The sequence below is a fragment of the Phyllobates terribilis genome, unplaced genomic scaffold (genome assembly GCF_046119375.1).
Source record: "Phyllobates terribilis strain yellow unplaced genomic scaffold, ASM4611937v1 Scaffold_13__5_contigs__length_258822181, whole genome shotgun sequence".
Taxonomy (NCBI): domain Eukaryota; kingdom Metazoa; phylum Chordata; class Amphibia; order Anura; family Dendrobatidae; genus Phyllobates; species Phyllobates terribilis.
The window spans coordinates 12,598,895-12,743,073 of NW_027362773.1; positions in this window are offsets into that span (position 1 = coordinate 12,598,895).

Sequence of the window (144,179 nt, forward strand, 5' to 3'; positions counted from 1 at the left end):
TTTTATCAAATTGTTCGTGTTCGCCGACCGGCTCGAACACCGCCCAAAACAGCTCGAATTTGAGATTGGCGAACAGTTCGAGTAGAACAACGCTCATCTCTACTCATTGGGCGAATCGCTCTGGAACTGAAATCGGACTGCTCACTGACATTTCCCCTATCTGAAAGTCTGATAAACGTCGGAAAAATGACTAAGTCCAAAAAAAATTTTTTTTCAACTTTTTTCAATTTTACCCCCGTGGGATATATATTCTACCCACACACATTTGGAACTCTCCTGGGGTACCTTCACACATATTATTCCCTCATTTAGTCGATATTTTCACAAAAAAGTGAAATTTTCAAAAATCCAGAAAATTGGCTGAAAACGACAAAATATCAAGGACTCATTGGGCGAATCACTCTGGACTTGAAATCGGAATGCTCACTGACATTTGCCCTATCTGAAAGTCTGATAAACGCCGGAAAAATGACTAAGTCCAAAAAAAAAAATTTTTCAACTTTTTTCAATTTTACCCCCCGTGGGATATATATTCTACCCACACACATTTGGAACTCTCCTGGGGTACCCTCACACATATTATTCCCTCATTTAGTGGATATTTTTTAAAAAAAAGTGAAATTTTCAAAAATCCAGAAAATTGGCTGAAAACGACTAAATATCAAGGACTCATTGGGCGAATCGCTCTGGAACTGAAATCGGAACGCTCACTGACATTTCCCCTATCTGAAAGTCTGATAAACGCCGGAAAAATGACTGAGTCCAAAAAAAATTTTTTTTCAACTTTTTTCAATTTTACCCCCGTGGGATATATATTCTACCCACACACATTTGGAACTCTCCTGGGGTACCCTCACACATATTATTCCCTCATTTAGTGGATATTTTCACAAAAAAGTGAAATTTTCAAAAATCCAGAATATTGGCTGAAAACGACTAAATATCAAGGACTCATTGGGCGAATCGCTCTGGAACTGATTTCGGAACGCTCACTGACATTTCCCCTATCTGAAAGTCTGATAAACGACGGAAAAATGACCAAGTCCAAAAAAAAAATGTTTTCAACTTTTTTCAATTTTACCTCCGTGGGATATATATTATACCCACACACATTTGGAACTCTACTGGGGTACCCTCACACATATTATTCCCTCATTTAGTGGATATTTTCACAAAAAAGTGAAATTTTCAAAAATCCAGAAAATTGGCTGAAAACGACTAAATATCTAGGACTCATTGGGCGAATCGCTCTGGAACTGAAATCGGAACGCTCACTGACATTTCCCCTAACTGAAAGTCTGATAAACGACGGAAAAATGACTAAGTCCAAAAAAAATATTTTTTCAACTCTTTTCAATTTTACCCCCGTGGAATATATATTCTACCCACACACATTTGGAACTCTCCTGGGGTACCCTCACACATATTATTCCCTCATTTAGTGGATGTTTTCACAAAAAAGTGAAATTTTCAAAAATCCAAAATATTGGCTGAAAAATACTAATTATCAACGACTCATTGGGTGAATCGCTCTGGAACTGAAATCGGAACGCTCACTGACATTTCCCTTCTCTGAAAGTCTAATAAACGCCGGAAAAATGACTAAGTCAAAAAAAATTTTTTTTCAACTTTTTTCAATGTTACCCCCGTGGGATATATATTCTACCCACACACATTTGGAACTCTCCTGGGGTACCTTCAGACATATTATTCCCTCATTTAGTCGATATTTTCACAAAAAAGTGAAATTTTCAAAAATCCAGAAAATTGGCTGAAAACGACTAAATATCAAGGACTCATTGGGCAAATCGCTCTGGAACTGAAATCGGAATGCTCACTGACATTTGCCCTATCTGAAGTCTGATAAACGTGGGAAAAATGACTAAGTCCCAAAAAAAATTTTTTTCAACTTTTTTCACTTTTACCCCCGTGGGATATATATTCTACCCACACATATTTGGAACTCTCCTGGGGTACCCTCACACATATTATTCCCTCATTTAGTGGATATTTTCACAAAAAAGTGACATTTTCAAAAATCCAGAAAATTGGCTGAAAACGACTAAATATCAAGGACTCATTGGGCGAATCGCTCTGGAACTGAAATCGGAACGCTCACTGACATTTCCCCTATCTGTAAATCTGATAAATGCCGGAAAAATGACTAAGTCCAGAAAAAAAATTTTTCAACTCTTTTCAATTTTACCCCCGTGGGATATATATTCTACCCACACACATTTGGAACTCTCCTGGGGTACCTTCACACATATTATTCCCTCATTTAGTCGATATTTTCACAAAAAAGTGAAATTTTCAGAAATCCAGAAAATTGGCTGAAAACGACTAAATATCAAGGACTCATTGGGAAAATCGCTCTGGAACTGAAATCGGAACTCTCACTGACCTTTCCCCTATCTGAAAGTCTGATAAACGCAGGAAAAATGACTAAGTCCAAAAAAAAAATTTTTTCAACTTTTTTCAATTTTACCCCCGTGGGATATATATTCTACCCACACACATTTGGAACTCTCCTGGGGTACCCTCACACATATTATTCCCTCATTTAGTGGATATTTTCACAAAAAAGTGAAATTTTCAAAAATTCAGAATATTGGCTAAAAACGACTTAATATCAAGGACTCATTGGGCGAATCGCTCTGGAACTGAAATTGGAACGCTCACTGACATTTTCCCTATCTGAAAGTCTGATAAACGCCAGAAAAATGACTAAGTCCAAAAAAAAAAATTTTTCACCTTTTTTCAGTCTTACCCCCGTGGGATATATATTCTACCCACACACATTTGGAACTCTCCTGGCGTACCCTCACACATATTATTCCCTCATTTAGTGGATATTTTCACAAAAAAGTGAAATTTTCAAAAATTCTGAAAATTGGCTGAAAACGACTAAATATGAAGGACTCATTGGGCGAATCGCTCTGGAACTGAAATCGGAATGCTCACTGACAATTCCCCTATCTGAAAGTCTGATAAACGTCGGAAAAATGACTAAGTCTAAAAAAAATTTTTCACCTTTTTTCAATTTTACCCCCGTGGGATATATATTCTACCCACACACATTTGGAACTCTCCTGGGGTACCCTCACACATATTATTCCCTCATTTAGTGGATATTTTTACAAAAAAGTGAAATTTTCAAAAATTCAGAAAATTGGCTGAAAACGACTAAATATGAAGGAGTCATTGGGCAAATCGCTCTGGAACTGAAATCGGAACACTCAGTGACATTTTCCCTATCTGAAAGTCTGATAAAGGCTGAAAAAATGACTAAGTCCAAAAAAAATTATTTTTCACCTTTTTTCAGTCTTACCCCCGTGGGATATATATTCTACCCACACACATTTGGAACTCTCCTGGGGTACCCTCACACATATTATTCCCTCATTTAGTGGATATTTTCACAAAAAAGTGAAATTTTCAAAAATTCAGAAAATTGGCTGAAAACGACTAAATATGAAGGACTCATCGGGCGAATTGCTCTGGAACTGAAATCGGAACGCTCACTGACATTTCCCCTATCTGAAAGTCTGATAAACGTCGGAAAAATGACTAAGTCTAAAAAAAAAATTTTTTCAACTTTTTTCAATTTTACCCCCGTGGGATATATATTCTACCCACACACATTTGGAACTCTCCTGGGGTACCCTCACACATATTATTCCCTCATTTAGTGGATATTTTCACAAAAAAGTGAAATTTTCAAAAATTCAGAAAATTGGCTGAAAACAACTAAATATGAAGGACTCATCGGGCGAACCGCTCTGGAACTGAAATCGGAACGCTCACTGACATTTCCCCTATCTGAAAGTCTGATAAACGCTGAGAAAATGACTAAGTCCAAAAAAAAAAATTTTTCACCTTTTTTCAATTTTACCCCCTTGGGATATATATTCTACCCACACACATTTGGAACTCTCCTGGGGTACCCTCACACATATTATTCCCTCATTTAGTGGATATTTTCACAAAAAAGTGAAATTTTCAAAAATTCTGAAAATTGGCTGAAAACGACTAAATATGAAGGACTCATTGGGCGAATCGCTCTGGAACTGAAATCGGAATGCTCACTGACAATTCCCCTATCTGAAAGTCTGATAAACGTCGGAAAAATGACTAAGTCTAAAAAAAAATTTTTTTCAACTTTTTTCAATTTTACCCCCGTGGGATATATATTCTACCCACACACATTTGGAACTCTCCTGGGGTACCCTCACACATATTATTCCCTCATTTAGTGGATATTTTCACAAAAAAGTGAAATTTTCAAAAATTCTGAAAATTGGCTGAAAACGACTAAATATGAAGGACTCATTGGGCGAATCGCTCTGGAACTGAAATCGGAATGCTCACTGACAATTCCCCTATCTGAAAGTCTGATAAACGTCGGAAAAATGACTAATTCTAAAAAAAATTTTTTTTCAACTTTTTTCAATTTTACCCCCGTGGGATATATATTCTACCCACACACATTTGGAACTCTCCTGGGGTACCCTCACACATATTATTCCTTCATTTAGTGGATATTTTCACAAAAAAGTGACATTTTCAAAAATTCTGAAAATTGGCTGAAAACGACTAAATATAAAGGACTCATCGGGCAAATCGCTCTGGAACTGAAATCGGAACGCTCACTGACATTTCCCCTATCTGAAAGTGTGATAAACGCCGGAAAAATGACTAAGTCAAAAAAAAATTTTTTTCAACTTTTTTCAATTTTACCCCCATGGGATATATATTCTACCCACACACATTTGGAACTCTCCTGGGGTACCCTCACACATATTATTCCCTCATTTAGTGGATATTTTCACAAAAAAGGGAAATTTTCAAAAATTCTGAAAATTAGCTGAAAACGACTAAATATGAAGGACTCATCGGGTGAATCGCTCTGGAACTGAAATCGGAACGCTCACTGACATTTCCCCTATCTGAAAGCCTGATAAACGCCGGAAAAATGACTAAGTCAAAAAAAAATTTTTTTTCACCTTTTTTCAATTTTACCCCCGTGGGATATATATTCTACCCACACACATTTGGAACTCTCCTGGGGTACCCTCACACATATTATTCCCTCATTTAGTGGATATTTTCACAAAAAAGGGAAATTTTCAAAAATTCTGAAAATTGGCTGAAAACTACTAAATATGAAGGACTCATCGGGCGAATCGCTCTGGAATTGAAATCGGAACGCTCACTGACATTTCCGCTATCTGAAAGTCTGATAAACACTGAAAAAATGACTAAGTCCAAAAAAATTTTTTCACCTTTTTTCAATTTTACCCCCGTGGGATATATATTCTACCCACACACATTTGGAACTCTCCTGGGGTACCCTCACACATATTATTCCCTCATTGAGTGGATATTTTTACAAAAAAGTAAAATTTTCAAAAATTCAGAAAATTGGCTGAAAACGACTAAATATGAAGGACTCATCGGGCGAACCGCTCTGAAACTGAAATCGGAACGCTCAGTGACATTTCCCCTATCTGAAAGTCTGATAAACGTCGGAAAAATGACTAAGTCTAAAAAAAATTTTTTTTCAACTTTTTTAAATTTTACCCCCGTGGTTTATATATTCTACCCACACACATTTGGGACTCTCCTGGGGTACCCTCACACATATTATTCCCTCATTTAGTGGATATTTTCACAAAAAAAGTGAAATTTTCAAATATTCAGTAAATTGGCTGAAAACGACTAAATATGAAGGAGTCATCAGGCAAATCGCTCTGGAACTGAAATCGGAACGCTCACTGACATATCCCCTATCTGAAAGTCTGATAAACGCTGAAAAAATGACTAAGTCCCAAAAAAAATTTTTTTCACCTTTTTTCAATTTTACCCCCGTGGGATATATATTCTACCCACACACATTTGGAACTCTCCTGGGGTACCCTCACACATATTATTCCTTCATTTAGTGGATATTTTCACAAAAAAGTGACATTTTCAAAAATTCTGAAAATTGGCTGAAAACGACTAAATATAAAGGACTCATCGGGCAAATCGCTCTGGAACTGAAATCGGAATGCTCACTGACATTTCCCCTATCTGAAAGTGTGATAAACGCCGGAAAAATGACTAAGTCAAAAAAAAATTTTTTTCAACTTTTTTCAATTTTACCCTCGTGGGATATATATTCTACCCACACACATTTGGAACTCTCCTGGGGTACCCTCACACATATTATTCCCTCATTTAGTGGATATTTTCACAAAAAAGTGAAATTTTCAAAAATTCAGAAAATTGGCTGAAAACGACTAAATATGAAGGACTCATCGGGCGAATTGCTCTGGAACTGAAATCGGAACGCTCACTGACATTTCCCCTATCTGAAAGTCTGATAAACGTCGGAAAAATGACTAAGTCTAAAAAAAAAATTTTTTCAACTTTTTTCAATTTTACCCCCGTGGGATATATATTCTACCCACACACATTTGGAACTCTCCTGGGGTACCCTCACACATATTATTCCCTCATTTAGTGGATATTTTCACAAAAAAGTGAAATTTTCAAAAATTCAGAAAATTGGCTGAAAACAACTAAATATGAAGGACTCATCGGGCGAACCGCTCTGGAACTGAAATCGGAACGCTCACTGACATTTCCCCTATCTGAAAGTCTGATAAACGCTGAGAAAATGACTAAGTCCAAAAAAAAAAATTTTTCACCTTTTTTCAATTTTACCCCCTTGGGATATATATTCTACCCACACACATTTGGAACTCTCCTGGGGTACCCTCACACATATTATTCCCTCATTTAGTGGATATTTTCACAAAAAAGTGAAATTTTCAAAAATTCTGAAAATTGGCTGAAAACGACTAAATATGAAGGACTCATTGGGCGAATCGCTCTGGAACTGAAATCAGAATGCTCACTGACAATTCCCCTATCTGAAAGTCTGATAAACGTCGGAAAAATGACTAAGTCTAAAAAAAAATTTTTTTCAACTTTTTTCAATTTTACCCCCGTGGGATATATATTCTACCCACACACATTTGGAACTCTCCTGGGGTACCCTCACACATATTATTCCCTCATTTAGTGGATATTTTCACAAAAAAGTGAAATTTTCAAAAATTCTGAAAATTGGCTGAAAACGACTAAATATGAAGGACTCATTGGGCGAATCGCTCTGGAACTGAAATCGGAATGCTCACTGACAATTCCCCTATCTGAAAGTCTGATAAACGTCGGAAAAATGACTAAGTCTAAAAAAAATTTTTTTTCAACTTTTTTCAATTTTACCCCCGTGGGATATATATTCTACCCACACACATTTGGAACTCTCCTGGGGTACCCTCACACATATTATTCCTTCATTTAGTGGATATTTTCACAAAAAAGTGACATTTTCAAAAATTCTGAAAATTGGCTGAAAACGACTAAATATAAAGGACTCATCGGGCAAATCGCTCTGGAACTGAAATCGGAACGCTCACTGACATTTCCCCTATCTGAAAGTGTGATAAACGCCGGAAAAATGACTAAGTCAAAAAAAAATTTTTTTCAACTTTTTTCAATTTTACCCCCGTGGGATATATATTCTACCCACACACATTTGGAACTCTCCTGGGGTACCCTCACACATATTATTCCCTCATTTAGTGGATATTTTCACAAAAAAGGGAAATTTTCAAAAATTCTGAAAATTAGCTGAAAACGACTAAATATGAAGGACTCATCGGGTGAATCGCTCTGGAACTGAAATCGGAACGCTCACTGACATTTCCCCTATCTGAAAGCCTGATAAACGCCGGAAAAATGACTAAGTCAAAAAAAAATTTTTTTTCACCTTTTTTCAATTTTACCCCCGTGGGATATATATTCTACCCACACACATTTGGAACTCTCCTGGGGTACCCTCACACATATTATTCCCTCATTTAGTGGATATTTTCACAAAAAAGGGAAATTTTCAAAAATTCTGAAAATTGGCTGAAAACGACTAAATATGAAGGACTCATAGGGCGAATTGCTCGGGAACTGAAATCGGAACGCTCACTGACATTTCCCCTATCTGAAAGTCTGATAAACGCCGGAAAAATGAGTAAGTCAAAAAAAGATTTTTTTTCACCTTTTTTCAATTTTACCCCCGTGGGATATATATTCTACCCACACACATTTGGAACTCTCCTGGGGTACCCTCACACATATTATTCCCTCATTTAGTGGATATTTTCACAAAAAAGGGAAATTTTCAAAAATTCTGAAAATTGGCTGAAAACTACTAAATATGAAGGACTCATCGGGCGAATCGCTCTGGAATTGAAATCGGAACGCTCACTGACATTTCCGCTATCTGAAAGTCTGATAAACACTGAAAAAATGACTAAGTCCAAAAAAATTTTTTCACCTTTTTTCAATTTTACCCCCGTGGGATATATATTCTACCCACACACATTTGGAACTCTCCTGGGGTACCCTCACACATATTATTCCCTCATTGAGTGGATATTTTTACAGAAAAGTAAAATTTTCAGAAATTCAGAAAATTGGCTGAAAACAACTAAATATGAAGGACTCATCGGGCGAACCGCTCTGAAACTGAAATCGGAACGCTCACTGACATTTCCCCTATCTGAAAGTCTGATAAACGTCGGAAAAATGACTAAGTCTAAAAAAAATTTTTTTTCAACTTTTTTAAATTTTACCCCCGTGGTTTATATATTCTACCCACACACATTTGGGACTCTCCTGGGGTACCCTCACACATATTATTCCCTCATTTAGTGGATATTTTCACAAAAAAAGTGAAATTTTCAAAAATTCAGTAAATTGGCTGAAAACGACTAAATATGAAGGAGTCATCAGGCAAATCGCTCTGGAACTGAAATCGGAACGCTCACTGACATTTCCCCTATCTGAAAGTCTGATAAACGCTGAAAAAATGACTAAGTCCCAAAAAAAATTTTTTTCACCTTTTTTCAATTTTACCCCCGTGGGATATATATTCTACCCACACACATTTGGAACTCTCCTGGGGTACCCTCACACATATTATTCCTTCATTTAGTGGATATTTTCACAAAAAAGTGACATTTTCAAAAATTCTGAAAATTGGCTGAAAACGACTAAATATAAAGGACTCATCGGGCAAATCGCTCTGGAACTGAAATCGGAACGCTCACTGACATTTCCCCTATCTGAAAGTCTGATAAACGCTGAGAAAATGACTAAGTCCAAAAAAAAAAATTTTTCACCTTTTTTCAATTTTACCCCCTTGGGATATATATTCTACCCACACACATTTGGAACTCTCCTGGGGTACCCTCACACATATTATTCCCTCATTTAGTGGATATTTTCACAAAAAAGTGAAATTTTCAAAAATTCTGAAAATTGGCTGAAAACGACTAAATATGAAGGACTCATTGGGCGAATCGCTCTGGAACTGAAATCGGAATGCTCACTGACAATTCCCCTATCTGAAAGTCTGATAAACGTCGGAAAAATGACTAAGTCTAAAAAAAATTTTTTTTCAACTTTTTTCAATTTTACCCCCGTGGGATATATATTCTACCCACACACATTTGGAACTCTCCTGGGGTACCCTCACACATATTATTCCTTCATTTAGTGGATATTTTCACAAAAAAGTGACATTTTCAAAAATTCTGAAAATTGGCTGAAAACGACTAAATATGAAGGACTCATCGGGTGAATCGCTCTGGAACTGAAATCGGAACGCTCACTGACATTTCCCCTATCTGAAAGCCTGATAAACGCCGGAAAAATGACTAAGTCAAAAAAAAATTTTTTTTCACCTTTTTTCAATTTTACCCCCGTGGGATATATATTCTACCCACACACATTTGGAACTCTCCTGGGGTACCCTCACACATATTATTCCCTCATTTAGTGGATATTTTCACAAAAAAGGGAAATTTTCAAAAATTCTGAAAATTGGCTGAAAACGACTAAATATGAAGGACTCATAGGGCGAATTGCTCGGGAACTGAAATCGGAACGCTCACTGACATTTCCCCTATCTGAAAGTCTGATAAACGCCGGAAAAATGAGTAAGTCAAAAAAAGATTTTTTTTCACCTTTTTTCAATTTTACCCCCGTGGGATATATATTCTACCCACACACATTTGGAACTCTCCTGGGGTACCCTCACACATATTATTCCCTCATTTAGTGGATATTTTCACAAAAAAGGGAAATTTTCAAAAATTCTGAAAATTGGCTGAAAACTACTAAATATGAAGGACTCATCGGGCGAATCGCTCTGGAATTGAAATCGGAACGCTCACTGACATTTCCGCTATCTGAAAGTCTGATAAACACTGAAAAAATGACTAAGTCCAAAAAAATTTTTTCACCTTTTTTCAATTTTACCCCCGTGGGATATATATTCTACCCACACACATTTGGAACTCTCCTGGGGTACCCTCACACATATTATTCCCTCATTGAGTGGATATTTTTACAAAAAAGTAAAATTTTCAAAAATTCAGAAAATTGGCTGAAAACGACTAAATATGAAGGACTCATCGGGCGAACCGCTCTGAAACTGAAATCGGAACGCTCACTGACATTTCCCCTATCTGAAAGTCTGATAAACGTCGGAAAAATGACTAAGTCTAAAAAAAATTTTTTTTCAACTTTTTTAAATTTTACCCCCGTGGTTTATATATTCTACCCACACACATTTGGGACTCTCCTGGGGTACCCTCACACATATTATTCCCTCATTTAGTGGATATTTTCACAAAAAAAGTGAAATTTTCAAATATTCAGTAAATTGGCTGAAAACGACTAAATATGAAGGAGTCATCAGGCAAATCGCTCTGGAACTGAAATCGGAACGCTCACTGACATTTCCCCTATCTGAAAGTCTGATAAACGCCGGAAAAATGACTAAGTCAAAAAAAAAATTTTTTCAACTTTTTTAAATTTTACCCTCGTGGGATATATATTCTACCCACACGCATTTGGAACTCTCCTGGGGTACCCTCACACATATTATTCCCTCATTTAGTGGATATTTTCACAAAAAAGTGAAATTTTCAAAAATTCAGAAAATTGGCTGAAAACGACTAAATATGAAGGACTCATCGGGCGAATTGCTCTGGAACTGAAATCGGAACGCTCACTGACATTTCCCCTATCTGAAAGTCTGATAAACGTCGGAAAAATGACTAAGTCTAAAAAAAAAATTTTTTCAACTTTTTTCAATTTTACCCCCGTGGGATATATATTCTACCCACACACATTTGGAACTCTCCTGGGGTACCCTCACACATATTATTCCCTCATTTAGTGGATATTTTCACAAAAAAGTGAAATTTTCAAAAATTCTGAAAATTGGCTGAAAACGACTAAATATGAAGGACTCATTGGGCGAATCGCTCTGGAACTGAAATCGGAATGCTCACTGACAATTCCCCTATCTGAAAGTCTGATAAACGTCGGAAAAATGACTAAGTCTAAAAAAAATTTTTTTTCAACTTTATTCAATTTTACCCCCGTGGGATATATATTCTACCCACACACATTTGGAACTCTCCTGGGGTACCCTCACACATATTATTCCTTCATTTAGTGGATATTTTCACAAAAAAGTGACATTTTCAAAAATTCTGAAAATTGGCTGAAAACGACTAAATATAAAGGACTCATCGGGCAAATCGCTCTGGAACTGAAATCGGAACGCTCACTGACATTTCCCCTATCTGAAAGTGTGATAAACGCCGGAAAAATGACTAAGTCAAAAAAAAATTTTTTTCAACTTTTTTCAATTTTACCCCCGTGGGATATATATTCTACCCACACACATTTGGAACTCTCCTGGGGTACCCTCACACATATTATTCCCTCATTTAGTGGATATTTTCACAAAAAAGGGAAATTTTCAAAAATTCTGAAAATTAGCTGAAAACGACTAAATATGAAGGACTCATCGGGTGAATCACTCTGGAACTGAAATCGGAACGCTCACTGACATTTCCCCTATCTGAAAGCCTGATAAACGCCGGAAAAATGAGTAAGTCAAAAAAAGATTTTTTTTCACCTTTTTTCAATTTTACCCCCGTGGGATATATATTCTACCCACACACATTTGGAACTCTCCTGGGGTACCCTCACACATATTATTCCCTCATTTAGTGGATATTTTCACAAAAAAGGGAAATTTTCAAAAATTCTGAAAATTGGCTGAAAACTACTAAATATGAAGGACTCATCGGGCGAATCGCTCTGGAATTGAAATCGGAACGCTCACTGACATTTCCGCTATCTGAAAGTCTGATAAACACTGAAAAAATGACTAAGTCCAAAAAAATTTTTTCACCTTTTTTCAATTTTACCCCCGTGGGATATATATTCTACCCACACACATTTGGAACTCTCCTGGGGTACCCTCACACATATTATTCCCTCATTGAGTGGATATTTTTACAAAAAAGTAAAATTTTCAAAAATTCAGAAAATTGGCTGAAAACGACTAAATATGAAGGACTCATCGGGCGAACCGCTCTGAAACTGAAATCGGAACGCTCACTGACATTTCCCCTATCTGAAAGTCTGATAAACGTCGGAAAAATGACTAAGTCTAAAAAAAATTTTTTTTCAACTTTTTTAAATTTTACCCCCGTGGTTTATATATTCTACCCACACACATTTGGGACTCTCCTGGGGTACCCTCACACATATTATTCCCTCATTTAGTGGATATTTTCACAAAAAAAGTGAAATTTTCAAATATTCAGTAAATTGGCTGAAAACGACTAAATATGAAGGAGTCATCAGGCAAATCGCTCTGGAACTGAAATCGGAACGCTCACTGACATTTCCCCTATCTGAAAGTCTGATAAACGCTGAAAAAATGACTAAGTCCCAAAAAAAAATTTTTTCACCTTTTTTCAATTTTACCCCCGTGGGATATATATTCTACCCACACACATTTGGAACTCTCCTGGGGTACCCTCACACATATTATTCCTTCATTTAGTGGATATTTTCACAAAAAAGTGACATTTTCAAAAATTCTGAAAATTGGCTGAAAACGACTAAATATAAAGGACTCATCGGGCAAATCGCTCTGGAACTGAAATCGGAACGCTCACTGACATTTCCCCTATCTGAAAGTGTGATAAACGCCGGAAAAATGACTAAGTCAAAAAAAAATTTTTTTCAACTTTTTTCAATTTTACCCTCGTGGGATATATATTCTACCCACACACATTTGGAACTCTCCTGGGGTACCCTCACACATATTATTCCCTCATTTAGTGGATATTTTCACAAAAAAGTGAAATTTTCAAAAATTCAGAAAATTGGCTGAAAACGACTAAATATGAAGGACTCATCGGGCGAATTGCTCTGGAACTGAAATCGGAACGCTCACTGACATTTCCCCTATCTGAAAGTCTGATAAACGTCGGAAAAATGACTAAGTCTAAAAAAAAAATTTTTTCAACTTTTTTCAATTTTACCCCCGTGGGATATATATTCTACCCACACACATTTGGAACTCTCCTGGGGTACCCTCACACATATTATTCCCTCATTTAGTGGATATTTTCACAAAAAAGTGAAATTTTCAAAAATTCAGAAAATTGGCTGAAAACAACTAAATATGAAGGACTCATCGGGCGAACCGCTCTGGAACTGAAATCGGAACGCTCACTGACATTTCCCCTATCTGAAAGTCTGATAAACGCTGAGAAAATGACTAAGTCCAAAAAAAAAATTTTTTCACCTTTTTTCAATTTTACCCCCTTGGGATATATATTCTACCCACACACATTTGGAACTCTCCTGGGGTACCCTCACACATATTATTCCCTCATTTAGTGGATATTTTCACAAAAAAGTGAAATTTTCAAAAATTCTGAAAATTGGCTGAAAACGACTAAATATGAAGGACTCATTGGGCGAATCGCTCTGGAACTGAAATCGGAATGCTCACTGACAATTCCCCTATCTGAAAGTCTGATAAACGTCGGAAAAATGACTAAGTCTAAAAAAAAATTTTTTTCAACTTTTTTCAATTTTACCCCCGTGGGATATATATTCTACCCACACACATTTGGAACTCTCCTGGGGTACCCTCACACATATTATTCCCTCATTTAGTGGATATTTTCACAAAAAGGGAAATTTTCAAAAATTCTGAAAATTGGCTGAAAACGACTAAATATGAAGGACTCATAGGGCGAATTGCTCGAGAACTGAAATCGGAACGCTCACTGACATTTCCCCTATCTGAAAGTCTGATAAACGCCGGAAAAATGAGTAAGTCAAAAAAAGATTTTTTTTCACCTTTTTTCAATTTTACCCCCGTGGGATATATATTCTACCCACACACATTTGGAACTCTCCTGGGGTACCCTCACACATATTATTCCCTCATTTAGTGGATATTTTCACAAAAAAAGTGAAATTTTCAAATATTCAGTAAATTGGCTGAAAACGACTAAATATGAAGGAGTCATCAGGCAAATCGCTCTGGAACTGAAATCGGAACGCTCACTGACATTTCCCCTATCTGAAAGTCTGATAAACGCCGGAAAAATGACTAAGTCAAAAAAAAAATTTTTTCAACTTTTTTAAATTTTACCCTCGTGGGATATATATTCTACCCACACGCATTTGGAACTCTCCTGGGGTACCCTCACACATATTATTCCCTCATTTAGTGGATATTTTCACAAAAAAGTGAAATTTTCAAAAATTCAGAAAATTGGCTGAAAACGACTAAATATGAAGGACTCATCGGGCGAATTGCTCTGGAACTGAAATCGGAACGCTCACTGACATTTCCCCTATCTGAAAGTCTGATAAACGTCGGAAAAATGACTAAGTCTAAAAAAAAAATTTTTTCAACTTTTTTCAATTTTACCCCCGTGGGATATATATTCTACCCACACACATTTGGAACTCTCCTGGGGTACCCTCACACATATTATTCCCTCATTTAGTGGATATTTTCACAAAAAAGTGAAATTTTCAAAAATTCAGAAAATTGGCTGAAAACAACTAAATATGAAGGACTCATCGGGCGAACCGCTCTGGAACTGAAATCGGAACGCTCACTGACATTTCCCCTATCTGAAAGTCTGATAAACGCTGAGAAAATGACTAAGTCCAAAAAAAAAAATTTTTCACCTTTTTTCAATTTTACCCCCTTGGGATATATATTCTACCCACACACATTTGGAACTCTCCTGGGGTACCCTCACACATATTATTCCCTCATTTAGTGGATATTTTCACAAAAAAGTGAAATTTTCAAAAATTCTGAAAATTGGCTGAAAACGACTAAATATGAAGGACTCATTGGGCGAATCGCTCTGGAACTGAAATCGGAATGCTCACTGACAATTCCCCTATCTGAAAGTCTGATAAACGTCGGAAAAATGACTAAGTCCAAAAAAAATTTTTTTTCAACTTTATTCAATTTTACCCCCGTGGGATATATATTCTACCCACACACATTTGGAACTCTCCTGGGGTACCCTCACACATATTATTCCTTCATTTAGTGGATATTTTCACAAAAAAGTGACATTTTCAAAAATTCTGAAAATTGGCTGAAAACGACTAAATATAAAGGACTCATCGGGCAAATCGCTCTGGAACTGAAATCGGAACGCTCACTGACATTTCCCCTATCTGAAAGTGTGATAAACGCCGGAAAAATGACTAAGTCAAAAAAAAATTTTTTTCAACTTTTTTCAATTTTACCCCCGTGGGATATATATTCTACCCACACACATTTGGAACTCTCCTGGGGTACCCTCACACATATTATTCCCTCATTTAGTGGATATTTTCACAAAAAAGGGAAATTTTCAAAAATTCTGAAAATTAGCTGAAAACGACTAAATATGAAGGACTCATCGGGTGAATCGCTCTGGAACTGAAATCGGAACGCTCACTGACATTTCCCCTATCTGAAAGCCTGATAAACGCCGGAAAAATGAGTAAGTCAAAAAAAGATTTTTTTTCACCTTTTTTCAATTTTACCCCCGTGGGATATATATTCTACCCACACACATTTGGAACTCTCCTGGGGTACCCTCACACATATTATTCCCTCATTTAGTGGATATTTTCACAAAAAAGGGAAATTTTCAAAAATTCTGAAAATTGGCTGAAAACTACTAAATATGAAGGACTCATCGGGCGAATCGCTCTGGAATTGAAATCGGAACGCTCACTGACATTTCCGCTATCTGAAAGTCTGATAAACGTCGGAAAAATGACTAAGTCTAAAAAAAATTTTTTTTCAACTTTTTTAAATTTTACCCCCGTGGTTTATATATTCTACCCACACACATTTGGGACTCTCCTGGGGTACCCTCACACATATTATTCCCTCATTTAGTGGATATTTTCACAAAAAAAGTGAAATTTTCAAATATTCAGTAAATTGGCTGAAAACGACTAAATATGAAGGAGTCATCAGGCAAATCGCTCTGGAACTGAAATCGGAACGCTCACTGACATTTCCCCTATCTGAAAGTCTGATAAACGCTGAAAAAATGACTAAGTCCCAAAAAAAAATTTTTTCACCTTTTTTCAATTTTACCCCCGTGGGATATATATTCTACCCACACACATTTGGAACTCTCCTGGGGTACCCTCACACATATTATTCCTTCATTTAGTGGATATTTTCACAAAAAAGTGACATTTTCAAAAATTCTGAAAATTGGCTGAAAACGACTAAATATAAAGGACTCATCGGGCAAATCGCTCTGGAACTGAAATCGGAACGCTCACTGACATTTCCCCTATCTGAAAGTGTGATAAACGCCGGAAAAATGACTAAGTCAAAAAAAAATTTTTTTCAACTTTTTTCAATTTTACCCTCGTGGGATATATATTCTACCCACACACATTTGGAACTCTCCTGGGGTACCCTCACACATATTATTCCCTCATTTAGTGGATATTTTCACAAAAAAGTGAAATTTTCAAAAATTCAGAAAATTGGCTGAAAACGACTAAATATGAAGGACTCATCGGGCGAATTGCTCTGGAACTGAAATCGGAACGCTCACTGACATTTCCCCTATCTGAAAGTCTGATAAACGTCGGAAAAATGACTAAGTCTAAAAAAAAAATTTTTTCAACTTTTTTCAATTTTACCCCCGTGGGATATATATTCTACCCACACACATTTGGAACTCTCCTGGGGTACCCTCACACATATTATTCCCTCATTTAGTGGATATTTTCACAAAAAAGGGAAATTTTCAAAAATTCTGAAAATTGGCTGAAAACGACTAAATATGAAGGACTCATAGGGCGAATTGCTCGAGAACTGAAATCGGAACGCTCACTGACATTTCCCCTATCTGAAAGTCTGATAAACGCCGGAAAAATGAGTAAGTCAAAAAAAGATTTTTTTTCACCTTTTTTCAATTTTACCCCCGTGGGATATATATTCTACCCACACACATTTGGAACTCTCCTGGGGTACCCTCACACATATTATTCCCTCATTTAGTGGATATTTTCACAAAAAAGGGAAATTTTCAAAAATTCTGAAAATTGGCTGAAAACTACTAAATATGAAGGACTCATCGGGCGAATCGCTCTGGAATTGAAATCGGAACGCTCACTGACATTTCCGCTATCTGAAAGTCTGATAAACACTGAAAAAATGACTAAGTCCAAAAAAATTTTTTCACCTTTTTTCAATTTTACCCCCGTGGGATATATATTCTACCCACACACATTTGGAACTCTCCTGGGGTACCCTCACACATATTATTCCCTCATTGAGTGGATATTTTTACAAAAAAGTAAAATTTTCAAAAATTCAGAAAATTGGCTGAAAACGACTAAATATGAAGGACTCATCGGGCGAACCGCTCTGAAACTGAAATCGGAACGCTCACTGACATTTCCCCTATCTGAAAGTCTGATAAACGTCGGAAAAATGACTAAGTCTAAAAAAAATTTTTTTTCAACTTTTTTAAATTTTACCCCCGTGGTTTATATATTCTACCCACACACATTTGGGACTCTCCTGGGGTACCCTCACACATATTATTCCCTCATTTAGTGGATATTTTCACAAAAAAAGTGAAATTTTCAAATATTCAGTAAATTGGCTGAAAACGACTAAATATGAAGGAGTCATCAGGCAAATCGCTCTGGAACTGAAATCGGAATGCTCACTGACATTTCCCCTATCTGAAAGTCTGATAAACGCTGAAAAAATGACTAAGTCCCAAAACAAATTTTTTTCACCTTTTTTCAATTTTACCCCCGTGGGATATATATTCTACCCACACACATTTGGAACTCTCCTGGGGTACCCTCACACATATTATTCCTTCATTTAGTGGATATTTTCACAAAAAAGTGACATTTTCAAAAATTCTGAAAATTGGCTGAAAACGACTAAATATAAAGGACTCATCGGGCAAATCGCTCTGGAACTGAAATCGGAACGCTCACTGACATTTCCCCTATCTGAAAGTGTGATAAACGCCGGAAAAATGACTAAGTCAAAAAAAATTTTTTTTCAACTTTTTTCAATTTTACCCTCGTGGGATATATATTCTACCCACACACATTTGGAACTCTCCTGGGGTACCCTCACACATATTATTCCCTCATTTAGTGGATATTTTCACAAAAAAGTGAAATTTTCAAAAATTCAGAAAATTGGCTGAAAACGACTAAATATGAAGGACTCATCGGGCGAATTGCTCTGGAACTGAAATCGGAACGCTCACTGACATTTCCCCTATCTGAAAGTCTGATAAACGTCGGAAAAATGACTAAGTCTAAAAAAAAAATTTTTTCAACTTTTTTCAATTTTACCCCCGTGGGATATATATTCTACCCACACACATTTGGAACTCTCCTGGGGTACCCTCACACATATTATTCCCTCATTTAGTGGATATTTTCACAAAAAAGTGAAATTTTCAAAAATTCAGAAAATTGGCTGAAAACAACTAAATATGAAGGACTCATCGGGCGAACCGCTCTGGAACTGAAATCGGAACGCTCACTGACATTTCCCCTATCTGAAAGTCTGATAAACGCTGAGAAAATGACTAAGTCCAAAAAAAAAAATTTTTCACCTTTTTTCAATTTTACCCCCTTGGGATATATATTCTACCCACACACATTTGGAACTCTCCTGGGGTACCCTCACACATATTATTCCCTCATTTAGTGGATATTTTCACAAAAAAGGGAAATTTTCAAAAATTCTGAAAATTAGCTGAAAACGACTAAATATGAAGGACTCATCGGGTGAATCGCTCTGGAACTGAAATCGGAACGCTCACTGACATTTCCCCTATCTGAAAGCCTGATAAACGCCGGAAAAATGACTAAGTCAAAAAAAAATTTTTTTTCACCTTTTTTCAATTTTACCCCCGTGGGATATATATTCTACCCACACACATTTGGAACTCTCCTGGGGTACCCTCACACATATTATTCCCTCATTTAGTGGATATTTTCACAAAAAAGGGAAATTTTCAAAAATTCTGAAAATTGGCTGAAAACGACTAAATATGAAGGACTCATAGGGCGAATTGCTCGGGAACTGAAATCGGAACGCTCACTGACATTTCCCCTATCTGAAAGTCTGATAAACGCCGGAAAAATGAGTAAGTCAAAAAAAGATTTTTTTTCACCTTTTTTCAATTTTACCCCCGAGGGATATATATTCTACCCACACACATTTGGAACTCTCCTGGGGTACCCTCACACATATTATTCCCTCATTTAATGGATATTTTCACAAAAAAGGGAAATTTTCAAAAATTCTGAAAATTGGCTGAAATCTACTAAATATGAAGGACTCATCGGGCGAATCGCTCTGGAATTGAAATCGGAACGCTCACTGACATTTCCGCTATCTGAAAGTCTGATAAACACTGAAAAAATGACTAAGTCCAAAAAAATTTTTTCACCTTTTTTCAATTTTACCCCCGTGGGATATATATTCTACCCACACACATTTGGAACTCTCCTGGGGTACCCTCACACATATTATTCCCTCATTTAGTGGATATTTTCACAAAAAAGTGAAATTTTCAAAAATTCAGAAAATTGGCTGAAAACAACTAAATATGAAGGACTCATCGGGCGAACCGCTCTGGAACTGAAATCGGAACGCTCACTGACATTTCCCCTATCTGAAAGTCTGATAAACGCTGAGAAAATGACTAAGTCCAAAAAAAAAAATTTTTCACCTTTTTTCAATTTTACCCCCTTGGGATATATATTCTACCCACACACATTTGGAACTCTCCTGGGGTACCCTCACACATATTATTCCCTCATTTAGTGGATATTTTCACAAAAAAAGTGAAATTTTCAAAAATTCTGAAAATTGGCTGAAAACGACTAAATATGAAGGACTCATTGGGCGAATCGCTCTGGAACTGAAATCGGAATGCTCACTGACAATTCCCCTATCTGAAAGTCTGATAAACGTCGGAAAAATGACTAAGTCTAAAAAAAAATTTTTTTCAACTTTTTTCAATTTTACCCCCGTGGGATATATATTCTACCCACACACATTTGGAACTCTCCTGGGGTACCCTCACACATATTATTCCCTCATTGAGTGGATATTTTTATAAAAAAGTAAAATTTTCAAAAATTCAGAAAATTGGCTGAAAACGACTAAATATAAAGGACTCATCGGGCAAATCGCTCTGGAACTGAAATCGGAACGCTCACTGACATTTCCCCTATCTGAAAGTGTGATAAACGCCGGAAAAATGACTAAGTCAAAAAAAAATTTTTTTCAACTTTTTTCAATTTTACCCTCGTGGGATATATATTCTACCCACACACATTTGGAACTCTCCTGGGGTACCCTCACACATATTATTCCCTCATTTAGTGGATATTTTCACAAAAAAGTGAAATTTTCAAAAATTCAGAAAATTGGCTGAAAACGACTAAATATGAAGGACTCATCGGGCGAATTGCTCTGGAACTGAAATCGGAACGCTCACTGACATTTCCCCTATCTGAAAGTCTGATAAACGTCGGAAAAATGACTAAGTCTAAAAAAAAAATTTTTTCAACTTTTTTCAATTTTACCCACGTGGGATATATATTCTACCCACACACATTTGGAACTCTCCTGGGGTACCCTCACACATATTATTCCCTCATTTAGTGGATATTTTCACAAAAAAGTGAAATTTTCAAAAATTCAGAAAATTGGCTGAAAACAACTAAATATGAAGGACTCATCGGGCGAACCGCTCTGGAACTGAAATCGGAACGCTCACTGACATTTCCCCTATCTGAAAGTCTGATAAACGCTGAGAAAATGACTAAGTCCAAAAAAAAAAATTTTTCACCTTTTTTCAATTTTACCCCCTTGGGATATATATTCTACCCACACACATTTGGAACTCTCCTGGGGTACCCTCACACATATTATTCCCTCATTTAGTGGATATTTTCACAAAAAAGTGAAATTTTCAAAAATTCTGAAAATTGGCTGAAAACGACTAAATATGAAGGACTCATTGGGCGAATCGCTCTGGAACTGAAATCGGAATGCTCACTGACAATTCCCCTATCTGAAAGTCTGATAAACGTCGGAAAAATGACTAAGTCTAAAAAAAAATTTTTTTCAACTTTTTTCAATCTTACCCCCGTGGGATATATATTCTACCCACACACATTTGGAACTCTCCTGGGGTACCCTCACACATATTATTCCCTCATTTAGTGGATATTTTCACAAAAAAGTGAAATTTTCAAAAATTCTGAAAATTGGCTGAAAACGACTAAATATGAAGGACTCATTGGGCGAATCGCTCTGAAACTGAAATCGGAATGCTCACTGACAATTCCCCTATCTGAAAGTCTGATAAACGTCGGAAAAATGACTAAGTCTAAAAAAAATTTTTTTTCAACTTTTTTCAATTTTACCCCCGTGGGATATATATTCTACCCACACACATTTGGAACTCTCCTGGGGTACCCTCACACATATTATTCCTTCATTTAGTGGATATTTTCACAAAAAAGTGACATTTTCAAAAATTCTGAAAATTGGCTGAAAACGACTAAATATAAAGGACTCATCGGGCAAATCGCTCTGGAACTGAAATCGGAACGCTCACTGACATTTCCCCTATCTGAAAGTGTGATAAACGCCGGAAAAATGACTAAGTCAAAAAAAAATTTTTTTCAACTTTTTTCAATTTTACCCCCGTGGGATATATATTCTACCCACACACATTTGGAACTCTCCTGGGGTACCCTCACACATATTATTCCCTCATTTAGTGGATATTTTCACAAAAAAGGGAAATTTTCAAAAATTCTGAAAATTGGCTGAAAACGACTAAATATGAAGGACTCATAGGGCGAATTGCTCGGGAACTGAAATCGGAACGCTCACTGACATTTCCCCTATCTGAAAGTCTGATAAACGCCGGAAAAATGAGTAAGTCAAAAAAAGATTTTTTTTCACCTTTTTTCAATTTTACCCCCGTGGGATATATATTCTACCCACACACATTTGGAACTCTCCTGGGGTACCCTCACACATATTATTCCCTCATTTAGTGGATATTTTCACAAAAAAGGGAAATTTTCAAAAATTCTGAAAATTGGCTGAAAACTACTAAATATGAAGGACTCATCGGGCGAATCGCTCTGGAATTGAAATCGGAACGCTCACTGACATTTCCGCTATCTGAAAGTCTGATAAACGCTGAGAAAATGACTAAGTCCAAAAAAAAAAATTTTTCACCTTTTTTCAATTTTACCCCCTTGGGATATATATTCTACCCACACACATTTGGAACTCTCCTGGGGTACCCTCACACATATTATTCCCTCATTTAGTGGATATTTTCACAAAAAAGTAAAATTTTCAAAAATTCAGAAAATTGGCTGAAAACGACTAAATATGAAGGACTCATCGGGCGAACCGCTCTGAAACTGAAATCGGAACGCTCACTGACATTTCCCCTATCTGAAAGTCTGATAAACGTCGGAAAAATGACTAAGTCTAAAAAAAATTTTTTTTCAACTTTTTTAAATTTTACCCCCGTGGTTTATATATTCTACCCACACACATTTGGGACTCTCCTGGGGTACCCTCACACATATTATTCCCTCATTTAGTGGATATTTTCACAAAAAAAGTGAAATTTTCAAATATTCAGTAAATTGGCTGAAAACGACTAAATATGAAGGAGTCATCAGGCAAATCGCTCTGGAACTGAAATCGGAACGCTCACTGACATTTCCCCTATCTGAAAGTCTGATAAACGCTGAAAAAATGACTAAGTCCCAAAAAAAATTTTTTTCACCTTTTTTCAATTTTACCCCCGTGGGATATATATTCTACCCACACACATTTGGAACTCTCCTGGGGTACCCTCACACATATTATTCCTTCATTTAGTGGATATTTTCACAAAAAAGTGACATTTTCAAAAATTCTGAAAATTGGCTGAAAACGACTAAATATAAAGGACTCATCGGGCAAATCGCTCTGGAACTGAAATCGGAATGCTCACTGACATTTCCCCTATCTGAAAGTGTGATAAACGCCGGAAAAATGACTAAGTCAAAAAAAAATTTTTTTCAACTTTTTTCAATTTTACCCTCGTGGGATATATATTCTACCCACACACGTTTGGAACTCTCCTGGGGTACCCTCACACATATTATTCCCTCATTTAGTGGATATTTTCACAAAAAAGTGAAATTTTCAAAAATTCAGAAAATTGGCTGAAAACGACTAAATATGAAGGACTCATCGGGCGAATTGCTCTGGAACTGAAATCGGAACGCTCACTGACATTTCCCCTATCTGAAAGTCTGATAAACGTCGGAAAAATGACTAAGTCTAAAAAAAAAATTTTTTCAACTTTTTTCAATTTTACCCCCGTGGGATATATATTCTACCCACACACATTTGGAACTCTCCTGGGGTACCCTCACACATATTATTCCCTCATTTAGTGGATATTTTCACAAAAAAGTGAAATTTTCAAAAATTCAGAAAATTGGCTGAAAACAACTAAATATGAAGGATTCATCGGGCGAACCGCTCTGGAACTGCAATCGGAACGCTCACTGACATTTCCCCTATCTGAAAGTCTGATAAACGCTGAGAAAATGACTAAGTCCAAAAAAAAAAATTTTTCACCTTTTTTCAATTTTACCCCCTTGGGATATATATTCTACCCACACACATTTGGAACTCTCCTGGGGTACCCTCACACATATTATTCCCTCATTTAGTGGATATTTTCACAAAAAAGTGAAATTTTCAAAAATTCTGAAAATTGGCTGAAAACGACTAAATATGAAGGACTCATTGGGCGAATCGCTCTGGAACTGAAATCGGAATGCTCACTGACAATTCCCCTATCTGAAAGTCTGATAAACGTCGGAAAAATGACTAAGTCTAAAAAAAAATTTTTTTCAACTTTTTTCAATTTTACCCCCGTGGGATATATATTCTACCCACACACATTTGGAACTCTCCTGGGGTACCCTCACACATATTATTCCCTCATTTAGTGGATATTTTCACAAAAAAGTAAAATTTTCAAAAATTCAGAAAATTGGCTGAAAACGACTAAATATGAAGGACTCATCGGGCGAACCGCTCTGAAACTGAAATCGGAACGCTCACTGACATTTCCCCTATCTGAAAGTCTGATAAACGTCGGAAAAATGACTAAGTCTAAAAAAAATTTTTTTTCAACTTTTTTAAATTTTACCCCCGTGGTTTATATATTCTACCCACACACATTTGGGACTCTCCTGGGGTACCCTCACACATATTATTCCCTCATTTAGTGGATATTTTCACAAAAAAAGTGAAATTTTCAAATATTCAGTAAATTGGCTGAAAACGACTAAATATGAAGGAGTCATCAGGCAAATCGCTCTGGAACTGAAATCGGAACGCTCACTGACATTTCCCCTTTCTGAAAGTCTGATAAACGCTGAAAAAATGACTAAGTCCCAAAAAAAATTTTTTTCACCTTTTTTCAATTTTACCCCCGTGGGATATATATTCTACCCACACACATTTGGAACTCTCCTGGGGTACCCTCACACATATTATTCCTTCATTAAGTGGATATTTTCACAAAAAAGTGACATTTTCAAAAATTCTGAAAATTGGCTGAAAACGACTAAATATAAAGGACTCATCGGGCAAATCGCTCTGGAACTGAAATCGGAATGCTCACTGACATTTCCCCTATCTGAAAGTGTGATAAACGCCGGAAAAATGACTAAGTCAAAAAAAAATTTTTTTCAACTTTTTTCAATTTTACCCTCGTGGGATATATATTCTACCCACACACGTTTGGAACTCTCCTGGGGTACCCTCACACATATTATTCCCTCATTTAGTGGATATTTTCACAAAAAAGTGAAATTTTCAAAAATTCAGAAAATTGGCTGAAAACGACTAAATATGAAGGACTCATCGGGCGAATTGCTCTGGAACTGAAATCGGAACGCTCACTGACATTTCCCCTATCTGAAAGTCTGATAAACGTCGGAAAAATGACTAAGTCTAAAAAAAAAATTTTTTCAACTTTTTTCAATTTTACCCCCGTGGGATATATATTCTACCCACACACATTTGGAACTCTCCTGGGGTACCCTCACACATATTATTCCCTCATTTAGTGGATATTTTCACAAAAAAGTGAAATTTTCAAAAATTCAGAAAATTGGCTGAAAACAACTAAATATGAAGGATTCATCGGGCGAACCGCTCTGGAACTGCAATCGGAACGCTCACTGACATTTCCCCTATCTGAAAGTCTGATAAACGCTGAGAAAATGACTAAGTCCAAAAAAAAAAATTTTTCACCTTTTTTCAATTTTACCCCCTTGGGATATATATTCTACCCACACACATTTGGAACTCTCCTGGGGTACCCTCACACATATTATTCCCTCATTTAGTGGATATTTTCACAAAAAAGTGAAATTTTCAAAAATTCTGAAAATTGGCTGAAAACGACTAAATATGAAGGACTCATTGGGCGAATCGCTCTGGAACTGAAATCGGAATGCTCACTGACAATTCCCCTATCTGAAAGTCTGATAAACGTCGGAAAAATGACTAAGTCTAAAAAAAAATTTTTTTCAACTTTTTTCAATTTTACCCCCGTGGGATATATATTCTACCCACACACATTTGGAACTCTCCTGGGGTACCCTCACACATATTATTCCCTCATTTAGTGGATATTTTCACAAAAAAGTAAAATTTTCAAAAATTCAGAAAATTGGCTGAAAACGACTAAATATGAAGGACTCATCGGGCGAACCGCTCTGAAACTGAAATCGGAACGCTCACTGACATTTCCCCTATCTGAAAGTCTGATAAACGTCGGAAAAATGACTAAGTCTAAAAAAAATTTTTTTTCAACTTTTTTAAATTTTACCCCCGTGGTTTATATATTCTACCCACACACATTTGGGACTCTCCTGGGGTACCCTCACACATATTATTCCCTCATTTAGTGGATATTTTCACAAAAAAAGTGAAATTTTCAAATATTCAGTAAATTGGCTGAAAACGACTAAATATGAAGGAGTCATCAGGCAAATCGCTCTGGAACTGAAATCGGAACGCTCACTGACATTTCCCCTATCGGAAAGTCTGATAAACGCTGAAAAAATGACTAAGTCCCAAAAAAAATTTTTTTCACCTTTTTTCAATTTTACCCCCGTGGGATATATATTCTACCCACACACATTTGGAACTCTCCTGGGGTACCCTCACACATATTATTCCTTCATTTAGTGGATATTTTCACAAAAAAGTGACATTTTCAAAAATTCTGAAAATTGGCTGAAAACGACTAAATATAAAGGACTCATCGGGCAAATCGCTCTGGAACTGAAATCGGAACGCTCACTGACATTTCCCCTATCTGAAAGTGTGATAAACGCCGGAAAAATGACTAAGTCAAAAAAAAATTTTTTTCAACTTTTTTCAATTTTACCCTCGTGGGATATATATTCTACCCACACACGTTTGGAACTCTCCTGGGGTACCCTCACACATATTATTCCCTCATTTAGTGGATATTTTCACAAAAAAGTGAAATTTTCAAAAATTCAGAAAATTGGCTGAAAACGACTAAATATGAAGGACTCATCGGGCGAATTGCTCTGGAACTGAAATCGGAACGCTCACTGACATTTCCCCTATCTGAAAGTCTGATAAACGTCGGAAAAATGACTAAGTCTAAAAAAAAAATTTTTTCAACTTTTTTCAATTTTACCCCCGTGGGATATATATTCTACCCACACACATTTGGAACTCTCCTGGGGTACCCTCACACATATTATTCCCTCATTTAGTGGATATTTTCACAAAAAAGTGAAATTTTCAAAAATTCAGAAAATTGGCTGAAAACAACTAAATATGAAGGATTCATCGGGCGAACCGCTCTGGAACTGCAATCGGAACGCTCACTGACATTTCCCCTATCTGAAAGTCTGATAAACGCTGAGAAAATGACTAAGTCCAAAAAAAAAAATTTTTCACCTTTTTTCAATTTTACCCCCTTGGGATATATATTCTACCCACACACATTTGGAACTCTCCTGGGGTACCCTCACACATATTATTCCCTCATTTAGTGGATATTTTCACAAAAAAGTGAAATTTTCAAAAATTCTGAAAATTGGCTGAAAACGACTAAATATGAAGGACTCATTGGGCGAATCGCTCTGGAACTGAAATCGGAATGCTCACTGACAATTCCCCTATCTGAAAGTCTGATAAACGTCGGAAAAATGACTAAGTCTAAAAAAAAATTTTTTTCAACTTTTTTCAATTTTACCCCCGTGGGATATATATTCTACCCACACACATTTGGAACTCTCCTGGGGTACCCTCACACATATTATTCCCTCATTTAGTGGATATTTTCACAAAAAAGTAAAATTTTCAAAAATTCAGAAAATTGGCTGAAAACGACTAAATATGAAGGACTCATCGGGCGAACCGCTCTGAAACTGAAATCGGAACGCTCACTGACATTTCCCCTATCTGAAAGTCTGATAAACGTCGGAAAAATGACTAAGTCTAAAAAAAATTTTTTTTCAACTTTTTTAAATTTTACCCCCGTGGTTTATATATTCTACCCACACACATTTGGGACTCTCCTGGGGTACCCTCACACATATTATTCCCTCATTTAGTGGATATTTTCACAAAAAAAGTGAAATTTTCAAATATTCAGTAAATTGGCTGAAAACGACTAAATATGAAGGAGTCATCAGGCAAATCGCTCTGGAACTGAAATCGGAACGCTCACTGACATTTCCCCTATCTGAAAGTCTGATAAACGCCGGAAAAATGACTAAGTCAAAAAAAAATTTTTTTCAACTTTTTTCAATTTTACCCTCGTGGGATATATATTCTACCCACACACGTTTGGAACTCTCCTGGGGTACCCTCACACATATTATTCCCTCATTTAGTGGATATTTTCACAAAAAAGTGAAATTTTCAAAAATTCAGAAAATTGGCTGAAAACGACTAAATATGAAGGACTCATCGGGCGAATTGCTCTGGAACTGAAATCGGAACGCTCACTGACATTTCCCCTATCTGAAAGTCTGATAAACGTCGGAAAAATGACTAAGTCTAAAAAAAAAATTTTTTCAACTTTTTTCAATTTTACCCCCGTGGGATATATATTCTACCCACACACATTTGGAACTCTCCTGGGGTACCCTCACACATATTATTCCCTCATTTAGTGGATATTTTCACAAAAAAGTGAAATTTTCAAAAATTCAGAAAATTGGCTGAAAACAACTAAATATGAAGGATTCATCGGGCGAACCGCTCTGGAACTGAAATCGGAACGCTCACTGACATTTCCCCTATCTGAAAGTCTGATAAACGCTGAGAAAATGACTAAGTCCAAAAAAAAAAATTTTTCACCTTTTTTCAATTTTACCCCCTTGGGATATATATTCTACCCACACACATTTGGAACTCTCCTGGGGTACCCTCACACATATTATTCCCTCATTTAGTGGATATTTTCACAAAAAAGTGAAATTTTCAAAAATTCTGAAAATTGGCTGAAAACGACTAAATATGAAGGACTCATTGGGCGAATCGCTCTGGAACTGAAATCGGAATGCTCACTGACAATTCCCCTATCTGAAAGTCTGATAAACGTCGGAAAAATGACTAAGTCTAAAAAAAAATTTTTTTCAACTTTTTTCAATTTTACCCCCGTGGGATATATATTCTACCCACACACATTTGGAACTCTCCTGGGGTACCCTCACACATATTATTCCCTCATTTAGTGGATATTTTCACAAAAAAGTGAAATTTTCAAAAATTCTGAAAATTGGCTGAAAACGACTAAATATGAAGGACTCATTGGGCGAATCGCTCTGGAACTGAAATCGGAATGCTCACTGACAATTCCCCTATCTGAAAGTCTGATAAACGTCGGAAAAATGACTAAGTCTAAAAAAAATTTTTTTTCAACTTTTTTCAATTTTACCCCCGTGGGATATATATTCTACCCACACACATTTGGAACTCTCCTGGGGTACCCTCACACATATTATTCCTTCATTTAGTGGATATTTTCACAAAAAAGTGACATTTTCAAAAATTCTGAAAATTGGCTGAAAACGACTAAATATAAAGGACTCATCGGGCAAATCGCTCTGGAACTGAAATCGGAACGCTCACTGACATTTCCCCTATCTGAAAGTGTGATAAACGCCGGAAAAATGACTAAGTCAAAAAAAAATTTTTTTCAACTTTTTTCAATTTTACCCCCGTGGGATATATATTCTACCCACACACATTTGGAACTCTCCTGGGGTACCCTCACACATATTATTCCCTCATTTAGTGGATATTTTCACAAAAAAGGGAAATTTTCAAAAATTCTGAAAATTAGCTGAAAACGACTAAATATGAAGGACTCATCGGGTGAATCGCTCTGGAACTGAAATCGGAACGCTCACTGACATTTCCCCTATCTGAAAGTCTGATAAACGTCGGAAAAATGACTAAGTCTAAAAAAAATTTTTTTTCAACTTTTTTAAATTTTACCCCCGTGGTTTATATATTCTACCCACACACATTTGGGACTCTCCTGGGGTACCCTCACACATATTATTCCCTCATTTAGTGGATATTTTCACAAAAAAGTGAAATTTTCAAAAATTCTGAAAATTGGCTGAAAACGACTAAATATGAAGGACTCATAGGGCGAATTGCTCGGGAACTGAAATCGGAACGCTCACTGACATTTCCCCTATCTGAAAGTCTGATAAACGCCGGAAAAATGAGTAAGTCAAAAAAAGATTTTTTTTCACCTTTTTTCAATTTTACCCCCGTGGGATATATATTCTACCCACACACATTTGGAACTCTCCTGGGGTACCCTCACACATATTATTCCCTCATTTAGTGGATATTTTCACAAAAAAGGGAAATTTTCAAAAATTCTGAAAATTGGCTGAAAACTACTAAATATGAAGGACTCATCGGGCGAATCGCTCTGGAATTGAAATCGGAACGCTCACTGACATTTCCGCTATCTGAAAGTCTGATAAACACTGAAAAAATGACTAAGTCCAAAAAAATTTTTTCACCTTTTTTCAATTTTACCCCCGTGGGATATATATTCTACCCACACACATTTGGAACTCTCCTGGGGTACCCTCACACATATTATTCCCTCATTGAGTGGATATTTTTACAAAAAAGTAAAATTTTCAAAAATTCAGAAAATTGGCTGAAAACGACTAAATATGAAGGACTCATCGGGCGAACCGCTCTGAAACTGAAATCGGAACGCTCACTGACATTTCCCCTATCTGAAAGTCTGATAAACGTCGGAAAAATGACTAAGTCTAAAAAAAATTTTTTTTCAACTTTTTTAAATTTTACCCCCGTGGTTTATATATTCTACCCACACACATTTGGGACTCTCCTGGGGTACCCTCACACATATTATTCCCTCATTTAGTGGATATTTTCACAAAAAAAGTGAAATTTTCAAATATTCAGTAAATTGGCTGAAAACGACTAAATATGAAGGAGTCATCAGGCAAATCGCTCTGGAACTGAAATCGGAACGCTCACTGACATTTCCCCTATCTGAAAGTCTGATAAACGCTGAAAAAATGACTAAGTCCCAAAAAAATTTTTTTTCACCTTTTTTCAATTTTACCCCCGTGGGATATATATTCTACCCACACACATTTGGAACTCTCCTGGGGTACCCTCACACATATTATTCCCTCATTTAGTGGATATTTTCACAAAAAAGTGAAATTTTCAAAAATTCAGAAAATTGGCTGAAAACAACTAAATATGAAGGACTCATCGGGCGAACCGCTCTGGAACTGAAATCGGAACGCTCACTGACATTTCCCCTATCTGAAAGTCTGATAAACGCTGAGAAAATGACTAAGTCGAAAAAAAAAAATTTTTCACCTTTTTTCAATTTTACCCCCTTGGGATATATATTCTACCCACACACATTTGGAACTCTCCTGGGGTACCCTCACACATATTATTCCCTCATTTAGTGGATATTTTCACAAAAAAGTGAAATTTTCAAAAATTCTGAAAATTGGCTGAAAACGACTAAATATGAAGGACTCATTGGGCGAATCGCTCTGGAACTGAAATCGGAATGCTCACTGACAATTCCTCTATCTGAAAGTCTGATAAACGTCGGAAAAATGACTAAGTCTAAAAAAAATTTTTTTTCAACTTTTTTCAATTTTACCCCCGTGGGATATATATTCTACCCACACACATTTGGAACTCTCCTGGGGTACCCTCACACATATTATTCCTTCATTTAGTGGATATTTTCACAAAAAAGTGACATTTTCAAAAATTCTGAAAATTGGCTGAAAACGACTAAATATAAAGGACTCATCGGGCAAATCGCTCTGGAACTGAAATCGGAACGCTCACTGACATTTCCCCTATCTGAAAGTGTGATAAACGCCGGAAAAATGACTAAGTCAAAAAAAAATTTTTTTCAACTTTTTTCAATTTTACCCCCGTGGGATATATATTCTACCCACACACATTTGGAACTCTCCTGGGGTACCCTCACACATATTATTCCCTCATTTAGTGGATATTTTCACAAAAAAAGTGAAATTTTCAAATATTCAGTAAATTGGCTGAAAACGACTAAATATGAAGGAGTCATCAGGCAAATCGCTCTGGAACTGAAATCGGAACGCTCACTGACATTTCCCCTATCTGAAAGTCTGATAAACGCTGAAAAAATGACTAAGTCCCAAAAAAATTTTTTTCACCTTTTTTCAATTTTACCCCCGTGGGATATATATTCTACCCACACACATTTGGAACTCTCCTGGGGTACCCTCACACATATTATTCCTTCATTTAGTGGATATTTTCACAAAAAAGTGACATTTTCAAAAATTCTGAAAATTGGCTGAAAACGACTAAATATAAAGGACTCATCGGGCAAATCGCTCTGGAACTGAAATCGGAACGCTCACTGACATTTCCCCTATCTGAAAGTGTGATAAACGCCGGAAAAATGACTAAGTCAAAAAAAAATTTTTTTCAACTTTTTTCAATTTTACCCCCGTGGGATATATATTCTACCCACACACATTTGGAACTCTCCTGGGGTACCCTCACACATATTATTCCCTCATTTAGTGGATATTTTCACAAAAAAGGGAAATTTTCAAAAATTCTGAAAATTAGCTGAAAACGACTAAATATGAAGGACTCATCGGGTGAATCGCTCTGGAACTGAAATCGGAACGCTCACTGACATTTCCCCTATCTGAAAGTCTGATAAACGTCGGAAAAATGACTAAGTCTAAAAAAAATTTTTTTTCAACTTTTTTAAATTTTACCCCCGTGGTTTATATATTCTACCCACACACATTTGGGACTCTCCTGGGGTACCCTCACACATATTATTCCCTCATTTAGTGGATATTTTCACAAAAAAGTGAAATTTTCAAAAATTCTGAAAATTGGCTGAAAACGACTAAATATGAAGGACTCATAGGGCGAATTGCTCGGGAACTGAAATCGGAACGCTCACTGACATTTCCCCTATCTGAAAGTCTGATAAACGCCGGAAAAATGAGTAAGTCAAAAAAAGATTTTTTTTCACCTTTTTTCAATTTTACCCCCGTGGGATATATATTCTACCCACACACATTTGGAACTCTCCTGGGGTACCCTCACACATATTATTCCCTCATTTAGTGGATATTTTCACAAAAAAGGGAAATTTTCAAAAATTCTGAAAATTGGCTGAAAACTACTAAATATGAAGGACTCATCGGGCGAATCGCTCTGGAATTGAAATCGGAACGCTCACTGACATTTCCGCTATCTGAAAGTCTGATAAACACTGAAAAAATGACTAAGTCCAAAAAAATTTTTTCACCTTTTTTCAATTTTACCCCCGTGGGATATATATTCTACCCACACACATTTGGAACTCTCCTGGGGTACCCTCACACATATTATTCCCTCATTGAGTGGATATTTTTACAAAAAAGTAAAATTTTCAAAAATTCAGAAAATTGGCTGAAAACGACTAAATATGAAGGACTCATCGGGCGAACCGCTCTGAAACTGAAATCGGAACGCTCACTGACATTTCCCCTATCTGAAAGTCTGATAAACGTCGGAAAAATGACTAAGTCTAAAAAAAATTTTTTTTCAACTTTTTTAAATTTTACCCCCGTGGTTTATATATTCTACCCACACACATTTGGGACTCTCCTGGGGTACCCTCACACATATTATTCCCTCATTTAGTGGATATTTTCACAAAAAAAGTGAAATTTTCAAATATTCAGTAAATTGGCTGAAAACGACTAAATATGAAGGAGTCATCAGGCAAATCGCTCTGGAACTGAAATCGGAACGCTCACTGACATTTCCCCTATCTGAAAGTCTGATAAACGCTGAAAAAATGACTAAGTCCCAAAAAAATTTTTTTTCACCTTTTTTCAATTTTACCCCCGTGGGATATATATTCTACCCACACACATTTGGAACTCTCCTGGGGTACCCTCACACATATTATTCCCTCATTTAGTGGATATTTTCACAAAAAAGTGAAATTTTCAAAAATTCAGAAAATTGGCTGAAAACAACTAAATATGAAGGACTCATCGGGCGAACCGCTCTGGAACTGAAATCGGAACGCTCACTGACATTTCCCCTATCTGAAAGTCTGATAAACGCTGAGAAAATGACTAAGTCGAAAAAAAAAAATTTTTCACCTTTTTTCAATTTTACCCCCTTGGGATATATATTCTACCCACACACATTTGGAACTCTCCTGGGGTACCCTCACACATATTATTCCCTCATTTAGTGGATATTTTCACAAAAAAGTGAAATTTTCAAAAATTCTGAAAATTGGCTGAAAACGACTAAATATGAAGGACTCATTGGGCGAATCGCTCTGGAACTGAAATCGGAATGCTCACTGACAATTCCTCTATCTGAAAGTCTGATAAACGTCGGAAAAATGACTAAGTCTAAAAAAAATTTTTTTTCAACTTTTTTCAATTTTACCCCCGTGGGATATATATTCTACCCACACACATTTGGAACTCTCCTGGGGTACCCTCACACATATTATTCCTTCATTTAGTGGATATTTTCACAAAAAAGTGACATTTTCAAAAATTCTGAAAATTGGCTGAAAACGACTAAATATAAAGGACTCATCGGGCAAATCGCTCTGGAACTGAAATCGGAACGCTCACTGACATTTCCCCTATCTGAAAGTGTGATAAACGCCGGAAAAATGACTAAGTCAAAAAAAAATTTTTTTCAACTTTTTTCAATTTTACCCCCGTGGGATATATATTCTACCCACACACATTTGGAACTCTCCTGGGGTACCCTCACACATATTATTCCCTCATTTAGTGGATATTTTCACAAAAAAAGTGAAATTTTCAAATATTCAGTAAATTGGCTGAAAACGACTAAATATGAAGGAGTCATCAGGCAAATCGCTCTGGAACTGAAATCGGAACGCTCACTGACATTTCCCCTATCTGAAAGTCTGATAAACGCTGAAAAAATGACTAAGTCCCAAAAAAATTTTTTTCACCTTTTTTCAATTTTACCCCCGTGGGATATATATTCTACCCACACACATTTGGAACTCTCCTGGGGTACCCTCACACATATTATTCCTTCATTTAGTGGATATTTTCACAAAAAAGTGACATTTTCAAAAATTCTGAAAATTGGCTGAAAACGACTAAATATAAAGGACTCATCGGGCAAATCGCTCTGGAACTGAAATCGGAACGCTCACTGACATTTCCCCTATCTGAAAGTGTGATAAACGCCGGAAAAATGACTAAGTCAAAAAAAAATTTTTTTCAACTTTTTTCAATTTTACCCTCGTGGGATATATATTCTACCCACACACATTTGGAACTCTCCTGGGGTACCCTCACACATATTATTCCCTCATTTAGTGGATATTTTCACAAAAAAGTGAAATTTTCAAAAATTCAGAAAATTGGCTGAAAACGACTAAATATGAAGGACTCATCGGGCGAATTGCTCTGGAACTGAAATCGGAACGCTCACTGACATTTCCCCTATCTGAAAGTCTGATAAACGTCGGAAAAATGACTAAGTCTAAAAAAAAAATTTTTTCAACTTTTTTCAATTTTACCCCCGTGGGATATATATTCTACCCACACACATTTGGAACTCTCCTGGGGTACCCTCACACATATTATTCCCTCATTTAGTGGATATTTTCACAAAAAAGTGAAATTTTCAAAAATTCAGAAAATTGGCTGAAAACAACTAAATATGAAGGACTCATTGGGCGAATCGCTCTGGAACTGAAATCGGAATGCTCACTGACAATTCCCCTATCTGAAAGTCTGATAAACGTCGGAAAAATGACTAAGTCTAAAAAAAAATTTTTTTCAACTTTTTTCAATTTTACCCCCGTGGGATATATATTCTACCCACACACATTTGGAACTCTCCTGGGGTACCCTCACACATATTATTCCCTCATTTAGTGGATATTTTCACAAAAAAGTGAAATTTTCAAAAATTCTGAAAATTGGCTGAAAACGACTAAATATGAAGGACTCATTGGGCGAATCGCTCTGGAACTGAAATCGGAATGCTCACTGACAATTCCCCTATCTGAAAGTCTGATAAACGTCGGAAAAATGACTAAGTCTAAAAAAAATTTTTTTTCAACTTTTTTCAATTTTACCCCCGTGGGATATATATTCTACCCACACACATTTGGAACTCTCCTGGGGTACCCTCACACATATTATTCCTTCATTTAGTGGATATTTTCACAAAAAAGTGACATTTTCAAAAATTCTGAAAATTGGCTGAAAACGACTAAATATAAAGGACTCATCGGGCAAATCGCTCTGGAACTGAAATCGGAACGCTCACTGACATTTCCCCTATCTGAAAGTGTGATAAACGCCGGAAAAATGACTAAGTCAAAAAAAATTTTTTTCAACTTTTTTCAATTTTACCCCCGTGGGATATATATTCTACCCACACACATTTGGAACTCTCCTGGGGTACCCTCACACATATTATTCCCTCATTTAGTGGATATTTTCACAAAAAAGGGAAATTTTCAAAAATTCTGAAAATTAGCTGAAAACGACTAAATATGAAGGACTCATCGGGTGAATCGCTCTGGAACTGAAATCGGAACGCTCACTGACATTTCCCCTATCTGAAAGCCTGATAAACGCCGGAAAAATGACTAAGTCAAAAAAAAATTTTTTTTCACCTTTTTTCAATTTTACCCCCGTGGGATATATATTCTACCCACACACATTTGGAACTCTCCTGGGGTACCCTCACACATATTATTCCCTCATTTAGTGGATATTTTCACAAAAAAGGGAAATTTTCAAAAATTCTGAAAATTGGCTGAAAACGACTAAATATGAAGGACTCATAGGGCGAATTGCTCGGGAACTGAAATCGGAACGCTCACTGACATTTCCCCTATCTGAAAGTCTGATAAACGCCGGAAAAATGAGTAAGTCAAAAAAAGATTTTTTTTCACCTTTTTTCAATTTTACCCCCGTGGGATATATATTCTACCCACACACATTTGGAACTCTCCTGGGGTACCCTCACACATATTATTCCCTCATTTAGTGGATATTTTCACAAAAAAGGGAAATTTTCAAAAATTCTGAAAATTGGCTGAAAACTACTAAATATGAAGGACTCATCGGGCGAATCGCTCTGGAATTGAAATCGGAACGCTCACTGACATTTCCGCTATCTGAAAGTCTGATAAACACTGAAAAAATGACTAAGTCCAAAAAAATTTTTTCACCTTTTTTCAATTTTACCCCCGTGGGATATATATTCTACCCACACACATTTGGAACTCTCCTGGGGTACCCTCACACATATTATTCCCTCATTGAGTGGATATTTTTACAAAAAAGTAAAATTTTCAAAAATTCAGAAAATTGGCTGAAAACGACTAAATATGAAGGACTCATCGGGCGAACCGCTCTGAAACTGAAATCGGAACGCTCACTGACATTTCCCCTATCTGAAAGTCTGATAAACGTTGGAAAAATGACTAAGTCTAAAAAAAATTTTTTTTCAACTTTTTTAAATTTTACCCCCGTGGTTTATATATTCTACCCACACACATTTGGGACTCTCCTGGGGTACCCTCACACATATTATTCCCTCATTTAGTGGATATTTTCACAAAAAAAGTGAAATTTTCAAATATTCAGTAAATTGGCTGAAAACGACTAAATATGAAGGAGTCATCAGGCAAATCGCTCTGGAACTGAAATCGGAACGCTCACTGACATTTCCCCTATCTGAAAGTCTGATAAACGCTGAAAAAATGACTAAGTCCCAAAAAAAATTTTTTTCACCTTTTTTCAATTTTACCCCCGTGGGATATATATTCTACCCACACACATTTGGAACTCTCCTGGGGTACCCTCACACATATTATTCCTTCATTTAGTGGATATTTTCACAAAAAAGTGACATTTTCAAAAATTCTGAAAATTGGCTGAAAACGACTAAATATAAAGGACTCATCGGGCAAATCGCTCTGGAACTGAAATCGGAACGCTCACTGACATTTCCCCTATCTGAAAGTGTGATAAACGCCGGAAAAATGACTAAGTCAAAAAAAAAATTTTTTCAACTTTTTTCAATTTTACCCTCGTGGGATATATATTCTACCCACACACATTTGGAACTCTCCTGGGGTACCCTCACACATATTATTCCCTCATTTAGTGGATATTTTCACAAAAAAGTGAAATTTTCAAAAATTCAGAAAATTGGCTGAAAACGACTAAATATGAAGGACTCATCGGGCGAATTGCTCTGGAACTGAAATCGGAACGCTCACTGACATTTCCCCTATCTGAAAGTCTGATAAACGTCGGAAAAATGACTAAGTCTAAAAAAAAAATTTTTTCAACTTTTTTCAATTTTACCCCGGTGGGATATATATTCTACCCACACACATTTGGAACTCTCCTGGGCTACCCTCACACATATTATTCCCTCATTTAGTGGATATTTTCACAAAAAAGTGAAATTTTCAAAAATTCTGAAAATTGGCTGAAAACAACTAAATATGAAGGACTCATCGGGCGAACCGCTCTGGAACTGAAATCGGAACGCTCACTGACATTTCCCCTATCTGAAAGTCTGATAAACGCTGAGAAAATGACTAAGTCCAAAAAAAAAAATTTTTCACCTTTTTTCAATTTTACCCCCTTGGGATATATATTCTAACCACACACGTTTGGAACTCTCCTGGGGTACCCTCACACATATTATTCCCTCATTTAGTGGATATTTTCACAAAAAAGTGAAATTTTCAAAAATTCTGAAAATTGGCTGAAAACGACTAAATATGAAGGACTCATTGGGCGAATCGCTCTGGAACTGAAATCGGAATGCTCACTGACAATTCCCCTATCTGAAAGTCTGATAAACGTCGGAAAAATGACTAAGTCTAAAAAAAAATTTTTTTCAACTTTTTTCAATTTTACCCCCGTGGGATATATATTCTACCCACACACATTTGGAACTCTCCTGGGGTACCCTCACACATATTATTCCCTCATTTAGTGGATATTTTCACAAAAAAGTGAAATTTTCAAAAATTCTGAAAATTGGCTGAAAACGACTAAATATGAAGGACTCATTGGGCGAATCGCTCTGGAACTGAAATCGGAATGCTCACTGACAATTCCCCTATCTGAAAGTCTGATAAACGTCGGAAAAATGACTAAGTCTAAAAAAAATTTTTTTTCAACTTTTTTCAATTTTACCCCCGTGGGATATATATTCTACCCACACACATTTGGAACTCTCCTGGGGTACCCTCACACATATTATTCCTTCATTTAGTGGATATTTTCACAAAAAAGTGACATTTTCAAAAATTCTGAAAATTGGCTGAAAACGACTAAATATAAAGGACTCATCGGGCAAATCGCTCTGGAACTGAAATCGGAACGCTCACTGACATTTCCCCTATCTGAAAGTGTGATAAACGCCGGAAAAATGACTAAGTCAAAAAAAAATTTTTTTCAACTTTTTTCAATTTTACCCCCGTGGGATATATATTCTACCCACACACATTTGGAACTCTCCTGGGGTACCCTCACACATATTATTCCCTCATTTAGTGGATATTTTCACAAAAAAGGGAAATTTTCAAAAATTCTGAAAATTAGCTGAAAACGACTAAATATGAAGGACTCATCGGGTGAATCGCTCTGGAACTGAAATCGGAACGCTCACTGACATTTCCCCTATCTGAAAGCCTGATAAACGCCGGAAAAATGACTAAGTCAAAAAAAAATTTTTTTTCACCTTTTTTCAATTTTACCCCCGTGGGATATATATTCTACCCACACACATTTGGAACTCTCCTGGGGTACCCTCACACATATTATTCCCTCATTTAGTGGATATTTTCACAAAAAAGGGAAATTTTCAAAAATTCTGAAAATTGGCTGAAAACGACTAAATATGAAGGACTCATAGGGCGAATTGCTCGGGAACTGAAATCGGAACGCTCACTGACATTTCCCCTATCTGAAAGTCTGATAAACGCCGGAAAAATGAGTAAGTCAAAAAAAGATTTTTTTTCACCTTTTTTCAATTTTACCCCCGTGGGATATATATTCTACCCACACACATTTGGAACTCTCCTGGGGTACCCTCACACATATTATTCCCTCATTTAGTGGATATTTTCACAAAAAAGGGAAATTTTCAAAAATTCTGAAAATTGGCTGAAAACTACTAAATATGAAGGACTCATCGGGCGAATCGCTCTGGAATTGAAATCGGAACGCTCACTGACATTTCCGCTATCTGAAAGTCTGATAAACACTGAAAAAATGACTAAGTCCAAAAAAATTTTTTCACCTTTTTTCAATTTTACCCCCGTGGGATATATATTCTACCCACACACATTTGGAACTCTCCTGGGGTACCCTCACACATATTATTCCCTCATTGAGTGGATATTTTTACAAAAAAGTAAAATTTTCAAAAATTCAGAAAATTGGCTGAAAACGACTAAATATGAAGGACTCATCGGGCGAACCGCTCTGAAACTGAAATCGGAACGCTCACTGACATTTCCCCTATCTGAAAGTCTGATAAACGTCGGAAAAATGACTAAGTCTAAAAAAAATTTTTTTTCAACTTTTTTAAATTTTACCCCCGTGGTTTATATATTCTACCCACACACATTTGGGACTCTCCTGGGGTACCCTCACACATATTATTCCCTCATTTAGTGGATATTTTCACAAAAAAAGTGAAATTTTCAAATATTCAGTAAATTGGCTGAAAACGACTAAATATGAAGGAGTCATCAGGCAAATCGCTCTGGAACTGAAATCGGAACGCTCACTGACATTTCCCCTATCTGAAAGTCTGATAAACGCTGAAAAAATGACTAAGTCCCAAAAAAAAATTTTTTCACCTTTTTTCAATTTTACCCCCGTGGGATATATATTCTACCCACACACATTTGGAACTCTCCTGGGGTACCCTCACACATATTATTCCTTCATTTAGTGGATATTTTCACAAAAAAGTGACATTTTCAAAAATTCTGAAAATTGGCTGAAAACGACTAAATATAAAGGACTCATCGGGCAAATCGCTCTGGAACTGAAATCGGAACGCTCACTGACATTTCCCCTATCTGAAAGTGTGATAAACGCCGGAAAAATGACTAAGTCAAAAAAAAAATTTTTTCAACTTTTTTCAATTTTACCCTCGTGGGATATATATTCTACCCACACACATTTGGAACTCTCCTGGGGTACCCTCACACATATTATTCCCTCATTTAGTGGATATTTTCACAAAAAAGTGAAATTTTCAAAAATTCAGAAAATTGGCTGAAAACGACTAAATATGAAGGACTCATCGGGCGAATTGCTCTGGAACTGAAATCGGAACGCTCACTGACATTTCCCCTATCTGAAAGTCTGATAAACGTCGGAAAAATGACTAAGTCCAAAAAAAAAAATTTTTCACCTTTTTTCAGTCTTACCCCCGTGGGATATATATTCTACCCACACACATTTGGAACTCTCCTGGGGTACCCTCACACATATTATTCCCTCATTTAGTGGATATTTTCACAAAAAAGTGACATTTTCAAAAATTCTGAAAATTGGCTGAAAACGACTAAATATGAAGGACTCATCGGGCGAATCGCTCTGGAACTGAAATCGGAACGTTCACTGACATTTCCCCTATCTGAAAGTCTGATTAACGCCGGAAAAATGACTAAGTCTAAAAAAATCTGTTTTCACCTTTTTTCAATTTTACCCCCATGGAATATATATTCTACCCACACACATTTGGAACTCTCCTGGGGTACCCTCACACATATTATTCCCTCATTTAGTGGATATTTTCACAAAAAAGGGAAATTTTCAAAAATTCTGAAAATTGGCTGAAAACGACTAAATATGAAGGACTCACTGGGCGAATCGCTCTGGAACTGAAATCGCAACACTCACTGACATTTCCTCTATCTGAAAGTCTGATAAACGCCGGAAAAATGAGTAAGTCAATAAAAAAAATTTTTCAACTTTTTTCAATTTTACCCCTGTGGGATATATATTCTACCCACGCACATTTGGAACACTCCTGGGGTACCCTCACACATATTATTCCCTCATTTAGTGGATATTTTTACAAAAAAGTGAAGTTTTCAAAAATTCTGAAAATTGGCTGAAAACGACTAAATATGAAAGAGTCATTGGGCAAATCGCTCTGGAACTGAAATCGGAACACTCAGTCACATTTTCCCTATCTGAAAGTCTGATAAAGGCTGAAAAAATGACTAAGTCCAAAAAAAAAATTTTTTCACCTTTTTTCAATTTTACCCCCGTGGGATATATATTCTACCCACACACATTTGGAACTCTCCTGGGGTACCCTCACACATATTATTCCCTCATTGAGTGGATATTTTCACAAAAAAGTGAAATTTTCAAAAATTCTGAAAATTGGCTGAAAACGACTAAATATGAAGGACTCATCGGGCGAATCGCTCTGGAACTGAAATCGGAACGCTCACTGACATTTCCCCTATCTGAAAGTCTGATAAACACTGAAAAAATGACTAAGTCCCCAAAAAAATTTTAACCTATGTTCAATTTTACCCCCGTGGGATATATATTCTACCCACACACATTTGGAACTCTCCTGGGGTACCCTCACACATATTATTCCCTCATTTAGTGGATACTTTCACAAAAAAGGGAAATTTTCAAAAATTCTGAAAATTGGCTGAAAACGACTAAATATGAAGGACTCATCGGGCGAATCGCTCTGGAACTGAAATCGGAACGCTCACTGACATTTCCCCTATCTGAAAGCCTGATAAACGCCGGAAAAATGACTAAGTAAAAAAAAAATTTTTTTTCACCTTTTTTCAATTTTACCCCCGTGGGATATATATTCTACCCACACACATTTGGAACTCTCCTGGGGTACCCTCACACATATTATTCCCTCATTTAGTGGATATTTTCACAAAAAAAGGGAAATTTTCAAAAATTCTGAAAATTGTCTGAAAACGACTAAATATGAAGGACTCATCGGGTGAATTGCTCGGGAACTGAAATCGGAACGCTCACTGACATTTCCCCTATCTGAAAGTCTGATAAACGCTGAAAAAATGACTAAGTCCAAAAAAAATAATTTTTCACCTTTTTTCAGTCTTACCCCCGTGGGATATATATTCTACCCACACACATTTGGAACTCTCCTGGGGTACCCTCACACATATTATTCCCTCATTTAGTAGATATTTTCACAAAAAAGTGAAATTTTCAAAAATTCAGAAAATTGTCTGAAAACGACTAAATATGAAGGACTCATCGGGCGAATTGCTCTGGAACTGAAATCGGAACGCTCACTGACATTTCCCCTATCTGAAAATCTGATAAACGCCGGAAAAATGACTAAGTCTAAAAAAAATTTTTTTTCAACTTTTTTCAATTTTACCCCCGTGGGATATATATTCTACCCACACACATTTGGAACTCTCCTGGGGTACCCTCACACATATTATTCCCTCATTTAGTGGATATTTTCACAAAAAAGTGAAATTTTCAAAAATTCTGAAAATTGGCTGAAAACGACTAAATATGAAGGACTCATCGGGCGAATCGCTCTGGAACTGAAATCGGAACGCTCACTGACATTTCCCCTATCTGAAAGTCTGATAAACGCTGAAAAAATGACTAAGTCCCCAAAAAAATTTTAACCTTTGTTCAATTTTACCCCCGTGGGATATATATTCTACCCACACACATTTGGAACTCTCCTGGGGTACCCTCACACATATTATTCCCTCATTTAGTGGATACTTTCACAAAAAAGGGAAATTTTCAAAAATTCTGAAAATTGGCTGAAAACGACTAAATATGAAGGACTCATCGGGCGAATCGCTCTGGAACTGAAATCGGAACGCTCACTGACATTTCCCCTATCTGAAAGCCTGATAAACGCCGGAAAAATGACTAAGTAAAAAAAAAATTTTTTTTCACCTTTTTTCAATTTTACCCCCGTGGGATATATATTCTACCCACACACATTTGGAACTCTCCTGGGGTACCCTCACACATATTATTCCCTCATTTAGTGGATATTTTCACAAAAAAGGGAAATTTTCAAAAATTCTGAAAATTGTCTGAAAACGACTAAATATGAAGGACTCATCGGGTGAATTGCTCGGGAACTGAAATCGGAACGCTCACTGACATTTCCCCTATCTGAAAGTGTGATAAACGCCGGAAAAATGAGTAAGTCAAAAAAAGATTTTTTTTCACCTTTTTTCAATTTTACCCCCGTGGGATATATATTCTACCCACACACATTTGGAACTCTCCTGGGGTACCCTCACACATATTATTCCCTCATTTAGTGGATATTTTCACAAAAAAGTGACATTTTCAAAAATTCTGAAAATTGGCTGAAAACGACTAAATATGAAGGACTCATCGGGCGAATCGCTCTGGAACTGAAATCGGAACGCTCACTGACATTTCCCCTATCTGAAAGTCTGATAAACGCTGAAAAAATGACTAAGTCCAAAAAAAATAATTTTTCACCTTTTTTCAGTCTTACCCCCGTGGGATATATATTCTACCCACACACATTTGGAACTCTCCTGGGGTACCCTCACACATATTATTCCCTCATTTAGTGGATATTTTCACAAAAAAGGGAAATTTTCAAAAATTCTGAAAATTGGCTGAAAACGACTAAATATGAAGGACTCATAGGGCGAGTTGCTCGGGAACTGAAATCGGAATGCTCACTGACATTTCCCCTATCTGAAAGTCTGATAAACGCCGGAAAAATGAGTAAGTCAAAAAAAGATTTTTTTTCACCTTTTTTCAATTTTACCCCCGTGGGATATATATTCTACCCACACACATTTGGAACTCTCCTGGGGTACCCTCACACATATTATTCCCTCATTTAGTGGATATTTTCACAAAAAAGGGAAATTTTCAAAAATTCTGAAAATTGGCTGAAAACTACTAAATATGAAGGACTCATCGGGCGAATCGCTCTGGAACTGAAATCGGAACGCTCACTGACATTTCCCCTATCTGAAAGTCTGATAAACACTGAAAAAATGACTAAGTCCAAAAAAATTTTTTCACCTTTTTTCAATTTTACCCCCGTGGGATATATATTCTACCCACACACATTTGGAACTCTCCTGGGGTACCCTCACACATATTATTCCCTCATTGAGTGGATATTTTTACAAAAAAGTAAAATTTTCAAAAATTCTGAAAATTGGCTGAAAACGACTAAATATAAAGGACTCATCGGGCAAATCGCTCTGGAACTGAAATAGGAACGCTCACTGACATTTCCCCTATCTGAAAGTGTGATAAACGCCGGAAAAATGACTAAGTCAAAAAAAAATTTTTTTAAACTTTTTTCAATTTTACCCCCGTGGGATATATATTCTACCCACACACATTTGGAACTCTCCTGGGGTACCCTCACACATATTATTCCCTCATTTAGTGGATATTTTCACAAAAAAGTGAAATTTTCAAAAATTCAGAAAATTGGCTGAAAACGACTAAATATGAAGGACTCATCGGGCGAATTGCTCTGGAACTGAAATCGGAACGCTCACTGACATTTCCCCTATCTGAAAGTCTGATAAACGCCGGAAAAATGACTAAGTCCAAAAAAAAAAATGTTTCACCTTTTTTCAGTCTTACCCCCGTGGGATATGTATTCTACCCACACACATTTGGAACTCTCCTGGGGTACCCTCACACATATTATTCCCTCATTTAGTGGATATTTTCACAAAAAAGTGACATTTTCAAAAATTCTGAAAATTGGCTGAAAACGACTAAATATGAAGGACTCATCGGGCGAATCGCTCTGGAACTGAAATCGGAACGCTCACTGATATTTCCCCTATCTGAAAGTCTGATAAACGCTGAAAAAATGACTAAGTCAAAAAAAATTTTTTCACCTTTTTTCAATTTTACCCCCGTGGGATATATATTCTACCCAAACACATTTGGAACTCTCCTAGGGTACACTCACACATATTATTCCCTCATTTAGTGGATATTTTCACAAAAAAGTGAAATTTTCAAAAATTCTGAAAATTGGCTGAAAACGTCTAAATATGAAGGACTCATCGGGCGAATCGCTCTGGAACTGAAATCGGAACGCTCACTGACATTTCCCCTATCTGAAAGTCTGATAAACGCTGAAAAAATGACTAATTCCCCAAAAAAATTTTCACCTTTGTTCAATTTTACCCCCGTGGGATATATATTCTACCCACACACATTTGGAACTCTCCTGGGGTACCCTCACACATATTATTCCCTCATTTAGTGGATATTTTCACAAAAAAGGGAAATTTTCAAAAATTCTGAAAATTGGCTGAAAACGACTAAATATGAAGGACTCATCGGGTGAATTGCTCGGGAACTGAAATCGGAACGCTCACTGACATTTCCCCTATCTGAAAGTGTGATAAACGCCGGAAAAATGAGTAAGTCAAAAAAAGATTTTTTTTCACCTTTTTTCAATTTTACCCCCGTGGGATATATATTCTACCCACACACATTTGGAACTCTCCTGGGGTACCCTCACACATATTATTCCCTCATTTAGTGGATATTTTCACAAAAAAGTGGCATTTTCAAAAATTCTGAAAATTGGCTGAAAACGACTAAATATGAAGGACTCATCGGGCGAATCGCTCTGGAACTGAAATCGGAACGCTCACTGGCATTTCCCCTATCTGAAAGTCTGATAAACGCCGGAAAAATGACTAAGTCTAAAAAAAATTTTTTTCACCTTTTTTCAATTTTACCCCCGTGGGATATATATTCTATCCACACACATTTGGAACTCTCCTGGGGTACCCTCACACATATTATTCCCTCATTTAGTGGATATTTTCACAAAAGAGTGAAATTTTCAAAAATTCAGAAAATTGGCTGAAAACGACTAAATATGAAGGACTCATCGGGTGAATCGCTCTGGAACTGAAATCGGAACGCTCACTGATATTTCCCCTATCTGAAAGTCTGATAAACGCTGAAAAAATGACTAAGTCAAAAAAATTTTTTTCACCTTTTTTCAATTTTACCCCCGTGGGATATATATTCTACCCAAACACATTTGGAACTCTCCTAGGGTACCCTCACACATATTATTCCCTCATTTAGTGGATATTTTCACAAAAAAGTGAAATTTTCAAAAATTCTGAAAATTGGCTGAAAACGTCTAAATATGAAGGACTCATCGGGCGAATCGCTCTGGAACTGAAATCGGAACGCTCACTGACATTTCCCCTATCTGAAAGTCTGATAAACGCTGAAAAAATGACTAAGTCCCAAAAAAAATTTTCACCTTTGTTCAATTTTGCCCCCGTGGGATATGTATTCTACCCACACACATTTGGAACTCTCCTGGGGTACCCTCACACATATTATTCCCTCATTTAGTGGATATTTTCACAAAAAAGTGAAATTTTCAAAAATTATGAAAATTGGCTGTAAACGACTAAATATGAAGGACTCATCGGGCGAATCGCTCTGGAACTGAAATCGGAACGCTCACTGACATTTACCCTATCTGAAAGTCTGATAAACGCCGGAAAAATGACTAAGTCTAAAAAAAATTTTTTTCACCTTTTTTCAATTTTACCCCCGTGGGATATATATTCTATCCACACACATTTGGAACTCTCCTGGGGTACACTCACACATATTATTCCCTCATTTAGTGGATATTTTCACAAAAAAGTGAAATTTTCAAAAATTCAGAAAATTGGCTGAAAACGACTAAATATGAAGGACTGATCGGGCGAATCGCTCTGGAACTGAAATCGGAACGCTCACTCACATTTCCCCTATCTGAAAGTCTGATAAACGCTGAAAAAATGACTAAGTCCCAAAAAAAATTTTCACCTTTGTTCAATTTTACCCCCGTGGGATATATATTCTACCCACACACATTTGGAACTCTCCTGGGGTACCCTCACACATATTATTCCCTCATTTAATGGATATTTTCACAAAAAAGTGAAATTTTCAAAAATTCTGAAAATTGGCTGTAAACGACTAAATATGAAGGACTCATCGGGCGAATCACTCTGGAACTGAAATCGGAACGCTCACTGACATTTACCCTATCTGAAAGTCTGATAAACGCCGGAAAAATGACTAAGTCTAAAAAAATTTTTTTTCACCTTTTTTCAATTTTACCCCCGTGGGATATATATTCTACCCACACACATTTGGAACTCTCCTGGGGTACCCTCACACATATTATTCCCTCATTTAGTGGATATTTTCACAAAAGAGTGAAATTTTCAAAAATTCAGAAAATTGGCTGAAAACGACTAAATATGAAGGACTCATCGGGCGAATAGCTCTGGAACTGAAATCGCAACGCTCACTGATATTTCCCCTATCTGAAAGTCTAATAAACGCTGAAAAAATGACTAAGTCAAAAAAAATTTTTTCACCTTTTTTCAATTTTACCCCCGTGGGATATATATTCTACCCAAACACATTTGGAACTCTCCTAGGGTACCCTCACACATATTATTCCCTCATTTAGTGGATATTTTCACAAAAAAGTGAAATTTTCAAAAATTCTGAAAATTGGCTGAAAATGACTAAATATGAAGGACTCATCGGGCAACTCGCTCTGGAACTGAAATTGGAACGCTCACTGACATTTCCCCTATCTGAAAGTCTGATAAACGCCGGAAAAATGACGAAGTCTAAAAAAATTTTTTTTCACCTTTTTTCAATTTTACCCCCGTGGGATATATATTCTATCCACACACATTTGGAACTCTCCTGGGGTACCCTCACACATATTATTCACTCATTTAGTGGATATTTTCACAAAAAAGTGAAATTTTCAAAAATTCAGAAAATTGGCTGAAAACGACTAAATATGAAGGACTGATCGGGCGAATCGCTCTGGAACTGAAATCGGAACGCTCACTGACATTTCCCCTATCTGAAAGTCTGATAAACGCCGGAAAAATGACTAAGTCTAAAAAAAATTTTCACCTTTGTTCAATTTTACCCCCGTGGGATATATATTCTACCCACACACATTTGGAACTCTCCTGGGGTACTCGCACACATATTATTCCCTCATTTAGTGGATATTTTCACAAAAAAGTGAAATTTTCAAAAATTCAGAAAATTGGCTGAAAACAACTAAATATGAAGGACTCATCGGGCGAATCGCTCTGGAACTGATATCGGAACGCTCACTGACATTTCCCCTATCTGAAAGTCTGATAAACGCTGAAAAAATGACTAAGTCCAAAAAAAAATTTTTTTCATCTATTTTCAATTTTACCCCCGTGGGATATATATTTTACCCACACACATTTTGAACTCTCCTGGGGTACCCTCACACATATTATTCCCTCATTTAGTGGATATTTTCACAAAAAAGTGAAATTTTCAAAAATTCTGAAAATTGGCTGAAAACGACTAAATATGAAGGACTCATCGGGCGATTCGCTCTGGAACTGAAATCGGAACGCTCACTGACATTTCCCCTATCTGAAAGTCTGATAAACGCCGGAAAAATGACTAAGTCTAAAAAAATTTTTTTTCACCTTTTTTCAATTTTACCCCCGTGGGATATATGGATATATATTCTACCCACACACATTTGGAACTCTCCTCGGGTACCCTCACACATATTATTTCCTCATTTAGTGGATATTTTCACAAAAAAGTGAAATTTTCAAAAATTCTGAAAATTGGCTGTAAACGACTAAATATGAAGGACTCATCGGGCGAATCGCTCTGGAACTGAAATCGGAACGCTCACTGACATTTACCCTATCTGAAAGTCTGATAAACGCCGGAAAAATGACTAAGTCTAAAAAAATTTTTTTTCACCTTTTTTCAATTTTACCCCCGTGGGATATATATTCTATCCACACACATTTGGAACTCTCCTGGGGTACCCTCACACATATTATTCCCTCATTTAGTGGATATTTTCACAAAAAAGTGAAATTTTCAAAAATTCAGAAAATTGGCTGAAAACGACTAAATATGAAGGACTGATCGGGCGAATCGCTCTGGAACTGAAATCGGAACGCTCACTGACATTTCCCCTATCTGAAAGCCTGATAAACGCCGGAAAAATGACTAAGTCAAAAAAAAATTTTCACCTTTGTTCAATTTTACCCCCGTGGGATATATATTCTACCCACACACATTTGGAACTCTCCTGGGGTACCCTCACACATATTATTCCCTCATTTAGTGGATATTTTCACAAAAAAGTGAAATTTTCAAAAATTCAGAAAATTGGCTGAAAATGACTAAATATGAAGGACTCATCGGGCAACTCGCTCTGGAACTGAAATCGGAACGCTCACTGACATTTCCCCTATCTGAAAGTCTGATAAACGCCGGAAAAATGACTAAGTGAAAAAAAAATTTTTTTCACCTTTTTTCAATTTTACCCCCTTGGGATATATATTCTACCCACACACATTTGGAACTCTCCTGGGGTACCCTCACACATATTATTCCCTCATTTAGTGGATATTTTCACAAAAAAGTGAAATTTTTCAAAAATTCAGAAAATTGGCTGAAAACGACTAAATATGAAGGACTCATCGGGCGAATCGCTCTGGAACTGAAATCGGAACGCTCACTGATATTTCCCCTATCTGAAAGTCTGATAAACGCTGAAAAAATGACTAAGTCAAAAAAAATTTTTTCACCTTTTTTCAATTTTACCCCCGTGGGATATATATTCTACCCAAACACATTTGGAACTCTCCTAGGGTACCCTCACACATATTATTCCCTCATTTAGTGGATATTTTCACAAAAAAGTGAAATTTTCAAAAATTCTGAAAATTGGCTGAAAACGTCTAAATATGAAGGACTCATCGGGCAACTCGCTCTGGAACTGAAATTGGAACGCTCACTGACATTTCCCCTATCTGAAAGTCTGATAAACGCCGGAAAAATGACTAAGTCCCAAAAAAAATTTTTTTCACCTTTTTTCAATTTTACCCCCGTGGGATATATATTTTACCCACACACATTTTGAACTCTCCTGGGGTACCCTCACACATATTATTCCCTCATTTAGTGGATATTTTCACAAAAAAGTGAAATTTTCAAAAATTCTGAAAATTGGCTGAAAACGACTAAATATGAAGGACTCATCGGGCGATTCGCTCTGGAACTGAAATCGGAACGCTCACTGACATTTCCCCTATCTGAAAGTCTGATAAACGCCGGAAAAATGACTAAGTCTAAAAAAATTTTTTTTCACCTTTTTTCAATTTTACCCCCGTGGGATATATGGATATATATTCTACCCACACACATTTGGAACTCTCCTCGGGTACCCTCACACATATTATTCCCTCATTTAGTGGATATTTTCACAAAAAAGTGAAATTTTCAAAAATTCAGAAAATTGGCTGAAAATGACTAAATATGAAGGACTCATCGGGCAACTCGCTCTGGAACTGAAATCGGAACGCTCACTGACATTTCCCCTATCTGAAAGTCTGATAAACGCCGGAAAAATGACTAAGTCTAAAAAAATTTTTTTTCACCTTTTTTCAATTTTACCCCCGTGGGATATATATTCTACCCACACACATTTGGAACTCTCCTGGGGTACCCTCACACATATTATTCCCTCATTTAGTGGATATTTTCACAAAAGAGTGAAATTTTCAAAAATTCAGAAAATTGGCTGAAAACGACTAAATATGAAGGACTCATCGGGCGAATAGCTCTGGAACTGAAATCGCAACGCTCACTGATATTTCCCCTATCTGAAAGTCTGATAAACGCTGAAAAAATGACTAAGTCAAAAAAAATTTTTTCACCTTTTTTCAATTTTACCCCCGTGGGATATATATTCTACCCAAACACATTTGGAACTCTCCTAGGGTACCCTCACACATATTATTCCCTCATTTAGTGGATATTTTCACAAAAAAGTGAAATTTTCAAAAATTCTGAAAATTGGCTGAAAATGACTAAATATGAAGGACTCATCGGGCAACTCGCTCTGGAACTGAAATTGGAACGCTCACTGACATTTCCCCTATCTGAAAGTCTGATAAACGCCGGAAAAATGACGAAGTCTAAAAAAATTTTTTTTCACCTTTTTTCAATTTTACCCCCGTGGGATATATATTCTATCCACACACATTTGGAACTCTCCTGGGGTACCCTCACACATATTATTCACTCATTTAGTGGATATTTTCACAAAAAAGTGAAATTTTCAAAAATTCAGAAAATTGGCTGAAAACGACTAAATATGAAGGACTGATCGGGCGAATCGCTCTGGAACTGAAATTGGAAAGCTCACTGACATTTCCCCTATCTGAAAGTCTGATAAACGCCGGAAAAATGACTAAGTCTAAAAAAAATTTTCACCTTTGTTCAATTTTACCCCCGTGGGATATATATTCTACCCACACACATTTGGAACTCTCCTGGGGTACTCGCACACATATTATTCCCTCATTTAGTGGATATTTTCACAAAAAAGTGAAATTTTCAAAAATTCAGAAAATTGGCTGAAAACAACTAAATATGAAGGACTCATCGGGCGAATCGCTCTGGAACTGATATCGGAACGCTCACTGACATTTCCCCTATCTGAAAGTCTGATAAACGCTGAAAAAATGACTAAGTCCAAAAAAAAATTTTTTTCATCTATTTTCAATTTTACCCCCGTGGGATATATATTTTACCCACACACATTTTGAACTCTCCTGGGGTACCCTCACACATATTATTCCCTCATTTAGTGGATATTTTCACAAAAAAGTGAAATTTTCAAAAATTCTGAAAATTGGCTGAAAACGACTAAATATGAAGGACTCATCGGGCGAATCGCTCTGGAACTGAAATCGGAACGCTCACTGACATTTCCCCTATCTGAAAGTCTGATAAACGCCGGAAAAATGACTAAGTCTAAAAAAATTTTTTTTCACCTTTTTTCAATTTTACCCCCGTGGGATATATGGATATATATTCTACCCACACACATTTGGAACTCTCCTCGGGTACCCTCACACATATTATTCCCTCATTTAGTGGATATTTTCACAAAAAAGTGAAATTTTCAAAAATTCTGAAAATTGGCTGTAAACGACTAAATATGAAGGACTCATCGGGCGAATCGCTCTGGAACTGAAATCGGAACGCTCACTGACATTTACCCTATCTGAAAGTCTGATAAACGCCGGAAAAATGACTAAGTCTAAAAAAATTTTTTTTCACCTTTTTTCAATTTTACCCCCGTGGGATATATATTCTATCCACACACATTTGGAACTCTCCTGGGGTACCCTCACACATATTATTCCCTCATTTAGTGGATATTTTCACAAAAAAGTGAAATTTTCAAAAATTCAGAAAATTGGCTGAAAACGACTAAATATGAAGGACTGATCGGGCGAATCGCTCTGGAACTGAAATCGGAACGCTCACTGACATTTCCCCTATCTGAAAGCCTGATAAACGCCGGAAAAATGACTAAGTCAAAAAAAAATTTTCACCTTTGTTCAATTTTACCCCCGTGGGATATATATTCTACCCACACACATTTGGAACTCTCCTGGGGTACCCTCACACATATTATTCCCTCATTTAGTGGATATTTTCACAAAAAAGTGAAATTTTCAAAAATTCAGAAAATTGGCTGAAAATGACTAAATATGAAGGACTCATCGGGCAACTCGCTCTGGAACTGAAATCGGAACGCTCACTGACATTTCCCCTATCTGAAAGTCTGATAAACGCCGGAAAAATGACTAAGTCAAAAAAAAATTTTTTTCACCTTTTTTCAATTTTACCCCCTTGGGATATATATTCTACCCACACACATTTGGAACTCTCCTGGGGTACCCTCACACATATTATTCCCTCATTTAGTGGATATTTTCACAAAAAAGTGAAATTTTTCAAAAATTCAGAAAATTGGCTGAAAACGACTAAATATGAAGGACTCATCGGGCGAATCGCTCTGGAACTGAAATCGGAACGCTCACTGATATTTCCCCTATCTGAAAGTCTGATAAACGCTGAAAAAATGACTAAGTCAAAAAAAATTTTTTCACCTTTTTTCAATTTTACCCCCGTGGGATATATATTCTACCCAAACACATTTGGAACTCTCCTAGGGTACCCTCACACATATTATTCCCTCATTTAGTGGATATTTTCACAAAAAAGTGAAATTTTCAAAAATTCTGAAAATTGGCTGAAAACGTCTAAATATGAAGGACTCATCGGGCAACTCGCTCTGGAACTGAAATTGGAACGCTCACTGACATTTCCCCTATCTGAAAGTCTGATAAACGCCGGAAAAATGACTAAGTCCCAAAAAAAATTTTTTTCACCTTTTTTCAATTTTACCCCCGTGGGATATATATTTTACCCACACACATTTTGAACTCTCCTGGGGTACCCTCACACATATTATTCCCTCATTTAGTGGATATTTTCACAAAAAAGTGAAATTTTCAAAAATTCTGAAAATTGGCTGAAAACGACTAAATATGAAGGACTCATCGGGCGATTCGCTCTGGAACTGAAATCGGAACGCTCACTGACATTTCCCCTATCTGAAAGTCTGATAAACGCCGGAAAAATGACTAAGTCTAAAAAAATTTTTTTTCACCTTTTTTCAATTTTACCCCCGTGGGATATATGGATATATATTCTACCCACACACATTTGGAACTCTCCTCGGGTACCCTCACACATATTATTCCCTCATTTAGTGGATATTTTCACAAAAAAGTGAAATTTTCAAAAATTCAGAAAATTGGCTGAAAATGACTAAATATGAAGGACTCATCGGGCAACTCGCTCTGGAACTGAAATCGGAACGCTCACTGACATTTCCCCTATCTGAAAGTCTGATAAACGCCGGAAAAATGACTAAGTCAAAAAAAAATTTTTTTCACCTTTTTTCAATTTTACCCCCTTGGGATATATATTCTACCCACACACATTTGGAACTCTCCTGGGGTACCCTCACACATATTATTCCCTCATTTAGTGGATATTTTCACAAAAAAGTGAAATTTTTCAAAAATTCAGAAAATTGGCTGAAAACGACTAAATATGAAGGACTCATCGGGCGAATCGCTCTGGAACTGAAATCGGAACGCTCACTGATATTTCCCCTATCTGAAAGTCTGATAAACGCTGAAAAAATGACTAAGTCAAAAAAAATTTTTTCACCTTTTTTCAATTTTACCCCCGTGGGATATATATTCTACCCAAACACATTTGGAACTCTCCTAGGGTACCCTCACACATATTATTCCCTCATTTAGTGGATATTTTCACAAAAAAGTGAAATTTTCAAAAATTCTGAAAATTGGCTGAAAACGTCTAAATATGAAGGACTCATCGGGCAACTCGCTCTGGAACTGAAATTGGAACGCTCACTGACATTTCCCCTATCTGAAAGTCTGATAAACGCCGGAAAAATGACTAAGTCCCAAAAAAAATTTTTTTCACCTTTTTTCAATTTTACCCCCGTGGGATATATATTCTACCCACACACATTTGGAACTCTCCTGGGGTACCCTCACACATATTATTCCCTCATTTAGTGGATATTTTCACAAAAAAGTGAAATTTTCAAAAATTCTGAAAATTGGCTGAAAATGACTAAATATGAAGGACTCATCGGGCAACTCGCTCTGGAACTGAAATTGGAACGCTCACTGACATTTCCCCTATCTGAAAGTCTGATAAACGCCGGAAAAATGACGAAGTCTAAAAAAATTTTTTTTCACCTTTTTTCAATTTTACCCCCGTGGGATATATATTCTATCCACACACATTTGGAACTCTCCTGGGGTACCCTCACACATATTATTCACTCATTTAGTGGATATTTTCACAAAAAAGTGAAATTTTCAAAAATTCTGAAAATTGGCTGAAAACGTCTAAATATGAAGGACTCATCGGGTGAATCGCTCTGGAACTGATATCGGAACGCTCACTGACATTTCCCCTATCTGAAAGTCTGATAAACGCTGAAAAAATGACTAAGTCCAAAAAAAAATTTTTTCATCTTTTTTCAATTTTACCCCCGTGGGATATATATTCTACCCACACACATTTGGAACTCTCCTGGGGTACCCTCACACATATTATTCCCTCATATAGTGGATATTTTCACAAAAAAGTGACATTTTCAAAAATTCAGAAAATTGGCTGAAAACGACTAAATATGAAGGACTCATCGGGCGAATTGCTCTGGAACTGAAATCGGAATGCTCACTGACATTTCCCCTATCTGAAAGTCTGATACACACTGAAAAAATGACTAAGTCTAAAAAAAAAATGTTTTCACCTTTTTTCAATTTTACCCCCGTGGGATATATATTCTACCCACACACATTTGGAACTCTCTTGGGGTACCCTCACACATATTATTCCCTCATTTAGTGGATATTTTCACAAAATAGTGAAATTTTCAAAAATTCTGAAAATTGGCTGAAAACAACTAAATATGAAGGACTCATCGGGCGAATCGCTCTGGAAGTGAAATCGGAACACTCACTGACATTTCCCCTATCTGAAAGTCTGATAAACGCTGAAAAAATGACTAAGTCCCAAAAAAATTTTTCACCTTTTTTCAATTTTACCCCCGTGGGATATATATTCTACCCACACACATTTGGAACTCTCCTGGGGTACCCTCACACATATTATTCCCTCATTTAGTGGATATTTTCACAAAAAAGTGAAATTTTCAAAAATTCTGAAAATTGGCTGAAAACGACTAAATATGAAGGACTCATCGGGCGAATTGCTCTGGAACTGAAATCGGAACGCTCACTGACATTTCCCCTATCTGAAAGTCTGATAAACGCCGGAAAAATGACTAAGTCAAATAAAAAATTTTTTTTCACCTTTTTTCAATTTTACCCCCGTGGGATATATATTCTACCGACACACATTTGGATCTCTCCTGGGGTACCCTCACACATATTATTTCTTCATTTAGTGGATATTTTCACAAAAAAGTGAAATTTTCAAAAATACTGAAAATTGGCTGAAAACGACTAAATATGAAGGACTCATCGGGCGAATTGCTCTGGAACTGAAATCGGAACGCTCACTGACATTTCCCCTATCTGAAAGTCTGATAAACGCCGGAAAAATGACTAAGTCAAATAAAAAATTTTTTTTCACCTTTTTTCAATTTTACCCCCGTGGGATATATATTCTACCCACACACATTTGGAACTCTCCTGGGGTACCCTCACACATATTATTCCCTCATTTAGTGGATATTTTCACAAAAAAGTGAAATTTTCAAAAATTCAGAAAATTGGCTGAAAACGACTAAATATGAAGGACTCATCGGGCGAATCGCTCTGGAACTGAAATTGGAACGCTCACTGACATTTCCCCTATCTGAAAGTCTGATAAACGCTGAAAAAATGAATAAGTCTAAAAAAAAAAAATTTTTTTCACCTTTTTTCAATTTTACCCCCGTGGGATATATATTCTACCCACACACATTTGGATCTCTCCTGGGGTACCCTCACACATATTATTCCCTCATTTAGTGAATATTTTCACAAAAAAGTGAAATTTTCAAAAATTCAGAAAATTGGCTGAAAACGACTAAATATGAAGGACTCATCGGGCGAATCACTCTGGAACTGAAATTGAAATGCTCACTGACATTTCCCCTATCTGAAATTCTGATAAACGCTGAAAAAATGACTAAGTCCAAAAAAAAAAAATTTTTCACCTTTTTTCAATTTTACCCCCGTGGGATATATAGTCTACCCACACACATTTGGAACTCTCCTGGGGTACCCTCACACATATTATTCCCTCATTTAGTGGATATTTTCACAAAAAAGTGAAATTTTCAAAAATTCTGAAAATTGGCTGAAAACGACTAAATATGAAGGACTCATTGGGCGAATCGCTCTGGAACTGAAATCGGAACGCTCACTGACATTTCCCGTATCTGAAAGTCTGATAAACGCCGGAAAAATGACTAAGTCGAAGAAAAAAATTTTTTCAACTTTTTTCAATTTTTCCCCCGTGGGATATATCTTCTACCCACACACATTTAGAACTCTCCTGGGGTACCCTCACACATATTATTCCCTCATTTAGTGGATATTTTCACAAAAAAGTGAAATTTTCAAAAATTCAGAAAATTGGCTGAAAACGACTAAATATGAAGGACTCATCAGGCGAATCGCTCTGGAACTGAAATCGGCACGCTCACTGACATTTCCCTATCTGAAAGTCTGATAAACGCCGGAAAAATGACAAAGTCCAAAAAAAAATTTTTTTCATCTTTTTTCAATTTTACCCCCGTGGGATATATATTTTACCCACACACATTTTGAACTCTCCTGGGGTACCCTCACACATATTATTCCCTCATTTAGTGGATATTTTCACAAAAAAGTGAAATTTTCAAAAATTCTGAAAATTGGCTGAAAACGACTAAATATGAAGGAATCATCGGGCGAATCGCTCTGGAACTGAAATCGGAACGCTCACTGACATTTCCCCTATCTGAAAGTCTGATAAACGCCGGAAAAATGACTAAGTCTAAAAAAAATATTTTTCACCTTTTTTCAATTTTACCCCCGTGGGATATATATTCTACCCACACACATTTGGAACTCTCCTGGGGTACCCTCACACATATTATTCCCTCATTTAGTGGATATTTTCACAAAAAAGTGAAATTTTCAAAAATTCAGAAAATTGGCTGAAAACGACTAAATATGAAGGACTCATCGGGCGAATTGCTCTGGAACTGAAATCGGAACGCTCACTGACATTTCCCCTATCTGAAAGTCTGATAAACGCCGGAAAAATGACTCAGTCAAAAAAAAGATTTTTTTCACCTTTTTTCAATTTTACCCCCGTGGGATATATATTCTACCCACACACATTTGGAACTCTCCTGGGGTACCCTCACACATATTATTCCCTCATTTAGTGGATATTTTCACAAAAAAGGGAAATTTTCAAAAATTCTGAAAATTGGCTGAAAACGTCTAAATATGAAGGACTCATCGGGCGAATCGCTCTGGAACTGAAATAGGAACGCTCACTGACATTTCCCCTATCTGAAAGTCTGATACACACTGAAAAAATGACTAAGTCCCAAAAAAAATTTTCACCTTTTTTCAATTTTACCCCCGTGGGATATATATTCTACGCACACACATTTGGAACTCTTCTGGGGTACCCTCACACATATTATTCCCTCATTTAGTGGATATTTTCACAAAAAAGTGAAATTTTCAAAAATTCTGAAAATTGGCTGAAAACGACTAAATATGAAGGACTCATCGGGCGAATCGCTCTGGAACTGAAATCGGAATGCTCACTGACATTTCCCCTATCTGAAAGTCTGATAGACGCCGAAAAAATGACTAAGTCCCCAAAAAAATTTTTTCAACTTTTTTCAATTTTACCCCCGTGGGATATATCTTCTACCCACACACATTTAGAACTCTCCTGGGTTACCCTCACACATATTATTCCCTCATTTAGTGGATATTTTCACAAAAAAGTGAAATTTTCAAAAATTCAGAAAATTGGCTGAAAACGACTAAATATGAAGGACTCATCGGGCGAATCGCTCTGGAACTGAAATCGGAACGCTCACTGACATTTCCCCTATTTGAAAGTCTGATAAACGCCGGAAAAATGACTAAGTCGAAAAAAAAAAATTTTTTTTCAATTTTTTTCAATTTTACCCCCGTGGGATATATGTTCTACCCACACACATTTGGAACTCTCCTGGGGTACCCTCACACATATTATTCCCTCATTTAGTGGATATTTTCACAAAAAAAGTGAAATTTTCAAAATTCAGAAAATTGGCTGAAAATGACTAAATATGAAGGACTCATCGAGAGAATCGCTCTGGAACTGAAATCGGAACGCTCACTGACATTTCCCCTATCTGAAAGTCTGATAAACGCCGGAAAAATGACTAAATCTAAAAAAAATTTTTTTAACTTTTTTCAATTTTACCCCCGTGGGATATATATTCTACCCACACACATTTGGAACTCTCCTGGGGTACCCTCACACATTATTCCCTCATTTAGTGGATATTTTCACAAAAAAAGTGAAATTTTCAAAAATTCTGAAAATTGGCTGAAAACAACTAAATATGAAGGACTCATTGGGCGAATCGCTCTGGAACTGAAATCGGAACGCTCACTGACATTTCCCCTATCTGAAAGTCTGATAAACGCCGGAAAAATGACTAAATGGAAAAAAAAAAATTTTCAACTTTTTTCAATTTTACCCCCGTGGGGTATATATTCCACCCACACACATTTGGAACTCTCCTGGGGTACCCTCACACATATTATTCCCTCATTTAGTGGATATATTCACAAAAAAGTGAAATTTTCAAAAATTCTGAAAATTGGCTGGAAGCGACTAAATATGAAGGACTCATTGGGCGAATCGCTCTGGAACTGAAATCGGAACGCTCACTGACATTTCCCCTATCTGAAAGTCTGATAAACGACGGAAAAATGACTAAATCGAAAAAAAAAAAATTTTCAACTTTTTTCAATTTTACCCCCGTGGGATATATATATTCCACCCACACACATTTGGAACTCTCCTGGGGTACCCTCACACATATTATTCCCTCATTTAGTGGATATTTTCACAAAAAAGTGAAATTTTCGAAAATTGTCTGGAAGCGACTAAATATGAAGGACTCATTGGGCGAATCGCTCTGGAACTGAAATCGGAACGCTCACTGACATTTCCCCTATCTGAAAGTCTTCTAAACACCAGAAAAATGACTAAGTCGAAAAAAACATTTTTTTCTACTTTTTTTAATTTTACCCCCGTGGGATATATATTCTACCCACACACATTTGGAACTCTCCTGGGGTACCCTCACACATATTATTCCCTCATTTAGTGGATATTTTCACAAAAAAGTGAAATTTTCAAAAATTCAGAAAATTGGCTGAAAACGACTAAATATGAAGGACTCATCGGGCGAATCGCTCTGGAACTGAAATTGGAACGCTCAATGACATTTCCCCTATCTGAAAGGCTGATAAACGCCGGAAAAATGACGAAGTCCAAAAAAAAAATTTTTTCACCTTTTTTCAATTTTACCCCCGTGGGATATATATTCTACCCACACACATTTGGAACTCTCCTGTTGTACCCTCACACATATTATTCCCTCATTTAGTGGATATTTTCACAAAAAAGTGAAATTTTCAAAAATTCAGAAAATTGGCTGAAAACGACTGAATATGAAGGACTCATTGGGCGAATCGCTCTGGAACTGAAATCGGAACGCTCACTGACATTTCCCCTATCTGAAAGTCTGATAAACGCCGGAAAAATGACTAAATCGAAAAAAAAAAATTTTTCAACTTTTTTCAATTTTACCCCCGTGGGATATATATTCTACCCACACACATTTGGAACTCTCCTGGGGTACCCTCACACATATTATTCCCTCATTTAGTGGATATTTTCACAAAAAAGTGAAATTTTCAAAAATTCTGAAAATTGGCTGAAAATGACTAAATATGAAGGACTCATCGGGCGAATCGCTCTGGAACTGAAATCGGAACACTCACTGACATTTTGTTATGTTCTGCTACCAGAGCTAAGGAAAGAGAGGAGATCTGTCCCTACGATAGAACTCAGCTTTGTCCCTACGATGTAACAGGGGACCTGATCCTGCGATCAGACCTGCTAAAGTCCTAAGCTAGTCTGTACGGAGACCTATAGATGTGGGGAAGGATTCCCTACAAGTACTAAGGACTGGGAGGAAAAATGGGACACCTCCTAACAGAAATAGTAGCAGACAGACGAACAAACAAAACACATAGAACACAGAGGTCCGTAGACCAAGCAAACTAACAGAGTTAGATACAGAGTACAGGCTAGCTAGAAAGTAGATATACAATGAAGTCCAGCAAAGCCAGAAGGGCGGAGCAGGATTAAATAGGCCAACAAGGTCATGTGACCAGCAAAGGGAAAAAAAACCTAAGAGCAAGGTTCTAACAGTACCCCCCCTTCTAAGAGGATCCTCCGGATCCCCTAGGACCAGGCTTATCAGGAAATCTCCTGTGAAACGCTCTGATAAGTCTGGACGCAGAAACATCATCCGACCTCACCCAAGAGTTATCCTCGGGTCCGAAACCTTTCCAGGCCACAAGATACTGCAAACTACCTCTATACCGTCTAGAGTTAAGGATGCGAGAAATTTCCTATTCCCCGTCCTCCACCACCGGAGGAACAGAGGCAGAGGCGTCACCACCCGACACAACAGCTTTTTTTAACAGAGAGACATGAAATACCGGATTAATTCTCCAGGAGGTAGGAACTTCCAACCTAACAGCAGATTGGTTGACAACCTGAAGCACCTTAAAGGGCCCTACAAACTTGGGACCCAATTTCTTAGAAGGAATCCTCAACCGCAGATTCCTAGAGGACAACCAAACCATGTCACCAACAGCGAACAAAACCTCCTGTCGTTTCCTATCAAAGTAGTCTTTAGATTTTCTGTTGGCCTCCTGAAGATTACCACGCACATCCGTCCAAACTCTCTCCAAATCACCGGAAAAATTCTCCTCCTCAGGTACGGCAGATCCCAACTTGGAGAACGACCCAAACGACGGATGTCTCCCAGAACAACAAAAAAAAGGCGAACAACCAGCAGAAGAAGATGTATGATTGTTCAGAGCAAATTCAGCAAGTGGCAGAAACTCAGACCACCCCTCTTGATTGTCTGCCACAAAACAACGCAAGAACTGCTCAACATCCTGGTTTTTCCTTTCTGTCTGGCCATTAGATTCAGGATGATATCCGGACGAGAACGACAAATGAACTCCCAACCTGTCACAAAAGGCACGCCAAAAACGAGCCACGAACTGAGGACCCCTATCAGAAACAATGTCAGTAGGAACGCCATGAAGTCTGACAATTGCCTTGACAAAGGCCTTAGCGAGAGTTTTAGCGCAGGGCAGTTTGATGAAGGGAACCAAGTGACACATCTTGCTGAAACGGTCCACGACCACCCAGATGACAGTAAAACCCTCAGAGGGGGGAAGGTCAGTTATAAAGTCCATAGCCAAATGTGTCCAAGGAGCACTGGGAACCACCAAAGGACAAAGCAACCCCGCAGCAGGAGTATGTGAGGACTTAGATCTAGCACATATAGTACACTGACGCACCCACTTAATGACTTCCTTCTGCCATCCAGGCCACCAAAAACTGCGACCCACCAGTCTCTTGGTCTCAGAGATTCCGGGATGACCTGCCAACCGAGATTCGTGACACTCAACAAACAAATCTCTCCTAAAGGTCCCAGGCACAAACAACCTCCCATGAGGAGTGTTAGATGGGGCATTCTCCTGTGCTTTAAGAATCTCATCTTCCAAAACGGAGTCCAAAGCAGCTATCACAACACCTTCTTGTAAAATGTTCTCCTCTTTCTCAACACCGACTATGGGAGAAAAACTGCGAGACAAGGCATCCGCCTTAACATTCTTAGTACCAGGGATGTAAGTAACGGAGAAATTAAACCGCAAGAAAAACAGTGCCCACCTAGCCTGACGGGCATTCAGGCGCTTGGCAGCATCAAGATATATCAGATTTTTATGATCCGTAAGAACCTGAACGGGAAATTCCGCACCTTCCAAGAAGTGGCGCCAGTGTTCAAATGCGAGCTTAATAGCCAATAATTCCCGATTACCAATATCGTAATTCAGTTCAGTTTCCGAAAATTTTTTTGAAAAAAAGGCACAGGGATGTAATCCATCCCCGTTATCCTGAGACAATACTGCGCCAACCCCCACAGAGGAAGCATCAACCTCAACCAAAAACGGCTTAGTCACATCAGGCTGTATAAGGATGGGAGCAGAGGTGAACCTCTCCTTGAGATACACAAAAGCTTCAATGGCCTCAGAAGACCACTGAACCGCATCAGCACCTTTCCTGGTGAGATCGGTCAGAGGTTTGACAATACTAGAAAAATTTTTAATGAATTTTCTATAATAATTGGCGAAACCTAAAAACCTCTGTATCGATTTCAAACCAATAGGCCTAGGCCATTCCTGTACAGCTTGAACTTTAACCGGGTCCATCTCAAAACCTTCGCTGGAGATAATGTAACCCAAAAAACTAATTCTCTGTACAGCGAACTCACATTTCTCCAGTTTAGCAAAAAGCGAATTGTCCATTAATAACTGTAATACCTCACGTACGCTCCGCCAATGAGACTCCAGATCCGGCGAATAAATCAAAATGTCATCCAAATAAACAACCACATTTTTGCCGATCAAAGGTCTAAGGATGTCATTAATAAGATTCTGAAAAAATGCAGGAGCATTAGTAAGACCAAAAGGCATCACCAGATTCTCAAAATGACCCACAGGAGTGTTAAAAACAGTCTTCCATTCGTCACCCTCCTTCATGCGTAACAGATTGTATGCCCCCTTAAGGTCAATTTTAGAGAATCACTTGGCCCCCATTAACTGGTTAAACAGATCAGGAATCGATGGCAGTGGGTAAGGATTGCGTACAGTAATTTTGTTAATCTCACTAAAATCCAGACAAGGACGTAAACCGCCATCCTTTTTTTTTACAAAAAAAAATCCAACCGCCACAGGAGACTTAGAGGGCCTAATGTGACCGGCGGCCAAACTTGTCTGTATGTATTCCTCCAAAGCCTTCCTCTCAGGAATAGTAAGGTTAAATAAACGACTTTTAGGAAGAGTCACTACAGGGACAAATTCAATAGAACAATCATAGTCTCTATGGGGAGGCAAAACCTGCGATTCCTTCTCAGAAAAAACTCTCCAAAAATCCTGAACAGGAACAGGCAATTCTCCCCTATCCAAAGCTGCAATACGCCCGTTACAACACTTGTCATAACATTTATGGCTCCAGGATTTAATTTCATTGGTACACCAATCCAGTACAGGATTGTGAAATTTTAACCAGGGCAATCCCATTATTACTGGAGAAGGCAAGTTATTCAACACTACCAAATCCAATTTCTCGTGGTGAACACCGTTAATAGTGAGAGGAAATTCACAGACCTTGAGAGTAATATTCTTCAAAGGGGAACCATCCACAGAAACCACAGCAATGGGGGATGATAAAGGTTCGGGTTTTAAATTGAGTCTTTCCAAGAATCCCTCATCAATAACATTCAGAGTAGACCCACAATCGACAAACACCCGAAATTCCATTAATTTTTCCTGAGCAATCTGGGAAGCAGCTAAAAATACACCCTTGGAATTTAAACAGGCAATACGGGCATGACTGACCATTTTTTTTTTCTTTCTTCATATGAAGCTCACAGCCTTTAATCAAATGACCAGATTTTCCGCAATAGAAACACAAGCCTTCAAAAAATCTACGATCTTTTTCTTGAGAGCGAGGTGCCACCGATCCAATCTCCATCGGTTCACCACTGTTAGTACACACATTATCATAACCAGAAACTGACATAGCAGAGGATTTGCTCTCATTAACCCTTGCACGCAGTCTTCTATCCACCCGTATAGCTAATTGCATAGCCTGTTGCAAATCTTCAGGTGTAGGATAAGCAATTAGCAGGTCTTTAACCCTTTCACTGAGCCCAGCAAGAAATAGACTTTTCAGAGCAGAATCGTTCCACCCTGTTTGAGTAGACCACCGACGGAAATGAGTACAATATTTTTCCACATTACCTGATCCCTGTTTTAAACGTCTCAACTCAGTCTCAGCTGATGCGACACGGTCAGGATCATCATATAATAGGCCCAAAGCAGAAAAAAAACTATCCACTGATCTGAAGCATGTATCACTAGGTTGCAAAGAAAAGGCCCACTCCTGAGGCTCTTTGCGCAAAAGTGACATTATGAACCCTATGCGCTGGGATTCATCCCCAGAGGACTTGGGTCTCAAACGAAAATACAATAAGCAAGCATTTTAAATGAAAAAAATTCTCGGTGTTCACCAAAAAATAAATCCGGCAAACACACCTTAGGCTCCAAGAAATGTGCTCCAGGACAGTTACTCACGTGCTGACGGAGCTCGGCCACTTCCAGAGAGAGTCCCTGCAGGTGTTTAGCCAAATCCTGAACCGACACCATGATGGAACAAAAAAAAATCTTTCCTTAGAGAATTTGCGGGCTGGACTTACTGTTATGTTCTGCTACCAGAGCTAAGGAAAGAGAGGAGATCTGTCCCTATGATAGAACTCAGCTTTGTCCCTACGATGTAACAGGGGACCTGATCCTGCGATCAGACCTGCTAAAGTCCTAAGCTAGTCTGTACGGAGACCTATAGATGTGGGGAAGGATTCCCTACAAGTACTAAGGACTGGGAGGAAAAATGGGACACCTCCTAACAGAAATAGTAGCAGACAGACGAACAAACAAAACACATAGAACACAGAGGTCCGTAGACCAAGCAAACTAACAGAGTTAGATACAGAGTACAGGCTAGCTAGAAAGTAGTTAAACAATGAAGTCCAGCAAAGCCAGAAGGGCGGAGCAGGATTAAATAGGCCAACAAGGTCATGTGACCAGCAAAGGGAAAAAAAACCTAAGAGCAAGGTTCTAACACACTTCCCCTATCTGAAAGTCTGATAAACGCCGGAAAAATGACTAAATCGAAAAAAAAAATTATTTCAACTTTTTTCAATTTTACCCCCGTGGGATATATATTCTACCCACACACATTTGGAACTCTCCTGGGGTACCCTCACACATATTATTCCCTCATTTAGTGGATATTTTCACAAAAAAGTGAAATTTTCAAAAATTCTGAAAATTGGCTGAAAATGACTAAATATGAAGGACTCATTGGGCGAATCGCTCTGGAACTGAAATTAGGAACGCTCACTGACATTTCCCCTGTCTGAAAGTCTGATCAATCCCGGAAAAATGACTAAGTCCAAAAAATTTTTTTTTTTACCTTTATATATTCTACCCAAACACATTTGGAACTCTCCTGGGTTACCCTCACACATATTATTCCCTCATTTAGTGGATATTTTCACAAAAAAGTGAAATTTTCAAAAATTCGAAAAATTGGCTGAAAACGACTAAATATGAACGACTCATCGGGAGAATCACTCTGGAACTGAAATCGGAACGCTCACTGACATTTTCCCTATCTGAAAGTCTGATCAATCCCGGAAAAATGACTAAGTCGAAAAAAAAAAATTTTTCACCTTTTTTCAATTTTACCCCCGTGGGATATATCTTCTACCCACACACATTTGGAACTCTCCTGGGGTACCCTCACACATATTATTCCCTCATTTAGTGGATATTTTCACAAAAAAGTGAAATTTTCAAAAATTCTGAAAATTGGCTGAAAACGACTAAATATGAAGGACTCATCGGGCGAATCGCTCTGGAACTGAAATCGGAACGCTCACTGACATTTCCCCTATCTGAAAGTCTGATAAACGCCGGAAAAATGACTAAGTCAAAAAAAAATTTTTTTTCAACTTTTTTCAATTTTACCCCCGTGGGATATATATTCTACCCACACACATTTGGAACACTCCTGGGGTACCCTCACACATATTATTCCCTCATTTAGTGGATATTTTCACAAAAAAGTGAAATTTTTAAAAATTCTGAAAATTTCCTGAAAACGATTAAATATCAAGGACTCATCGGGCGAATCGCTCTGGAACTGAAATCGGAATGCTCACTGACATTTCCCCTCTTTGAAAGTCTGATAAACGCTGAAAAAATGACTAAGTCCAAAAAAAATTTTTTTTCACCTTTTTTCAATTTTACCCCCGTGGATATATATTCTACCCACACACATTTGGAACTCTCCTGGGGTACCCTCACACATATTATTCCCTCATTTAGTGGATATTTTCACAAAAAAGTTAAATTTTCAAAAATTCTGAAAATTGGCTGAAAACTACTAAATATGAAAGACTCATCGGGCGAATCACTCTGGAACTGAAATCGGAACGCTCACTGACATTTCCCCTATTTGAAAGTCTGATAAACGCTGGAAAAATGTCTAAGTCCAAAAAAAAAAATTTTTCAACTCTTTTCAATTTTACCCCCGTGGGATATATATTCTACCCATTTACATTTGGAACTCTCCTGTTGTACCCTCACACATATTATTCCCTCATTTAGTGGATATTTTCACAAAAAAGTGAAATTTTCAAAAATTCAGAAAATTGGCTGAAAATGACTGAATATGAAGGAGTCATCGGGCGAATCGCACTGGAACTGAAATCGGAACGCTCACTGACATTTCCCCTATCTGAAAGTCTGATAAACGCCGGAAAAATGACTAAGTTCAAAAAAAAATTTTTTAAACTTTTTTCAATTTTACCCCTGTGGGATATATGTTCTACGCACACACATTTGGAACACTCCTGGGGTACCCTCACACATATTATTCCCTCATTTAGTGGATATTTCCACAAAAATGTGAAATTTTCAAAAATTCTGAAAATTGGCTGAAAATGACTAAATATGAACGACTCATCGGGCGAATCGCTCTGGAACTTAAATCGGAATGCTCACTGACATTCCCCCTATCTGAAAGTCTGATAAACGCCGGAAAAATGACTAAGTCTAAAAAAAAAATGTTTTCAACTTCTTTCAATTTTACCCCCGTGGGATATATATATTACCCACACACATTTGGAACTCTCCTGGGGTACCCTCACACATATTATTCCCTCATTTAGTGGATATTTTCACAAAAAAGTGTAATTTTCAAAAATTCTGAAAATAGCTGAAAACGACTAAACATGAAGGACTCATCGGGCGAATCGCTCTGGAACTTAAATCGGAATGCTCACAGACATTCCCCCTATCTGAAAGTCTGATAAACGCCGGAAAAATGACAAAGTCCAAAAAAATATTTTTTTCACCTTTTTTCAATTTTACCCCCGTGAGATATATATTCTATCCACACACATTTGGAACTCTCCTGTTGTACCCTCACACATATTATTCCTTCATTTAGTGGATATTTTCCCAAAAAAGTGAAATTTTCAAAAATTCTGAAAATTGGCTGAGAACTACTGAATATGAAGGACTCATCGGGAGAATCGCGCTGGAACTGAAATCGGAGCGCTCGCTGACATTTACCCTATCTGAAAGTCTGATAAACGCTGAAAAAATGACTAAGTCCCAAAATAAATTTTTTCACCTTTTTTCCATTTTACCCCCGTGGGATATATATTCTACCCACACACATTTGGAACTCTCCTGGGGTACCCTCACACATATTATTCCCTCATTTAGTGGATATTTTCACAAAAAAGTGAAATTTTCAAAAATTCTGAAAATTGGCTGAAAACGACTAAATATGAAGGACTCATCAGGCGAATCGCTCTGGAACTGAAATTGGAACGCTCACTGACATTTCCCCTATCTGAAAAGTCTGATAAACGCCGGAAAAATGGCAAAGTCCAAAAAAATATTTTTTTCACCTTTTTTCAATTTTACCCCCGTGGGATATATATTCTATCCACACACATTTGGAACTCTCCTGTTGAACCCTCACACATATTATTCCTTCATTTAGTGGATATTTTCTCAAATAAGTGAAATTTTCAAAAATTCAGAAAATTGGCTGAAAACGACTGAATATGAAGGACTCATCGGGCGAATCGCACTGGAACTGAAATCGGAACGCTCACTGACATTTCTCCTATGTGAAAGTCTGATAAACGCTGAAAAAATGACTAAGTCCAAAAATTTTTTTTTTTTACCTTTTTTCAAATTTACCCCCATGGGATATATATTCTACCCACACACATTTGGAACTCGCCTGGGGTACCGTCACACATATTATTCCCTCATTTAGTGGATATTTTCACAAAAAAGTGAAATTTTCAAAAATTCTGAAAATTGGCTGAAAATGACTAAATATGAACGACTCATCGGGCAAATCGCTCTGGAACTGAAATTGGAACGCTCACTGACATTTCCCCTATCTGAAAGTCTGATAAACGCTGAAAAAATGACTAAGCCCCCAAAAAAATTTTTTCACCTTTTTTCAATTTTACTACTGTGGGATATATATTCTACCCACACACATTTGGAACTCTCCTGGGGTACCCTCACACATATTATTCCCTCATTTAGTGGATATTTTCACAAAAAAGTGAAATTTTCAAAAATTCTGAAAATTGGCTGAAAACGACTAAATTTGAAGGACTCATCGGGCGAATCGCTCTGGAACTGAAATTGGAACGCTCACTGACATTTCCCCTATCTGAAAGTCTGATAAACGCCGGAAAAATGACAAAGTCCAAAAAAATATTTTTTTCACCTTTTTTCAATTTTACCCCCGTGGGATATATATTCTACCACACACATTTGGAACTCTCCTGGGGTACCCTCACACATATTATTCCTTCATTTAGTGGATATTTTCCCAAAAAAGTGAAATTTTCAAAAATTCAGAAAATTGGCTGAGAACTACTGAATATGAAGGACTCATCGGGAGAATCGCGCTGGAAGTGAAATCGGAGCGCTCGCTGACATTTCCCCTATCTGAAAGTCTGATAAACGCTGAAAAAATGACTAAGTCCCAAAATAAATTTTTTCACCTTTTTTCAATTTTACCCCCGTGGGATATATATTCTACCCACACACATTTGGAACTCTCCTGGGGTACCCTCACACATATTATTCCCTCATTTAGTGGATATTTTCACAAAAAAGTGAAATTTTCAAAAATTCTGAAAATTGGCTGAAAACGACTAAATATGAACGACTCATCGGGCAAATCGCTCTGGAACTGAAATTGGAACGCTCACAGACATTTCCCCTAACTGAAAGTCTGATAAAAGCCGGAAAAATGACTAAGTCCAAAAAAAATTTTTTTAAAACTTTTTTCAATTTTACCCCCGTGGGATATACCTTCTACCCACACACATTTGGAACTCTCCTGGGGTACCCTCACACATATTATTCCCTCATTTAGTGGATATTTCCACAAAAAAGTGAAATTTTAAAAAAATCAGAAAATTGGCTGAATACAACTAAATATGAAGGACTCATCGGGCGAATCGCTCTGGAACTGAAAACGGAACGCTCACTGACATTTCCCCTATCTGAAAGTCTGATAAACGCCGGAAAAATGACTATGTCAAAAAAAAAAATTTTTTCAACTTTTTTCAATTTTACCCCCGTGGGATATATATTCTACCACACACATTTGGAACTCTCCTGGGGTACCCTCACACATATTATTCCCTCATTTAGTGGATATTTTCACAAAAAAGTTAAATTTTCAAAAATTCTGGAAATTGGCTGAAAACGACTAAATTTGACGGACTCATCAGGCGAATCGCTCTGGAACTGAAATCGGAACGCTGACTGACATTTCCCCTATCTGAAAGTCTGATAAACGCCGGAAAAATGACTAAGTCCAAAAAAAATTTTTTTTAAACTTTTTTCAATTTTACCCCCGTGGGATTTATCTTCTACCCAGACACATTTGGAACTCTCCTGGGGTACCCTCACACATATTATTCCCTCATTTAGTGGATATTTTCACAAAAAAGTGAAATTTTCAAAAATTCTGAAAATTGGCTGAAAACGACTAAATATGAAGGACTCATCGGGCGAACCGCTCTGGAACTGAAATTGGAACGCTCACTCACATTTCCCCTATCTGAAAGTCTGATAAACGCCGGAAAAATGACAAAGTCCAATAAAATATTTTTTTCACCTTTTTTCAATTTTACCCCCGTGGGATATATATTCTATCCACACACATTTGGAACTCTCCTGTTGTACCCTCACACATATTATTCCTTCATTTAGTGGATATTTTCCCAAAAAAGTGAAATTTTCAAAAATTCAGAAAATTGGCTGAAAACGACTAAATATGAAGGACTCATCAGGCGAATCGCTCTGGAACTGAAATTGGAACGCTCACTGACATTTCCCCTATCTGAAAGTCTGATAAACGCCGGAAAAATGGCAAAGTCCAAAAAAATATTTTTTTCACCTTTTTTCAATTTTACCCCCGTGGGATATATATTCTATCCACACACATTTGGAACTCTCCTGTTGAACCCTCACACATATTATTCCTTCATTTAGTGGATATTTTCCCAAAGAAGTGAAATTTTCAAAAATTCAGAAAATTGACTGAAAACGACTGAATAGGAAGGACTCATCGGGCGAATCGCACTGGAACTGAAATCGGAACGCTCACTGACATTTCTCCTATGTGAAAGTCTGATAAACGCTGAAAAAATGACTAAGTCCCAAAATAAATTTTTTCACCTTATTTCAATTTTACCCCCGTGGGATATATATTCTACCCACACACATTTGGAACTCTCCTGGGGTACCCTCACACATATTATTCCCTCATTTAGTGGATATTTTCACAAAAAAGTGAAATTTTCAAAAATTCTGAAAATTGGCTGAAAACGACTAAATATGAAGGACTCATCGGGCGAATCGCTCTGGAACTGAAATCAGAACGCTCACTGACAATGCCCCTATCTGAAAGTCTGATAAACGCCGGAAAAATGACTATGTCAAAAAAAAATTTTTTTTCAACTTTTTTCAATTTTACCCCCGTGGGATATATATTCTACCACACACATTTGGAACTCTCCTGGGGTACCCTCACACATATTATTCCCTCATTTAGTGGATATTTTCACAAAAAAGTGAAATTTTCAAAAATTCTGGAAATTGGCTGAAAACGACTAAATTTGATGGACTCATCAGGCGAATCGCTCTGGAACTGAAATCGGAACGCTGACTGACATTTCCCCTTTCTGAAAGTCTGATAAACGCCGGAAAAATGACTAAGTCAAAAAAAAAATTTTTTTCAACTTTTTTCAATTTTACCCCCGTGGGATATATATTCTACCCACACACATTTTGAACTCTCTTGGGGTACCCTCACACATATTATTCCCTCAGTTAGTGGATATTTTCACAAAAAAGTGAAATTTTCAAAAATTCAGAAAATTGGCTGAAAACGACTAAATATTAAGGACTCATCGGGCGAATCGCTCTGGAACTGAAATTGGAACGCTCACTGACATTTCCCCTATCTGAAAGTCTGATAAACGCCGGAAAAATGGCAAAGTCCAAAAAAATATTTTTTTCACCTTTTTTCAATTTTACCCCCGTGGGATATATATTCTATCCACACTCATTTGGAACTCTCCTGTTGAACCCTCACACATATTATTCCTTCATTTAGTGGATATTTTCCCAAAAAAGTGAAATTTTCAAAAATTCAGAAAATTGGCTGAAAACGACTGAATATGAAGGACTCATCGGGCGAATCGCACTGGAACTGAAATCGGAACGCTCACTGACATTTCTCCTATGTGAAAGTCTGATAAACGCTGAAAAAATGACTAAGTCCAAAAATTTTTTTTTTTTACCTTTTTTCAAATTTACCCCTATGGGATATATATTCTACCCACACACATTTGGAACTCTCCTGGGGTACCGTCACACATATTATTCCCTCATTTAGTGGATATTTTCACAAAAAAGTGAAATTTTCAAAAATTCGGAAAATTGGCTGAAAATGACTAAATATGAACGACTCATCGGGCAAATCGCTCTGGAACTGAAATTGGAACGCTCACTGACATTTCCCCTAACTGAAAGTCTGATAAACGCCGGAAAAATGACTAAGTCCAAAAAAAATTTTTTTAAACTTTTTTCAATTTTACCCCTGTGGGATATATATTCTACGCACTCACATTTGGAATACTCCTGGGGTACCCTCACACATATTATTCCCTCATTTAGTGGATATTTCCACAAAAATGTGAAATTTTCAAAAATTCAGAAAATTGGCTGAAAACGACTAAATATGAAGGACTCATTGGGCGAATCGCTCTGGAACTGAAGTCGGAACGCTGACTGACATTTCCCCTATCTGAAAGTCTGATAAACGCTGAAAAAATGACTAAGTCCAAAAAAATTTTTTTTCACCTTTTTTCAATTTTACCCCCGTGGGATATATATTCTACCCACACACATTTGGAACTCTCCTGTGGTACCCTCACACATATTATTCCCTCATTTAGTGGATATTTTCACAAAAAAGTGAAATTTTCAAAAATTCAGAAAATTGGCTGAAAACGAATAAATATGAAGGACTCATCTGGCGAATCGCTCTGGAACTGAAATCGGAGCGCTCGCTGACATTTCCCCTATCTGAAAGTCTGATAAACGCTGAAAAAATGACTAAGTCCCAAAATAAATTTTTTCACCTTTTTTCAATTTTACCCCCGTGGGATATATATTCTACACACACACATTTGGAACTCTCCTGGGGTACCCTCACACATATTATTCCCTCATTTAGTGGATATTTTCACAAAAAAGTGAAATTTTCAAAAATTCTGAAAATTGGCTGAAAACGACTAAATATGAAGGACTCATCGGGCAAATCGCTCTGGAACTGAAATCGGAACGCTCACTGACAATGCCCCTATCTGAAAGTCTGATAAACGCCGGAAAAATGACTATGTCAAAAAAAAATTTTTTTTCAACTTTTTTCAATTTTACCCCCGTGGGATATATATTCTACCACACACATTTGGAACTCTCCTGGGGTACCCTCACACATATTATTCCCTCATTTAGTGGATATTTTCACAAAAAAGTGAAATTTTCAAAATTTCTGGAAATTGGCTGAAAACGACTAAATTTGATGGACTCATCAGGCGAATCGCTCTGGAACTGAAATCGGAACGCTGACTGACATTTCCCCTATCTGAAAGTCTGATAAACGCCGGAAAAATGACTAAGTCCAAAAAAAATTTTTTTTAAACTTTTTTCAATTTTACCCCCGTGGGATATATATTCTACCCACACACATTTGGAACTCTCCTGGGGTACCCTCACACACATTATTCCCTCATTTAGTGGATATTTTCACAAAAAGTGAAATTTCCAAAAATCCAAAATTTTGGCTGAAAATGACTAAATATCAAGGACTCATTGGACGAATCGCTCTGGAACTGAAATCGGAATGCTCACTGACATTTGCCCTATCTGAAAGTCTGATAAACGCCGGAAGAATGACTAAGTCCAAAAAAAAATTTTTTTCCACTTTTTTCAATTTTACCCCCGTGGGATATATATTCTACCCACGCACATTTGGAACTCTCCTGGGGTACCCTCACACATATTATTCCCTCATTTAGTGGATATTTTCACAAAAAAGTGAAATTTTCAAAAATTCAGAAAATTGGCTGAAAACGACTGAATATGAAGGACTTATCGGGCGAATCGCGCTGGAACTGAAATCTTAACGCTCACTGACATTTCCCCTATCTGAAAGTCAGATAAACGCTGAAAAAATGACTAAGTCCCAAAAAATTTTTTTTTCAACTTTTTTCAATTTTACCCCCGTGGGATATATATTCTACCCACACACATTTGGCACCCTCCTGGGGTTCCCTCACACATGTTGTTCCCTCATTTAGTGGATATTTTCACAAAAAAGTGAAATTTTCAAAAATTCAGAAAATTGGCTGAAAGCGACTAAATATGAAGGATTCATCGGGCGAATTGCTCTGGAACTGAAATTGGAACGCTCACTGACATTTCCCCTATCTGAAAGTCTGATAAACGCCGGAAAAATGACTAAGTCCAAAAAAAAATTTTTTCACCTTTTTTCAATTTTACCCCCGTGGGATATATATTCTACCCACACACATTTGGAACTCTCCTGGGGTACTCTCACAGATATTATTCCATCAGTTAGTGGATATTTTTACAAAAAAGTGAAATTTTCAAAAATTCAGAAAATTGGCTGAAAACGACTGAATATGAAGGACTCATCGGGCGAATCGCGCTGGAACTGAAATCGGAACGCTCACTGACATTTCCCCTATCTGAAAGTCTGATAAACGCTGAAAAAATGACTAAGTCCAAAAAAAATTTTTTTCACCTTTCTTCAATTTTACCCCCTTGGGATATATATTCTACCCACACACATTTGGAACTCTCCTGGGGTACTCTCACAGATATTATTCCCTCAGTTAGTGGATATTTTCACAAAAAAGTGAAATTTTCAAAAATTCAGAAAATTGGCTGAAAACGACTAAATATGAAGGACTCATTGGGCGAATCGCTCTGGAACTGAAATCGGAACGCTCACTGACATTTCCCCTATCTGAAAGTCTGATAAACACCGGAAAAATGACTAAGTTTAAAATAAAAAATTTTTCAACTTTTTTCAATTTTACCCCTGTGGAATATATATTCTACCCACACACATTTGGAACTCTCCTGGGGTACCCTCACACATATTATTCCCTCATTTAGTGGATATTTTCACAAAAAAAGTGAAATTTTCAAAAATTCTGAAAATTGGCTGAAAACGACTAAATATGAAGGACTCATCGGGTGAATCGCTGTGGAACTGAAATCAGAATGCTCACTGACAATTCCCCTATCTGAAAGTCTGATAAACACCGGAAAAATGACTAAGTCTAAAATAAAAAATTTTTCACATTTTTTCAATTTTACCCCCATGGAATATATATTCTACCCACACACATTTGGAACTCTCCTGGGGTACCCTCACACATATTATTCCCTCATTTAGTGGATATTTTCACAAAAAAGTGAAATTTTCAAAAATTCAGAAAATTGGCTGAAAACGACTAAATATGAAGGACTCATCGGGCAAATCGCTCTGGAACTGCAATTGGAACGCTCACTGACATTTCCCCTATTTGAAAGTCCGATAAACGCTGAAAAAATGACTAAGTCCCAAAAAAATTTTTTTTCACCTATTTTCAATTTTACCCCCGTGGGATATATATTCTACCCACACACATTTGGAACTCTCCTGGGGTACCCTCACACATATTATTCCCTCATTTAGTGGATATTTTCACAAAAAAGTGAAATTTTCAAATATTTAGAAAATTGGCTGAAAACGACTAAATATGAAGGACTCATCGGGCGAATCTCTATGGAACTGAAATCGGACCGCTCACTGACATTTGCCCTAATTGAAAGCCTGATAAACGCCGGAAAAAAAATATTTTTTCACCTTTTTTCAATTTTACCCCCGTGAGATATATATTCTACCCACACACATTTGGAACTCTCCTGGGGCACCCTCACACATATTATTCCCTCTTTTAGTGGATATTTTCACAAAAAAGTGAAATTTTCAAAAATTTAGAAAATTGGCTGAAAACGACTAAATATAAAGTACTCATTGGGCTCTGGAACTGAAAACGGAACGCTCACTGACATTTCCCCTATCTGAAAGTCTGATAAACGCCGGAAAAATGACTAAGTCCAAAAAAATAATTTTTCATCTTTTTTCAATTTTACCCCCGTGGGATATATATTCTACCCACACACATTTGGAACTCTCCTGTTGTACCCTCACACATATTATTCCCTCATTTAGTGGATATTTTCCCAAAAAAGTGAAATTTTCAAAAATTCTGAAAATTGGCTGAAAACGACTAAATATGATGGACTCATCGGGCGAATCGCTCTGGAACTGAAATCGGAACGCTCACTGACATTTCCCCTCTCTGAAAGTCTGATAAACGCTGAAAAAATGACTAAGTCCCAAAAAAAAATTTTTCACCTTTTTTCAATTTTACCCCCGTGGGATATATATTCTACCCACACACATTTGGAACTCTCCTGGGGTACTCTCACAGATATTATTCCATCAGTTAGTGGATATTTTCATAAAAAAATGAAATTTTCAAAAATTCAGAAAATTGGCTAAAAACGACCAAATATGAAGGACTCATCGGGCGAATCGCTCTGCAACTGAAATCGGAACGCTCACTGACATTTCCCCTATCTGAAAGTCTGATAAAACGCTGAAAAAATGACTAAGTCCAAAAAAAAAAATTTTACCCCTTTTTTCAATTTTTCCCCCGTGGGATATATATTCTACCCACGCACATTTGGAACTCTCCTGGGGTACCCTCACACATATTATTCCCACATTTAGTGGATATTTTCACAAAAAAGTGAAATTTTCAAAAATTCAGAAAATTGGCTGAAAACGACTGAATATGAAGGACTCTTCGGGTGAATCGCTCTGGAACTGAAATTGGAACGCTCAACGACATTTCCCCTATCTGAAAGTCTGATAAACGCCGGAAAAATGACTAAGTCCCAAAAAAATTTTTTTCACCTTTTTTCAATTTTACCCCCGTGGGATATATATTCTACCCACACACATTTGGAACTCTCCTGGGGTACTCTCACAGATATTATTCCCTCATTTAGTGGATATTTTCCCAAAAAAGTGAAATTTTCAAAAATTCAGAAAATTGGCTGAAAACGAATAAATATGAGGGACTCATCGGGCTAATCGCTCTGGAACTGAAATCGGAAGGCTCACTGACATTTCCCTTATCTGAAAGTCTGATAAACGCCGGAAAAATGACTAGTCTAAAAAAAACTTTTTTTCACCTTTTTTCAATTTTACCCCTGTGGGATATATATTCTACCCACACACATTTGGAACTCTCCTGGGGTACCCTCACACATATTATTCCCTCATTTAGTGGATATTTTCACAAAAAAGTGAAATTTTCAAAAATTCTGAAAATTGGCTGAAAACGACTAAATATGATGGACTCATCGGGTGAATCGCTGTGGAACTGAAATCAGAACGCTCACTGACAATTCCCCTATCTGAAAGTCTGATAAACACCGGAAAAATGACTAAGTCTAAAATAAAAAAATTTTCACATTTTTTCAATTTTACCCCCGTGGGATATATAATCTACCCACACACATTTGGAACTCTCCTGGGGTACCCTCACACATATTATTCCCTCATTTAGTGGATATTTTCACAAAAAAGTGAAATTTTCAAATATTTAGAAAATTGGCTGAAAACGACTAAATATGAAGGACTCATCAGGCGAATCTCTCTGGAACTGAAAACGGAACGCTCACTGACATTTGACCTAATTGAAAGCCTGATAAACGCCGGAAAAAAAATATTTTTTCACCTTTTTTCAATTTTACCCCCGTGAGATATGTATTCTACCCACACACATTTGGAACTCTCCTGGGGCACCCTCACACATATTATTCCCTCTTTTAGTGGATATTTTCACAAAAAAGTGAAATTTTCAAAAATTTAGAAAATTGGCTGAAAACGACTAAATATAAAGTACTCATTGGGCTCTGGAACTGAAATCGGAATGCTCACTGACATTTCCCCTATCTGAAAGTCTGATAAACGCCGGAAAAATGACTAAGTCCAAAAAAAATTTTTTTCACCTTTTTTCAATTTTACCCCCGTGGGATATATATTCTACCCACACACATTTGGAACTCTCCTGGGGTACTCTCACAGATATTATTCCATCAGTTAGTGGATATTTTCACAAAAAAGTGAAATTTTCAAAAATTCAGAAAATTGGCTAAAAACGACCAAATATGAAGGACTCATCGGGCGAATCGCTCTGGAACTGAAATCGGAACGCTCACTGACATTTCCCCTATCTGAAAGTCTGATAAATTGCTGAAAAAATGACTAAGTCCAAAAAAAAAAATTTTACACCTTTTTTCAATTTTACCCCCGTGGGATATATATTCTACCCACGCACATTTGGAACTCTCCTGGGGTACCCTCTGTTATGTTCTGCTACCAGAGCTAAGGAAAGAGAGGAGATCTGTCCCTGCGATAGAACTCAGCTTAATCCCTACGATGTAACAGGGGACCTGATCCTGCGATCAGACCTGCTAAAGTCCTAAGCTAGTCTGTACGGAGACCTATAGATGTGGGGAAGGAATCCCTACAAGTACTAAGGACTGGGAGGAATATGGGACACCTCCTAACAGAAATAGGAGCAGACAGACGAACAAACAAAATATATAGAACATAGAGGTCCGTAGACCAAGCAAACTAACAGAGCAAGACACAGAGCACAGGCTAGCTAGAAAGTAGATATACAATGAAGTCCAGCAAAGCCAGAAGGGCGGAGCAGGATTAAATAGGCCAACAAGGTCATGTGACCAGCAAAGGAAAAAACCTAAGAGCAAGGTTCTAACAGTACCCCCCCTTCTAAGAGGATCCTCCGGATCCCCTAGGACCAGGCTTATCAGGAAATCTCCTGTGAAACGCTCTGATAAGTCTGGACGCGGAAACATCATCTGACCTCACCCAAGAGTTATCCTCGGGTCCGAAACCTTTCCAGGCCACAAGATACTGCAAACTACCTCTATACCGTCTAGAGTCAAGGATGCGAGAAATTTCATATTCCCCGTCCTCCACCACTGGAGGAACAGAGGCAGAGGCGTCACCATCCGACACAACAGCTTTTTTTAACAGAGAGACATGAAATACCGGATTAATTCTCCAGGAGGTAGGAACCTCCAACCTAACAGCAGATTGGTTGACAACTTGAAGCACCTTAAAGGGCCCTACAAACTTGGGACCCAATTTCTTAGAAGGAATCCTCAACCGCAGATTCCTAGAGGACAACCAAACCATGTCACCAACAGCGAACAAAACCTCCTGTCGTTTCCTATCAAAGTAGTCTTTAGATTTTCTGTTGGCCTCCTGAAGATTACCACGCACATCCGTCCAAACTCTCTCCAAATCACCGGAAAAATTCTCCTCCTCAGGCACGGCAGATCCCAACTTGGAGAACGACCCAAACGACGGATGTCTCCCAGAACAACAAAAAAAGGCGAACAATCAGCAGAAGAAGATGTATGATTGTTCAGAGCAAATTCAGCAAGTGGCAGAAACTCAGACCACCCCTCTTGATTGTCTGCCACAAAACAACGCAAGAACTGCTCAACATCCTGGTTTTTCCTTTCTGTCTGGCCATTAGATTCAGGATGATATCCGGACGAAAACGACAAATGAATTCCCAACCTTTCACAAAAGGCACGCCAAAAACGAGCCACGAACTGAGGACCCCTATCAGAAACAATGTCAGTAGGAACGCCATGAAGTCTGACAATTTCCTTGACAAAGGCCTTAGCGAGAGTTTTAGCGCAGGGCAGTTTGACGAAGGGAACCAAGTGACACATCTTGCTAAAACGGTCCACGACCACCCAGATGACAATAAAACCCTCAGAGGGGGGAAGGTCAGTTATAAAGTCCATAGCCAAATGTGTCCAAGGAGCACTGGGGACCTCCAAAGGACAAAGCAACCCCGCAGCAGGAGTATGTGAGGACTTAGATCTAGCACATATAGTACATTGGCGCACCCACTTAATGACTTCCTTCTGCCATCCAGGCCACCAAAAACTGCGACCCACCAGTCTCTTGGTCTCAGAGATTCCGGGATGACCTGCCAACCGAGATTCGTGACACTCAACAAACAAATCTCTCCTAAATGTCCCAGGCACAAACAACCTCCCATGAGGAGTGTTAGAAGGGGCATTCTCCTGTGCTTTAAGAATCTCATCTTCCAAAACGGAGTCTAAAGCAGCTATCACAACACCTTCTTGTAAAATGTTCTCCTCTTTCTCAGCACCGACTATGGGAGAAAAACTGCGAGACAAGGCATCCGCCTTAACATTCTTAGTACCAGGGATGTAAGTAACGGAGAAATTAAACCGCGAGAAAAACAGTGCCCACCTAGCCTGACGGGCATTCAGGCGCTTGGCAGCATCAAGATATATCAGATTTTTATGATCCGTAAGAACCTGAACGGGAAATTCCGCACCTTCCAAGAAGTGGCGCCAGTGTTCAAATGCGAGCTTAATAGCCAATAATTCCCGATTACCAATATCGTAATTCAGTTCAGTCTCCGAAAATTTTTTTGAAAAAAAGGCACAGGGATGTAATCCATCCCCGTTATCCTGAGACAATACTGCTCCAACCCCCACAGAGGAAGCATCAACCTCAACCAAAAACGGCTTAGTCACATCAGGCTGCATAAGGATGGGAGCAGAGGTGAACCTCTCCTTGAGATACACAAAAGCTTCAATGGCCTCAGCAGACCGCTGAACCGCATCAGCACCTTTCCTGGTGAGATCGGTCAGAGGTTTGACAATACTAGAAATTTTTTTTATGAATTTTCTGTAATAATTGGCGAAACCTAAAAACCTCTGTATCGATTTCAAACCAATAGGCCTAGGCCATTCCTGTATAGCTTGAACTTTAACCGGGTCCATCTCAAAACCTTCGCTGGAGATAATGTAACCCAAAAAACTAATTCTCTGTACAGCGAATTCACATTTCTCCAGCTTAGCAAAAAGCGAATTGTCCATTAATAACTGTAATACCTCACGTACGCTCCGCCAATGAGACTCCAGATCCGGCGAATAAATCAAAATGTCATCCAAATACACAACCACATTTTTGCCGATCAAAGGCCCAAGGATGTCATTAATAAGATTCTGAAAAAATGCAGGAGCATTGGTAAGACCAAAAGGCATGACCAGATTCTCAAAATGACCCACAGGAGTGTTAAAAGCAGTCTTCCATTCGTCACCCTCCTTCATGCGCAACAGATTGTATGCCCCCTTAAGGTCAATTTTAGAGAACCACTTGGCCCCCATTAACTGGTTAAACAGATCAGGAATCAATGGCAGTGGGTAAGGATTGCGTACAGTAATTTTGTTAATCTCACGAAAATCCAGACAAAGACGTAAACCGCCGTCCTTTTTTTTTACAAAAAAAAATCCAACCGCCACAGGAGACTTAGAGGGCCTAATGTGACCGGCGGCCAAACTTGTCTGTATGTATTCCTCCAAAGCCTTCCTCTCAGGAATAGTAAGGTTAAATAAACGACTTTTAGGAAGAGTCGCTCCAGGGACAAATTCAATAGAGCAATCATAGTCTCTATGGGGAGGCAAAACCTGCGATTCCTTCTCAGAAAAAACTCTCCAAAAATCCTGAATAGGAACAGGCAATTCTCCCCTATCCAAAGCTGCAATACGCCCGTTACAACACTTGTCATAACATTTATGGCTCCAGGATTTAATTTCACTGGTAGACCAATCCAGTACAGGATTGTGAAATTTTAACCAGGGCAATCCCAATATTACTGGAGAAGGCAAGTTATTCAACACTACCAAATCCAATTTCTCATGGTGAACACCATTAATAGTGAGAGGAAATTCACTGACCTTGAGAGTAATATTCTTCAAAGGGGAACCATCCACAGAAACCACAGCAATGGGGGATGACAAAGGTTCGGGTTTTAAATTGAGTCTTTCCAAGAATCCCCCATCAATTACATTCAGAGTAGACCTGCAATCAACAAACACCCGAAATTCCATTACTTTTTCCTGAGCAATCGTGGAAGCAGCTAAAAATATACCCTTGGAATTTAAACAGGCAATACGGGCGTGACTGACCATTTTTTTTTCTTTCTTCATACGAAGCTCACAGGCTTTTATCAAATGACCAGAATTTCCGCAAAAAATTTTTTTTTCACCTATTTTCAATTTTACCCCCGTGGGATATATATTCTACCCACACACATTTGGAACTCTCCTGGGGTACCCTCACACATATTATTCCCTCATTTAGTGGATATTTTCACAAAAAAGTGAAATTTTCAAATATTTAGAAAATTGGCTGAAAACGACTAAATATGAAGGACTCATCGGGCGTATCTCTCTGGAACTGAAATCGGAACGCTCACTAACATTTGCCCTAATTGAAAGTCTGATAAACGCCGGAAAAAAAATATTTTTTCACCTTTTTTCAATTTTACCCCCGTGGGATATATATTCTACCCACACACATTTGGAACTCTCCTGGGGCACCCTCACACATATTATTCCCTCTGTTAGTGGATATTTTCACAAAAAAGTGAAATTTTCAAAAATTTAGAAAATTGGCTGAAAATGACTAAATATAAAGGACTCATTGGGCTCTGGAACTGAAATCGGAACGTTCACTGACATTTCCCCTATCTGAAAGTCTGAAAGTGTGATAAATGCCGGAAAAATGACTAAGTAAAAAAAAAAATTTTTTTTCACCTTTTTTCAATTTTACCCCCGTGGGATATATATTCTACCCACACACATTTGGAACTCTCCTGGGGTACCCTCACACATATTATTCCCTCATTTAGTGGATATTTTCACAAAAAAGTGAAATTTTCAAAAATTCAGAAAATTGGCTGAAAACGACTAAACATGAGGGACTCATCGGGCGAATTGCTCTGGAACTGAAATCGGAACGCTCACTGACATTTCCCCTATCTGAAAGTCTGATAAACGCCGGAAAAATGACTAAGTCCAAAAAAAAAATGTTTCACTTTTTTCAATTTTACCCCCGTGGGATATATATTCTACCCACACACATTTGGAACTCTCCTGGGGAACCATCACACATATTATTTCCTCATTTAGTGGATATTTTCACAAAAAAATGAAATTTTCAAAAATTCAGAAAATTGGCTGAAAACGACTAAATATAAAGGACTCATCGGGCGAATCGCTCTGGAACTGAAATCGGAACGCTCACTGACATTTCCCCTATCTGAAAGTCTGATAAACGCCGGAAAAATGACTAAGTCAAAAAAAAATTTTTTTTCACCTTTTTTCAATTTTACCCCCGTGGGATATATATTCTACCCACACACATTTGGAACTCTCCTGGGGTACCCTCACACATATTATTCCGTCATTTAGTGGATATTTTCACAAAAAAGTGAAATTTTCAAAAATTCTGAAAATTGGCTGAAAACCTCTAAATATGAAGGACTCATCGGGCGAATCGCAATGGAACTGAAATCGGAACGCTCACTGACATTTCCCCTATCTGAAAGTCTGATAAACGCTGAAAAAATGACTAAGTCCAAAAAAAAAAATTTTCACCTTTTTTCAATTTTACCCCCGTGGGATATATATTCTACCCACACACATTTGGAACTCTCCTGGAGTCCCCTCACACATATTATTCCCTCATTTAGTGGATATTTTCACAAAAAAGTGACATTTTCAAAAATTCAGAAAATTGGCTGAAAAACGACTAAATATGAAGGACTCATCGGGCGAATTGCTCTGTAACTGAAATCGGAATGCTCACTGACATTTCCCCTCTCTGAAAGTCTGATAAACGCCGGAAAAATGACTAAGTCAAAGAAAAATGTTTTCATCTTTTTTCAGTTTTACCCCCGTGGGATATATATTCTACCCACACACATTTGGAACTCTCCTGGGGAACCCTCACACATATTATTCCCTCTTTTAGTGGATATTTTCACAAAAAAGTGAAATTTTCAAAAATTTAGAAAATTGGCTGAAAATGACTAAATATAAAGGACTCATTGGGCTCTGGAACTGAAATCGGAACGTTCACTGACATTTCCCCTATCTGAAAGTCTGAAAGTGTGATAAATGCCGGAAAAATGACTAAGTAAAAAAAAAAATTTTTTTTCACCTTTTTTCAATTTTACCCCCGTGGGATATATATTCTACCCACACACATTTGGAACTCTCCTGGGGTACCCTCACACATATTATTCCCTCATTTAGTGGATATTTTCACAAAAAAGTGAAATTTTCAAAAATTCAGAAAATTGGCTGAAAACGACTAAACATGAGGGACTCATCGGGCGAATTGCTCTGGAACTGAAATCGGAACGCTCACTGACATTTCCCCTATCTGAAAGTCTGATAAACGCCGGAAAAATGACTAAGTCCAAAAAAAAAAATGTTTCACTTTTTTCAATTTTACCCCCGTGGGATATATATTCTACCCACACACATTTGGAACTCTCCTGGGGAACCATCACACATATTATTTCCTCATTTAGTGGATATTTTCACAAAAAAATGAAATTTTCAAAAATTCAGAAAATTGGCTGAAAACGACTAAATATAAAGGACTCATCGGGCGAATCGCTCTGGAACTGAAATCGGAACGCTCACTGACATTTCCCCTATCTGAAAGTGTGATAAATGCCGGAAAAATGACTAAGTCAAAAAAAAAATTTTTTCAACTTTTTTCAATTTTACCCCCGTGGGATATATATTCTACCCACACACATTTGGAACTCTCCTGGGGTACCCTCACACATATTATTCCCTCATTTAGTGGATATTTTCACAAAAAAGTGAAATTTTCAAAAATTCAGAAAATTGGCTGAAAACGACTAAACATGAGGGACTCATCGGGCGAATTGCTCTGGAACTGAAATCGGAACGCTCACTGACATTTCCCCTATCTGAAAGTCTGATAAACGCCGGAAAAATGACTAAGTCCAAAAAAAAAAATGTTTCACTTTTTTCAATTTTACCCCCGTGGGATATATATTCTACCCACACACATTTGGAACTCTCCTGGGGAACCATCACACATATTATTTCCTCATTTAGTGGATATTTTCACAAAAAAATGAAATTTTCAAAAATTCAGAAAATTGGCTGAAAACGACTAAATATAAAGGACTCATCGGGCGAATCGCTCTGGAACTGAAATCGGAACGCTCACTGACATTTCCCCTATCTGAAAGTGTGATAAATGCCGGAAAAATGACTAAGTCAAAAAAAAAATTTTTTCAACTTTTTTCAATTTTACCCCCGTGGGATATATATTCTACCCACACACATTTGGAACTCTCCTGGGGTACCCTCACACATATTATTCCCTCATTTAGTGGATATTTCACAAAAAAGTGTAATTTTCAAAAATTCAGAAAATTGGCTGAAAACGACTAAATATGAAGGTCTCATCGGGCGAACCGCTCTGGAACTGAAATCGGAACGCTCACTGACATTTCCACTATCTGAAAGTCTGATAAACGCTGAAAAAATGACTAAGTCCAAAAAAAAAATTTTTCACCTTTTTTCAGTCTTACCCCCGTGGGATATATATTCTACCCACACACATTTGGAACTCTCCTGGGGTACCCTCACACATATTATTTCCTCATTTAGTGGATATTTTCACAAAAAAGTGAAATTTTAAAAAATTCAGAAAATTGGCTGAAAACGACTAAATATAAAGGACTCATCGGGCGAATCGCTCTGGAACTGAAATCAGAAAGCTCACTGACATTTCCCCTATCTGAAAGTCTGATAAACGCCGGAAAAATGACTAAGTCAAAAAAAAAATTTTTTCAACTTTTTTAAATTTTACCCCCGTGGAATATATATTCTACCCACGCACATTTGGAACACTCCTGGGGTACCCTCACACATATTATTCCCTAATTTAGTGGATATTTTCACAAAAAAGTGAAATTTTCAAAAATTCAGAAAATTGGCTGAAAACGACTAAATATGAAGGACTCATCGGGCGAACTGCTCTGGAACTGAAATCGGAACGCTCACTGACATTTCCCCTATCTGAAAGTCTGATAAACAATGAAAAAATGACTAAGTCCAAAAAAAAAAATGTTTCACCTTTTTTCAATTTTACCCCCGTGGGATATATATTCTACCCACACACATTTGGAACTCTCCTGGTGTACCCTCACACATATTATTCCCTCATTTAGTGGATATTTTCACAAAAAAGTGAAATTTTCAAATATTCAGAAAATTGGCTGAAAACGAATAAATATGAAGGACTCATCGGGCAAATCGCTCTGGAACTGAAATCGGAACGCTCACTGACATTTGCCCTAATTGAAAGTCTGATTAACGCCGGAAAAATGACTAAGTCCAAAAAAAATTTTTTTTCAACTTTTTTCAATTTTACCCCCGTGGGATATATATTCTACCCACACACATTTGGAACTCTCCTGGGGTACCCTCACACATATTATTCCCTCATTTAGTGGATATTTTCACAAAAAAGTGAAATTTTGAAAAATTCTGAAAATTAGCTGAAAACGACTAAATATGAAGGACTCATTGGGCGAATCGCTCTGGAACTGAAATCGCAATGCTCACTGACATTTCCCCTATCTGACAGTCTGATAAACGCCGGAAAAATGACTAAGTCAAAAAAAAAAATTTTTCAACTTTTTTCAATTTTACCCCCGTGGGATATATATTCTACCCACGCACATTTGGAACACTCCTGGGGTACCCTCACACATATTATTCCCTCATTTAGTGGATATTTTCACAAAAAAGTGAAATTTTCAAAAATTCAGAAAATTGGCTGAAAACGACTAAATATGAAGGACTCATCGGGCGAACCGCTCTGGAACTGAAATCGGAACGCTCACTGACATTTCCCCTATCTGAAAGTCTGATAAACGCTGAAAAAATGACTAAGTCCCAAAAAAATTTTTCACCTTTGTTCAATTTTACCCCCGTGGGATATATATTCTACCCACACACATTTGGAACTCTCCTGGGGTACTCTCACACATATTATTCCCTCATTTAGTGGATATTTTCCCAAAAAAGTGAAATTTTAAAAAATTCAGAAAATTGGCTGAAATCAACTAAATATGAAGGACTCATCGGGCGAATCGCTCTGGAACTGAAATCGGAACGCTCACTGACATTTCCCCTCTCTGAAAGTCTGATAAACGCCGGAAAAATGATTAAGTCCCCAAAAAAATGTTTTCATCTTTTTTCAATTTTACCCCCGTGGGATATATATTCTACCCACACACATTTGGAACTCTCCTGGGGTACCCTCACACATATTATTCCCTTATTTAGTGGATATTTTCACAAAAAAAGTGAAATTTTCAAAAATTCAGAAAATTGGCTGAAAACGACTAAATATGAAGGACTCGTAAGGCAAATCACTCTGGAACTGAAATCGGAACGCTCACTGACATTTCCCCTATCTGAAAGTCTGATAAACGCTGAAAAAATGACTGAGTACTAACAAAAAAATTTTTCACCTTTTTTCAATTTTACCCCCTTGGGATATATATTCTACCCACACACATTTAGAACTCTCCTGGGGTACCCTCACACATATTATTCCCTCATTTAGTGGATAATTTCACAAAAAAGTGACATTTTCAAAAATTCAGAAAATTGGCTGAAATACGACTAAATATGAAGGACTCATCGGGCGAATCGCTCTGGAACTGAAATCGGAACGCTCACTGACATTTCCCCTATCTGAAAGTCTGATAAACGCTGAAAAAATGACTAAGTCCCAAAAAAATTTTTCACCTTTGTTCAATTTTACCCCCGTGGGATATAGATTCTACCCACACACATTTGGAACTCTCCTGGGGTACCCTCACACATATTATTCCCTCATTTAGTGGATATTTTCACAAAAAAGTGAAATTTTCAAAAATTCTGAAAATTGGCTGAAAATGACTAAATATGAAGGACTCATCGGGTAAATCGCTCTGGAACTGAAATCGGAATGCTCACTGACATTTCCCCTATCTGAAAGTCTGATAAACGCCGGAAAAATGACTAAGTCAAAAAAAAATTTTTTTTCACATTTTTTCAATTTTACCCCCGTGGGATATATATTCTACCCACACACATTTGGAACTTTCCTGGGGTACCCTCACACATATTATTCCCTCATTTAGTGGATATTTTCACAAAAAAGTGAAATTTTCAAAAATTCTGAAAATTGGCTGAAAACGTCTAATTATGAAGGACTCATCGGGCGAATTGCTCTGGAACTGAAATCGGAACGCTCACTGACATTTCCCCTATCTGAAAGTCAGATAAACGCCGGAAAAATGACTAAGTCAAAAAAAAAAAAATTTTCACCTTTTTTCAATTTTACCCCCGTGGGATATATATTCTACCCACACACATTTGGAACTCTACTGGGGTACCCTCACACATATTATTCCCTCATTTAGTGGATATTTTCACAAAATAGTGAAATTTTCAAAAATTCTGAAAATAGGCTGAAAACAACTAAATATGAAGGACTCATCGGGCGAATCGCTCTGGAACTGAAATCGGAACACTCACTGACATTTACCCTTTCTGAAAGTCTGATAAACGCTGAAAAAATGACTAATTCCCAAAAAATTTTTTCACCTTTTTTCAATTTTACCCCCGTGGGATATATATTCTACCCACACACATTTGGAACTCTCCTGGGGTACCCTCACACATATTATTCCCTCTTTTAATGGATATTTTCACAAAAAAGTGACATTTTCAAAAATTCAGAAAATTGGCTGAAAACGACTAAATATGAAGGACTCATCGGGCGAATTGCTCTGGAACTGAAATCGGAACGCTCACTGACATTTCCCCTATCTGAAAGTCTGATAAACGCCGGAAAAATGACTTAGGCTGTGTGCCCACGTAGCATTTTTCAAGCGTATATGCTGCGGAATTTCCGCAGCGTAAACGCTTGAAAAACGCATGTAAATCCGCACCCCATGGTCCCCAGCGTTTATGCCGCGTTCAAAAATCCGCAGCATGTCATTTAATTTTGCGTTTCCGCAAGCGGAATTGCCTTTGTCCAATGCATAAAAAACGCAAGGCAATTCCGCATGTGGAAAACGCGTGATAAACGCGCGAAAAATGCGCGATAAATGCGTGCGGAATTCTGCATGCGTTTTTCCGGGAGAGGACTTGCATTTATGCAGCAGAAATTTTCTGCCTCATAAATGCAACGTGGGCACATAGCCTAAGTCAAAAAAAAATTTTTTTTCACCTTTTTTCAATTTTACCCCCGTGGGATATATATTCTACCCACACACATTTGGAACTCTCCTGGGGTACCCTCACACATATTATTCCCTCATTTAGTGGATATTTTCACAAAAAAGTGAAATTATCAAAAATCCAGAAAATTGGCTGAAAACGACTGAATATCAAGGACTCATTGGGCGAACCGCTCTGGAACTGAAATCGGAACGCTCACTGACATTTCCCCTATCTGAAAGTCTGATAAACGCCGGAAAAATGACTAAGTCTAAAAAAAATTTTTTTTACCTTTTTTCAATTTTACCCCCGTGGGATATATATTCTACCCACACACATTTGGAACTCTCCTGGGGTACCCTCACACATATTATTCCCTCATTTAGTGGATATTTTCACAAAAAAGTGAAATTATCAAAAATCCAGAAAATTGGCTGAAAACGACTGAATATCAAGGACTCATTGGGCGAACCGCTCTGGCACTGAAATCGGAACGCTCACTGACATTTCCCCTATCTGAAAGTCTGATAAACGCCGGAAAAATGACTAAGTCTAAAAAAAATTTTTTTCACCTTTTTTCAATTTTACCCCCGTGGGATATATATTCTACCCACACACATTTGGAACTCTCCTAGGGTACCCTCACACATATTATTCCCTCATTTAGTGGATATTTTCACAAAAAAGTGAAATTTTCAAAAATTCTGAAAATTGGCTGAAAATGTCTAAATATGAAGGACTCATCGGGCGAATCGCTCTGGAACTGAAATCGGAACGCTCACTGACACTTCCCCTATCTGAAAGTCTGATAAACGGTGAAAAAATGACTAATTCCCAAAAAAATTTTTCACCTTTTTTCAATTTTACCCCCGTGGGATATATATTCTACCCACACACATTTGGAACTCTCCTGGGGTACCCTCACACATATTATTCCCTCTTTTAATGGATATTTTCACAAAAAAGTGACATTTTCAAAAATTCACAAAATTGGCTGAAAACGACTAAATATGAAGGACTCATCGGGCGAATTGCTCTGGAACTGAAATCGGAATGCTCACTGACATTTCCCCTATCTGAAAGTCTGATAAACGCCGGAAAAATGACTAAGTCAAAAAAAAATTTTTTTTCACATTTTTTCAATTTTACCCCCGTGGGATATATATTCTACCCACACACATTTGGAACTTTCCTGGGGTACCCTCACACATATTATTCCCTCATTTAGTGGATATTTTCACAAAAAAGTGAAATTTTCAAAAATTCTGAAAATTGGCTGAAAACGACTAAATATGAAGGACTCATCGGGCGAATCGCTCTGGAACTGAAATCGGAACGCTCACTGACATTTCCCCTATCTGGAAGTCAGATAAACGGCGGAAAAATGACTAAGTCAAAAAAAAAAAAATTTTCACCTTTTTTCAATTTTACCCCCGTGGGATATATATTCTACCCACACACATTTGGAACTCTACTGGGGTACCCTCACACATATTATTCCCTCATTTAGTGGATATTTTCACAAAATAGTGAAATTTTCAAAAATTCTGAAAATAGGCTGAAAACAACTAAATATGAAGGACTCATCGGGCGAATCGCTCTGGAACTGAAATCGGAACACTCACTGACATTTACCCTTTCTGAAAGTCTGATAAACGCTGAAAAAATGACTAATTCCCAAAAAATTTTTTCACCTTTTTTCAATTTTACCCCCGTGGGATATATATTCTACCCACACACATTTGGAACTCTCCTGGGGTACCCTCACACATATTATTCCCTCTTTTAATGGATATTTTCACAAAAAAGTGACATTTTCAAAAATTCAGAAAATTGGCTGAAAACGACTAAATATGAAGGACTCATCGGGCGAATTGCTCTGGAACTGAAATCGGAACGCTCACTGACATTTCCCCTATCTGAAAGTCTGATAAACGCCGGAAAAATGACTTAGGCTGTGTGCCCACGTAGCATTTTTCAAGCGTATATGTTGCGGAATTTCCGCAGCGTAAACGCTTGAAAAACGCATGTAAATCCGCACCCCATGGTCCCCAATGGGATTCCGCAAGTTCTATGCACATGCTGCGGATTTTTCCGCAGCGTTTATGCCGCGTTCAAAAATCCGCAGCATGTCATTTAATTTTGCGTTTCCGCAAGCGGAATTGCCTTTGTCCAATGCATAAAAAACGCAAGGCAATTCCGCATGTGGAAAACGCGTGATAAACGCGCGAAAAATGCGCGATAAATGCGTGCGGAATTCCGCATGCGTTTTTCCGGGAGAGGACTTGCATTTATGCAGCAGAAATTTTCTGCTTCATAAATGCAACGTGGGCACATAGCCTAAGTCCAAAAAAAATTTTTTTTCACCTTTTTTCAATTTTACCCCCGTGGGATATATATTCTACCCACACACATTTGGAACTCTCCTGGGGTACCCTCACACATATTATTCCCTCATTTAGTGGATATTTTCACAAAAAAGTGAAATTATCAAAAATCCAGAAAATTGGCTGAAAACGACTGAATATCAAGGACTCATTGGGCGAACCGCTCTGGAACTGAAATCGGAACGCTCACTGACATTTCCCCTATCTGAAAGTCTGATAAACGCCGGAAAAATGACTAAGTCTAAAAAAAATTTTTTTTACCTTTTTTCAATTTTACCCCCGTGGGATATATATTCTACCCACACACATTTGGAACTCTCCTGGGGTACCCTCACACATATTATTCCCTCATTTAGTGGATATTTTCACAAAAAAGTGAAATTTTCAAAAATTCAGAAAATTGGCTGAAAACGACTAAATATGAAGGACTCATCGGGCGAATCGCTCTGGAACTGAAATCGGAACGCTCACTGACATTTCCCCTATCTGAAAGTCTGATAAACGCTGAAAAAATGACTAAGTCCCAAAAAAATTTTTCACCTTTGTTCAATTTTACCCCCGTGGGATATATATTCTACCCACACACATTTGGAACTCTCCTGGGGTACCCTCACACATATTATTCCCTCATTTAGTGGATATTTTCACAAAAAAGTAAAATTTTCAAAAATTCTGAAAATTGGCTGAAAATGACTAAATATGAAGGACTCATCGGGCAAATCGCTCTGGAACTGAAATCGGAACGCTCACTGACATTTCCCCTATCTGAAAGTCTGATAAACGCCGGAAAAAATGACTAAGTCAAAAAAAAAATTTTTTTCACCTTTTTTCAATTTTACCCCCGTGGGATATATATTCTACCCACACACATTTGGAACTCTCCTGGGGTACCCTCACACATATTATTCCCTCATTTAGTGGATATTTTCACAAAAAAGTGAAATTTTCAAAAATTCTGAAAATTGACTGAAAACGACTAAATATGAAGGACTCATCGGGAGAATTGCTCTGGAACTGAAATCGGAATGCTCACTGACATTTCCCCTCTCTGAAAGTCTGATAAACGCCGGAAAAATGACTAAGTCAAAAAAAAAATGTTTTCATCTTTTTTCAATTTTACCCCCGTGGGATATATATTCTACCCACACACATTTGGAACTCTCCTGGGGTGCCCTCACACATATTATTCCCTCATTTAGTGGATATTTTCACAAAAAAGTGAAATTTTCAAAAATCCAGAAAATTGGCTGAAAACGACTGAATATGAAGGTCTCATCGGGCGAATCGCACTGGAACTGAAATCGGAACGCTCACTGACATTTCTCCTATCTGAAAGTCTGATAAACGCTGAAAAAATGACTAAGTCCAAAAAATTTTTTTTTTTACCTTTTTTCAAATTTACCCCCATGGGATATATATTCTACCCAAACACATTTGGAACTCTCCTGGGGTACCGTCACACATATTATTCCCTCATTTAGTGGATATTTTCACAAAAAAGTGACATTTTCAAAAATTCGGAAAATTGGCTGAAAATGACTAAATATGAACGACTCATCGGTAGTGTTGAGCATTCCGATACTGTAATATCGGGTATCGGCCGATATTCGCGGTATCGGAATTCCGATACTTAATTCCGATACATTTACAATATCTAATACCGGAATCGGAAGTTCCCATAATGCCTGCGCTCTGCAGTGTCTGTGAAGGATGACAAGTTGGATGGCAGCGCGATCCAGCCTGTCATCAGAATGCCATCCCAGCGTGGGAGAATTCTAGTGATTGTTTAAAAGCCGGCGCGCGGTAAAAAGCCTCCGGCTTTTAAACAATCACACAGCCCCATACTGCTTCCCCGCAGCCTCCGACCCCGATCCTCCGCTCCCCTCGCCACCTCCCATCCCGATCGTAAGTTAGGACCGGGCGGGGAGCGCAGCTCCAAGGAGCGAAGGACCCGGGCTGGGAAGCCGGCAGTGAAAAGACTTCACCGCCGGCTTTCCCGTTCTGTGCTGCGCTTTCCCGCCGGTTATTTCAAATGAACAGCTGAGGTATCAGGTGATGCCGATCAGCTGTTCATTTGAAGTAGCTGCGGTGCCCTCAGAGGGTTCATGTGAGTTCATGCTTGACTGCATGAACTCACATGAACTTTCCCACGGCCGCACAGGTCAGCCTCATCTCCCAGACCATCAGCCCGTCATGATTAGTGTGTGTGCGGGGTGTGTGTGCGGGGTGTGTGTGCGGGGTGTGTGTGCGGGGTGTGTGTGCGGGGTGTGTGTGCGGTGTCTGTGTGCGGTGTCTGTGTGCGGGGTGTCTGTGCGGGGTGTCTGTGCGGGGTGTCTGTGCGGGGTGTCTGTGCGATGTTTGTGCGGGTGTGCGCGGTGTCTGTGCGTGCAGGCAGACATAGGCCGATGTGACACTACTACTCCCATCGGCCTATGTCTGTCCCCCGTCCACTCGTGCCAGCAGTATCAGCTCAATGGGAGCAGTAGTTCCCATCAGCCTGATCCTGCTATATAAATTGCCCTACTGTGTCCCCAATTAATGTTAGATACATGTCATTGGTGGCCATTGGTTGCCTACAATAAATTAGTTCATACATTACCTGTCCCCGCCGATCGCCACCTAAAATAAAGTAAAAAATAAAAAACTACACCTATACTCACCTAGACACCTAATTCCCCGAAGCCATCGATCTCCTGTAATAAAATATAAAATAATAAACCACAACCTTATCCTTACCCCTCCGTAGTAGTCCACGAGTGTCCCACGATGATCTCCAGTTTAGAGCAGCCACATAGAATGTGACCGCCCTGAACCGCTGCCGCCGCTAGAATGACGGGGCCGTAAAGCAGCCCCGTCATTGCATAAGCGGGTTCGCCGGAGTTCAGGCAGCGCTGCTCCGGTCAACTCCTTTACGGCCCTGCTGTATCGTGAGAAATTCCCACGGTACAGCAGTGCCGTAAAGGAGGTCTCCGGAGCTGCGCTGCCTGAATGCACTCCGGTGACCTCAGTCAGTGGCTCCCGCTGCCGGGAGCGGACGTGTTCCCGGCAGCGTGAGCTTACAGCAGCCATGCACAGCTGTCACCTTCTCCAGATGTGACAGCTGTGCATGGGAGATCAGCGCAGGAACGTGGACAGGTAACTATTATTTTTAGTAAACTAAGAATTAAATAAAATGATGTGTTTTATTTCAAATAAATTATTTTTTTCTGGGTGTAGTGTGTTTTTTCTTTTTAACACTTTGTAGGTTAGTAATGGGGGTGTCTTATAGACGCCCATCATTACTAACCTGGGCTTCATGGCAGCTGGCGCTGACATGAACCCCACCACTATTACCCCCTGCCACCGCACCAGGGCAGCGTGGAAGAGCGAGGCTAAGTGCCAGAATTGGCGCATCCTATGGATGCGCCATTTCTGTGGCGGCTGACGGCTGGTGTTTCTAGCCTGGGAGGGGGCCATTATTCATGGCACCCTTCCTGGGCTATTAATATCAGCCCCCAGCTGTCTGTCTAGCCTTTGCTAGCTATTAAAATAGGGGGGACCCCACGTCATTTTTTTTGGGGGGGTCCCCCATTTTAATAGCTAGTAAAGGCTAGGTATTCAGCTGGGGGCTGATATTAGTAGCCTGGGAAGCTCCGTGGGTTTTACCCCCTTCCCAGGCTTCAAACATCTGCCCCAGCCGTCTGCTTAACCTCCGCTAGAGACTAAAATTATGGGGGATCCCACGCCATTTTTTTTTTAAATAAATCCTTTATTTTAACACTAAATGACATTTGAGGAGTTAATAAAGATGCAGTCCCTAAATTATTATTTATTTTTTAATTAATTTTTCCCAAAACTTTTGACGTGGGCTTCGCCATATTTTTGTATGCCAGCCAGGTACAGCATCCAGCTTCTATGAACGCGCCATTTTCTGGGGCGGCTGCAGACTGCAATTTTCAGCGGGGGGGGGGCAGAAAGCTTGGGCCTCCCTGCGCTGCAGATTCCATCCCCCAGCTGCCTAGTTGTACCTGGCTGGACACAAAAATAGGGAGAAGCTCCACGTTTTTTTTTTTTTAATTATTTCATGAAATTCATGGAATAATTAAGAAAAAAAGGGCTTCCCTATATTGTTGTGTCCAACCAGGTACAAATAGGCAGCTGGTGGTTGGGGGCAGCCCGTTCCTGCCTGCTGTACCTGGCTGGACACAAATATAGTGCAAAGCCCCACGTCAATTTTTTTTTAATTATTTCAGGAAATTCATGAAATAATTAAAAAAAAATTATGTGGGGCTTCGCCCTATATTTGTGTCCAGTCAGGTACAGCAGGCAGGAACGGGCTGCCCCCAACCACCAGCTGCCTATTTGTACCTAGCCGAACACAACAATATAGGGAAGCCCTTTTTTTCTTAATTATTCCATGAATTTCATGAAATAATTAAAAAAAAAAAATACGTGGGGCTTCGCCCTATTTTTGTGTCCAGCCAGGTACAACAAGGCAGCTGGGGGCTGGAATCCGCAGCGCAGGGAGGCCCAAGCTTTCTGGGCCCCACCCGCTGCAAATTGCAGTCCGTAGCCGCCCCGGAAAATGGCGCGTTCATAGAAGCGCCATCTTCTGGCGCTGTACCCAACTCATCCAGGGCCCTGGTGCGGTGGCTCACTGGGTAATAAAGGGGTTAAGGCCAGCTTGGCATTATCAGCTGGCCCTAAGCCCGAAATTCATGGGGTCACGCCAATATTAGACATGACCGCCATGAATTTCTAGTAAAGTATTTAAAAAAAACACAAACACCCAGAAAAAAGTCCTTTAATTGAAATAAAGACACAATTCTTTATTGTTCTAAATTAAACCATACTTACCATCACGCCCATTCCAGCTGAAGCCAACGATCTCCTGCAATAAAAGAAAAATAATAAAGCAACCTCATCCTTACCTTTCCATGGTTCCCACGACAGCTTCAGCTCTGCTACATCGAGATGACAGGCTGGACCCAGCAGAACGCTGCCATCCAGCCTGTCATCCCGCAGATACTGAGAAGCGCAGGCATGCTTGCGCTCCTCAGTGTCTGGCTGTGACGGCATCCAGATGAGCCGAGGTCATGTCCAATGAACTCAGCTCACCTCATGCACGTCACTGACAGCGTGGGAAAATTCTCCTGCACTCAGCGCTTCAGCGTGAGAATTCTCCCACGCTGTCAGTGACATATATGAGGTGAGGTCATGTCCAAGGAACTCAGCTCACTTCATGCACGTCACTGACAGCGTGGGAAAATTCTCCTGCACTCAGCGCTTCAGTGTGAGAATTTTCCCACGCTGTCAGTGACGTGCATGAGGTGAGCTGAGTTCATTGGACATGAACTCGGCTCATCTGGATGCCGTCACAGCCAGACACTGAGGAGCACAAGCATGCCTGCGCTTCTCAGTGTCTGCGGGATGATAGGCTGGATGGCAGCGTTCTGCTGCGGTCCAGCCTGTCATCTCGATGTAGCAGAGCTGAAGCTGTCGTGGGAGCCATGGAAAGGTAAGGATGATGTTGCTTTATTATTTTACTTTTATTGCAGGAGATCGTTGGCTTCAGCTGGAATGGGCGTGATGGTAAGTATGGTTTAATTTAGAACAATAAAGAATTGTGTGTTTATTTCAATTAAAGGACTTTTTTCTGGGTGTTTGTGTTTTTTTTAAATACTTTACTAGAAATTCATGGTGGTCATGTCTAATATTGGCGTGACCCCATGAATTTCGGGCTTAGGGACAGCTGATAATGCCAAGCTGGCCTTAACCCCTTTATTACCCAGTGAGCCACCGCACCAGGGCCCTGGATGAGTTGGGTACAGCGCCAGAAGATGGCGCTTCTATGAACGCGCCATTTTCCGGGGCGGCTGCGGACTGCAATTTGCAGCGGGTGGGGCCCAGAAAGCTTGGGCCTCCCTGCGCTGCAGATTCCAGCCCCCAGCTGCCTAGTTGTACCTGGCTGAACACAAAAATAGGGCGAAGCTCCACGTATTTTTTTTTTAAATTCATGAAATTCATGGAATAATTAAGAAAAAAAGGGCTTTCCTATATTGTTGTGTCCGGCCAGGTACAAATAGGCAGCTGGTGGTTGGGGGCAGCCCGTTCCTGCCTGCTGTACCTGACTGGACACAAATATAGTGCGAAGCCCCACATCAATTTTTTTTAATTATTTCATGAATTTCCTGAAATGATTTAAAAAAAATTGACGTGGAGCTTCGCACTATATTTGTGTCCAGCCAGGTACAGCAGGCAGGAACGGGCTGCCCCCAACCACCAGCTGCCTATTTGTACCTGGTTGGACACAACAATATAGGGAAGCCCTTTTTTCTTAATTATTTCATGAATTTCATGAAATGATTTAAAAAAAAAAATACGTGAAGCTTCTCCCTATTTTTGTGTACAGCCAGGTACAACTAGGCAGCTGGGGGCTGGAATCTGCAGCGCAGGGAGGCCCAAGCTTTCTGCCCCCCCCCGCTGAAAATTGCAGTCCGCAGCCGCCCCGGAAAATGACGCGTTCATAGAAGCTGGATGCTGTACCTGGCTGGCATACAAAAATATGGCGAAGCCCAAGTCAAAAGTTTTGGGAAAAATTAATTAAAAAATAAATAATAATTTAGGGACTGCATCTTTATTAACTCCTCAAATGTCATTTAGTGTTAAAATAAAGGATTTATTTTAAAAAAAATTGATGTGGGGCTTCACCCTATATTTGTGTCCAGCCAGGTACAGCAGGCAGGAACAGGCTACCCCCAACCACCAGCTGCCTATTTGTACCTGGCCGGACACAACAATATAGGGAAGCCCTTTTTTAAAAAAATTATTTCATGAAATAATTTAAAAAAAATTGACGTGGGGCTTCGCACTATATTTGTGTCCAGCCAGGTACAGCAGGCAGGAATTGGCTGCCCCCAACCACCAGCTGCCTATTTGTACCTGATTGGACACAGCAATATAGGGAAGCCCTTTTTTTCTTAATTATTCCATGAATTTCATGAAATAATTAAAAAAAAAAATGCGTGGGGCTTCGCCCTATTTTTGTGTCCAGCCAGGTACAACTAGGCAGCTGGGGGATGGAATCTGCAGCGCAGGGAGACCCAAGCTTTCTGGGCCCCACCCGCTGCAAATTGCAGTCCGCAGTCGCCCCAGAAAATGTCGCGTTCATAGAAGCGCCATCTTCTCGCGCTGTACCCAACTCATCCAGGGCCCTGGTACGGTGGCTCACTGGGTAATAAAGGGGTTAAGGCCAGCTTGGCATTATCAGCTGGCCCTAAGCCCGAAATTCATGGGGTCACGCCAATATTAGACATGACCACCATGAATTTCTAGTAAAGTATTTAAAAAAACACAAACACCCAGAATAAAGTCCTTTAATTGAAATAAACACACAATTCTTTATTGTTCTAAATTAAACCATACTTACCGTCACGCCCATTCCAGCTGAAGCCAACGATCTCCTGCAATAAAAATAAAATAATAAAGCAACCTCATCCTTACCTTTCCATGGTTCCCACGACAGCTTCAGCTCTGCTACATCGAGATGACAGGCTGGACCGCAGCAGAACGCTGCCATCCAGCCTGTCATCCCGCAGACACTGAGAAGCGCAGGCATGCTTGCGCTCCTCAGTGTCTGGCTGTGACGGCATAAAGATGAGCCGAGGTCATGTCCAATGAACTCAGCTCACCTCATGTACGTCACTGACAGCGTGGGAAAATTCTCCTGCACTCAGCACTTCAGCGTGAGAATTTTCGTGCATGATGTGAGCTGAGTTCATTGGACATGAACTCGGCTCATCTGGATGACGTCACAGAGAGACACTGAGGAGCGCAAGCATGCCTGCGCTTCTCAGTGTCTGCGGGATGACAGGCTGGATGGCAGCGTTCTGCTGCGGTCCAGCCTGTCATCTCGATGTAGCAGAGCTGAAGCTGTCGTGGGAACCATGGAAAGGTAAGGATGAGGTTGCTTTATTATTTTTCTTTTATTACAGGAGATCGTTGGCTTCAGCTGGAATGGGCGTGATGGTAAGTATGGTTTAATTTAGAACAATAAAGAATTGTGTGTTTATTTCAATTAAATGACTTTATTCTGGGTGTTTGTGTTTTTCTTTAACTTTGACTATGGGGCTAGTAATGGGGGTGTCTTATAGACGCCTCTCCATTACTAACCTGGGCTTGATGTCAGCTGGCATTATAAGCTGACATCAACCCCAGCCCTATTACCCCACTGCCACCGCTACAGGGCAGTGGGAAGAGCGAGGCTAAGTGCCAGAATTGGCGCATCCTATGGATTCGCCATTTCTGGGGCGGCTGACGGCTGGTGTTTCTAGCCTGGGAGGGGGCCAATATTCATGGCTCCCTTCCTGGGCTATTAATATCAGCCCCCAGCTGTCTGCCTAGCCTTTGCTAGCTATTAAATTAGGGGGGACCCCACGTTATTTTTTTGGGGGGGTCCTACATTTTAATAGCTAGTAAAGGCTAGGTATTCAGCTGGGGGCTGATATTAGTAGCCTGGTAAGCTCCGTGGGTATTACCCCCTTCCCAGGCTTCAAACATCTGCCCCAGCTGTCTGCTTAACCTCCGCTAGAGCCTAAAATTTAGGGGAACCCCACGCCAATTTTTTTTTAAATAAATCCTTTATTTTAACACTAAATGACAAGTACAGTAATCAACACTGTCACTGTACTTCATATATATGTGACTGACATGTTTCTATCTATCTAATCTATGTGTGATTCTCTATTCTTTCTATTCCAAATTGTTGGGTACAGATGCTGAATTGCCGGCCGGCTTTTTTAAAGAGACGGTGCATGAAAACACTATTATTTTTTTAAATAAATCCTTTACACTAAATGACAAGTACAGTAACCAACACTGTCACTGTACTTCATATATATGTGACTGACATGTTTCTATCTATCTAATCTATGTGTGATGCTCTATTCTGTCTGTTATAAATTGTCGGGTACAGATGCTGAATTGCCGGCCGGCTTTTTTAAAGAGACGGTGCACGAAAACACTAATATTTTTTTAAATAAATCCTTTACACTAAATGACAAGTACAGTAAGCAACACTGTCAATGTACTTCATATATATGTGACTGACATGGTTCTATCTACCTAATCTATGTGTGAAGCTCTATTCTTTCTGTTGTAAATTGTCGGGTACCGGTGAATGCCGCTGATGAATTGCCGGCTTTTCATGTCATTCTACATTATTCTTAGTTGTTTTACTTCATGTAGAATTAACCTACAAGGAAAGAAAGGGTTTATTTTCATTCCGATACTGTGTCCCAAGTATCGATATCCGATACTTTTTGGGTATCGGCCCGATCCAATCCGATACGATATTTCCTGATATCGGAAGGTATCGCTCAACACTACTCATCGGGCAAATCGCTCTGGAACTGAAATTGGAACGCTCACTGACATTTCCCCTATCTGAAAGTCTGATAAACGCCGGAAAAATGACTAAGTCGAAAAAAAAAAAATTTTCAATTTTTTAAATTTTGCCCCCGTGGGATATATATTCTACCCACACACATTTGGAACTCTCCTGGGGTACCCTCACACATATTATTCCCTCATTTAGTGGATGTTTTCACAAAAAAGTGAAATTTTCAAAAATTCAGAAAATTGGCTGTAAACGACTAAATATGAAGGACTCATTGGGCGAATCGCTCTGGAACTGAAATCGGAACGCTCACTGACATTTCCCCTATCTGAAAGCCTGTTAAATGCCGGAAAAATGACAAAGTCCAAAAAAATATTTTTTTCACCTTTTTTCAATTTTACCCCCGTGGGATATATATTCTATCCACACACATTTGGAACTCTCCTGTTGTACCCTCACACATATTATTCCTTTATTTAGTGGATATTTTCCCAAAAAAGTGAAAAATTCAAAAATTCTGAAAATTGGCTGAGAACGACTGAATATGAAGGACTCATCGGGAGAATCGCGCTGGAACTGAAATCGGAGCGCTCGCTGACATTTCCCCTATCTGAAAGTCTGATAAACGCTGAAAAAATGACTAAGTCCCCAAAAAAATGTTTTCACCTTTTTTCAATTTTACCCCCGTGGGATATATATTCTACCCACACACATTTGGAACTCTCCTGGGGTACCCTCACACATATTATTCCCTCATTTAGTGGATATTTTCACAAAAAAGTGAAATTTTCAAAAATTCTGAAAATTGGCTGAAAACGACTAAATATGAAGGACTCATCGGACGAATCACTCTGGAACTGAAATCGGAACGCTCACTGACATTTCCCCTATCTGAAAGTCTGATAAACGCCGGAAAAATGACTAAGTCCAAAAAAAAATGTTTTCAACTTTTTTCAATTTTACCCCCGTGGGATACATATTCTACCCACACACATTTGGAACTCTCCTGGGGTACCCTCACACATATTATTTCCTCATTTAGTGGATATTTTCACAAAAAAGTGAAATTTTCAAAAATTCAGAAGATTGGCTGAAAACGACTAAATATGAAGGACTCATCGGGCGAATCGCTCTGGAACTAAAATTGGAATGCTCAATGACATTTCCCCTATCTGAAAGTCTGATAAACGCCGGAAAAATGACTAAATCCAAAAAAAATATTTTTTCACCTTTTTTCAATTTTACCCCCGTGGGATATATATTCTACCAACACACATTTGGAACTCTCCTGGGGTGCCTTCACACATATTATTCCCTCATTGAGTGGATATTTTCACAAAAAAGTGAAATTTTCAAAAATTCAGAAAATTGGCTGAAAACGACTAAATATGAAGGACTCATCGGTCGAATCGCTCTGGAACTGAAACCGTAACGCTCACTGACATTTCCCCTATCTGAAAGTCTGATAAACGCTGAAATAATGACTAGGTCTAAAAAAAATTATTTTTCACCTTTTTTGAATTTTACCCCCGTGGGATACATATTCTACCCACACACATTTGGAACTCTCCTGTTGTACCCTCACACATATTATTCCCTCATTTAGTGGATATTTTCACAAAAAAGTGAAATTTTCAAAAATTCTGAAAATTGGCTGAAAACGACTAAATATGAAGCACTCATCGGGAGAATCGCTCTGGTACTGAAATCGGAACGCTCACTGACATTTCCCCTATCTGAAAGTCTGATAAACGCTGAAAAAATGACTAAGGGGAAAAAAAAATTTTTTTTCACCTTTTTTCAATTTTACCTCCGTGGGATATATATTCTACCCACACACATTTGGAACTCTCCTGGGGTACCCTCACAGATATTCCCTCAGTTAGTGGATATTTTCACAAAAAAGGGAAATTTTCAAAATTTCAGAAAATTGGCTGAAAACGACTAAATATGAACGACTCATCGGGCAAATCGCTCTGGAACTGAAATTGGAACGCTCACTGACATTTCCTCTAACTGAAAGTCTGATAAACGCCGGAAAAATTACTAAGTCCCGAAAAAAAATTTTTAAAACATTTTTCAATTTTACCCCCATGGGATATATCTTTTACCCACACACATTTGGAACTCTCCTGGGGTACCCTCACACATATTATTCCCTCATTTAGTGGATATTTTCACAAAAAAGTGAAATTTTCAAAAATTCTGAAAATTAGCTGAAAATGACTAAATATGAACGACTCATCAGGCGAATCGCTCTGGAACTTAAATCAGAATGCTCACTGACATTCCCCCTATCTGAAAGTCTGATAAACGCCGGAAAAATGACTAAGTCTAAAAAAAAAATGTTTTCAACTTTTTTCAATTTTACCCCCGTGGGATATATATACTACCCACACACATTTGGAACTCTCCTGGGGTACCCTCACACATATTATTCCCTCATTTAGTGGATATTTTCACAAAAAAGTGTAATTTTCAAAAATTCTGAAAATTGGCTGAAAACGACTAAACATGAAGGACTCATCGGGCGAATCGCTCTGGAACTTAAATCGGAATGCTCACTGACATTTCCCCTACCTGAAAGTCTGATAAACGCCGGAAAAATGACTAAGTCTAAAAAAAAAATGTTTTCAACTTTTTTCAATTTTACCCCCGTGGGATACATATTCTACCCACACACATTTGGAACTCTCCTGGGGTACCCTCACACATATTATTCCCTCATTTAGTGGATATTTTCACAAAAAAGTGAAATTTTCAAAAATTCTGAAAATTGGCTGAAAACGACTAAATATGAAGGACTCATCGGGCGATTTGCTCTGGAACTGAAATCGGAATGCTCACTGACATTTCCCCTATCTGAAAGTCTGATAAACGGCAGAAAAATGACTAAGTCAAAAAAAAATTTTTTTTCACCTTTTTTCAATTTTACCCCGTGGGATATATATTCTACCCACACACATTTGGAACTCTCCTGAGGTACCCTCAAACATATTATTCCCTCATTTAGTGGATATTTTCACAATAAAGTGAAATTTTCAAAAATTCAGAAAATTGGCTGAAAATGACTAAATATGAAGGACTCATCAGGCAAATCGCTCTGGAACTGAAATCGGAACGCTCACTGACATTTCCCCTATCTGAAAGTCTGATAGACGCTGAAAAAATGACTAAGTCCCAAAAAAATTTTTTTCACCTTTTTTCAATTTTACCCCCGTCTGATATATATTCTACCCACACACATTTGGAACTCTCCTGGGGTACCCTCACACATATTATTCCCTCATTTCGTGGATATTTTCACAAAAAAGTGAAATTTTCAAAAATTCTGAAAATTGGCTGAAAACGACTAAATATGAAGGACTCATTGGGCGAATTGCTCTGGAACTGAAATCGGAACGCTCACTGACATTTCCCCTATCTGAAAGTGTGATAAACGCTGAAAAAATGACTAAGTCCAAAAAAAAAAATTTTTCACCTTTTTTCAATTTTACCCCCGTGGGATATATATTCCACCCACGCACATTTGGAACTCTCCTGGGGTACCCTCACACATATTATTCCCTCATTTAGTGGATATTTTCACAAAAAAGTGAAATTTTCAAAAATTCAGAAAATTGGCTGAAAACGACTAAATATGAAGGACTCATCGGGAGAATTGCTCTGGAACTGAAATCGGATTGCTCACTGACATTTCCCCTCTCTGAAAGTTTGATAAACGCCGGAAAAATGACTAAGTCAAAAAAAAAATGTTTTCATCTTTTTTCAATTTTACCCCCGTGGGATATATATTCTACCCACACACATTTGGAACTTTCCTGGGGTACCCTCAAACATATTATTCCCTCATTTAGTGGATATTTTCACAAAAAAGTGAAATTTTCAAAAATTCAGAAAATTGGCTGAAAATGACTAAATATGAAGGACTCATCAGGCAAATCGCTCTGGAACTGAAATCGGAACGCTCACTGACATTTCCCCTATCTGAAAGTCTGATAAACGCTGAAAAAATGACTAAGTCCCAAAAAAATTTTTCACCTTTTTTCAATTTTACCCTCATGGGATATATATTCTACCCACACACATTTGGAACTCTCCTGGGGTACCCTCACACATTTTATTCCCTCATTTCGTGGATATTTTCACAAAAAAGTGAAATTTTCAAAAATTCTGAAAATTGGCTGAAAACGACTAAATATGAAGGACTCATCGGGCGAATTGCTCTGGAACTGAAATCGGAACGCTCACTGACATTTCACCTATCTGAAAGTCTGATAAACGCCAGAAAAATGACTAAGTCAAAAAAAAAAATTTTTTCACCTTTTTTCAATTTTACCCCCGTGGGATATATATTCTACCCACACACATTTGGAACTCTCCTGGGGTACCCTCAAACATATTATTCCCTCATTTAGTGGATATTTTCACAATAAAGTGAAATTTTCAAAAATTCTGAAAATTGGCTGAAAATGACTAAATATGAAGGACTCATCAGGCAAATCGCTCTGGAACTGAAATCGGAACGCTCACTGACATTTCCCCTATCTGAAAGTCTGATAAACGCTGAAAAAATGACTAAGTCCCAAAAAAATTTTTCACCTTTTTTCAATTTTACCCCCATGGGATATATATTCTACCCACACACATTTGGAACTCTCCTGGGGTACCCTCACACATATTATTCCCTCATTTAGTGGATATTTTCACAAAAAAGTGAAATTTTCAAAAATTCTGAAAATTGGCTGAAAACGACTAAATATGAAGGACTCATCGGGCGAATTGCTCTGGAACTGAAATCGGAACGCTCACTCACATTTCCCCTATCTGAAAGACTGATAAACGCTGAAAAAATGACTAAGTCCAAAAAAAAAAATGTTTCACCTTTTTTCAGTTTTACCCCTGTGGGATATATATTCTACCCACGCACATTTGGAACTCTCCTGGGGTTCCCTCACACATATTATTCCCTCATTTAGTGGATATTTTCATAAAAAAGTGAAATTTTCAAAAATTCTGAAAATTGGCTGAAAACAACTAAATATGAAGGACTCATCGGGCGAATTGCTCTGGAACTGAAATCGGAACGCTCACTGACATTTCCCCTATCTGAAAGTCTGATAAACGCCGGAAAAATGACTAAGTCAAAAAAAAAATTTTTTCATCTTTTTTCAATTTTACCCCCGTGGGATATATATTCTACCCACACACATTTGGAACTCTCCTGGGGTACCCTCACACATATTATTCCCTCATTTAGTGGATATTTTCACGAAAAAGTGAAATTTTCAAAAATTCAGAAAATTGGCTGAAAACGACTAAATATGAAGGACTCATCAGGCAAATCGCTCTGGAACTGAAATCGGAACGCTCACTGACATTTCCCCTCTCTGAAAGTCTGATAAACGTCGGAAAAATGACTAAGTCAAAAAAAAAATTTTTTCATCTTTTTTCAATTTTACCTCCGTGGGATATATATTCTACCCACACACATTTGGAACTCTCCTGGGGTACCCTCACACATATTATTCCCTCATTTAGTGGATATTTTCACAAAAAAGTGAAATTTTCAAAAATTCAGAAAATTGGCTGAAAATGACTAAATATGAAGGACTCATCAGGCAAATCGCTCTGGAACTGAAATCGGAACGCTCACTGACATTTCCCCTATCTGAAAGTCTGATAAACGCTGAAAAAATGACTAAGTCCCAAAAAAAATTTTCACCTTTTTTCAATTTTACCCTCATGGGATATATATTCTACCCACACACATTTGGAACTCTCCTGGGGTACCCTCACACATTTTATTCCCTCATTTCGTGGATATTTTCACAAAAAAGTGAAATTTTCAAAAATTCTGAAAATTGGCTGAAAACGACTAAATATGAAGGACTCATCGGGCGAATTGCTCTGGAACTGAAATCGGAACGCTCACTGACATTTCACCTATCTGAAAGTCTGATAAACGCCAGAAAAATGACTAAGTCAAAAAAAAAATTTTTTTCACCTTTTTTCAATTTTACCCCCGTGGGATATATATTCTACCCACACACATTTGGAACTCTCCTGGGGTACCCTCAAACATATTATTCCCTCATTTAGTGGATATTTTCACAATAAAGTGAAATTTTCAAAAATTCAGAAAATTGGCTGAAAATGACTAAATATGAAGGACTCATCAGGCAAATTGCTCTGGAACTGAAATCGGAACGCTCACTGACATTTCCCCTATCTGAAAGTCTGATAAACGCTGAAAAAATGACTAAGTCCCAAAAAAATTTTTCACCTTTTTTCAATTTTACCCCCGTGGGATATATATTCTACCCACACACATTTGAAACTCTCCTGGGGTACCCTCACACATATTATTCCCTCATTTCGTGGATATTTTCACAAAAAAGTGAAATTTTCAAAAATTCTGAAAATTGGCTGAAAACAACTAAATATGAAGGACTCATCGGGCGAATCGCTCTGGAACTGAAATCGGAACGCTCACTGACATTTCCCCTATCTGAAAGTCTGATAAACGCTGAAAAAATGACTAAGTCCCAAAAAAATTTTTCACCTTTTTTCAATTTTACCCCCGTGGGATATATATTCTACCCACACACATTTGGAACTCTCCTGGGGTACCCTCACACATATTATTCCCTCATTTAGTGGATATTTTCACAAAAAAGTGAAATTTTCAAAAATTCTGAAAATTGGCTGAAAACGACTAAATATGAAGGACTCATCGGGCGAATTGCTCTGGAACTGAAATCGGAACGCTCACTGACATTTCCCCTATCTGAAAGTCTGATAAACGCTGAAAAAATGACTAAGTCCAAAAAAAAAAATGTTTCACCTTTTTTCAATTTTACCCCCGTGGGATATATATTCTACCCACACACATTTGGAACTCTCCTGGGGTACCCTCACACATATTATTCCCTCATTTAGTGGATATTTTCACGAAAAAGTGAAATTTTCAAAAATTCAGAAAATTGGCTGAAAACGACTAAATATGAAGGACTCATCAGGCAAATCGCTCTGGAACTGAAATCGGAACGCTCACTGACATTTCCCCTCTCTGAAAGTCTGATAAACGTCGGAAAAATGACTAAGTCAAAAAAAAAATTTTTTCATCTTTTTTCAATTTTACCTCCGTGGGATATATATTTTACCCACACACATTTGGAACTCTCCTGGGGTACCCTCACACATATTATTCCCTCATTTAGTGGATATTTTCACAAAAAAGTGAAATTTTCAAAAATTCAGAAGATTGGCTGAAAACGACTAAATATGAAGGACTCATCGGGCGAATCGCTCTGGAACTAAAATTGGAATGCTCAATGACATTTCCCCTATCTGAAAGTCTGATAAACGCCGGAAAAATGACTAAATCCAAAAAAAATATTTTTTCACCTTTTTTCAATTTTACCCCCGTGGGATATATATTCTACCAACACACATTTGGAACTCTCCTGGGGTGCCTTCACACATATTATTCCCTCATTGAGTGGATATTTTCACAAAAAAGTGAAATTTTCAAAAATTCAGAAAATTGGCTGAAAACGACTAAATATGAAGGACTCATCGGTCGAATCGCTCTGGAACTGAAACCGTAACGCTCACTGACATTTCCCCTATCTGAAAGTCTGATAAACGCTGAAAAAATGACTAGGTCTAAAAAAAATTATTTTTCACCTTTTTTGAATTTTACCCCCGTGGGATACATATTCTACCCACACACATTTGGAACTCTCCTGTTGTACCCTCACACATATTATTCCCTCATTTAGTGGATATTTTCACAAAAAAGTGAAATTTTCAAAAATTCTGAAAATTGGCTGAAAACGACTAAATATGAAGCACTCATCGGGAGAATCGCTCTGGTACTGAAATCGGAACGCTCACTGACATTTCCCCTATCTGAAAGTCTGATAAACGCTGAAAAAATGACTAAGGGGAAAAAAAAATTTTTTTTCACCTTTTTTCAATTTTACCTCCGTGGGATATATATTCTACCCACACACATTTGGAACTCTCCTGGGGTACCCTCACAGATATTCCCTCAGTTAGTGGATATTTTCACAAAAAAGGGAAATTTTCAAAATTTCAGAAAATTGGCTGAAAACGACTAAATATGAACGACTCATCGGGCAAATCGCTCTGGAACTGAAATTGGAACGCTCACTGACATTTCCTCTAACTGAAAGTCTGATAAACGCCGGAAAAATTACTAAGTCCCGAAAAAAAATTTTTAAAACATTTTTCAATTTTACCCCCATGGGATATATCTTTTACCCACACACATTTGGAACTCTCCTGGGGTACCCTCACACATATTATTCCCTCATTTAGTGGATATTTTCACAAAAAAGTGAAATTTTCAAAAATTCTGAAAATTAGCTGAAAATGACTAAATATGAACGACTCATCAGGCGAATCGCTCTGGAACTTAAATCGGAATGCTCACTGACATTCCCCCTATCTGAAAGTCTGATAAACGCCGGAAAAATGACTAAGTCTAAAAAAAAAATGTTTTCAACTTTTTTCAATTTTACCCCCGTGGGATATATATACTACCCACACACATTTGGAACTCTCCTGGGGTACCCTCACACATATTATTCCCTCATTTAGTGGATATTTTCACAAAAAAGTGTAATTTTCAAAAATTCTGAAAATTGGCTGAAAACGACTAAACATGAAGGACTCATCGGGCGAATCGCTCTGGAACTTAAATCGGAATGCTCACTGACATTTCCCCTACCTGAAAGTCTGATAAACGCCGGAAAAATGACTAAGTCTAAAAAAAAAATGTTTTCAACTTTTTTCAATTTTACCCCCGTGGGATACATATTCTACCCACACACATTTGGAACTCTCCTGGGGTACCCTCACACATATTATTCCCTCATTTAGTGGATATTTTCACAAAAAAGTGAAATTTTCAAAAATTCTGAAAATTGGCTGAAAACGACTAAATATGAAGGACTCATCGGGCGATTTGCTCTGGAACTGAAATCGGAATGCTCACTGACATTTCCCCTATCTGAAAGTCTGATAAACGGCAGAAAAATGACTAAGTCAAAAAAAAATTTTTTTTCACCTTTTTTCAATTTTACCCCGTGGGATATATATTCTACCCACACACATTTGGAACTCTCCTGAGGTACCCTCAAACATATTATTCCCTCATTTAGTGGATATTTTCACAATAAAGTGAAATTTTCAAAAATTCAGAAAATTGGCTGAAAATGACTAAATATGAAGGACTCATCAGGCAAATCGCTCTGGAACTGAAATCGGAACGCTCACTGACATTTCCCCTATCTGAAAGTCTGATAGACGCTGAAAAAATGACTAAGTCCCAAAAAAATTTTTTTCACCTTTTTTCAATTTTACCCCCGTCTGATATATATTCTACCCACACACATTTGGAACTCTCCTGGGGTACCCTCACACATATTATTCCCTCATTTCGTGGATATTTTCACAAAAAAGTGAAATTTTCAAAAATTCTGAAAATTGGCTGAAAACGACTAAATATGAAGGACTCATCGGGCGAATTGCTCTGGAACTGAAATCGGAACGCTCACTGACATTTCCCCTATCTGAAAGTGTGATAAACGCTGAAAAAATGACTAAGTCCAAAAAAAAAAATTTTTCACCTTTTTTCAATTTTACCCCCGTGGGATATATATTCCACCCACGCACATTTGGAACTCTCCTGGGGTACCCTCACACATATTATTCCCTCATTTAGTGGATATTTTCACAAAAAAGTGAAATTTTCAAAAATTCAGAAAATTGGCTGAAAACGACTAAATATGAAGGACTCATCGGGAGAATTGCTCTGGAACTGAAATCGGATTGCTCACTGACATTTCCCCTCTCTGAAAGTTTGATAAACGCCGGAAAAATGACTAAGTCAAAAAAAAAATGTTTTCATCTTTTTTCAATTTTACCCCCGTGGGATATATATTCTACCCACACACATTTGGAACTTTCCTGGGGTACCCTCAAACATATTATTCCCTCATTTAGTGGATATTTTCACAAAAAAGTGAAATTTTCAAAAATTCAGAAAATTGGCTGAAAATGACTAAATATGAAGGACTCATCAGGCAAATCGCTCTGGAATTGAAATCGGAACGCTCACTGACATTTCCCCTATCTGAAAGTCTGATAAACGCTGAAAAAATGACTAAGTCCCAAAAAAATTTTTCACCTTTTTTCAATTTTACCCTCATGGGATATATATTCTACCCACACACATTTGGAACTCTCCTGGGGTACCCTCACACATTTTATTCCCTCATTTCGTGGATATTTTCACAAAAAAGTGAAATTTTCAAAAATTCTGAAAATTGGCTGAAAACGACTAAATATGAAGGACTCATCGGGCGAATTGCTCTGGAACTGAAATCGGAACGCTCACTGACATTTCACCTATCTGAAAGTCTGATAAACGCCAGAAAAATGACTAAGTCAAAAAAAAAAATTTTTTCACCTTTTTTCAATTTTACCCCCGTGGGATATATATTCTACCCACACACATTTGGAACTCTCCTGGGGAACCCTCAAACATATTATTCCCTCATTTAGTGGATATTTTCACAATAAAGTGAAATTTTCAAAAATTCTGAAAATTGGCTGAAAATGACTAAATATGAAGGACTCATCAGGCAAATCGCTCTGGAACTGAAATCGGAACGCTCACTGACATTTCCCCTATCTGAAAGTCTGATAAACGCTGAAAAAATGACTAAGTCCCAAAAAAATTTTTCACCTTTTTTCAATTTTACCCCCGTGGGATATATATTCTACCCACACACATTTGGAACTCTCCTGGGGTACCCTCACACATATTATTCCCTCATTTCGTGGATATTTTCACAAAAAAGTGAAATTTTCAAAAATTCTGAAAATTGGCTGAAAACAACTAAATATGAAGGACTCATCGGGCGAATCGCTCTGGAACTGAAATCGGAACGCTCACTGACATTTCCCCTATCTGAAAGTCTGATAAACGCTGAAAAAATGACTAAGTCCCAAAAAAATTTTTCACCTTTTTTCAATTTTACCCCCATGGGATATATATTCTACCCACACACATTTGGAACTCTCCTGGGGTACCCTCACACATATTATTCCCTCATTTAGTGGATATTTTCACAAAAAAGTGAAATTTTCAAAAATTCTGAAAATTGGCTGAAAACGACTAAATATGAAGGACTCATCGGGCGAATTGCTCTGGAACTGAAATCGGAACGCTCACTGACATTTCCCCTATCTGAAAGACTGATAAACGCTGAAAAAATGACTAAGTCCAAAAAAAAAAATGTTTCACCTTTTTTCAGTTTTACCCCTGTGGGATATATATTCTACCCACGCACATTTGGAACTCTCCTGGGGTACCCTCACACATATTATTCCCTCATTTAGTGGATATTTTCATAAAAAAGTGAAATTTTCAAAAATTCTGAAAATTGGCTGAAAACAACTAAATATGAAGGACTCATCGGGCGAATTGCTCTGGAACTGAAATCGGAACGCTCACTGACATTTCCCCTATCTGAAAGTCTGATAAACGCCGGAAAAATGACTAAGTCAAAAAAAAAATTTTTTCATCTTTTTTCAATTTTACCCCCGTGGGATATATATTCTACCCACACACATTTGGAACTCTCCTGGGGTACCCTCACACATATTATTCCCTCATTTAGTGGATATTTTCACGAAAAAGTGAAATTTTCAAAAATTCAGAAAATTGGCTGAAAACGACTAAATATGAAGGACTCATCAGGCAAATCGCTCTGGAACTGAAATCGGAACGCTCACTGACATTTCCCCTCTCTGAAAGTCTGATAAACGTCGGAAAAATGACTAAGTCAAAAAAAAAATTTTTTCATCTTTTTTCAATTTTACCTCCGTGGGATATATATTCTACCCACACACATTTGGAACTCTCCTGGGGTACCCTCACACATATTATTCCCTCATTTAGTGGATATTTTCACAAAAAAGTGAAATTTTCAAAAATTCAGAAAATTGGCTGAAAATGACTAAATATGAAGGACTCATCAGGCAAATCGCTCTGGAACTGAAATCGGAACGCTCACTGACATTTCCCCTATCTGAAAGTCTGATAAACGCTGAAAAAATGACTAAGTCCCAAAAAAAATTTTCACCTTTTTTCAATTTTACCCTCATGGGATATATATTCTACCCACACACATTTGGAACTCTCCTGGGGTACCCTCACACATTTTATTCCCTCATTTCGTGGATATTTTCACAAAAAAGTGAAATTTTCAAAAATTCTGAAAATTGGCTGAAAACGACTAAATATGAAGGACTCATCGGGCGAATTGCTCTGGAACTGAAATCGGAACGCTCACTGACATTTCCCCTATCTGAAAGTGTGATAAACGCTGAAAAAATGACTAAGTCCAAAAAAAAAAATTTTTCACCTTTTTTCAATTTTACCCCCGTGGGATATATATTCCACCCACGCACATTTGGAACTCTCCTGGGGTACCCTCACACATATTATTCCCTCATTTAGTGGATATTTTCACAAAAAAGTGAAATTTTCAAAAATTCAGAAAATTGGCTGAAAACGACTAAATATGAAGGACTCATCGGGAGAATTGCTCTGGAACTGAAATCGGATTGCTCACTGACATTTCCCCTCTCTGAAAGTTTGATAAACGCCGGAAAAATGACTAAGTCAAAAAAAAAATGTTTTCATCTTTTTTCAATTTTACCCCCGTGGGATATATATTCTACCCACACACATTTGGAACTTTCCTGGGGTACCCTCAAACATATTATTCCCTCATTTAGTGGATATTTTCACAAAAAAGTGAAATTTTCAAAAATTCAGAAAATTGGCTGAAAATGACTAAATATGAAGGACTCATCAGGCAAATCGCTCTGGAACTGAAATCGGAACGCTCACTGACATTTCCCCTATCTGAAAGTCTGATAAACGCTGAAAAAATGACTAAGTCCCAAAAAAATTTTTCACCTTTTTTCAATTTTACCCTCATGGGATATATATTCTACCCACACACATTTGGAACTCTCCTGGGGTACCCTCACACATTTTATTCCCTCATTTCGTGGATATTTTCACAAAAAAGTGAAATTTTCAAAAATTCTGAAAATTGGCTGAAAACGACTAAATATGAAGGACTCATCGGGCGAATTGCTCTGGAACTGAAATCGGAACGCTCACTGACATTTCACCTATCTGAAAGTCTGATAAACGCCAGAAAAATGACTAAGTCAAAAAAAAAAATTTTTTCACCTTTTTTCAATTTTACCCCCGTGGGATATATATTCTACCCACACACATTTGGAACTCTCCTGGGGAACCCTCAAACATATTATTCCCTCATTTAGTGGATATTTTCACAATAAAGTGAAATTTTCAAAAATTCTGAAAATTGGCTGAAAATGACTAAATATGAAGGACTCATCAGGCAAATCGCTCTGGAACTGAAATCGGAACGCTCACTGACATTTCCCCTATCTGAAAGTCTGATAAACGCTGAAAAAATGACTAAGTCCCAAAAAAATTTTTCACCTTTTTTCAATTTTACCCTCATGGGATATATTTTCTACCCACACACATTTGGAACTCTCCTGGGGTACCCTCACACATTTTATTCCCTCATTTCGTGGATATTTTCACAAAAAAGTGAAATTTTCAAAAATTCTGAAAATTGGCTGAAAACAACTAAATATGAAGGACTCATCGGGCGAATCGCTCTGGAACTGAAATCGGAACGCTCACTGACATTTCCCCTATCTGAAAGTCTGATAAACGCTGAAAAAATGACTAAGTCCCAAAAAAATTTTTCACCTTTTTTCAATTTTACCCCCATGGGATATATATTCTACCCACACACATTTGGAACTCTCCTGGGGTACCCTCACACATATTATTCCCTCATTTAGTGGATATTTTCACAAAAAAGTGAAATTTTCAAAAATTCTGAAAATTGGCTGAAAACGACTAAATATGAAGGACTCATCGGGCGAATTGCTCTGGAACTGAAATCGGAACGCTCACTGACATTTCCCCTATCTGAAAGACTGATAAACGCTGAAAAAATGACTAAGTCCAAAAAAAAAAATTTTTCACCTTTTTTCAATTTTACCCCCGTGGGATATATATTCCACCCACGCACATTTGGAACTCTCCTGGGGTACCCTCACACATATTATTCCCTCATTTAGTGGATATTTTCACAAAAAAGTGAAATTTTCAAAAATTCAGAAAATTGGCTGAAAACGACTAAATATGAAGGACTCATCGGGAGAATTGCTCTGGAACTGAAATCGGATTGCTCACTGACATTTCCCCTCTCTGTAAGTTTGATAAACGCCGGAAAAATGACTAAGTCAAAAAAAAAATGTTTTCATCTTTTTTCAATTTTACCCCCGTGGGATATATATTCTACCCACACACATTTGGAACTTTCCTGGGGTACCCTCAAACATATTATTCCCTCATTTAGTGGATATTTTCACAAAAAAGTGAAATTTTCAAAAATTCAGAAAATTGGCTGAAAATGACTAAATATGAAGGACTCATCAGGCAAATCGCTCTGGAACTGAAATCGGAACGCTCACTGACATTTCCCCTATCTGAAAGTCTGATAAACGCTGAAAAAATGACTAAGTCCCAAAAAAATTTTTCACCTTTTTTCAATTTTACCCTCATGGGATATATATTCTACCCACACACATTTGGAACTCTCCTGGGGTACCCTCACACATTTTATTCCCTCATTTCGTGGATATTTTCACAAAAAAGTGAAATTTTCAAAAATTCTGAAAATTGGCTGAAAACGACTAAATATGAAGGACTCATCGGGCGAATTGCTCTGGAACTGAAATCGGAACGCTCACTGACATTTCACCTATCTGAAAGTCTGATAAACGCCAGAAAAATGACTAAGTCAAAAAAAAAAATTTTTTCACCTTTTTTCAATTTTACCCCCGTGGGATATATATTCTACCCACACACATTTGGAACTCTCCTGGGGAACCCTCAAACATATTATTCCCTCATTTAGTGGATATTTTCACAATAAAGTGAAATTTTCAAAAATTCTGAAAATTGGCTGAAAATGACTAAATATGAAGGACTCATCAGGCAAATCGCTCTGGAACTGAAATCGGAACGCTCACTGACATTTCCCCTATCTGAAAGTCTGATAAACGCTGAAAAAATGACTAAGTCACAAAAAAATTTTTCACCTTTTTTCAATTTTACCCTCATGGGATATATATTCTACCCACACACATTTGGAACTCTCCTGGGGTACCCTCACACATTTTATTCCCTCATTTCGTGGATATTTTCACAAAAAAGTGAAATTTTCAAAAATTCTGAAAATTGGCTGAAAACAACTAAATATGAAGGACTCATCGGGCGAATCGCTCTGGAACTGAAATCGGAACGCTCACTGACATTTCCCCTATCTGAAAGTCTGATAAACGCTGAAAAAATGACTAAGTCCCAAAAAAATTTTTCACCTTTTTTCAATTTTACCCCCATGGGATATATATTCTACCCACACACATTTGGAACTCTCCTGGGGTACCCTCACACATATTATTCCCTCATTTAGTGAATATTTTCACAAAAAAGTGAAATTTTCAAAAATTCTGAAAATTGGCTGAAAACGACTAAATATGAAGGACTCATCGGGCGAATTGCTCTGGAACTGAAATCGGAACGCTCACTGACATTTCCCCTATCTGAAAGACTGATAAACGCTGAAAAAATGACTAAGTCCAAAAAAAAAAATGTTTCACCTTTTTTCAGTTTTACCCCTGTGGGATATATATTCTACCCACGCACATTTGGAACTCTCCTGGGGTACCCTCACACATATTATTCCCTCATTTAGTGGATATTTTCATAAAAAAGTGAAATTTTCAAAAATTCTGAAAATTGGCTGAAAACAACTAAATATGAAGGACTCATCGGGCGAATTGCTCTGGAACTGAAATCGGAACGCTCACTGACATTTCCCCTATCTGAAAGTCTGATAAACGCCGGAAAAATGACTAAGTCAAAAAAAAAATTTTTTCATCTTTTTTCAATTTTACCCCCGTGGGATATATATTCTACCCACACACATTTGGAACTCTCCTGGGGTACCCTCACACATATTATTCCCTCATTTAGTGGATATTTTCACGAAAAAGTGAAATTTTCAAAAATTCAGAAAATTGGCTGAAAACGACTAAATATGAAGGACTCATCAGGCAAATCGCTCTGGAACTGAAATCGGAACGCTCACTGACATTTCCCCTCTCTGAAAGTCTGATAAACGTCGGAAAAATGACTAAGTCAAAAAAAAAATTTTTTCATCTTTTTTCAATTTTACCTCCGTGGGATATATATTCTACCCACACACATTTGGAACTCTCCTGGGGTACCCTCACACATATTATTCCCTCATTTAGTGGATATTTTCACAAAAAAGTGAAATTTTCAAAAATTCAGAAAATTGGCTGAAAATGACTAAATATGAAGGACTCATCAGGCAAATCGCTCTGGAACTGAAATCGGAACGCTCACTGACATTTCCCCTATCTGAAAGTCTGATAAACGCTGAAAAAATGACTAAGTCCCAAAAAAAATTTTCACCTTTTTTCAATTTTACCCTCATGGGATATATATTCTACCCACACACATTTGGAACTCTCCTGGGGTACCCTCACACATTTTATTCCCTCATTTCGTGGATATTTTCACAAAAAAGTGAAATTTTCAAAAATTCTGAAAATTGGCTGAAAACGACTAAATATGAAGGACTCATCGGGCGAATTGCTCTGGAACTGAAATCGGAACGCTCACTGACATTTCCCCTATCTGAAAGTGTGATAAACGCTGAAAAAATGACTAAGTCCAAAAAAAAAAATTTTTCACCTTTTTTCAATTTTACCCCCGTGGGATATATATTCCACCCACGCACATTTGGAACTCTCCTGGGGTACCCTCACACATATTATTCCCTCATTTAGTGGATATTTTCACAAAAAAGTGAAATTTTCAAAAATTCAGAAAATTGGCTGAAAACGACTAAATATGAAGGACTCATCGGGAGAATTGCTCTGGAACTGAAATCGGATTGCTCACTGACATTTCCCCTCTCTGAAAGTTTGATAAACGCCGGAAAAATGACTAAGTCAAAAAAAAAATGTTTTCATCTTTTTTCAATTTTACCCCCGTGGGATATATATTCTACCCACACACATTTGGAACTTTCCTGGGGTACCCTCAAACATATTATTCCCTCATTTAGTGGATATTTTCACAAAAAAGTGAAATTTTCAAAAATTCAGAAAATTGGCTGAAAATGACTAAATATGAAGGACTCATCAGGCAAATCGCTCTGGAACTGAAATCGGAACGCTCACTGACATTTCCCCTATCTGAAAGTCTGATAAACGCTGAAAAAATGACTAAGTCCCAAAAAAATTTTTCACCTTTTTTCAATTTTACCCTCATGGGATATATATTCTACCCACACACATTTGGAACTCTCCTGGGGTACCCTCACACATTTTATTCCCTCATTTCGTGGATATTTTCACAAAAAAGTGAAATTTTCAAAAATTCTGAAAATTGGCTGAAAACGACTAAATATGAAGGACTCATCGGGCGAATTGCTCTGGAACTGAAATCGGAACGCTCACTGACATTTCACCTATCTGAAAGTCTGATAAACGCCAGAAAAATGACTAAGTCAAAAAAAAAAATTTTTTCACCTTTTTTCAATTTTACCCCCGTGGGATATATATTCTACCCACACACATTTGGAACTCTCCTGGGGAACCCTCAAACATATTATTCCCTCATTTAGTGGATATTTTCACAATAAAGTGAAATTTTCAAAAATTCTGAAAATTGGCTGAAAATGACTAAATATGAAGGACTCATCAGGCAAATCGCTCTGGAACTGAAATCGGAACGCTCACTGACATTTCCCCTATCTGAAAGTCTGATAAACGCTGAAAAAATGACTAAGTCCCAAAAAAATTTTTCACCTTTTTTCAATTTTACCCCCGTGGGATATATATTCTACCCACACACATTTGGAACTCTCCTGGGGTACCCTCACACATATTATTCCCTCATTTCGTGGATATTTTCACAAAAAAGTGAAATTTTCAAAAATTCTGAAAATTGGCTGAAAACAACTAAATATGAAGGACTCATCGGGCGAATCGCTCTGGAACTGAAATCGGAACGCTCACTGACATTTCCCCTATCTGAAAGTCTGATAAACGCTGAAAAAATGACTAAGTCCCAAAAAAATTTTTCACCTTTTTTCAATTTTACCCCCATGGGATATATATTCTACCCACACACATTTGGAACTCTCCTGGGGTACCCTCACACATATTATTCCCTCATTTAGTGGATATTTTCACAAAAAAGTGAAATTTTCAAAAATTCTGAAAATTGGCTGAAAACGACTAAATATGAAGGACTCATCGGGCGAATTGCTCTGGAACTGAAATCGGAACGCTCACTGACATTTCCCCTATCTGAAAGACTGATAAACGCTGAAAAAATGACTAAGTCCAAAAAAAAAAATGTTTCACCTTTTTTCAGTTTTACCCCTGTGGGATATATATTCTACCCACGCACATTTGGAACTCTCCTGGGGTACCCTCACACATATTATTCCCTCATTTAGTGGATATTTTCATAAAAAAGTGAAATTTTCAAAAATTCTGAAAATTGGCTGAAAACAACTAAATATGAAGGACTCATCGGGCGAATTGCTCTGGAACTGAAATCGGAACGCTCACTGACATTTCCCCTATCTGAAAGTCTGATAAACGCCGGAAAAATGACTAAGTCAAAAAAAAAATTTTTTCATCTTTTTTCAATTTTACCCCCGTGGGATATATATTCTACCCACACACATTTGGAACTCTCCTGGGGTACCCTCACACATATTATTCCCTCATTTAGTGGATATTTTCACGAAAAAGTGAAATTTTCAAAAATTCAGAAAATTGGCTGAAAACGACTAAATATGAAGGACTCATCAGGCAAATCGCTCTGGAACTGAAATCGGAACGCTCACTGACATTTCCCCTCTCTGAAAGTCTGATAAACGTCGGAAAAATGACTAAGTCAAAAAAAAAATTTTTTCATCTTTTTTCAATTTTACCTCCGTGGGATATATATTCTACCCACACACATTTGGAACTCTCCTGGGGTACCCTCACACATATTATTCCCTCATTTAGTGGATATTTTCACAAAAAAGTGAAATTTTCAAAAATTCAGAAAATTGGCTGAAAATGACTAAATATGAAGGACTCATCAGGCAAATCGCTCTGGAACTGAAATCGGAACGCTCACTGACATTTCCCCTATCTGAAAGTCTGATAAACGCTGAAAAAATGACTAAGTCCCAAAAAAAATTTTCACCTTTTTTCAATTTTACCCTCATGGGATATATATTCTACCCACACACATTTGGAACTCTCCTGGGGTACCCTCACACATTTTATTCCCTCATTTCGTGGATATTTTCACAAAAAAGTGAAATTTTCAAAAATTCTGAAAATTGGCTGAAAACGACTAAATATGAAGGACTCATCGGGCGAATTGCTCTGGAACTGAAATCGGAACGCTCACTGACATTTCACCTATCTGAAAGTCTGATAAACGCCAGAAAAATGACTAAGTGAAAAAAAAAATTTTTTTCACCTTTTTTCAATTTTACCCCCGTGGGATATATATTCTACCCACACACATTTGGAACTCTCCTGGGGTACCCTCAAACATATTATTCCCTCATTTAGTGGATATTTTCACAATAAAGTGAAATTTTCAAAAATTCAGAAAATTGGCTGAAAATGACTAAATATGAAGGACTCATCAGGCAAATTGCTCTGGAACTGAAATCGGAACGCTCACTGACATTTCCCCTATCTGAAAGTCTGATAAACGCTGAAAAAATGACTAAGTCCCAAAAAAATTTTTCACCTTTTTTCAATTTTACCCCCGTGGGATATATATTCTACCCACACACATTTGAAACTCTCCTGGGGTACCCTCACACATATTATTCCCTCATTTCGTGGATATTTTCACAAAAAAGTGAAATTTTCAAAAATTCTGAAAATTGGCTGAAAACAACTAAATATGAAGGACTCATCGGGCGAATCGCTCTGGAACTGAAATCGGAACGCTCACTGACATTTCCCCTATCTGAAAGTCTGATAAACGCTGAAAAAATGACTAAGTCCCAAAAAAATTTTTCACCTTTTTTCAATTTTACCCCCGTGGGATATATATTCTACCCACACACATTTGGAACTCTCCTGGGGTACCCTCACACATATTATTCCCTCATTTAGTGGATATTTTCACAAAAAAGTGAAATTTTCAAAAATTCTGAAAATTGGCTGAAAACGACTAAATATGAAGGACTCATCGGGCGAATTGCTCTGGAACTGAAATCGGAACGCTCACTGACATTTCCCCTATCTGAAAGTCTGATAAACGCTGAAAAAATGACTAAGTCCAAAAAAAAAAATGTTTCACCTTTTTTCAATTTTACCCCCGTGGGATATATATTCTACCCACACACATTTGGAACTCTCCTGGGGTACCCTCACACATATTATTCCCTCATTTAGTGGATATTTTCACGAAAAAGTGAAATTTTCAAAAATTCAGAAAATTGGCTGAAAACGACTAAATATGAAGGACTCATCAGGCAAATCGCTCTGGAACTGAAATCGGAACGCTCACTGACATTTCCCCTCTCTGAAAGTCTGATAAACGTCGGAAAAATGACTAAGTCAAAAAAAAAATTTTTTCATCTTTTTTCAATTTTACCTCCGTGGGATATATATTCTACCCACACACATTTGGAACTCTCCTGGGGTACCCTCACACATATTATTCCCTCATTTAGTGGATATTTTCATAAAAAAGTGAAATTTTCAAAAATTCTGAAAATTGGCTGAAAACAACTAAATATGAAGGACTCATCGGGCGAATCGCTCTGGAACTGAAATCGGAACGCTCACTGACATTTCCCCTATCTGAAAGTCTGATAAACGCCGAAAAAATGACTAAGTCAAAAAAAAATTTTTTTCATCTTTTTTCAATTTTACCCCCGTGGGATATATATTCTACCCACACACATTTGGAACTCTCCTGGGGTACCCTCACACATATTATTCCCTCATTTAGTGGATGTTTTCACAAAAAAGTGAAATTTTCAAAAATTCTGAAAATTGGCTGAAAACGACTAAATATGAAGGACTCATCGGGCGAATTGCTCTGGAACTGAAATCGGAACGCTCACTGACATTTCCCCTATCTGAAAGTCTGATAAACGCCGGAAAAATGACTAAGTCAAAAAAAAAAAATTTTTCTCCTTTTTTCAATTTTACCCCCGTGGGATAGATATTCTACCCACACACATTTGGAACTCTCCTGGGGTACCCTCACACATATTATTCCCTCATTTAGTGGATATTTTCACAAAAAAGTGAAATTTTCAAAAATTCAGAAAATTGGCTGAAAACGACTAAATATGAAGGACTCATCGGGCGAATCACTCTGGAACTGAAATCGGAACGCTCACTGACATTTCCCCTATCTGAAAGTCTGATAAACGCTGAAAAAATGAGTCCAAAAAAAAAATTTTTTCACCTTTTTTCAATTTTACCCCCATGGGATATATATTCTACCCACACACATTTGGAACTCTCCTGGGGTACCCTCAAACATATTATTCCCTCATTTCGTGGATATTTTCACAAAAAAGTGAAATTTTCAAAAATTCTGAAAATTGGCTGAAAACGACTAAATATGGAGGACTCATCGGGCGAATTGCTCTGGAACTGAAATCGGAACGCTCACTGACATTTCCCCTATCTGAAAGTCTGATAAACGTCGGAAAAATGACTAAGTCAAAAAAAAGATTTTTTTCACCTTTTTTCAATTTTACCCCCGTGGGATATATATTCTACCCACACACATTTGGAACTCTACTGGGGTACCCTCACACATATTATTCCCTCATTTAGTGGATATTTTCACAAAAAAGTGAAATTTTCAAAAATTCTGAAAATTGGCTGAAAACGACTAAATATGAAGGACTCATCGGGCGAATTGCTCTGGAACTGAAATCGGAACGCTCACTGACATTTCCCTATCTGAAAGTCTGATAAACGTCGGAAAAATGACTAGTCAAAAAAAAGATTTTTTTCACTTTTTTTCAATTTTACCCCCGTGGGATATATATTCTACCCACACACATTTGGAACTCTCCTGGGTTCCCTCACACATATTATTCCCTCATTTAGTGGATATTTTCACAAAAAAGTGAAATTTTCAAAAATTCAGAAAATTGGCTGAAAACTACTAAATATGAACGATTCATCGGGCGAATCGCTCTGGAACTGAAATCGGAACGCTCACTGATATTTCCCCTATCTGTAAGTCTGATAAACGCTGAAAAAATGACTAAGTCGAAAAAAAAATTTTTTTCACCTTTTTTCAATTTTACCCCCGTGGGATATATATTCTACCCACACACATTTGGAACTCTCCTGGGGTACCCTCACACATATTATTCCCTCATTTAGTGGATATTTTCACAAAAAAGTGAAATTTTCAAAAATTCTGAAAATTGGCTGAAAACGACTAAATATGAAGGACTCATCAGGCGAATTGCTCTGGAACTGAAATCGGAACGCTCAGTGACATTTCCCTATCTGAAAGTCTGATAAACGTCGGAAAAATGACTAAGTCAAAAAAAAGATTTTTTTCACCTTTTTCAATTTTACCCCCGTGGGATATATATTCTACCCACACACATTTGGAACTCTCCTGGGTTCCCTCACACATATTATTCCCTCATTTAGTGGATATTTTCACAAAAAAGTGAAATTTTCAAAAATTCAGAAAATTGGCTGAAAACTACTAAATATGAACGACTCATCGGTCGAATCGCTCTGGAACTGAAATCGGAACGCTCACTGACATTTCCACTATCTGAAAGTCTGATAAACGCTGAAAAAATGACTAAGTCCAAAAAAAAATTTTTTTCATCTTTTTTCAATTTTACCCCCGTGGCATATATATTCTACCCACACACATTTGGAACTCTCCTAGGGTACCCCTCGCACATATTATTCCCTCATTTAGTGGATATTTTCACAAAATAGTGAAATTTTCAAAAATTCAGAAAATTGGCTGAAAACAACTAAATATGAAGGACTCATCAGGCGAATCGCTCTGGAACTGAAATAAGAACACTCATTGACATTTACCCTATCTGAAAGTCTGATAAACGCTGAAAAAATGACTAAGTCCAACAAAAAAAATTTTTCACCTTTTTTCAATTTTACCCCCGTGGGATATATATTCTACCCACACACATTTGGAACTCTACTGGGGTACCCTCACACATATTATTCCCTCATTTAGTGGATATTTTCACAAAAAAGTGAAATTTTCAAAAATTCTGAAAATTGGCTGAAAACGACTAAATATGAAGGACTCATCGGGCGAATTGCTCTGGAACTGAAATCGGAACGCTCACTGACATTTCCCTATCTGAAAGTCTGATAAACGTCGGAAAAATGACTAGTCAAAAAAAAGATTTTTTTCACCTTTTTTCAATTTTACCCCCGTGGGATATATATTCTACCCACACACATTTGGAACTCTCCTGGGTTCCCTCACACATATTATTCCCTCATTTAGTGGATATTTTCACAAAAAAGTGAAATTTTCAAAAATTCAGAAAATTGGCTGAAAACTACTAAATATGAACGATTCATCGGGCGAATCGCTCTGGAACTGAAATCGGAACGCTCACTGATATTTCCCCTATCTGTAAGTCTGATAAACGCTGAAAAAATGACTAAGTCGAAAAAAAATTTTTTTTCACCTTTTTTCAATTTTACCCCCGTGGGATATATATTCTACCCACACACATTTGGAACTCTCCTGGGGTACCCTCACACATATTATTCCCTCATTTAGTGGATATTTTCACAAAAAAGTGAAATTTTCAAAAATTCAGAAAATTGGCTGAAAACTACTAAATATGAACGACTCATCGGTCGAATCGCTCTGGAACTGAAATCGGAACGCTCACTGACATTTCCACTATCTGAAAGTCTGATAAACGCTGAAAAAATGACTAAGTCCAAAAAAAAATTTTTTTCATCTTTTTTCAATTTTACCCCCGTGGCATATATATTCTACCCACACACATTTGGAACTCTCCTAGGGTACCCCTCGCACATATTATTCCCTCATTTAGTGGATATTTTCACAAAATAGTGAAATTTTCAAAAATTCAGAAAATTGGCTGAAAACAACTAAATATGAAGGACTCATCAGGCGAATCGCTCTGGAACTGAAATAAGAACACTCATTGACATTTACCCTATCTGAAAGTCTGATAAACGCTGAAAAAATGACTAAGTCCAACAAAAAAAATTTTTCACCTTTTTTCAATTTTACCCCCGTGGGATATATATTCTACCCACACACATTTGGAACTCTCCTGGGGTACCCTCACACATATTACTCCCTCATTTCGTGGATATTTTCACAAAAAAAGTGAAATTTTCAAAAATTCTGAAAATTGGCTGAAAACAACTAAATATGAAGGACTCATCGAGCGAATCGCTCTGGAACTGAAATCGGAACGCTCACTGACATTTCCCCTATCTGAAAGTCTGATAAACGCTGAAATAATGACTAAGTCCCAAAAAAAATTTTCACCTTTTTTCAATTTTACCCCCGTGGGATATATATTCTACCCACACACATTTGGAACTCTCCTGGGGTACCCTCACACATATTATTCCCTCATTTAGTGGATATTTTCACAAAAAAGTGAAATTTTTAAATATTCAGAAAATTGGCTGAAAACGACTAAATATGAAGGACTCATCGGGCGAATCGCTCTGGAACTGAAATCGGAACGCTCACTGACATTTGCCCTAATTGAAAGTCTGATTAACGCCGGAAAAATGACTAGGTCCAAAAAAAAATTTTTTTCATCTTTTTTCAATTTTACCCCCGTGGGATATATATTCTACCCACACACATTTGGAACTCTCCTGGTGTACCCTCACACATATTATTCCCTCATTTAGTGGATATTTTCACAAAAAAATGAAATTTTCAAATATTCAGAAAATTGGCTGAAAACGACTAAATATGAAGGACTCATCGGGCAAATCGCTCTGGAACTGAAGTCGGAACGCTCACTGACATTTGCCCTAATTGAAAGTCTGATTAACGCCGGAAAAGTGACTAGGTCCAAAAAAAAATTTTTTTTAAACTTTTTTCAATTTTACCCCCGTGGGATATATATTCTACCCACACACATTTGGAACTCTCCTGGGGTACCCTCACACATATTATTCCCTCATTTAGTGGATATTTTTTTACAAAAAAGTGAAATTTTCAAAAATTCTGAAAATTGGCTGAAAACGACTAAATATGAAGGACTAATCGGGCTAATTTCCCTGGAACTGAAATCGGAATGCTCACTGACATTTCCCCTATCTGAAAGTCTGATAAACGCTGAAAAAATGACTAAGTCCCAAAAAAATGTTTCACCTTTTTTCAATTTTAACCCCATGGGATATATATTCTACCCACAAACATATGGAACTCTCCTGGGGTACCCTCACACATATTATTCCCTCATTTAGTGGATATTTTCACAAAAAAGTGAAATTTTCATAAATTCTGAAAGTTGGCTGAAAACAACTAAATATGAAGGACTCATCGGGCGAATCGCTCTGGAACTGAAATCGGAACGCTCACTGACATTTCCCCTATTTGAAAGTCAGATAAACGCCGGAAAAATGACTAAGTCAAAAAAAAAATTTTTTCACCTTTATTCAATTTTACTCCGTAGGATATATATTCTACCCACACACATTTGGAACTCTCCTGGGGTACCCTCACACATATTATTCCCTCATTTAGTGGATATTTTCACAAAAAAGTGAAATTTTCAAAAATTCTGAAAATTGGCTGAAAACGACTAAATATGAAGGACTCATCGGGCGAATTGCTCTGGAACTGAAATCGGAATGCTCACTGACATTTCCCCTATCTGAAAGTCTGATAAACGCCGGAAAAATGACTAAGTCAAAAAAAATAATTTTTCATCTTTTTTCAATTTTACCCCCGTGGGATATATATTCTACCCACACACATTTGGAACTCTCCTGGGGTACCCTCACAGATATTATTCCCTCATTTAGTGGATATTTTCACAAAAAAGTGAAATTTTCAAACATTCTGAAAATTGGCTGAAAACGACTAAATATGAAGGACTCATCGGGCGAATTGCTCTGGAACTGAAATCGGAACGCTCACTGACATTTCCCCTATCTGAAAGTCTGATAAACGCTGAAAAAATGACTAAGTCCAAAAAAAAAAATGTTTCACCTTTTTTCAATTTTACCCCTGTGGGATATATATTCTACCCACGCACATTTGGAACTCTCCTGGGGTACCCTCACACATATGATTCCCTCATTTAGTGGATATTTTCATAAAAAAGTGAAATTTTCAAAAATTCTGAAAATTGGCTGAAAACAACTAAATATGAAGGACTCATCGGGCGAATCGCTCTGGAACTGAAATCGGAACGCTCACTGACATTTCCCCTATCTGAAAGTCTGATAAACGCCGGAAAAATGACTAAGTCAAAAAAAAATTTTTTTCATCTTTTTTCAATTTTACCCCCGTGGGATATATATTCTGCCCACACACATTTGGAACTCTCCTGGGGTACCCTCACACATATTATTCCCTCATTTAGTGGATATTTTCACGAAAAAGTGAAATTTTCAAAAATTCAGAAAATTGGCTGAAAACGACTAAATATGAAGGACTCATCAGGCAAATCGCTCTGGAACTGAAATCGGAACGCTCACTGACATTTCCCCTCTCTGAAAGTCTGATAAACGTCGGAAAAATGACTAAGTCAAAAAAAAATTTTTTTCATCTTTTTTCAATTTTACCTCCGTGGGATATATATTCTACCCACACACATTTGGAACTCTCCTGGGGTACCCTCACACATATTATTCCCTCATTTAGTGGATATTTTCACAAAAAAGTGAAATTTTCAAAAATTCTGAAAATTGGCTGAAAACGACTAAATATGAAAGACTCATCGGGCGAATTGCTCTGGAACTGAAATCGGAACGCTCACTGACATTTCCCCTATCTGAAAGTCTGATAAACGCCGGAAAAATGACTAAGTCAAAAAAAAGATTTTTTTCACCTTTTTTCAATTTTACCCCCGTGGGATATATATTCTACCCACACACATTTGGAACTCTCCTGGGGTACCCTCACACATATTATTCCCTCATTTAGTGGATATTTTCACAAAAAAGTGAAATTTTCAAAAATTCAGAAAATTGGCTGAAAACGACTAAATATGAAGGACTCATCGGGCGAATCACTCTGGAACTGAAATCGGAACGCTCACTGACATTTCCCCTATCTGAAAGTCAGATAAACGCCGGAAAAATGACTAAGTCAAAAAAAAAATTTTTTTCACCTTTTTTCAATTTTACCCCGTGGGATATATGTTCTACCCACACACATTTGGAACTCTCCTGGGGTACCCTCACACATATTATTCCCTCATTTAGTGGATATTTTCACGAAAAAGTGAAATTTTCAAAAATTCAGAAAATTGGCTGAAAACGACTAAATATGAAGGACTCATCAGGCAAATCGCTCTGGAACTGAAATCGGAATGCTCACTGACATTTCCCCTATCTGAAAGTCTGATAAACGCTGAAAAAATGACTAAGTCCCAAAAAAATTTTTCACCTTTTTTCAATTTTACCCTCATGGGATATATATTCTACCCACACACATTTGGAACTCTCCTGGGGTACCCTCACACATTTTATTCCCTCATTTCGTGGATATTTTCACAAAAAAGTGAAATTTTCAAAAATTCTGAAAATTGGCTGAAAACGACTAAATATGAAGGACTCATCGGGCGAATTGCTCTGGAACTGAAATCGTAACGCTCACTGACATTTCACCTATCTGAAAGTCTGATAAACGTAAGAAAAATGACTAAGTCAAAAAAAAAATTTTTTTCACCTTTTTTCAATTTTACCCCCGTGGGATATATATTCTACCCACACACATTTGGAACTCTCCTGGGGTACCCTCAAACATATTATTCCCTCATTTAGTGGATATTTTCACAATAAAGTGAAATTTTCAAAAATTCAGAAAATTGGCTGAAAATGACTAAATATGAAGGACTCATCAGGCAAATCGCTCTGGAACTGAAATCGGAACGCTCACTGACATTTCCCCTATCTGAAAGTCTGATAAACGCTGAAAAAATGACTAAGTCCCAAAAAAAATTTTCACCTTTTTTCAATTTTACCCCCGTGGGATATATATTCTACCCACACACATTTGGAACTCTCCTGGGGTACCCTCACACATATTATTCCCTCATTTCGTGGATATTTTCACAAAAAAGTGAAATTTTCAAAAATTCTGAAAATTGGCTGAAAACAACTAAATATGAAGGACTCATCGGGCGAATCGCTCTGGAACTGAAATCGGAACGCTCACTGACATTTCCCCTATCTGAAAGTCTGATAAACGCTGAAAAAATGACTAAGTCCCAAAAAAATGTTTCACCTTTTTTCAATTTTAACCCCATGGGATATATATTCTACCCACAAACATATGGAACTCTCCTGGGGTACCCTCACACATATTATTCCCTCATTTAGTGGATATTTTCACAAAAAAGTGAAATTTTCATAAATTCTGAAAATTGGCTGAAAACAACTAAATATGAAGGACTCATCGGGCGAATCGCTCTGGAACTGAAATCGGAACGCTCACTGACATTTCCCCTATTTGAAAGTCAGATAAACGCCGGAAAAATGGCTAAGTCAAAAAAAAATTTTTTTCACCTTTATTCAATTTTACTCCGTAGGATATATATTCTACCCACACACATTTGGAACTCTCCTGGGGTACCCTCACACATATTATTCCCTCATTTAGTGGATATTTTCACAAAAAAGTGAAATTTTCAAAAATTCTGAAAATTGGCTGAAAACGACTAAATATGAAGGACTCATCGGGCGAATTGCTCTGGAACTGAAATCGGAACGCTCACTGACATTTCCCCTATCTGAAAGTCTGATAAACGCTGAAAAAATGACTAAGTCCAAAAAAAAAAATGTTTCACCTTTTTTCAATTTTACCCCTGTGGGATATATATTCTACCCACGCACATTTGGAACTCTCCTGGGGTACCCTCACACATATGATTCCCTCATTTAGTGGATATTTTCATAAAAAAGTGAAATTTTCAAAAATTCTGAAAATTGGCTGAAAACAACTAAATATAAAGGACTCATCGGGCGAATCGCTCTGGAACTGAAATCGGAACGCTCACTGACATTTCCCCTATCTGAAAGTCTGCTAAACGCCGGAAAAATGACTAAGTCAAAAAAAAAATTTTTTCATCTTTTTTCAATTTTACCCCCGTGGGATATATATTCTGCCCACACACATTTGGAACTCTCCTGGGGTACCCTCACACATATTATTCCCTCATTTAGTGGATATTTTCACGAAAAAGTGAAATTTTCAAAAATTCAGAAAATTGGCTGAAAACGACTAAATATGAAGGACTCATCAGGCAAATCGCTCTGGAACTGAAATCGGAACGCTCACTGACATTTCCCCTCTCTGAAAGTCTGATAAACGTCGGAAAAATGACTAAGTCAAAAAAAAATTTTTTTCATCTTTTTTCAATTTTACCTCCGTGGGATATATATTCTACCCACACACATTTGGAACTCTCCTGGGGTACCCTCACACATATTATTCCCTCATTTAGTGGATATTTTCACAAAAAAGTGAAATTTTCAAAAATTCTGAAAATTGGCTGAAAACGACTAAATATGAAAGACTCATCGGGCGAATTGCTCTGGAACTGAAATCGGAACGCTCACTGACATTTCCCCTATCTGAAAGTCTGATAAACGCCGGAAAAATGACTAAGTCAAAAAAAAGATTTTTTTCACCTTTTTTCAATTTTACCCCCGTGGGATATATATTCTACCCACACACATTTGGAACTCTCCTGGGGTACCCTCACACATATTATTCCCTCATTTAGTGGATATTTTCACAAAAAAGTGAAATTTTCAAAAATTCAGAAAATTGGCTGAAAACGACTAAATATGAAGGACTCATCGGGCGAATCACTCTGGAACTGAAATCGGAACGCTCACTGACATTTCCCCTATCTGAAAGTCAGATAAACGCCGGAAAAATGACTAAGTCAAAAAAAAAATTTTTTTCACCTTTTTTCAATTTTACCCCGTGGGATATATGTTCTACCCACACACATTTGGAACTCTCCTGGGGTACCCTCACACATATTATTCCCTCATTTAGTGGATATTTTCACGAAAAAGTGAAATTTTCAAAAATTCAGAAAATTGGCTGAAAACGACTAAATATGAAGGACTCATCAGGCAAATCGCTCTGGAACTGAAATCGGAATGCTCACTGACATTTCCCCTATCTGAAAGTCTGATAAACGCTGAAAAAATGACTAAGTCCCAAAAAAATTTTTCACCTTTTTTCAATTTTACCCTCATGGGATATATATTCTACCCACACACATTTGGAACTCTCCTGGGGTACCCTCACACATTTTATTCCCTCATTTCGTGGATATTTTCACAAAAAAGTGAAATTTTCAAAAATTCTGAAAATTGGCTGAAAACGACTAAATATGAAGGACTCATCGGGCGAATTGCTCTGGAACTGAAATCGTAACGCTCACTGACATTTCACCTATCTGAAAGTCTGATAAACGTAAGAAAAATGACTAAGTCAAAAAAAAAAAATTTTTCACCTTTTTTCAATTTTACCCCCGTGGGATATATATTCTACCCACACACATTTGGAACTCTCCTGGGGTACCCTCAAACATATTATTCCCTCATTTAGTGGATATTTTCACAATAAAGTGAAATTTTCAAAAATTCAGAAAATTGGCTGAAAATGACTAAATATGAAGGACTCATCAGGCAAATCGCTCTGGAACTGAAATCGGAACGCTCACTGACATTTCCCCTATCTGAAAGTCTGATAAACGCTGAAAAAATGACTAAGTCCCAAAAAAAATTTTCACCTTTTTTCAATTTTACCCCCGTGGGATATATATTCTACCCACACACATTTGGAACTCTCCTGGGGTACCCTCACACATATTATTCCCTCATTTCGTGGATATTTTCACAAAAAAGTGAAATTTTCAAAAATTCTGAAAATTGGCTGAAAACAACTAAATATGAAGGACTCATCGGGCGAATCGCTCTGGAACTGAAATCGGAACGCTCACTGACATTTCCCCTATCTGAAAGTCTGATAAACGCTGAAAAAATGACTAAGTCCCAAAAAAATGTTTCACCTTTTTTCAATTTTAACCCCATGGGATATATATTCTACCCACAAACATATGGAACTCTCCTGGGGTACCCTCACACATATTATTCCCTCATTTAGTGGATATTTTCACAAAAAAGTGAAATTTTCATAAATTCTGAAAATTGGCTGAAAACAACTAAATATGAAGGACTCATCGGGCGAATGGCTCTGGAACTGAAATCGGAACGCTCACTGACATTTCCCCTATTTGAAAGTCAGATAAACGCCGGAAAAATGGCTAAGTCAAAAAAAAATTTTTTTCACCTTTATTCAATTTTACTCCGTAGGATATATATTCTACCCACACACATTTGGAACTCTCCTGGGGTACCCTCACACATATTATTCCCTCATTTAGTGGATATTTTCACAAAAAAGTGAAATTTTCAAAAATTCTGAAAATTGGCTGAAAACGACTAAATATGAAGGACTCATCGGGCGAATTGCTCTGGAACTGAAATCGGAACGCTCACTGACATTTCCCCTATCTGAAAGTCTGATAAACGCTGAAAAAATGACTAAGTCCAAAAAAAAAAATGTTTCACCTTTTTTCAATTTTACCCCTGTGGGATATATATTCTACCCACGCACATTTGGAACTCTCCTGGGGTACCCTCACACATATGATTCCCTCATTTAGTGGATATTTTCATAAAAAAGTGAAATTTTCAAAAATTCTGAAAATTGGCTGAAAACAACTAAATATAAAGGACTCATCGGGCGAATCGCTCTGGAACTGAAATCGGAACGCTCACTGACATTTCCCCTATCTGAAAGTCTGCTAAACGCCGGAAAAATGACTAAGTCAAAAAAAAAATTTTTTCATCTTTTTTCAATTTTACCCCCGTGGGATATATATTCTGCCCACACACATTTGGAACTCTCCTGGGGTACCCTCACACATATTATTCCCTCATTTAGTGGATATTTTCACGAAAAAGTGAAATTTTCAAAAATTCAGAAAATTGGCTGAAAACGACTAAATATGAAGGACTCATCAGGCAAATCGCTCTGGAACTGAAATCGGAACGCTCACTGACATTTCCCCTCTCTGAAAGTCTGATAAACGTCGGAAAAATGACTAAGTCAAAAAAAAAATTTTTTCATCTTTTTTCAATTTTACCTCCGTGGGATATATATTCTACCCACACACATTTGGAACTCTCCTGGGGTACCCTCACACATATTATTCCCTCATTTAGTGGATATTTTCACAAAAAAGTGAAATTTTCAAAAATTCTGAAAATTGGCTGAAAACGACTAAATATGAAGGACTCATCGGGCGAATTGCTCTGGAACTGAAATCGGAACGCTCACTGACATTTCCCCTATCTGAAAGTCTGATAAACGCCGGAAAAATGACTAAGTCAAAAAAAAGATTTTTTTCACCTTTTTTCAATTATACCCCCGTGGGATATATATTCTACCCACACACATTTGGAACTCTCCTGGGGTACCCTCACACATATTATTCCCTCATTTAGTGGATATTTTCATAAAAAAGTGAAATTTTCAAAAATTCTGAAAATTGGCTGAAAACAACTAAATATGAAGGACTCATCGGGCGAATCGCTCTGGAACTGAAATCGGAACGCTCACTGACATTTCCCCTATCTGAAAGTCTGATAAACGCTGAAAAAATGACTAAGTCCCAAAAAAATTTTTCACCTTTTTTCAATTTTACCCCCGTGGGATATATATTCTACCCACACACATTTGGAACTCTCCTGGGGTACCCTCACACATATTATTCCCTCATTTCGTGGATATTTTCACAAAAAAGTGAAATTTTCAAACATTCTGAAAATTGGCTGAAAACAACTAAATATGAAGGACTCATCGGGCGAATTGCTCTGGAACTGAAATTGGAACGCTCACTGACATTTCCCCTATCTGAAAGTCTGATAAACGCCGGAAAAATGACTAAGTCAAAAAAAAGATTTTTTTCACCTTTTTTCAATTATACCCCCGTGGGATATATATTCTACTCACACACATTTGGAACTCTCCTGGGGTACCCTCACACATATTATTCCCTCATTTAGTGGATATTTTCATAAAAAAGTGAAATTTTCAAAAATTCTGAAAATTGGCTGAAAACAACTAAATATGAAGGACTCATCGGGCGAATCGCTCTGGAACTGAAATCGGAACGCTCACTGACATTTCCCCTATCTGAAAGTCTGATAAACGCCGGAAAAATGACTAAGTCAAAAAAAAAATTTTTTCATCTTTTTTCAATTTTACCCCCGTGGGATATATATTCTACCCACACACATTTGGAACTCTCCTGGGGTACCCTCACACATATTATTCCCTCATTTAGTGGATGTTTTCACAAAAAAGTGAAATTTTCAAAAATTCTGAAAATTGGCTGAAAACGACTAAATATGAAGGACTCATCGGGCGAATTGCTCTGGAACTGAAATCGGAACGCTCACTGACATTTCCCCTATCTGAAAGTCTGATAAACGCCGGAAAAATGACTAAGTCAAAAAAAAAAAATTTTTCACCTTTTTTCAATTTTACCCCCGTGGGATAGATATTCTACCCACACACATTTGGAACTCTCCTGGGGTACCCTCACACATATTATTCCCTCATTTAGTGGATATTTTCACAAAAAAGTGAAATTTTCAAAAATTCAGAAAATTGGCTGAAAACGACTAAATATGAAGGACTCATCGGGCGAATCACTCTGGAACTGAAATCGGAATGCTCACTGACATTTCCCCTATCTGAAAGTCAGATAAACGCCGGAAAAATGACTAAGTCAAAAAAAAAAAATTTTTCACCTTTTTTCAATTTTACCCCGTGGGATATATATTCTACCCACACACATTTGGAACTCTCCTGGGGTACCCTCACACATATTATTCCCTCATTTAGTGGATATTTTCACGAAAAAGTGAAATTTTCAAAAATTCAGAAAATTGGCTGAAAACGACTAAATATGAAGGACTCATCAGGCAAATCGCTCTGGAACTGAAATCGGAATGCTCACTGACATTTCCCCTATCTGAAAGTCTGATAAACGCTGAAAAAATGACTAAGTCCCAAAAAAATTTTTCACCTTTTTTCAATTTTACCCTCATGGGATATATATTCTACCCACACACATTTGGAACTCTCCTGGGGTACCCTCACACATATTATTCCCTCATTTAGTGGATATTTTCACAAAAAAGTGAAATTTTCAAAAATTCTGAAAATTGGCTGAAAACGACTAAATATGAAGGACTCATCGGGCGAATTGCTCTGGAACTGAAATCGGAACGCTCACTGACATTTCCCCTATCTGAAAGTCTGATAAACGCTGAAAAAATGACTAAGTCCAAAAAAAAAAATGTTTCACCTTTTTTCAATTTTACCCCTGTGGGATATATATTCTACCCACGCACATTTGGAACTCTCCTGGGGTACCCTCACACATATGATTCCCTCATTTAGTGGATATTTTCATAAAAAAGTGAAATTTTCAAAAATTCTGAAAATTGGCTGAAAACAACTAAATATAAAGGACTCATCGGGCGAATCGCTCTGGAACTGAAATCGGAACGCTCACTGACATTTCCCCTATCTGAAAGTCTGCTAAACGCCGGAAAAATGACTAAGTCAAAAAAAAAATTTTTTCATCTTTTTTCAATTTTACCCCCGTGGGATATATATTCTGCCCACACACATTTGGAACTCTCCTGGGGTACCCTCACACATATTATTCCCTCATTTAGTGGATATTTTCACGAAAAAGTGAAATTTTTGAAAAATTCAGAAAATTGGCTGAAAACGACTAAATATGAAGGACTCATCAGGCAAATCGCTCTGGAACTGAAATCGGAACGCTCACTGACATTTCCCCTCTCTGAAAGTCTGATAAACGTCGGAAAAATGACTAAGTCAAAAAAAAAATTTTTTCATCTTTTTTCAATTTTACCTCCGTGGGATATATATTCTACCCACACACATTTGGAACTCTCCTGGGGTACCCTCACACATATTATTCCCTCATTTAGTGGATATTTTCACAAAAAAGTGAAATTTTCAAAAATTCTGAAAATTGGCTGAAAACGACTAAATATGAAGGACTCATCGGGCGAATTGCTCTGGAACTGAAATCGGAACGCTCACTGACATTTCCCCTATCTGAAAGTCTGATAAACGCCGGAAAAATGACTAAGTCAAAAAAAAGATTTTTTTCACCTTTTTTCAATTATACCCCCGTGGGATATATATTCTACCCACACACATTTGGAACTCTCCTGGGGTACCCTCACACATATTATTCCCTCATTTAGTGGATATTTTCATAAAAAAGTGAAATTTTCAAAAATTCTGAAAATTGGCTGAAAACAACTAAATATGAAGGACTCATCGGGCGAATCGCTCTGGAACTGAAATCGGAACGCTCACTGACATTTCCCCTATCTGAAAGTCTGATAAACGCTGAAAAAATGACTAAGTCCCAAAAAAATTTTTCACCTTTTTTCAATTTTACCCCCGTGGGATATATATTCTACCCACACACATTTGGAACTCTCCTGGGGTACCCTCACACATATTATTCCCTCATTTCGTGGATATTTTCACAAAAAAGTGAAATTTTCAAACATTCTGAAAATTGGCTGAAAACAACTAAATATGAAGGACTCATCGGGCGAATTGCTCTGGAACTGAAATTGGAACGCTCACTGACATTTCCCCTATCTGAAAGTCTGATAAACGCCGGAAAAATGACTAAGTCAAAAAAAAGATTTTTTTCACCTTTTTTCAATTATACCCCCGTGGGATATATATTCTACTCACACACATTTGGAACTCTCCTGGGGTACCCTCACACATATTATTCCCTCATTTAGTGGATATTTTCATAAAAAAGTGAAATTTTCAAAAATTCTGAAAATTGGCTGAAAACAACTAAATATGAAGGACTCATCGGGCGAATCGCTCTGGAACTGAAATCGGAACGCTCACTGACATTTCCCCTATCTGAAAGTCTGATAAACGCCGGAAAAATGACTAAGTCAAAAAAAAAATTTTTTCATCTTTTTTCAATTTTACCCCCGTGGGATATATATTCTACCCACACACATTTGGAACTCTCCTGGGGTACCCTCACACATATTATTCCCTCATTTAGTGGATGTTTTCACAAAAAAGTGAAATTTTCAAAAATTCTGAAAATTGGCTGAAAACGACTAAATATGAAGGACTCATCGGGCGAATTGCTCTGGAACTGAAATCGGAACGCTCACTGACATTTCCCCTATCTGAAAGTCTGATAAACGCCGGAAAAATGACTAAGTCAAAAAAAAAAAATTTTTCACCTTTTTTCAATTTTACCCCCGTGGGATAGATATTCTACCCACACACATTTGGAACTCTCCTGGGGTACCCTCACACATATTATTCCCTCATTTAGTGGATATTTTCACAAAAAAGTGAAATTTTCAAAAATTCAGAAAATTGGCTGAAAACGACTAAATATGAAGGACTCATCGGGCGAATCACTCTGGAACTGAAATCGGAATGCTCACTGACATTTCCCCTATCTGAAAGTCAGATAAACGCCGGAAAAATGACTAAGTCAAAAAAAAAAAATTTTTCACCTTTTTTCAATTTTACCCCGTGGGATATATATTCTACCCACACACATTTGGAACTCTCCTGGGGTACCCTCACACATATTATTCCCTCATTTAGTGGATATTTTCACGAAAAAGTGAAATTTTCAAAAATTCAGAAAATTGGCTGAAAACGACTAAATATGAAGGACTCATCAGGCAAATCGCTCTGGAACTGAAATCGGAATGCTCACTGACATTTCCCCTATCTGAAAGTCTGATAAACGCTGAAAAAATGACTAAGTCCCAAAAAAATTTTTCACCTTTTTTCAATTTTACCCTCATGGGATATATATTCTACCCACACACATTTGGAACTCTCCTGGGGTACCCTCACACATTTTATTCCCTCATTTCGTGGATATTTTCACAAAAAAGTGAAATTTTCAAAAATTCTGAAAATTGGCTGAAAACGACTAAATATGAAGGACTCATCGGGCGAATTGCTCTGGAACTGAAATCGGAACGCTCACTGACATTTCACCTATCTGAAAGTCTGATAAACGTAAGAAAAATGACTAAGTCAAAAAAAAAATTTTTTTCACCTTTTTTCAATTTTACCCCCGTGGGATATATATTCTACCCACACACATTTGGAACTCTCCTGGGGTACCCTCAAACATATTATTCCCTCATTTAGTGGATATTTTCACAATAAAGTGAAATTTTCAAAAATTCAGAAAATTGGCTGAAAATGACTAAATATGAAGGACTCATCAGGCAAATCGCTCTGGAACTGAAATCGGAACGCTCACTGACATTTCCCCTATCTGAAAGTCTGATAAACGCTGAAAAAATGACTAAGTCCCAAAAAAATTTTTCACCTTTTTTCAATTTTACCCCCGTGGGATATATATTCTACCCACACACATTTGGAACTCTCCTGGGGTACCCTCACACATATTATTCCCTCATTTCGTGGATATTTTCACAAAAAAGTGAAATTTTCAAAAATTCTGAAAATTGGCTGAAAACAACTAAATATGAAGGACTCATCGGGCGAATCGCTCTGGAACTGAAATCGGAACGCTCACTGACATTTCCCCTATCTGAAAGTCTGATAAACGCTGAAAAAATGACTAAGTCCCAAAAAAATTTTTCACCTTTTTTCAATTTTACCCCCGTGGGATATATATTCTACCCACACACATTTGGAACTCTCCTGGGGTACCCTCACACATATTATTCCCTCATTTCGTGGATATTTTCACAAAAAAGTGAAATTTTCAAAAATTCTGAAAATTGGCTGAAAACAACTAAATATGAAGGACTCATCGGGCGAATCGCTCTGGAACTGAAATCGGAACGCTCACTGACATTTCCCCTATCTGAAAGTCTGATAAACGCTGAAAAAATGACTAAGTCCCAAAAAAATTTTTCACCTTTTTTCAATTTTACCCCCGTGGGATATATATTCTACCCACACACATTTGGAACTCTCCTGGGGTACCCTCACACATATTATTCCCTCATTTAGTGGATATTTTCACAAAAAAGTGAAATTTTCAAAAATTCTGAAAATTGGCTGAAAACGACTAAATATGAAGGACTCATCGGGCGAATTGCTCTGGAACTGAAATCGGAACGCTCACTGACATTTCCCCTATCTGAAAGTCTGATAAACGCTGAAAAAATGACTAAGTCCCAAAAAAATGTTTCACCTTTTTTCAATTTTAACCCCATGGGATATATATTCTACCCACAAACATATGGAACTCTCCTGGGGTACCCTCACACATATTATTCCCTCATTTAGTGGATATTTTCACAAAAAAGTGAAATTTTCATAAATTCTGAAAATTGGCTGAAAACAACTAAATATGAAGGACTCATCGGGCGAATCGCTCTGGAACTGAAATCGGAACGCTCACTGACATTTCCCCTATTTGAAAGTCAGATAAACGCCGGAAAAATGACTAAGTCAAAAAAAAAATTTTTTCACCTTTATTCAATTTTACTCCGTAGGATATATATTCTACCCACACACATTTGGAACTCTCCTGGGGTACCCTCACACATATTATTCCCTCATTTAGTGGATATTTTCACAAAAAAGTGAAATTTTCAAAAATTCTGAAAATTGGCTGAAAACGACTAAATATGAAGGACTCATCGGGCGAATTGCTCTGGAACTGAAATCGGAATGCTCACTGACATTTCCCCTATCTGAAAGTCTGATAAACGCCGGAAAAATGACTAAGTCAAAAAAAATAATTTTTCATCTTTTTTCAATTTTACCCCCGTGGGATATATATTCTACCCACACACATTTGGAACTCTCCTGGGGTACCCTCACAGATATTATTCCCTCATTTAGTGGATATTTTCACAAAAAAGTGAAATTTTCAAACATTCTGAAAATTGGCTGAAAACGACTAAATATGAAGGACTCATCGGGCGAATTGCTCTGGAACTGAAATCGGAACGCTCACTGACATTTCCCCTATCTGAAAGTCTGATAAACGCTGAAAAAATGACTAAGTCCAAAAAAAAAAATGTTTCACCTTTTTTCAATTTTACCCCTGTGGGATATATATTCTACCCACGCACATTTGGAACTCTCCTGGGGTACCCTCACACATATGATTCCCTCATTTAGTGGATATTTTCATAAAAAAGTGAAATTTTCAAAAATTCTGAAAATTGGCTGAAAACAACTAAATATAAAGGACTCATCGGGCGAATCGCTCTGGAACTGAAATCGGAACGCTCACTGACATTTCCCCTATCTGAAATTCTGATAAACGCCGGAAAAATGACTAAGTCAAAAAAAAAATTTTTTCATCTTTTTTCAATTTTACCCCCGTGGGATATATATTCTGCCCACACACATTTGGAACTCTCCTGGGGTACCCTCACACATATTATTCCCTCATTTAGTGGATATTTTCACAAAAAAGTGAAATTTTCTAAAATTCTGAAAATTGGCTGAAAACGACTAAATATGAAGGACTCATCGGGCGAATTGCTCTGGAACTGAAATCGGAACGCTCACTGACATTTCCCCTATCTGAAAGTCTGATAAACGCCGGAAAAATGACTAAGTCAAAAAAAAGATTTTTTTCACCTTTTTTCAATTTTACCCCCGTGGGATATATATTCTACCCACACACATTTGGAACTCTCCTGGGGTACCCTCACACATATTATTCCCTCATTTAGTGGATATTTTCATAAAAAAGTGAAATTTTCAAAAATTCTGAAAATTGGCTGAAAACAACTAAATATGAAGGACTCATCGGGCGAATCGCTCTGGAACTGAAATCGGAACGCTCACTGACATTTCCCCTATCTGAAAGTCTGATAAACGCCGGAAAAATGACTAAGTCAAAAAAAAAATTTTTTCATCTTTTTTCAATTTTACCCCCGTGGGATATATATTCTACCCACACACATTTGGAACTCTCCTGGGGTACCCTCACACATATTATTCCCTCATTTAGTGGATGTTTTCACAAAAAAGTGAAATTTTCAAAAATTCTGAAAATTGGCTGAAAACGACTAAATATGAAGGACTCATCGGGCGAATTGCTCTGGAACTGAAATCGGAACGCTCACTGACATTTCCCCTATCTGAAAGTCTGATAAACGCCGGAAAAATGACTAAGTCAAAAAAAAAAAATTTTTCACCTTTTTTCAATTTTACCCCCGTGGGATAGATATTCTACCCACACACATTTGGAACTCTCCTGGGGTACCCTCACACATATTATTCCCTCATTTAGTGGATATTTTCACGAAAAAGTGAAATTTTCAAAAATTCAGAAAATTGGCTGAAAACGACTAAATATGAAGGACTCATCAGGCAAATCGCTCTGGAACTGAAATCGGAATGCTCACTGACATTTCCCCTATCTGAAAGTCTGATAAACGCTGAAAAAATGACTAAGTCCCAAAAAAATTTTTCACCTTTTTTCAATTTTACCCTCATGGGATATATATTCTACCCACACACATTTGGAACTCTCCTGGGGTACCCTCACACATTTTATTCCCTCATTTCGTGGATATTTTCACAAAAAAGTGAAATTTTCAAAAATTCTGAAAATTGGCTGAAAACGACTAAATATGAAGGACTCATCGGGCGAATTGCTCTGGAACTGAAATCGGAACGCTCACTGACATTTCCCCTATCTGAAAGTCTGATAAACGCTGAAAAAATGACTAAGTCCCAAAAAAATTTTTCACCTTTTTTCAATTTTACCCCCGTGGGATATATATTCTACCCACACACATTTGGAACTCTCCTGGGGTACCCTCACACATATTATTCCCTCATTTAGTGGATATTTTCACAAAAAAGTGAAATTTTCAAAAATTCTGAAAATTGGCTGAAAACGACTAAATATGAAGGACTCATCGGGCGAATTGCTCTGGAACTGAAATCGGAACGCTCACTGACATTTCCCCTATCTGAAAGTCTGATAAACGCTGAAAAAATGACTAAGTCCAAAAAAAAAAATGTTTCACCTTTTTTCAATTTTACCCCTGTGGGATATATATTCTACCCACGCACATTTGGAACTCTCCTGGGGTACCCTCACACATATTATTCCCTCATTT